Source organism: Zingiber officinale, chromosome 5A, assembly GCF_018446385.1.
Source record: "Zingiber officinale cultivar Zhangliang chromosome 5A, Zo_v1.1, whole genome shotgun sequence".
NCBI lineage: Eukaryota > Viridiplantae > Streptophyta > Magnoliopsida > Zingiberales > Zingiberaceae > Zingiber > Zingiber officinale.
In genome coordinates, this window is record NC_055994.1 from 150898931 (window position 1) to 151035134 (window position 136204).

Genomic DNA, 136204 nt, shown 5'->3' on the forward strand with positions numbered 1-136204 from the left:
GAATCTCTTGATTTTTTCAGAATCAAGTCCTTTAGTGAGTGGATCAGCAATATTGTCTTTTGAACTTACAAAATCCAATGACACCACTCCAAGAGATACTAACTCACGAATAGACTTTAATCTTATTCGTACATGTCTCTTCTGTTTCTGGTTATACTTGGAGCTTCTAATTTGAGCTATTGTTGTTTGATTATCACAGTGTACTGAAATAAAAGGTATTGGCTTCATCATCAAGGGAATTTCAGAAAGAAGACTCTTAAGCCAATCAACTTCAGTTACTGTGGTATCAAAAGCACACAATTCTGCCTCAGATGTAGAACGGGTTATAATCGTCTGTTTAACAGACCTCCAAGCAACTGCACCGCCTCCAAGTGTAAAGACATAACTAGTAACGCCTTTACACTCAGCAGTGTCAGCTATCCAACTAGCATCACTATATCCCTCCAGGACTGTAGAGAATCTCCCATACCACAAGCCCAAGGATATAGTGCCTTTTAGGTATCTGAGTACTCTGTCTAATGCATCCCAATGCGTTCTGTCCGGACAGCTGGTAAACCTGCTCAATTTCGTTATAGCAAAAGAAATATCAGGTCTAGAACAATTTGTTAAATACATTAGACTACCTATTATTTGTGAGTATCTTAATTGAGACACTGCCACACCACTCTTATTTTTGTGGAGAGTTTTTAAAGGATCATAGGGTGTGACGACAGATTTAACTTGGCTATAGCCATATTTCTCTAATACTCTCTCAACATAGAGTGACTGAGAAATTGCTATTCCATAAGTTGAACAAGTCAACTTCAGCCCTAAAATCATGTCAGCACAACCCATATCCTTCATATCAAACTTACCACTTAAGAGGGCCTTAGTCTCATTAATAATAGAAAGGTTAGAACCAAAAAGTAGAATATCATCTATATATAAACATAAGATAATACAATTATCACCTTTCATTTTAGCATACACACATTTATCAGAGTCATTCATTTCAAAGTCAAACGATAGCATAGCACTATCAAATTTTTCGTGCCACTACTTTGGGGCTTGCTTCAAACCATAAAGAGATTTGACTAACCTACAGACTTCATTCTCATTTCTAGAAACTACATGTCCCTCAGGCTGATCCATATATATCTCTTCTTCAAGATCTCCATTTAGGAATGTCGTTTTGACATCCATTTGATGGACCTCAAGATGATATATGGATGTCAATGCTATTAACACTCGGATTGTAGTAATTCTGGTAACAGGAGAATAAGTGTCAAAATAGTCAATTCCTTCTTTTTGTTTAAATCCCTTAGCAACTAGGCGAGCTTTGATTTTATCTACTGACCCATCAGGTTTTAGTTTTTTCTTAAACACTCATTTACATCCTATAGTGGTACACCCAAGAGGTAAATCTACCAACTCCCAAGTGGCATTAGAGATAATAGAGTCAATTTCACTTTTAATAGCCTCTTTCCAGTGCTTAGCTTCAGGAGAAGTCATAGGATCTCTATATGTCACAGGGTCACCTTCTATATTATAGGTGATAAAGTCTTGGCCTAAATCCGTAGACACACGTTGCCTCTTGCTCCTTCTCAGTTCTGTATGCTCACTAGATTCATCTAGTCTAGAGTGACTTGAGGAAGGTGTACCTTCTATGGATAATGGAGCCTCCACGGAAACAGACTTATCTCTAGTAGGAATACTAGATATAGACTGAGGTGTTCTCGTCTTCATAGGAAATATATCCTCAAAAAATGTAGCATCGCGAAGTTCTACACTAATATTTGCATCTATTCCAGAAATTTTTGATTTAATAATCAGAAACCTATATGCAATATTATTTTGAGCATAACCCAAGAAGATACCATCAACTGTCTTTGGACCAAGTTTTTTCCTTCTGTGTTCAGGTACTAGTACCTTTGCAAGGCACCCCCACACTTTAAGATATTTCAAACTTGTCCTCCGGCCTTTCCAAAGCTCATATGGGCTTTTATCCCTTAACCTCATGGGGACTCTATTTAACACATGGCATGTAGTGTATAGAGCCTCCCCCCACATGAAGTTGGGTAACCCAGAACTGCTTAACATGAAATTAATCATATCTTCAAGGGTTTAATTTTTTCGTTCTGCTATACCGTTGGATTGAGGACTATATGGAGCAGTTACCCCGTGAATTATACCTGCATCTTGACAAAATTTTTGAAACAAGTTCGAGGTAAACTCTCCACCCCTATCAGACCTTAACCTCTTAACAGATTTATTTGTTTGATTCTCAGCTTCAGATTTAAAAATCATAAATTTATCTAAAGCTTCATCCTTAGTTTTCAGCAAATAAACATAACAATAACGAGAGTGATCATCAATGAAGGTAATGAAATACAGTTTATGGTCTCTCGTTATTACACCGTTAAACTCACAACAGTCAGTATGAATCAATTCTAAAATATCAGAATTTTTATCAACTGATTTGAAGGGTTTACGGGGTTGTTTATATTGCACACAAACTTCACATTTTTTCTTATCATTTATAGCATGCTTATGAATCATGTCTAGATTCATTATTCTTTTTACGGTATTAAAATTAACATGTCCTAATCTGTCATATCATATATCATAAGACTCAATATTATATGAACAACCAATAACAATATATTTATTTAAGGTAGCATTTTCTATATTGAGTTTAAATAAACCTTCATTAAGGTAACTTTTTCCAATAAAGGTTTATAAATGTAATATTACAACTTTATTACATTTAAAGTTCAACTCATAACCAGCGCGGACTAACTTTGACCCGCTAATCAAATTCCGACGGACCGCTGGAACATGATGCACCTCATGTAGTGATAGGACTTTTCCAGAGGTGAACCTCAGGTCAATTTGTCCTCTCCCAAACACCCTGGATGCAGAATGGTTCCCCATGGCCACGAAAGTGCCTTCAATTACCTGATAAGTAAGGAAGGCAGAGCAATCAGCACAACAGTGCACATTAGCACCTATATCAACTAACCATTCATTGAGTTGATAGATCAAATTTAGTTCGGGTTTGAAGGTAACAAACCTATTGCTGGTGTCGTCACTAGCAGTCATGACATTTGCTTGTGCCTTGGTGTTGGACATATTGCTATGGTTTTTCTTCTTAGGGCAGAATTTGGCATAATGTCCAACTTGTCCACATGCCCAGCACGGCTTGGTTCTATTTTTCTTTTGAATCTTTGGTTTGGGTTTCATCTTGTTCTTCATTTCTGATTTTTGAATTTTTTCTTGTTAGATGAGACTACTACATTTGCCTTTGAAATAAAATCCATAGGCATTCTTTTATCATCATCTTTATGTTGCTTCCGATGTTCTTCTTCGATATTTAAGGCAATCATCAAATCTTCTAGAGAGATTTTACCTCTCCTATGTTTAAGAGTCATGCCAAAATCTTCCCAACTCGGAGGCAATTTTTCGATGATAGATAAGACCTGAAATTTTTTAGGTAATGACATATCTCCTTCAGCAATACCATGAATTTGAACTTGGAATTCATGTGTTTGCTCAACCACAGATTTGCCTTCTACCATTTTGAAGTTTAGGAATTTTACCACAGTATACTTTTCTAAACCAGAATCTTCGGAGTTATATTTTTTATCCAAAGATTTCCACAGCTGTTTAGCCGAAGATGTTGAGCAGTATACATCAAATAGTGCGTCTGAGAGGGCAGACAGGATCCTCCCATGGCAGAGGTAATCCCTTTGCTTAAACCTCTGTAAGATAGCACTATAGGCAGGTTCCTCTTCATCAGGTGAAGGAGGATATGTTTCTATAATGGAGAATAGCCCTACTGTAGTAAGCCAAAATTTCATCTGTTATTGCCAACGTCTGAAGTTTTGCCCGAAAAATCTTTCGGGTCTGGCACTAGCCTCATCAGACCCCGTTACCCTATCATGTATCATGTCTACTGATGCTTAAAATAAATTCTCTAAAATTGTTGCATAAAGAGAGCACTAACACAATAATAAATTGCACCAAAACAGCAAGCATACAGTAAACAGGTAAATAAAAGAGAAGTCGAGAAAATGTATCTCCGGTTGAAGCATCGGCGTGCCAATTGTCTTTAGAAAATTTATTGTCGCCCACGGTGCAAGGCTCTCTGGCAAAATCCTCCCAAGATCTGACAACCACTCGCGTCGTCCGTAGGTGCACTCCAAGACGAACGACGCACTCGGACTCAACCTCAGATCGCTAAAAACCAAGCCTCAGGACAAACTCTCGGTAAGGAAGAAGACAGAGAGAGGGAAGGAGAGAAAGCAGACTGCTTCGATGTGTTTTGAACCAGGAACAGAGGCAGTGTATTTATACACTCTGAAGCAGTGCACGAAGCAAAGCGTGTGTCGCTTCCGCTTCCTGACGCGCGGGTGTGTTGCTTCCTCACGCGCGGGATAGATGCGCTGCTTCCTTACGCGCGGGCAGGTGCGCCGCGTCCTCACGCGCGGACCAAACCCAAGTGCGCTTCCTCACGGACAGAACCAAGAACCAGACCAAACCAGAGACTGGCAAAAACAAATCAGGTCGCCTGCAAGCGTGAGGCCCACGAGCTGCGGATTTGCACCCCCCCCCCCCTACGCGCGATGATCGCGTGCATCGCGCCCGATTTATGGATTTCCGGCTCGAACCCCTCGAAACCACTTGATTTGGGCTCGGCCCGCGCATGCGTGTAAGTCCCCTTAACATTGCTAAGCAAGGATGGAAGGACTCCATATATAAGCTCTTTCAACTTTCTTGGCTTAACAATGTGGGACTAAATACATACACATATGCATTACCAAAACATGAAAGATAGTTTGAATTAAATACATAAAACTCAACAGCTAGATCAAAGTCAAGGGAGATCAATGACCATCTCTTTCGGTTTAAGCTAATCGACCCGTCTTCCTAGAGCCGACCCGAAGGTTTGACCAGCCAGGGTCGACCCAAAAATCTGATCGGCCAAGGCCAACCCGAAGGTCCGACCCAAAAGTCCAATCCGCCAGGATCGATCCGTCAAATTCGACTAACAACATTCCAAGGCTGACCAGCCAGTCTACATGGCTGAGTAGAGTCGATTCATTAGTCTGCATAACAGAGTTGAGTTGACCCAATGAAGATCCGACCGACAACATTCCAGGATAGATCTACTAGCCTTTCTAGTAAGACAGAGTCGATCCGCAAGTTCCAGCTCACCATATCAGACCGATAACATTCCAAGGCTGACTCAAAGAAGAGTTGATCCGCCAGTCTACCTAGCAAAGTCAAACCAACCCAGAGTAGAGTCTAGCCGACAAATCTGTATGGTAGAGTAGAGTCGATCCGCCAGTCTACCTGACAGAGTCAAGTTGACCCAATGTAGATCTGACCGGCAGCATTCCAAGGCCGACCTAGTGCAAAGCCGATCCGCCAGCCCAACCTGCAAAGTTGAGCCAACCCGCATGAAGTTGGTCCTGTACTCACCTTAAAAACTTGGCTCCTCAATAGAATATCTAGTTTGTGTCCGACCGGCTTTGCCGCTCGAATGCTCCAAGCTCACCTTCACTCTGACTTGACACCCTCCCTAGCCTAAATATCTAGACTTACAAGCAACACGTGGACCCCATGTGGGTTGTCAGGATGCAAGAATATGTGGGCTGTCAGAACATGTGGGTTGTCTAAACACGTGGAACAACTTGATTGACATAGTATGATCCCACCAGATTTCCTACGGTACCAGACATGAGCAACATAACCTTCTGACATCTATGATGTGACATTTTTTATTACAGATGTGACATCCTGTAAGAGGTAACTCCTATAAAAGACCACTCCTGCAGGTCGGGAGGGAGGGGACATACACTCACATTTCATTATTCCTTTAGCACTGTTTTTCTTCTCATTTTGGATATTATTGGAAATTGACTTGAATGTCGGAGTGGAGAAGGTTGAGGCAACCCAGTCTCCATTCTAACTCTCTTCCTCGCTCTTTTACTCTTCGCAAGCTCTTCTGGCGATGGGGATAGCCCCTCTTCTTCGGAGGTCCAGCTCACCCCCTTCTTCCTCCTTCGAAGTCTTCTTTTGGTCAACACCAGTAATACCTCACCAGCAATGCATCCATCACCATTTTCCGGACATGATAAAGTATTAATAAAAAAATACAAAAATGAATGGTTCACAATTAAATAACAAATATTCAACAACACTAATTTTGAGGCAAATAACGTTCATACATAACAAATAAATTCATAAATAAACATCGCCGCCACCATCATCATCATCTATGTTCATCGCCAGAATCGGGAGTAATTTGACTTAGAGCGGAACCTAATTGAAGATGCCGTATTATGAGATCCTGTTGTCGATGCATTTTCCTATTTCCCGATCCCTTTGCACTATTATCCCCTTTAAATTGTTACCCTCTTCAATCAAGTTATTTATTTATGCCCCTACTACTAGTAGGGTGGAAGAAGATGTACTAGCTACTCTATGGATTCTGCTCTAAGAACTCGTTCCTAATATCCTTCCTCCTTTCAATCCTCACTCGCTTTCCGTCGTAAACTTATATTATTACCAACAAAGAGCTCAGATTCATTAGTATCATCACTAGTTAGCGAACTTCTCTCTGCTAGCTTTAGCTCATCCTATTTCTCCTTTATTATCATAAAAAAAATTAAAATTAAATTACAATAATAATATTTTAAATGATTAAATATAATTAAAATACATAAATATAAAGAGAGCACCTAACCAAAATCTAAATTATAAATTAAATTCAAAAATAAATTCAAATCTTAATTGTTTTAATTTTATTCTCACTCTCAGTCTTATCTTTATTTTTAATATCTACTGATGAAAGTGTTTATAAATTAAAAATAATAAAATAATAAAATATGATTAGAAATAATAAAATAATCTAAAATAAATTTAAAAAATTATGAATTTAAGTGTATACTAAATTGATATTGATAGTTTCCGTATATGTCACGTCGGATTTTCATGTGGTGTCTATTGCCACATGACGCCTAAAGTGTGAGAAATGGGATTCCAGTCCGCTTAATTTTAATTAAGTCTACGTTGACTATTCAACTTTTTTCCACGACCCCGCACCTATATATTGGGCTGCGTGTTGTTTCAGTGATCATGCCCAATGTCCTCTGACGCCAGATCATTCACAATGTCGTCCTTTGACGCCAGTGACTTCGTTAATGGGTTCCCTCTCTCTCTGTCCCTCCAGTTGCGACGCCGGTTGCGATAATATAATCATGGAGAAGGTGAAGAGCAACGGCGTCGTCGTTCGGAACCACCGGCTCCTCATCTGGCTTGGTTTCTTGGCAATGGCGTTCTGCGCGGCGCAACTACTCAGGGGCCTCCTGCTCGCGCAAGGCGCAGCGGCCGGCGGCGCCTCCCCCGCACGCCTACTTTGCGTAGATGCTGACGCTCGTCGCCGTGCTCTCGGGGTTGGCGTTCCGGATGCTCCCGAGGGCAATGGCCGTACTTGCGCTATCTGAATTGTTATATTTATCGTCATTACCAATTTATTATTTGTATGTCTTATCGTATAGAGAATAGATTTCTGAAGAGTTCTTAACGCAATAATAAAATTATTATCAAGATATTAAAAGATAATTTTGAAAATAATTTTTTATAAAAAAATTAGGTAAAATTAAGTATAATGAATCCTTCTCTAAAATCTCGTATGACGAAAATTTCATGCACAGATTTTTTTTTACCGTACAAAGAATAGATTTTTATTATTACTTTTTCTTATTTTTTATTTTTACTTCATAGCTTTAAGATGTAGGAAGCGGCTTATAAGATAGGAAGTTATATCCGATTGATATTAATATTTGTATGTTTAAGTAGTACGAGATGAAATTCTCATATATGAGACATTTTCTCCGAGACGAGTTTCTTGTTTTTATACCTAGCTCGGAACTAATTCCCAGAAGGAAGCTACGAGGAAACTTCCGGGAACTGATTTCCGAAGGAAGGAAGCTATGACCAGGAACTGAAGCTACGACTTCGGAAACTACCAGGAAACTTAAGGAAGGAAGCTACGACCCGGACTCCGGAAGCTGCATGCCAGCAAGGAAGGAAGCTACGACCCGGAGCAGAGATTAGGAAGCTACCAGGAACCTTACCGGAAGGAAGCTACGAGGAAACTTCTGATTTCAGAAGGAAGCTACGACCGGGAAACTTCGAGGAAACTCATTGTTTTCGTTAAAATAGTAGCTTAAAAAAACAAAAAAAACTTAATTATATTTTTTATTTTAGCACAATTTATATAATTTTATTTACCAGAGTAAAAAAATATTAGTTAATTATTTTTTTTATTTTAGCATTATTTATATAATTTTATTTACTAGAAAAATTCGATTAAAATTGTTTATTATAATTTTGTTTAAAATTGACACTGGAGCAAATTTAACGGTGTGTTGATGATGATCGTATAGGGATTTTAGTCAAAGTTAATATAATAATATTAGAATAATTTTTTTTAAATAAAATGAAATATATTTTTAATATTTTTTAAAAAATAAATATTTTTTTACTTGCTATCCTAGTTTGAATAAAAATAAATATTATAAGAAGATTAATAGTCTAAAATTTGAAACATTAAATATATAAATGGTAAAACAATGGAAATAGTACATAAGATAATTAGGAAAAAAATTAATATTTTATATGTACAAAAGAAAAAAATAGTTAGGTGAAAGCAAAGATAATAGATAACTCAAATTTTAAATTATGGTATATAGGAAAGAGTAAAATAAGAAATGAAGTGAGTATTGTTGTAGATAGTTCATTAAAAAATTAAGTTATAGGAATAGTTAAAAAGAAGAATAGAATAATAGCTCAAGATAATAGTGGCGAAAGAAACTATGAACATAATTAGCATATATATGCACCTCTTCTAGAATTAGAAGAAGATACCAAATCAAGATTTTAGGATAACCTAGATGAAAAGTATTACAAAATATTCTATCAAACAAATTGATTTTAATAGGAAGTGATTTAAATAGGCATGTCGGAGTAAATATTGAGAAATATTATAGAGTGTATGAGGATTATGGGTTTGAAACAAAAACGATAAGGCAAAACTATATTGGATTTTGCGATAACATATTATTTTATATTAGCTAATATATTTTTTAAACAGAGAGAAAATACTTACTCATATTAAAAGCGGGAATAATAAATTGCAAATTAACTTTCTTATGGTTAGAAAGAGAGATGCAAAAATTTATAAAAATTACATGGTCATCTTTGGAGATAACTTAATTACCCATCATAGGTTAATAGTGTTAGATATATATCTGAAACATAAAATAGAAAAAAAAAATATATACAACTCATAAAATTAAGTAGTGAAAGTTAAACGATGAAAACGAGACATATTTAAGGAGAATGTAGAAGTACAAACATTAGATGAAATATACAGTAACTCTAATATAATATGAGATAAGATAGTATCAAAGTTAAAAAATAGTAGCTAAGAGTATACTCTATGAGTCAAAGGGACATGCATCACCAAATAAAGAATCTTGTCAGAAATAGAATAAGGTTTAAATGAGATGTAAAATAAAAAAAACTATTAGATAAAATAATATTCTGATAGAAGTATAAATGTGTCTATAGAAACAAGGTATTCAATGACTTATAAAATTATTTAACATAATATTGAAAATGAAAAAAATTATCTGATTCATGGAGAGTAAGTCCTTTAGTTTTGTTATATAAGAATAAAAGTGACATACAAAATTATGTAAACTATAGGGGTATTAAACTAATGTGTCATACCATGAAACTTTGGAAATAAGTAATAGAAAAAAATAATGAAGGAGTCAACGATGACCAAAATCAATTTGGGTTCATTCTTATAAAGTCAATAATAAAAGTAATACATATTCTCAAGTAACTAATTAAAAAGTATAGGGAGTAAAAGCAAGATTTACACATGATATTCATTGACTTAAAAAAACTTATAATAGAGTGTCAAGAGAAATTATATGAAGAATTCTAGTAAAGAGAAGTGTTAGTGTAGCGTATATATAGAACTAATTAAGGATATGAATAAGGATGTAACGACGAGAGTGAAGACTTCAAGTAGATTAGCTAAAATATTTCTAATAAAGATAGGTTTATATCAAGGATCAACTCTAAGTCTCTATGTTTTAATTTTTATTAATCATGGACGATGTCACTGGACATAATCAAGACATAGTACCGTGGTGCATGATATTTGAAGATGATATTATTTTTGTAGATAAGGCACGTGAAGGAGTAGATGCTAAATTAAAATCTTGGCGGGAAACACCAGAAGTGAAAACTTTTAGACTTAGTAAAATAAAGTAAGAATATATAAAATTTAAGTTTAGTAATATTAGACGTAAAGAGACAATTGTTAATATAAGAGATGAACTAAGAGGTTTAAGTATTTAAGATTATTTTTATAAAATGAAAGAGGAATTGAGAGAGATGTCTTACATAAAATACAAATAGGATGGTTGAAAGGGAGAAGATAGTCAAATGTTTTATGTGATTGTAAAGTATCTCTAAAACTTAAAGAGAAGTTCTATAGAATGACGGTTAGACCTGGTATGTTATATGATACTAAATGTTGAGCTGTAACTTGAGCACATTAGTAGAAGATAAGAATTGCAGAGATGACGATATTAAGATGGATGTGAAGACATATGAGGATGGACGGAATAAGAAATGAGAATATTAAAAAAAAAGTCAGAGTTGTATCTATTGAGAAAAACTCCGAGAGAAACGTTTAAAATAATACATATATACACTTAGACGGCCAATAAAAGTTTCAATTAGGCGATATGAAATTATAACAAATATGCACATCAAATAACAAAAGAGAAACACTGAAAAAAACTTTATTAGTAATAATAAAAAAATTAAAATTTATTTAAATATAGATGATAATATCGTAAAAATAATTAGAAAGATCCATATAATGATTTTACCTAATAGAATAAGATTTAGTTGTTTTTATTATTATAGTCAACTCTTTCCCACGATCATGGTCAAAGGCAATTCAAAGGAATCGATTTGAAAAAAATTCATCTTTTATGATTATTTTGTTGATGATTGATATTAATTTGCTTTAAAAAAATTTAAATGACAAATGGAAGGATTAACAATTTGACAGTCTTTCACTTCATCTTAGCACCGGGGGCTTAATCGATCTTTTATTATAGTGGTGGCTTAAATCGGGAGGGTGAATCCTCTTATCCGTAAAGATGAATTAGTGGAGAGTGATGAACTCTCAGAACGATTTAGTGACTAATGCATAAGATATTTTCATCATAAGATCTAGGATTCGAATCTCGATAAAATTGAGGTAAATATTCTTTTGTGTGTTAGTCAATATTCCAAAAGTTTATAGCTGCCCGTGATTTACCTCCTCCGTGTTAGCCCTGGGACAGATTAGCGGGAACGCGAGAGGGGGACAAGCGTATTCATCTTTTACCACCATGGAGAGTGATAAACCTTACTTACTTTATACGTGGAGTCATCACTCTTCATCAATAGTGAAGGGTGATCCATCTTCTAATCCAGATTTTACGGACTAGAGGATGACTATATGAACATTACATAATATAAATTAAAATAAATAAATAAATAAAATGTCATAAATAATAATAACATTAAAGTGACCACGTAAAATCCTAAACCCACAAATTTATTTTTGAAGCCTATTGCAACTCAAGGTCAAAATCGTGAGAAACTGAATTACGTTGACGATTCTATATACGAAGCTTCCTGGAAAATCATCAACTCAGGTGAGCTCGGGCCCGGACTACCGTAAGGCCGAGCCAAGTTCACCAGCTAGCTGATATAATCACGCCCCGGGCGACCTTTTTCTCCAGTTCGTCTTATTCACGTCGTTAATCAGTTCCTTCTCTCTCACTCCAGTTGCATCGTCGGTTGCGATAATCAATTCATGGAAAACGGGATGAATATCGGCGACGAAGTTCGCAGACACCGGCTCCTCATCTGGCTTGGTTTCTCTACGATGGCGTTCTGCGCGGCGAAACTGCTCCGCACCCTCTCGCTCGCGCAGGGTGCAGCGGCCGGCGGCGCCTCCCCTGCGCGCCTCCTGTGGGCCTACATCGCTTGGCTGGCGGCGCTCGTCGCCGTGTTCTCGGCGGTGGCTTTACGGAGGCTCCCGAGGGCAATGGCCGACGTCGTCGATCGCGCTCGCATGGTCCGGGCTGCGCCCTTCCCCCTGTTGGCCGTCTGCACCGCCCACCTCCTTCGCGTTCTGGCCGAGGCGGCCGATCATGATCAGGCGCTCGTCGACAGCCGCGCGGCGGCGGCCCGGCTCGTCAGAGCCTATGCGGTGTGGCTGCTGGTACTCGTCGCAACCTTGGCGCCAGTCGCCGGACTGCCTCCTAGGGCTGTGTCAGCCGTGCGGCTCTCCGCGGTCGTTGCGTGCTTCATTGACTACTGAGACGCTGTGTGCATATCCGATTTTTGCGGCGTCCATCGTTAAATAAATTTTTAGATTGACGTCCTTGGATGTTTCGTGTTGATCCATTATTATCTACAAAAATATATCGGAATGCCCCAATATAATTTTAATACTTCTCATCTTTTACTCTCTTTCTATCCTTCTTTTTCTTGTTTGTCTTTACTTCTTCTCTGATTCGACCATTCCAAAAAGGCCAGGAGTTTATATGATTGATTGAGGATAATGCACTCACCTGACTGAGGTACGGTACAAAACACTCAAAAGAAATAAAAAAAAAAATAGAATTCGAATCTTAACTGTCTGCCTCAAAAAATAATAAGACACTTAACTTATTTATAAAAAAAATTGTCACTTTCACAGGTCAACGCGCTTACAAGGACTCGTCAGGCGCAAAGCACCACACAACAACAAGAAAACATGTTCGGGGTTGTTGGGCTCACTCGCTCTAGTAGGACTCGTCCCTTGGCTCCTCGTCCTCGTGCCCCCTCTTCGCCGATCTTCAACTCCGCCCGCCGGAACCGCCGCACGTCTTCCGCCGCCGCCTGGCGGAACAGCGCCCACGTCCACTGCCCCTGCCACCATGTGATACCCCTTCGCCTTAAGCTCCTCCGGCGGGTCGTGCGGCATCGCGAAGCCCCCCAGGTAAGGCTCGCCGAGGCTGGCGATCCCTCCCTCCGCCGCAGCGATCGCCTCTGACTGCCTCTTCTTCAGACCGAGAACCCTTCTCTCCAACTCCCGAAGCACCTGGCGCACCTTCTTGTTTCCCGGATCCCACTGGTAGCCCATGCTCCCGCTCAGATCCAGAGGGCCCATCTGGATCACGTCGACCCCCTCGACGGCGGCGATCGCCTCGATCTCCGACACGGCGTCAACCGACTCCACCTGGCACATCACCAACAACTCCTCCACGCAGCGGGCTAGGTACCCGTCCTCGAGGCCGTAAGCGGATGCGCGGACGACGGTGTCGGCGGAGCCGAGCACGCCGCGCGGCGGGAAGCGGCAGCACGAGACGGCGTGCGCGGTAGCAGGAGACGTCGTCGAACAGGTGGAAGCGACGGCCTTCGGGAAGGAGCGGAGATGGCAGTGAGCATTTGGTCGGATCGGAGAGAAAGGGTGGTCGAATGAGCGCTTTGAATCTGCAGGATTTGGGGGCCGAGGAGGGGAGGCTTAGCCAGCGCCATGGTTGTTAGAGAAGCCGCCATCGTTCTGCCCTTCCCCTCTCCCCAGCGGTGGCGGCGAGCTTTATGTGGTTGGATAATGATTTCCCGTCTCTAGGGCATGACTCTGGACCCCGCATTGGCTCCCTTGTCGTATCGAACCATGAATCGGGTAATCCATTGGGTCCTGGATCACTCAATTGATAAAGATAACCCTATTTCTACGGCATCCTCAAACCGGAGCAGCTAGGCTACGGATTATAATGTCGTCGCTTCCGCCGCCCATCGCCATAGCTCCACCGCTCCACTCCGTGCCCTCCTCGCTTCTCGGTCAGAGACTACTGATCTACGGTGACCCTCTTCATTTCCGGCTCCGCAAGTCAAGGCCTAGCTCGAATCCTGTAATCTTCCGTTCTTGCTTCATCTCCCGCTCTCGCTCTTTGCGGTGTCTATGCAGCGCTGACCCAAAGGGAACTGGATCGAGGCCGGACGAGATAGTATCCGGCATGGTGGAGAAATTGCTGCAGAGGGAAGAGAACAAAGCGCTTTTGGACGGGCTGGAGAAGGCCTCCGCCAGAGTGGACCGGGCGAGGGAGGCGCTTGCTGATATCGAGCGCCAGGAAGTGGAGGCCTTGAGGGCTAAGGAGTACGTGCGGCAACTACGGAGCCGCGAGGCCGAGGTGAGCTCTCCCTCATAGTGCTAATCATCTCCTTCATTATTATTTTTGCTTGTCTAATTGCTTCATTGGTTAAAGAAAAGATTTTGAATCTGGTGATTTGCAATGCTCATAGATGCAACATAGTTACATAACTGCATTCCTTTTGCAATTCGGTCTCGCACATAGTGTTGAATCCTTTTGAATCCTCTTCTATATCCAGATGAAAATTTGAAGATTATAGAGAGAAAGGTTTCCATTCGGTGAAGGTTGTTTTTGAACTTAGGACCTTGGCAATAACTTTCAAAGTCTTTAGTCTTTACCAACTTGGTAGCATGCACCTTCGAGATTATATACTCATCTACTTGAATCTCTACAATTTGACATACTAATGTGTTTGTGCTATAATGGGATCGATTTTACTTTTATGACTTGTCTCATTGCATTGTTATTGTCACTCTTCACTAAACGTTCAACTAACATGGTAACATGGACAATTGGTGGAGTATAATGAATTTCACTACCTTTCATAGGGAAATGGCATTGATTGTTGAAAGAAAATAGAATAATACTTGTAACTCATTATTAGTCTATTCCATACATTTGTGGAACCTACATCCTCGTAAGCATTTATTTGCTCGAAGACCAGTTCCACACTAATAAGAGCATGGTAATCACTTGCTTAGGATAGAATGATTTACATGTGTTTATTAGCACTACTTAGGCAAGAAGTGAAGTTTTTGACATCTAGCATGGTGGGGAAGCCAGTTCGTTTGTCCTAGTAACTTTGCATAAGCTTAGTTTTTTGGAATCGGAAGTGTATACCTATGTTAAAGATCCACTCCTGATTGATTTTTTTTTTCTGTACTGTTTTCCAAAGAAAATCACCTATTTAGCACGAAGAAGAGAACCTTTTATCTATGGTTACCTCATGGATCAAATAGTTATATATACTGTATAGTATTAATGGGTAATAGCAAAAAAGGTTAAACTTCCATCCCTTGTATGAGTGATCAAGGCTCTTCTCTCTAGCAGTATATTCTTGAGTTCATCACTGTGTGAAGCATTGTCTCAAGTCTTGACAATTGTATCTTAGATCATAAACCTTACTATTGTAGACCCTTGCACAACACCACTGTGTCTCTCTAGTTCCCACATGGACAAGTAGAGTGGCCTGATATATATATATAAAATTGGTCTCTTTCCTAACAATTGAATTTTTGGATAAGTAGTTAGACAATCAATTTGTTAGTATTTCGAAAGTATCAAGTGAAACTAATTCAACCTGGTTTTTATAGAACTCAAACAGTAGACAACAGGATTTTGCACAATTCCTCGTCATTTATCCTATAAAAATGCATGTTGCACTCATTGGTATTGGTTTTCAAATAAGATTGCAGAATCACAAAGGGAATTGTTAGAAGCTAGGGGAAAGGTAGAAGAAGCTCAAAGGTCTTTGTCAGCAAATCTAGATGAGAACGATAACATTTATGGGCCCTCTGAAGTTATTGATAAAGATAGAGAGAGATTAGAATCAGCAAAGGCTGCTCTAATTTCTGCTGTGACCGGCACACTTGCTAGTATCCCTATTTCTCTGTATCAAGCTACAAGCTATCCTGAACTCATCACTCATCTGGCTGTTGTTTCTATTAGCTGTGCTTTATTTGGAGTTACTTTCCGTTATACAGTAAGAGGAGACTTGGATAATTTTCAACTCAAAACCGGGGCATGCGCAGCCTTCGGTGTCATTAAGGGTATAGACCTCTAACATCTTTTCTACCCTCTAACATCTTCCTAACATATTTTCATTCCTATTTTTATTTTGATCGCTGAGAAGAAATCAATGTGAACATGCAGGTCTCTCAGAGGTAGAAACTGTAAAGACATTCGAATTAGATACTCAAAGCCTTATCTCATTCTCAATCGATGGAGCACTTCATGTGTCTGAGAATATCTTCACATTCCTCGCTGCTGCTGTTGCGCTTGATTTCTGCTTTAAGATGGCAATTTTGAAACCATTTCTGCTGAGGAAATAGAACGATGATCCATAATTCAATCGAGACATGTTTCAATTCGGTCTCTACGAGTACTTAATGTACCTATCAGCAGCGATCCTTCATTTTAAACACTTATTTACTCTGCCATTCACTCTTCTGTGTGTAGTAGTTCGAGCAATTGGGGAGCTATCAACAAGCCGGTTGCGGAGTTGCTACAAGGAACTTGTTGAATGAAGATTTGAAGCTCTTCAACTCCATGTGTAGCATGCTTTTGTCTTAAAATTGGTCAGCTTTCTGTATGTTTGACTTTTACTGAAGAGAACTTAACTGACCTAACCAATTGATACTTGGACTCTTTATCGTGCCCATGCCTAACTTCGACACTCCAAGTGGACATCGACAACCCAAATTAGTTTAAAGCCGATGATTATACATATGGTAGGTTTTTCAGTTTAATCTTATTTAATCATATTGGTAGCGTTATTAAAAGATTATAAGTTATGAAGTCGATATGTAATTGTAGAAAATCCAAAACCTAATGATTGAGTTTGTTGATGGCGTGCCTTGTGATGTAGTTGTTAAATGTGCTCCTTTATTTCCACCAAAGTTTTAAAATTCGTTAGGTGCTAGTCAGGCGGCAGACCAGCACCTAGGCTGCCTTGGTGGGACTAAGCGCCGCTAGGCGAATTCCTCAGTATCTCTTATTTTATGTGGATTGTGGACAATGTCATATGCAAATCTAAATATTGTTTTAAACAATTTCATAGCAATGGAGATTGAACTATGTATGTTGAAATAAATGCATACTTTTCAATATTAAAAAAAAGAAAAATTATAAAAGAAAACTAACAGTTTTGTGCAAAGGAAATATATTAGACTCAGTAAATACAAGTAAAAGAAACAGTTGAACAGTAGAACATGCAGAAAGTTATGATAATCATATAGTAAATAGTAGAACATGTATCCAACTCAAATTTTAAAACCTTGCTATAAGTTAAAACAACTTTACTGGTGAAAAACATTAGAAAACAGTAGCAATAGTTCAATTCAAGATTACATCATTGTGAACCAGTAACCACTAAGTAAAATATAATTGTTGAATAACATAAATCATGTCTTAACAAAATGAATTTAAAATTATACAACTAATAATATCTCATAGACTCATATTTATTCTATTTCTTCTCTATAATTTTCAATAACTTGTTCTTCATCGGGCACAAACTCAATATCATTATTGTGATCCTCCTCTTCTTCATCGAATGCAAAATCATCTTCATAAAGTTCTCTCACTCTAGAGCTTCTCCAGGGTTGTAGATTTTCATCTGCTCCACTTGCTTCATCAATCATTTGTCAAGTGAGCCCGGAATCTAGTTCAACTTCATCATCTTTCCCACCATCCACAATATAACCTTGTGCATTTGAAGCATCTTTTGTAAGAAGGGCATTGACATTCCTTTCTTTTTCTCTTTTTTGTTTGTTCAACAATCTAATATTAAATTGGACAAATAGTAAATTGTTCAACCTGTTGGCATCATTCTATTTCTTTTCTTTGTATGAATCTAAAAAAAATAGAGAAAGTAAATATTATAGTTAGTACCTGAATATAGAGTATAGACGTTAAAAATTATAGCTAATTTAATTGAATACTGAAAGTTTAAAACTTACTTCTTCAGATGTACTCTAATTTCTTTCATACCTAGATGAACTTGTAGTTAATGAAAGTATCCTTAATGCCACCCTTAGCAAGTTAGGTGTGTGAGCACCGTATGTACTCCACCATGCACATGAATTAAATGTATCAGCATTTTTTTCACATGCTTTTGCTGCCAATGTTTTTCCAAATAATTCAGTCCTATCTTTATATTTTGGAAATTTTTTGTTAATAATTGTATCTTGTAGATCTAATTCATTGGCATGCAAAGTTGTCATGCATTCAAAAATCCTCATCGCGACCTCCTCATAAAGAACAATAGAACTATCTTTATAGTAAAAATAAGGATTCAACAAAAAAGCAATAGTATGCAATGATGTATCAAGTCTATCCTTCATTTTTGACTCAATAATAACTATGATAGGCTAATAATTTGATTCCACGTTGTTTAGAGCCACCTTGATATCTTCTTTAGCTTGAAGAAGCTCCCCATCGATGGCTTTCTATCTCCATCTACCAATCAAAGAATTCTTACCAAAGGAGCAAATATTTTCAAACAAAGTGTCATACCATTCCAAAAACTCATGCTCATCACTGTAGAGTAAGCCAATTTTCCTTTGTTTGTTTTTGACCAATTAGATTTCTCCCACATATCACTTGTAAACATGACCCTTAAACTAGTTTTTTTTTCAATCAAATTTTGCAATGTGAGGAAATTTGATGCAAATCTGGTAACTCCTGGTCGGACTATGTCTCTCTTCTTCGTGAAACTTTTCATCAATGATAAAGTCTTATGGTGAGCATAGATGAAAATGGTAAAAGACTTGGATTGTTCAATAATCTTTTAATATCGTAGAAGTTTGCCAATACTTTCAAGCATGAGATTAACCGTGTGAGTTGCATATGAACTCCAAAAAATCCCAGGTCGCTTTTCTCTCATCAATTTAGCTACAGCCATATTATTGGTAGCATTGCCTGTTACAATCTAAACAATATTCTGAGCTCCTACTTGTTCAACACACTTGTTCAACACACTTGTCAACATACCCAAAAATAAGTTTAGTTGTATGTGCCTCGTCTGAAGACTCCTTAGACTCTAAAAATGTAGTACTCTCCTTGCAATTAACATACAAATTTAAGATGTTTCTTATTTTTCTATCACTCCATGCATTTGTCATGATCGAACATCCATTCTTTACCCATTCTTCTTCATGTTTTTTCAGCAATTGTTTTGTTTTTTCAACTTCGGCTTTTAACAGTGGCTCTCTAAGTTGATATTGAGTTGGAGGCTTGAATCCTGGTCCAAATTGACTCACTGCCTCCATTAGTTGCTTGAAGCTATCATTATCAACAGCATTGAATGAGATTCCATTTTCATAAACCCATGTCCCAACATATTGTTGAACTTGTCGAGTTCTCTCTTTAAAAAGAGTCTTATTTATATTTTTTTGGCGAAGCACATTACTTCCACTGGAGCCTGCATTTTCTGGAGCAATTGCCGATACATATCTATCCATGGGGAGAGGTTTTTTAATTCTATTCATCCCTTCAATTTCAAGACATTCTTCTTCGTCTAGAGAAATAGTCACCTCTGCTTTACAACTTAGTTCTTCCATTATTTTATTCTTCTTTCTGTTCCTCCATTCTAAAATAGTCTGTTTGCATTTATTTTTGTATTTTTGTTTTCTTGAGATGCTTTTCGACAACCAGATACATTTCCAGGTATATTTCCAATGTGCTCCTTTATCTTATACACTTCCCCTGACATTGTTTTTCCACATAACTTGCATTTAATTTTGTCAAGGTTCTAATGATCAATTAATATCTCAAACTTCCATCCGATGTCATTTGACTTTCTTCTAAGAATCCCGGATTCGGGTTAAGTAACAGATGTTGTCGAAGATGAATTGCTTGCCATAATGATAACAGATAACCTGAAAAAATTATATATAATAACATAATATGGTAATAAAATTTAATTATACCGTACGATACAAAATAATGAAATATAACATTAACCCTATTATTGAAATTATCCCAGTTAGGAATTGTTTTAATTTCTTAAATCTAAAAAAAAAATTACAAAATAGGAAAAAAAATACGCCGACGTGCGGACGCCACCAGCGCCTCGCAGGAGGCCTCCGGCATCGCTGGACAAGTCCGGTGCATCCGACGAGGTCCGGCGTTGCTTCCAGCAGTGCCAGTAGCGTCGCGGAAAGCTTTCAGCGCAGCCGGAAGCATCGCGACTCTACCGGCGTTGCTGGAAGCAACACCGGACTTCGTCGGACGCACTGGACTCATCCGGCGGCGTCTGACGCCCTGCGACGTGTTCGGCGTTGTCGAAGAGTTGTCGTGACGACGAATCATGAGAAACAAAAAAAAATAAATTAACAGAAACAAAAAAATAAAAACTTACCAGAAGCAAGCCGCGATGAGAGAAGACAAAGAGTCAGCGATGAAAGAAGACGAAGCGCCTCAGCAAATCCGATTTAGTATTAAAAACCTAAAATATGCCTAAAATACCTAGGTCCGTCGAAACCCGCAATGGTCGCCGAAGCTCGCCGAGGAACGCCTAGGCGGCCTAGCCGTCTAGGTCATCCGCCTCGCTAGTTTCCGGCGCGGCCTGCCACCACACAACGCCTAGGCGTTTTTTCAAACACTGATTTCCATCTAACTAAACAATGCACCATATGGATCACAAAGTTAAAAGTATTTAGTTAAGTCAATTGGTTCACTAGGATCATTAAATTTGGAGTAAATGATAACATCTATACACCATTTATTAAAGATAGAGTTAATCTCGTCTAAATCACCTATATGGCCACTTCAACTATCATATGCATTATCAATACAAAAAAAAAAAAATCATGCATTAGGTATGGATTATTTTACTCTGTTGTTATTTGTGACGGATAACTTATTCATCATCACTATTAACAACGGAATATTTAATCTGTCATTAATTATACAATAAAATTTAAAAAGCAACTGATCATTAGCGATGGAGTATTTAATTCGGTCACTAATAGCGATGAATTTAATATTAGTTGTCGCTAATAGCAATGGAGTAAATATTATATCACTAAAATTAGAGAAAATATAGGGGTTTTGTCTTGATTTGGTATTCACGAGATTGATCTCCCCTCTCTCTCTCTCACTCTCCGGTGATCCTTTCCGACTATTGTTCGCAGCATCTCCAGCGAACTTCCTCTCCGGCGTTCCTTCGTGTGTCCTTAACGATGGCATCCAATTGCCTGAGTCTCGTGTCCAGCGGGCTCACCCTCATCTCCGGCCTCCTCAGCACTCTCTCTGGCATTCTCGACTCATTAGTGCTCTCCGGCATCGGTAAAAATACATATATGTAAGTATGGGTTTGTTCCAAATTGTTACAACTAGTATTGTAATGAAGAGTTGTATGTATTTAACCAAATTTGACCTTCTGTTGCTTCGTCATCCTGTCTAATTGTTCTAGAAGAATCATCAAGGCCTATGAATGCAATGTAATCAATGGTTACGATGCATACATATGATCAATCAAATATAAAGGAAACACTTATGCCCGAAATTCAAAAAAATGTATGATATGTTAAAAGCTAATGAAAGAGAATTGTAGAAAGACATTCCTTCTATCTATTTTCAACTCTCAACTACTGCAAGAATACTGAACATGTAGACAGAACATCATTTCTCTGAACTATGTTACGATGAAATGTGTCAATTGATGTCAGAGTTACTCATCGCTGATAACTGCATAACTAATAGCTTCTACAATCAAAGAAATTGATTAGAGATTTGGATTTGCTAATAGAGAAGATTCATTGTTGTATCAATAACTACATGATCTTTTGGAATGAAGATAGAGAACTAATGGAATGCATAATGTATAATCACCCTTGTTATAAGCAAAGTACTTGCATGCCTAGGAAGAAGAAGAAAAATATTCCCTTAAAAGTCATGAATTACTTCCTGTTAACTGCTAGGCTCCAACGATTGCATGCATCTACTGCAACAACAAGCGACATGAGGTGGCATCAAAACCATGTACATGAAGGAGATATATGTCATCCTTGTGGCTTCTTTGTATAGAAACATTTTGATACAACATTTTCTTCCTTTTGCAATGGAATCATGTAATGTGAGACTTAAACTTTCTGTAGATGGATTCCAACCAATAAAAGCTATAGACAACAATATTCAATTTGGTCAATTATATTAACAGCATATAACTTACCTCCATGGATGTGCATGAAAGACGAATTCATGTTTCTTACTTTACTTATTTTCGGTCCTTAGAATCCAAAAGGGCAAATAGATATTTTTTTTATAACATTTGATTACAGGGTTGAACCATTTATAGAATGTAGAGTCAGATATTTATGACATTGCAAGTAAATCAAATTTTACAATGTATGTTGCTTTGTTATGGACGATTAGAGATTTTTCATTATACTTAATATTGTCAAGATGGATTACGGCTGACAAGTTAGTATGTCCATATTGTATGAGTGGGTTCGATGCATTTTTACTATCTTGTAATTTTAAAGATATCATAATTTGATAATCATCATAAATTTTTACCAATTAATCACTCATTCAGAAGAAATAAGAAAAAATTTAAAATGAATAAAATAGTCAGGAAACTTCTCCTAATATGGAAGTCGGGTCAAGGAATTCTTGATGAAATTGACAACTATGAATTTCTACCAGTATATCAGGATAGTTTTGATGGCATAAATAAGTACATTGTTAGAGTGAACAAGTGTAGTTGGAAGAAAAGAAGTATATTTTGGGAGTTGTCATATTAGAAGTATTTACTCATTTGGCATAATTTTTATATGATGTATGTTGCAAAAATTTGTTTCGATGACATCTTCAATACTGTGATGAATGCTCATGGGAAAACTAAAGATACAACAAAATCACGTGAGGAATTAAAAGAATGAATAAGTAGATCTGAGTTGCATCGGAATGAAACAACTGGTAAATATCCGAAGACTTATTATATATTGGACAAAGAAGGTAATCACGCATTATGTACTTGATTGAAGAAGTCAAATTTTATGATGGATATGCCTTGAATATGTCTTGTTGTGTGGATATGAATAGATTAAAAATGTTTGGAATGAAGAGTCACGATTGTCACATGTTCTTGCAAAGATTAATTCCAATAGCTTTCCATGACCTACTTCCTAGCAATGTTTAGCAAACACTTACAGAATTAAGTATGTTTTTTAGAGATTTGACTTCAAGGGTTATTAGGGCATCTGATACGCTCCGGCTTTAGACAGACATTCCAATGATACTCTGTAAGCTTGAGCACATATTCTCACCTAATTTTTTTTTATTCAATGGAATATCTACTTGTTCATTTACCTTATGAGGCACAACTAGGTGGTCCTGTGCAATATAGATGGATATACTGATTTAAAAGGTTTTTAAGAAAATTAAAGAGTAATGTTCGTAACAAAGTAAAAGTTGAGGGATCAGTATATAATGCATATTTAGTTGAAGAAACAACTTCCTTGTGCTCTTTTTATTTTACTAATAATGTGAAAATCAGACATTGTAAGTGTCCTCAAAATTCCAATGATAGTCAATCAGTTGATCTAGATATGCTTTATATTTTCAAGTTTTCTGGTAAGACAATGAGTGCAACTGCTTCTAGATGGTTAAATGAACAAGAACATCATGCTGTCAGGACATATATGTAAGTACCCTGGGTTAATTTTGATATGATTAATCGAGTTAGGCTAGATTCTGTGTATGTTTAATGTCTTGTGTCTAAGCGTGTAGGAACTTAGGAACACAAGAAGTCGAGCAAAAGACGCAGCAAGGGAGAAGAATGGCATGGAAACAGAGTCGACGAGCTCAGTGTATCCGAGGGATAAGAAGCTACGGAAGAGTACACCAGTGGAGCGAGAAGGACGTGCACGGAGCATCCGAGGGAAGAGAAGCAAAGGAGGAAGCTACTCGAGGAGAAGGTCGGAGTTGGGTTCGGATGAACTCAACTCCGGATGACCAAAGCATCACCCAAGCGAGCCAAGTAAGAAAATGGTCAACTCGGAAGTTGACGATGAAGACCTGAAGACTTGAGGGACCTTGGATGCCCACCAAAGCAGTTGCTACAGAAGTGACCTAAGACACCTCAGTTGATTGGATGCATCTCGGATGAACAATAGCCAAGGTGCCTTAGATCAACTACAAGCGCCTCCAATGACCAGAATCATTGCGATGTTGATAAGAAGCGAGAATCCACGTCAACAACAAACAAGACGCCTAAGACTCTATCAAAGAACTCTGGAAGAAGTTTCTGGAACTTCATAAAGAAACATCAGATGTCAAGCTAGTAAGATGGAACATCCTCCGAAATCAACGAATGAACTTCCGGATCAAAAAGGGAAAGAAGGTGGCTCAACTACACGCAAAGATCAAAGAGCTTATCACTAGACTAACCAACTTAGGAGTTACAGATTCAAACCAGGATTCTCTCCAATATGCACTCAATGGTTTTCCGAGAACCCAAGAGTAGACATTAATAGTAGATGTCTACTACATCTCAAAAAACTTAGAGGTAAATTCTTTAGAAGAATATTTTCTACCTTCAAATTACACGAGTCTAAATATGCAGGCTCAAGAAATGAAAAGAAGTCAAGTTAGAATTTAGCACTAAAAGCCAAGAAGATTGAACCGAATTCGAAGTCATCCATTGACGAAAATGAAGAAGCATACATGGTAAGAAAGTTCAATAAATTCTTTAAAACTAACAACTTTGATAAGAAATAGACAACGAAGATACTTCGGAAGAAGAGAATGGTAAGGTACTACAATTGCAATGAAAAAAGACATATCAAGGACAACTGCCCCAGATTGAAGAATAAAGAAAAAAAAAAGAAAGCGAAAAGGTCCTAACAAAAGAACCTAAAAGCAACGTGGAGCAAATCACTATCAGAAGAGTCCAAGATGGAACAATACGTCAGACTAGCACTAATAGCAAGTCACCAAGAATAAGATGATGAAATCACTTCGGAAGAGAGCAATGATGAAGAGAGAGCATATATCTATGATTCAGACACAATAAGTGAGGTATGATTCTTACCCTTCGATAAAATGTATGATGCGATAAAAATGCTAAGTAGAGATCAAATAGAAATATGGAAAAAATATGCTAAGTAGAAATAAAAATCCGGTAAAATTAGGACAAAATATGTAATTTCACATAAAAACTATGCATGCCTATTAGAAGGTTTCAATCAACTTACGGCTGAAAATACTAAACTAAAAGAACAATTAGAAATATTAAAAAAAAAATCATACATACTCAAATTTCTTACAAGCTCAAAAAAAAAAAAAAAAAACTTTAGATTCAATGCGGACTTAATTGGTATATTAGAAATCAACAAAGGTCAAATTATAAAAGTAAAGAAAAATTAATATTTCTAAAAAATATTTGATAAATTCAGTAAACAAAAAATTCTTTTAGATGCCTTATTCTTACATGTTAGATTTTTATATTTGCTAGAAATTTAGTATTTATTTGAAAATAATTTTTTTCAAGCATACTTTCGATTTTAATTCGTTTTAAATTTTGTGTGATATACTAAAATATTATCTTTTAGCAGAAAAAGTTTTGAATTTTTTCAACTGTTATATAATTATTTATGAATTTTTACCAAAAAAAGAAAATTTTTAAAAATTGTTTTTTTTTAAAAAAACTTTGATTTTTATGCAGATAAGTATTATATTTTCAGTATTCAAAAAAATTAACACGATTTTTTTGAGTAAAAATATATTTTCAAGTATTTAATTTTAAGAATTTCTATTTATGTAAAGAAAAACTATTTTCTCACTTTAAGAAAAAACGTTTCTAGTGAAATTTTTTTATATTAAGAAAAAGTTTCAGAATTTGATGAAGATTAAAAATACTTTTTAAATTTTTCTTAGAAAATCATGTTTTTAATCTTAGAAATTCATATATTTGAAAAATAATTCTTTCAAAAATATAAAGACTTGCTTACTATATGTAGAACCCCTAGAAATTTTTAAAGATTTTTTCTCATTTTTTTACGTTATTTTTTTATGTGATCAAATAGAGATAAATTATGGAGAGATTGATTGCAAATTTGTTTCTTGTAACTAATTGCAAAATTTATTATTTTAAAATTGTTTTAAATTAATTTACATGTTTGTTTGCCTAACCTTAACCCGGATTGATGCACATCAAAAAGTGAGAGATTGTAAATACCCCGAGTTAATTTTGATATGATCAATTGAGTTAAATTAGGTTATGTGTATCTTTGATGTCTTGTGTCTAATTAAGTTATTTGTTCGAAAAAAAAAATTTTGTTTGCTTAATTTGTCCATGGCCTATTCATCCCCTCCTCTAACCGACCACCAAGGGTCCTAACAAGTGGTATCAAAGTCAGGACGCTTCAGAAGGATTAACCACCAAACAAAACACACGAGACGATGGCCGAACCGAGCATCCACCCACCAAAGTTCGAGGGGGAGTTCGCAAGCCAGAAAAAGAGAATGGAGTTATTCTTTAAAATTGATTTTGAATTACTTTTAATAATGAAGTTTGGTTTTATATCACCCGAAGGTAAGGAAGAATACCAGTGGACGAAGGAGGAGTAGGCCGACTTTGTGACAAACGACAAAGTAGAGTTCCATCTACTAAGCATCCTACCGCCACAAGAAGTCAACCAGATCGGCGCCTACAACTTAGTAAAGGAGCTTTGGAAAAAGTTCCTTGAGCTACACGAAGGGATGCTCGAAGCCAAGCTCGCGAGACAAGATTTGCTAAGGAACCAACTAAGTAACATAAAATTGGAAGCAGAAGAAACCGTTGTACATCTTCACTCGAGAATGAAGGAACTAATCATCGGACTCACAAATCTCGAAAAAAATGTAAGCAACCGAGATTCGTTAAGGTACACGCTTAATGCATTTCCTAGAACTACTGAGTGGGCATCATTAGTATATGTTTACTATATATCTAAAGATTTAGAATCTGTCACCTGAGAAGAAATATTTTCAACATTTAAAGTCCATGAAACGAGATATGCAGATTCGAAGAAAAAGCCGAAGCACAACATTACCTTTAAGGCAAAGATGGACGAACAAGATTCAGAATCCTCTCTTAACGATAACGAAACGATAATGATGGTAAGATGATTTAAAAAATTATTTAAGTCTAGAAAAACTAACTATCTGCAGGGTAGAAGGAAAAGAACAATCAGATCCTACCACTGCAACGAAGAAGGGCACATTAAAGACAGTTGCCCTAAGTTAAAGATCAAGGATAAAGGAAAGAACAACAAGCATGTCCAATCAATTCCAGTAAGATGAAACCTATATTAGGTACCAAAATCTTGTCTAAATTAAAATTTAATTGGACTTAGGACTTTTAGAGTATAGATTAAATATTTAATTTCCTTAAGAGGTTTTGTCTAGAAAGTGATTGTTGCTCAAATAACTAAGAAGACCTAGTAGTTCACCACAGCCAGGAAATCAATTAATGAAATAAAATGTTTAATTGACTAACTGATAAAATATTTAATTGAAATTAATGCTTTAAATAGCTACTCAACATTTTTTTTACTTAGAAAATTCTTTACAAAACTTAAAGTTTCTAAAATTATTTATATTCTAAATTTTTTTAAGTGATGTCAAAATTATTTTCAATTTTTTTCAAAGTTTTCAAAAACTTGATAAGTTTTTCAAAATTGTCAGAAAATCAGAGTTTTGTTTAAACTTTATTATTTTTGAAAAGTTACCCTTAAATTTTTAGTACTCCATTTTTTATGCGATCAAAGGGAGAGAAGGGAAGATTAAGTCTATGGGAAGATAGTTTAAATTTTTTAAAATTTTTGTACTTTAATTGTAAATTTATTGCTCTTACTTTATGTTGGTTTACCCTAACTTAACTTGGGTTGTTCACATCAAAAAGGGGGAGATTATTAGTACTACAAGGTAGTTTTGATGTGATTAAACAAGTTAAATTATGTCCTGTTGTGTTTAACCCTGTGTCTAAGTGTGCAGAAACATAGGAGCACAAGATGTCTAGCAAAAAACACAACTAGCGAGAAGGACGACACGGGAGAGAGCCGACGGCCTCGGTGTGTCTGAGGGACGAGACGCAGCGGAAGAGTACGCGGAAGGCGCGTGGCATTTCCGAGGGATAAGAAGTCGGAACGAAAGCTTGCTCGAGAAGGCCAAAAGTTGGGTTCGGGTGAGTCCTATTCCAGATGGCTGAAATCACTCAAGCGAGCGGAGCCAGACCGGAAGACCCGGACCAAAGCAAGCGGAGCCCAAGCTAGAAGCTCGACACCACAAATTAACATTTTGCTGATTCTGGTGATCGGGGCGCCCGAACCAATCTGGGGTGCTCGGAACAATTTCGAGCACCGGAACCTAATTCTTAGCCAAATTCGACGTGGCACGCACCGTTACATTGGAGATAAAATATTATCCCATTTCAAGCGTCTAGAATCCTTCCAGGCACCCCGAGCAGGACTATATAAACAGCCCTGCTCCAGAAGGTAACAAGAACAAGAAATATCCAAGCAACACTTGTACACACTTCCTTTTCTATTTAGCTTCGTCTTTATGCGCCTTTATTGCCGTAAAGAGGCTTCTCCACCTGAAGGAGAAAGTAGTGTGACTTCATCTGCCTTGGATTAACAACCTTACCGGTTGTAACCAAGTAAACCTATTTACCTCTGTCTTTTTGTCTTGTTAGTATTTCTTATATGCAAGTGTTATTTTAATTAAGTTATTTGTTCGAAAAAGATTTTTCGTTTGCTTAATTTGTGCAGGGCTATTCACCCCCCTCCCCCCTCTAGTCGACCACCAAGGGTCCTAACAGAGTCTTTCATCTTCGCAGTACACGCTGGTCAATTATTCTAGCTTTAGTATCCAACGAAGAGAAGACCTAGTGAATGATTATCACTGTGTCAAATAAATTCTCGATTAACCATAGAAATACCTAACACCATTACTGCCCAAAATTATGATGCATATCAAAATAAATAAGTCGAGATACACTCAGTTGATTTAGAAATACAATCTACATCACAATTACTTGTAGATGTTAATGTCACTTACAAGAAAATAGATGATGGAGAGTTGTCTAACAGTGAGATGGTTGATGTATCAATGGAGTCTAGCGATGAGAACTTACAAAATATTAATTTAGTTGATTCAGAATGACATAATGTGATTAAAAATTAGTAACAATGTCATGGTATATTGTATGGATTTTTTTTTCATCTCCCTAGTTAGAAGACAATATTATTTCAAATGTGTATGTCTTATACTATGATTTTATATATATAGTCATGTTGACAGGACATATAAAGCACTTGGTGACAAGATTATTTTGAGGATTGTTGGTGACTGATAAGAATTTATGTATTTAGTAATTATTTCAGTGCTTAATCTTTTTTTATTTATCACACATATCTCATACATGATATTTTTCCATACAGCTTTGTCCTAGATGGTTATCAGGTTGCAACCTACATATCCAAGAATTTTAAAGAATGATTGCCACCATCTGGTACTACATGGAGGCTTATAGATCATGACACAAAAGACTTTTATTATAGTGAATTCTTAGTAAGTATTTTGAATATAAAATGTATTTTGTAGTTTAAAATTAACATGATACTAATTCTCAAAATCTATTGTTGCAGAAAAGATATGTTCAGGAGGAGGGTCACGAGACTAATTTAAAAAAAAAAAATTAGAATAACTACTACTCTGAACTATACATAGACATGTTATACAAGTAGAGACAGAAGGGCACCAGGCCATCCGAGGTCCCTGATACAGTTTTAGAGGCTTGGAGAGCCATTTGAGCTGCCTAGCATTAGCAGTCCAATTCAGCGATTGCTCAAGGCAATCACAATTCAAAACCTGTTGGGCCCAACCCCAAATCCATAAAGCATACTGCTAGATCCCATTCTATTATGGAGCATACCTTTGACTTGATAAATTTAAAATTAAGTTATATAAAAATTTCTTGCATATATTTTTTTTATCAGTTTTAATGTACTTGCATTCTCTTTGACTACAGAATTACAAAGACCTGTTACATATTGGGAGGTATTTGTTCCTCAGCAATTAACGTAAGAATATTAACTTTCGTGAATATATTTGTAGTTTCTATGTGGAGGTTAATAAAATTATTATTTTGACACAATAAGCAATATCCACTAGAGTTACATAGACATCTCAGCCTGGTGCAGAGGGAGAGGGTTCACAACCTCTTTCCACCGATAAGGTTAATGACATTTATTATGACGTCGTCGGTGGGAGGAAGAAGTCCTCCCTGGGTTTGGCTCTCATACCAAAGTTATCTTTGATTGGATGAGGGCTCCAAGGATCAGGAGCCTTCCTAGTTTCTCCTCCTCATCTAGTGAGGTACAAGCGGGAGGAAAATCAAGATTTGCGGACTCGACTCTCATCATTGGAGGAAACGATGGTTAAGAGGTTCACAGAGACATGAGATCAGAAGTGCGAGTGACAGGTTCTAACTGAGAAGATAGTTTGCCATATGCAAACATTTGCAGTAGCATTCACTTTGGATTCACAGATATCGCGCTCGCATCGTTGAGAGTCCCAGGAGACTGAGGATCCCGACAATTCCCCTACTGAGTAGATCATTTTAAGGTATGCTATTTTTTATCTTAGCCTTTAATTTGTCTTTGTATTTCAGTCAAAAATATTGTTATTATTTTTTTAAAATTATATGTATATCTAATTGTATTATAATTTTCCATGATATTTTTCAGATGTTGCATAGTTCTATCACGATATTCAGATATCCAAAATCTAAAGTGAGGTATGTTTTTTTATTTTTGTATTAGATTTTCATTAGGATGTCTTGTATAAATGATATAAACTTTGTGCCCAAATTTTGTATGTATTATGCAATAGATTCTATTAATTTTTTATGTTATCTTTTTTGTATATGGATTGTGTTGTTTAAGTTGATACTGTAAGTACCTCGTGGTAGTTTTAATGTAGTCAACCAAGTTAAGTTAGATCTTGTATATGTTTGATGCTTGTGTCTAAGTGTGTAGGAGCTTAGGAACACAAAAAGTCGAGCGGAAGAAGCAGTTAGTGATAAGAATGACACGGGAAAGGAGTCGACGGGCTCGGTACATCTGAGGGATGAGATGCTGTGGAAGAGTACACCGGTGGACGAGAAGGACGTGAGCAGCGTTCGAGGGACAAGAAGCCAGGAAGGAAGCCTGCTCAATGAGAAGGTCAGAGTTGGATTCGAGTGAGCTTAACTCCGGGTAGTCGGGGCATCACCCACACAAGAAGAGATCGGCGTATGGGAGTTGATCTGCCTTTTGCTGTATGGAAGGTGTTTTCCATAACTATAGAAGGCGTCTTCCAGTCACTATTATCCGCAAATAGAGTTTTATCCTCAACGGATAAAACTTATCTAATGGAAGGAGCCTTAGACCATCTTGAAGGCGCCTTCAAGCTGCGGATAGAGTTTTCCAAGGGCTATAAAAAACCCCTAGAGTTAGGAAATATTCAACAACTTTTGTATTAACTTTCCTAATCATTTCTGAGCTATCAACATGTATAAAAGGCTTCTCCACCTTCAACAAAGGAGATCTTCTAGTGTTTTTGAACGCCTTTGGATTAATAACCATGTAGGTTGTAACCAAGTAAAACTCTAGCCTTTTTACCTGCTCTCTTTAAGTTGTTATTTAATTTATTATTGTTATTTTATCGTGCTACTAATCAAATCAAAAGACCGAGAAGGGGTTACTTTTTCTTGTAGGTAATTCACCACTCTCTTGCCAGCTCCACTGTTTCAATAGATATGAATGTTTATTAATGTGATTTTGTATTGTGAGCTTATTGATATGAATTGTATTATGAATTTGTTGTGAAAATCATCGTTTGTGATGATTTATATTTGATTATATTCAGATGTAAACAGGAAAAATGGATAAAATTTAGAAAAAAAAATTTATTGAAGCTTAGCGATCGATATTAAAATCCGTCACTAATACATCGATATGTTCCGTTTATCGAATTAGTGATAGATATTAACTTTTCATTGCTAATGTCTTTAAGGAATCTAAATTTTGTTCAGAATATTAGCGACGGATAATAACTTACTATTGTTGATTAGCGACTAATTTATTTAAGTCTATCACTAATTAGCTTACGGTATATAGCGATGGATATATATAAAACTGTCACTATTTTTAGCGACGACATATATATTCTATCGCTAACAGCGACAACGTTGTATATTCCATCATAAAAAATGTTATAGCAACGGAATATATATATATATATATATATTTCAGACGAATCTATTCATGGGCTATAGCCCAGCCCTACCAACCCAAAAAAATATAGATGTAATGACTTATTTGATTTCGACTCATTGCAATCTCCATAATGCGCACGTCGTCCGACCACCGATGACACCGCAAAGGCGCACCATTTAACATCAGAGTGACTCCACTGCATCGGTACCGCCGCACCGACCCTCACAACATATGTGCATCTGATATCTCTCCGAGGACGGACAACTCGAGTATAGACACAAGACAGGTAACCCTAAATGGCTAAATCCCTATTATTTTCTTCTTCTCCTTTCTACTGTATGTTTACAATTGCCTCCTAACTCCGTTGTCGTGGCCACCATTGAGCAGCAACAAATCGCCAAAGCATGTTGGGGCTTACCAGCTTCGTCGCCAAAGCATCGTGCATTGGTGTAATGGTGTTGGTCATGTTACCGTGTTGGTTTTGGCATTTTGCCAAAGTCAGCTTCACATTATTGGTTGTCGTGCTCATTTATAATTTATTTTTTTATGGATTGTCATTACTCATTATTTACATAAAATCATATTACAATAACACTATTTGTCTATTTGATTCCATCGATACTTTTCAATTGGCTTTAGCTTTTAGTATTTTATTTTAGAATAAGATAATAATTTACATTTTATCTCAAGCTATTTCCCTACCTAATTCAATGTACTTTGAGCCATTAGTGAACTATTATTTGTTTATTTATTTAGGGATTTAATTTGAACTATTTCAAGATGGAGCATCAATATACTATCAAGACAAGAAAGACATTAATATCATCTTTCTTTAAAAAGAGAGATCGTGAAACTAGTGAAAACACTTCAATTCCTAATACAATGGAAAACCAATCTAGTGAAAGTCTTCTCATTCCTAGTGTCCAAATTCCTTCAATTGCTTCTCCTAGCGAAGACCATCGATCATCCTCTACTTGTATTGAACAAGATCTGGGAAAAAGAAAATAAATATGTGAATATCATGTCAATATACGAGATGAGATAAGACGTTCATATCTAAGGATGGGACCTTATCAACCAAATATGTTAAGAGTATCCGGCTACAAAATTTGGAAGTCAAAATCGTCAGTTTTAAAAAAAATGGTTTCAAAGGTTTCATTGGTTGGAATATTCATCTTCAACAAATAAGGAATATTATTTTTATTGTTTTCTTTGTCAAAATGATATTAATTTATCTAATATCTCAACACTAGTCAATGAAGAATTTGACAATTGGAAAAGGATAAACCAAAGAAAAACATATGTATTTCTTGCACATATTGGTTCTGCAGCTTCTTCGCCTCATACTATGTGTTAGAGAAGAGCCGAAATTTGATGAGATCCTTTCAACATATTGATAATGTGATGCATGTTCAAGCTAAAGAGGAAAAGGAGAAAAATCATTTACGTTTGAAGACCTCAATTGTCATTGTTCGATGGTTAGCACTTTAAGGTTGTGTCTTTAGAGGTAACGATGAATCTTTATCTTCATCTAATTGTAGTAATTTTCTTAAATTGTTGAAGGCTTTTGCAAAAATGAGTATGGAAATTGATGAAGTTGTACTTGAGAATGCTCCAAAAAAATACCCAATATATCGCTCCAGAAATTCAGAAAGATATTTTACATATTATGGCAAATAGAATACGACAGGTGATTCGTAAAGAAGTTGGAGATAAATTCTTCTATATTCTTGTTGATGAAGCACAAGATATATCTAAACAGGAGCAAATAATCATTATCTTGAGGTTTGTAACGATCTTGGGATTTTGACAGAAAGATTTTTTACCATCAAAAGTGTTAGTGACACTACCTCATTGAATCTAAAAAAAGAAATATCAAATGTCCTTGTTCATCAATACCTACAAATTCAGAAAATTAGAGGCCAAGGATACGATGGTGCTAGCAATATGCGTGGCGCATGGAATGGACTCCAAACATTATTTCTCACAGATTGTCCTTATGCATACTATATCCATTGTTTTGTTCATCGACTACAACTAACATTAGTTTCTGCAGCTAAGAATGTCAGTGTTATTTGGGATTTGGACAATATTGTTAATATTGTTACTTCTTCTACTAAGTGCATTGCTAAGTTACATATTGCACAAAGAAATGAAATCAAATATATGTTGATAATTGGAGAACGTGATTCTGAAAGTAGGCCAATCAGATTGATAATTTGCAGCGGGGAGGAGCTACTCGTTGGAGTTCTCACGATGACTCAGTAAAAAGCTTGATAGATATGTACGCTACAACTTACAAAGTTTTTGAAGTTCTTAGTAACTACTCTCCAAATGGAAGAGCTAAAGCTGAAGTTCAAGGAATTTATAGAAACATGACAAACTTTGAATTTGTGTTCATTTTGCACTTGATGCATAAAATTATGAGAATAATAGATACTCTTTGTCAAATTCTTCAAAGAAAATCTCAAGACATTTTGATTGTTGTTAGGATTCAATCAAAGTCCCACATTGAAAAGATTTGGTAAAGATTATGAGTTTAAAATGATGTAAGATATTTCCATTGGCATGAGGTCTTTTGAGGAGAGCTCAAGAGCAAAGTCATGAGGGTCTAGACCCAAAGTGGACAATATTATACCATTGTGGAAATATGTGGGCATCCTTTGGGCACAACAAATGGTATCAAAGCCATGATCCAGACCAAATGTCATGTGGGGTGACCTTAAACGAAGTTGAGAGTAGGCCTGGAACTGGTCATGAGTGACCGGATGCTCGTGGGGAAGCCCTTGACTGGATGCTTGTCAGGGGCTCGGAGCGAGTCAGAGTGACCGGATACTTGCAGGGGGCGAGTAGGTGAGGGTGACCAAATGCACACGGGGAGGCCCAAAGTAGGTCAGGATGACCGGATACTTGTGAGGAGGCGAGTAGGTCAGGGTGACCGGATGCTCGTAGGGAGGCTTGGAGTAGATCAAGAGTGACCAGGTGCGAATGCTCGTGGGGAGACTCAGAGCATGTCAGAGTGATTGGATGCTCACGGAGAGACCAGGATTATGAGAATAATTATAGTCCTTCGTTTGAGGGGAGGATTGTTGGGATTCAATCAAATTCGAAAGATTTGGTAAAGATCATAGCCTTAGAAAGGATGTAGGATATCTTCATTAGCATGAGGTCTTTTGAGAAGAGCTTAAGAGCAAAGTCATGAGGGTCTAGGTCCAAAGTGGACAATATCATACTATTGTGGAGATATGTAAACAACCTTTTGCACAACAACTACTATTACATTTGTCTCTACTACCAAAATCATCCTTCAAGAACTTAGAGAATGCGGGTGGGAAGAATTTTTTCATGAAGTGAAAGTGTTTTGTTCGAGAAACGATATTGATGTGCCTGACCTTGATTATCTATATAAGATCGGTTGTTCTCGTCAGCAAACTACAGTCGAGCATCATTACCACTTTGATGTTTTTAATATAGCAATAGATTTCATCTTGGAGTTAAATACTCGGTTCAATGAGTCATCTGTGGAACTTCTTTCTCTTAGTATAGCTTTAGATCCGAAAAATTTATTTGACTCAATTAACAGTGATGATATTTGTAAACTTGAAAAGAAGTTTTATCATGAAGATTTCACAAATCAAGACACTATTGCTTTGGAATATGAATTGGTATATTTTAAACTTAATGTGATGTAAAATTTGAAGGTTTCTATACTTGTTGAGTTATGTCAGCAATAGACTAAGAGTGGGCGGTCAAAGGTTTACATTATGTTGACTAGATTGATTAATCTTGTTTTGACGTTACATGTTTCTACCGTCACTACTGAGCGAGCCTTTTCAGCAATAAAGCATATGAAGATGACACTTCGTAATAAAATGGAGGATGCTTTTCTTGAAGATTGTTTGACACTTTATATTGAACGAGATTTAGTTAAAGATATAGATGTAGATTTTATTATAGATGAATTTTATATTTTAAAATCTTGTAGGACACAACTTTATTGAACAGTATAATGTAATAATTTTTTTTGTTATATATCTATGTAATTTATTATATTAAATTTAAGCTCCTCCTAATTCTAATTCTTGTATCCGTCCCTGTCTGATACCCCATCAAATCCTTTGTAAAGGGAGTTAAATCCCCCGATTCCTCCTCGGCGAGCCTTGTTACGTGCCTTTGTTGTGCCCTTTTAGATTCGAGTCAAACTTGCCTTTCCCTATGCCTTGAATCCTTCGGAGTCTATGGTCCTCTACCATATCACAATTTAATTTTTTTTATAGAGATTGTTTAAATTTATTTATTAAAAATCAAACTTGCCTTCCCCTTTGCATTGAATCCTTTGGAGTCTACAGTAAGCTACTATCTCTTAGTTTATTTTTTTCATCGAGATTGTTTAAATTTATTTATTAAAAATCTTAGGCACGAATACTATATTAAGTTCAACTAACAAAGTAAATTATAAAATTTGTATTTTTTATTTTAAATATATTTATGAATAATTTAAAATTATGAAGTTTTATAAATTACTACATTTGTTCATAAATTTAATCCATAAATGCTAATAAATTAAGTTCATTATTGTTCAAATTTATTTGTATAGTATATTTTTTTATTATTGATGAATATAAATAAATTTTAAATAAGAAACAAATTTTAAAGCTGAATTTACTTTTACATTTTGAGGTAATTTTTTAAATATTTTTTAATTTATGGAAATGATTTTACCAGTTGAATAAGCGCATTAAGTTGATAGTTGGAGTACGCTGCATCTGCTGCCGGTCATTTTACTGCCAACAGTGAAGTTTTTTAATTAAATGAGAGGAAATTGAACACGTGGCACGTCCTCGTCCGCATCCTCAGCTACCTCCATTCTGTTCCCGCCCTTTTAAAGTGCGCATGCCCTTCTGGAACTTCATCGGCGTCTTTCTACAGGAAGCTAAAACTCGGCCACATGAGCTCCGCCGCTGCCGCCTCGCCGCCGCACGTGGCTTTCATAGCCTTCCCCTTCGCTTCCCACCCCCTCACGCTCTTCCCCATCGCCCGAGCCGTAGCCGCAGCCGCCCCCTCCGCCGTCGTCTCTTTCCTGGCCACCCAACGCGCCCTCTCCTCCCTTCCATCCGGTGGCGGCGACACCCCCAACCTCCGCTACGTCGCCGTCGCCGACGGCATTCCCACGGACGCCGCCTCCCCGCCGCCCAAGGACATCCTGCACCTCATCAAGTTATTCCTCTCCTCGACGCCCGGTAATCTGAAGCAGGGCATCGCCGCGGCGGCCGAGGCTGCCGGCGGGGTTCCGGTGAGCTGCATTTCCAGCGACGCCTTCATGTGGATGTCCTCCGACGTGGCGGAGGAGCTGGCGGTGCCGTGGATCCCACTGCGTACCGGAAGCACTCCTGCCTTTTCCGCCCATCTCCACACCGACCTGCTCCGTCAGAAGTTCGGCGTCGAAGGCGCCGGCGGCTGCGAGGAGGAGCTCCTCGCGTTCATCCCCGGCCTTGAAGTGCAACGCGTTCGCGACCTCCCAGAAGGAATCGTCGCCGGCGACATCGACTCCCCCTTCTCCGTCCTCTCCTACCGCATGGCCCAAAAGATTCCCGAAGCAGCCGCCGTCGGTCTCAATACCTTCGAAGGCCTCAATCCGGCGATCGAGGCCAGTTTAGCTTCCACGTTCCCCAGGTACCTCCCGATCGGCCCATTCCACTTCCTATTCCCGCCGTCCACGGTGGCGGCGGACCCCAATGGCTGTCTCCCCTGGCTCGACCGCCAAGCCCCTGCTTCCGTCGTCTACGTGAGCTTCGGCTCCATCTTTACCCCGCCACCGGAGGAGCTCGGCGAGCTAGCGGAGGGCCTCGCCGCCAGCGGCGCGCCATTCATATGGTCTCTCAAAGAGGCGGCGCAGCAATTCCTACCGGCAGGGTTCCTGGCGCGGACGGCAGGGCAGGGGATGGTGGTGGGGTGGGCGCCGCAGCGGGAGGTGCTGAGCCACGCGGCGGTGGGCGGATTCCTGACGCACTCTGGGTGGAACTCTGCGATCGAGGGGATCTCTGCCGGCGTGCCGATGCTGTGCCGGCCGATCTTCGCCGACCAGTTCATGAACCAGCGTTCGATGGCGCTAGAGTGGGGGAACGGCACGGGGTTCGAGGGGGTGGCGATGAGCAAAGAGGGAGTGGTGCGGGCGCTGGACTCGCTGCTGAAGGGGGAGGAAGGCGAGAAGCTGAGGGCGCGGGCGAAGGAACTGAAGGAGGCAGCCATAGCGGCGGTGGCTCCCGGCGGAAGCTCCAGGGAGAACTTCGATACCTTGCTCAGGTTGATGCTCACAACTCAAAAATTAAATAATTAATATTCGTACTGTTGTGCTACTTTAAATTATCTCTACGCTTTCAAATGGGAACTTTGTTTACTATCAAGGATGGATCATGGACTGCTCCAATGAGCTGGACGACCACGTGACCGCAAGCTTATCTTGTTTAGAATAATAATAATAATAAATTATTTGTTTCACAGTGGATGACAGACCATCAAAACTAAGAGGCCTTATTTAAGTCACAGTCAATTCCCACTGGAAAGTTACTCCCAAGTCAGCTCAGTTTACGGATCAAATGATGAATCATTTCCATTATTTAGAGCAACTACAATGCCATTAAAACATCACGCGTTAATGATAATATTTTATTATATATATATACTTTTTGTAATTTGTAGTATTAACGTGTTCAATAAATTGAACGTGTTAATGCTACAATATATCTATAGTATTTTTATAATAGCTCCACGTAGACATTAACGTTGTGACATTAACAGCGTTATAAATGCTCTTATGAAAAAAGTGGGAGTCATCATTATCAATCAATAGTAAAGGTGGTTCATTCTTTGATTCGGATTTAGATTTTAAGATTTAGGAGTAATATGAATGTTTTATTTTTAATTAATATTATATTAACACAACATTTTAATTTTTTTTATCAATATTAATAATAGCGTGTATTATAGAGTAATTACGTAACTATCCCAGTATAAAATTTTATTTCTGGTTGAACAATATTATATTATAGTAATTGTAAAGGTATTTTTATTTTTAACATTGTATTATAATTGTATTTTTATTTCTACCATTGTATGTAAAAATTACGATACCTTAGTGGTTATAATTGTACAGTTATATACTTGTAATCTTACTATTTTAATCGTACTATTTGATTAACTAATTAATTTTGATCTCAAAATAAATTTTTTTTAATCTCGTATTTTAGAATTGATAATACTACGAATAGAGAAATTTTTATAAATATTTTGAATTAGAAACTTTTATAAATATTTTGAATCGGTGAGGCTTAAAAAGTATATTTTTCTTAAATTTTTGATTAAAATTAAATATGATATTTAATTAATTTTTTATAAAGGAGAGTTCGTTATAGTAGTAAACTATTGGGATTCTCGAGTGTCACTTTACTATTGTACTATTGTATAGGTTTAGCATATCTTTACCAAATTTATGGGTGAATTTTTATCAAATTTATGGACGATCTTTTGGCTAAAATTAAATGAAGTATTTATTTTTATCAGTTTAATATTTGATATAAAATATTAAATTAATTTTTTATGAAGAAAAGTATTAATACTGGTTCATGTATTATTTTACACACAATCAACCACGTATAGTTTTGATAGGGCAGGTGTCCCACCTTAATTTTTTTTAAATACCTCTCGAGATGTATGAAATTATAAAAATATTAAAATTTTATCCCACTAAAAAAAATAAAAATAAAAGTAATACTTATAAATTAAAATTATTTTTTATAAGATAATTTTTCTCTCCTTATATCTCTGTACTATTTCATTTGTTATAAGGTGCCTAACTTACTTAACGTGTGTGCACGATCTCTAGGAGTTATTATAAATGTGTAAGACAGTAAGAGTTACAGTTGCTAAAAAACTGCTAAACAACGTTAAAAATAATGACCATTTTAAAGAGTAAAATATATATTGACAAGATAAGCTGTTTTTATAATAAATAAAAGAGAAATACCTTTATATGATCTCGCCCTTTTTATTTTTATAAAAACAATTGGTTAAAAATCAAAAGGGTTTACTAATTATGAGAATTTTCAAAAAAAAAAAATCTTTCATTAAGAAAATTAAAAGGACACCAGCATATTTTTTCTATTTAAAAATATTTTATTTTAGTGCTATAATATATTAATATATTATTTCCTTTTTTAATTCAATTTGATTAAAAATATAAAGGATTTTATATATGAAAAATTACTTAAGTATAATTAAAATACTTTCAAGCCACTAATTTGCTAGTGTAGATAATAAAGACCAGCCATTTAATAGTTATTACAATAATACCAATCATTAATGTTATAATAATTATTAAATAACTGGTATAATAATTTTATCACGAATTGATTTTTTAAAAACAATTTTTGATAAATTTTAAATATTTTAAATTAAATTAATACAAAAAAAATATTGTATAACCAAATTAAATTGATACATTTCAACACTAGAATGAAAATATTTTTATACGAGAAATATGCTGGATGACTTTTTGATATATTTTTTTTTAAGGGGCAATTCTCAAAAGGAATTAACTTTCTCTTGAATGGCTCGCAGTGTAAAATGTCTTAATTCTCTTATTTTACCCTGATAAAGTTATATTTATAAATAAAAGTTACAATTTGCCTCCAAGTTGAAAACACGAACAGTACAAAGCATCATCTACCTGGTAATTGGAAAGCTTCCAACAAAACAACCCTACTCGTTCATCTTCTTATTAGAATTGAAATCTAAGCATAGCAACTTGTACCTCTGTCATGGGTCAATACAAAGACTAGTCACATTCGACAATTTACATGAAAAATTAGACCCGAGAAATATACAAACATAGGCACACGCGCATCTTATAAACATTTGACATAAATTAGAAGGGAAGGATTTTTGGCTCAAGTTCCTTTCCTCTATACCTCTTCCTCCATCGCTTGGTTGTTGCTCTTGATGATGTTGTATTTGCACAAGGGGCAAGTGGCATTGATGTGTAGCCATTTGTCGACGCAATGGCGGTGAAAGTGGTGCCTGCAAGGAAGCTCTCTCAGCTCGTCTCCATCATTGTAGGGCAAAAGGCAGATGCAGCACTCCTGCAAGAACAACAGTTAGCGGATAGGCGAGAACACTGAGCAGCAATTTGCATGGTTACTGATCTTTAGTGGGTTCAAAGGAACAGTTTTAAGAGAATTTGAAAGGAAAGCATGCGAGAAAATATGATTTTCAGATTGTATATGTTCGATTGGTCAAATATAAATAGGTTCAGCTTCAATATAATTTGCAAAAAGTTGAGGGTGAGACTAACTTAACAATTCAGAAAAGCCAACCAACACAAAACACATAAATCATTTACCCAAAGTAATCCTGAACAACTCTAGATTTCAATATTGCATTGAAAACATGGGAGAATTTGCAACAAATGTTGCTAACTTCTCTATCATGCTTGAACAGGTTTCCGGATTAGACTGATCAAATTTAGATGGGTTGGAGTCGTAATTTCAGCATAGACCCAACCAAACTCTAAGTCTTGGGACAATTGAGAGGAAAGTGGAAAAGTGAAGGATAAAGATGAACGAAATAGAAAGAGAAGATAGAATGCAAATGAATTGCAGGGCCCTGGTCCCCACAATCAAACAAACCATTAACTGCAATGAGACATCGATGAAGAAGACTTACTGCATCCTCTGGGGATATAACATGCCCAACAGGAGAATCGGTGCCACATTCGATCATCATTCCACATACAGTTCTTGCTAATCCAGCGCTTATATTTTCCGAGTTTTTTTCCGAGTTGCCTGCCCTTTGGAATCTGTATTTGGGAAGTTGGTAGATATCTTCATCAGATGCACCTTCTTGCTTCAAAAAGGAGAAAAAATATACTAATGAGTAGTTTGGAACAGGGAGTCTCAAATAATTCAGAAGATACATAACTCGCAATTCAATAAGTTTACGAAAACTGCAACCTATATGTGTTATGCACACATCACCTTACTTGAATTAGCCAAAACACGCTTCTTTATGTTTGATCTTCACAATTAACCTAAAATCTTTGGACTCAAGAGAGCTCTTTGATAGAATCAATTGGACAATACACTGGCAAATTGTTGTGTTCAGCATTCGAGAAACTGTGCTGATCTTGCTCATATTAGCTAGAAGAATGTCTTTGTTTAATCAAAACATTAAAGTGAAAAGGAAGCATGATGACAGAGGAACAGAAAACAACCAAGAATGAATTGCATTTGCCATTATTGAACACAAAAAGCTACCCACTTGAAAACAAAAACTACTTCTGATGTTAATATATTAACCTAGAATAGCTTGTCATTGTTTGAGATACCTGATCTGCAACAGCATAAAGAATTGCAATGATACAAGGTAGGCAACAGCAAACAGCTAGGCCAATGACACATGCCAGAGCAACACAAAAGAGGACAAAGAACACATCGAATGCCAGGAAAACTATGCAAAGCCTGAGAAACACGTCCAGAAGGACAAAAAATGTAAGTCAGAAGCATTTGTATAGTGACCAAATAGTCTAGATATAGGGAATAACCAGTATAGTTGTGGTGCATCCCGTGTCAAAGCTTGGCCTCCAGCTGATACCCAGTAAAATCCAAGGATCCACCATATGAAAGAAAAGAAAGTATTTGTGGACTCCAGATATTTAGCAACACTACAAAGAAAAAGATGATATAAGTAAAATCAATATACAAACCCCAAGACCTAAAACTAGGTCATAAGAAACATCAGAATAGAAGCATTATAAGAACTAGGTAAAGAATTTTTGTCATAGTCAATATGGATACTAAACATTGACATCTCAGTAAAATGATGTGGGTTCTTGATCAACTTGGCATCAATGTGCCAAAGCACTAGGTGCTTCAAGGCACCAATGTCCTTGTGTTGTGGGAGTCGCTAGGATCAAGCTTAGCTGTTTGCCTGAGTGAAGCAAGGTGCTTATATTATATCTATAAAATACATTAAGATTTGTTCATTTAATGGAAAGAATGGAAAATTTGAGTTTATATAAATGCAACAATTAACTACATAAATCATACAGAAGCTATGTCAAAAGTTTCAATACATCATTTAAGTGTTTTAATCAAGTACATTTGTCAATTTTTTTACAACAGCAAAAGTATGCTAATTAAGCACCTAGCCAACATTTGTAATAAAAAATAGTGTTTAGTTAATTTTCATTTCTTTTTCTTCCCCTTTATTCTCTTTTCTTTCTCCCTTTTGTATTTCTTCCTCCCTTCATTGTTATTCTTGAATTTTACCATCATTCCTAGAATTGGCAGCACATCCAGGGAGAAAGAGAGAGGAAGAAGGAAAAGAAGATATAAAGGAGGAAGAAGATGGAAGAGAAAGAAAGAGGAATGAAATCGAGAGAGAAAAGGAGGCAGTGGACAGCTATGTAAAGGGTTCTAAATGAAGAAGATGTTCATGAAAAAGCACAATACTCGGCTTGATAAAAGTTATTTTATGTTCGTTCAATATTTAAAAGTAAATAGAGAAACAACGATACTTGTTTAGCAGAAGACACTGAAACAAAATGCAGTCAAAGGTTAAGATCTGATTGCAAAGCAAAAGGCCAGACCTAACAGAAGATTTCTAAACAATTCCCAAAAGAGATCATGTGACAAATTTTAACTTCTAAGCTAAAAATCCTAAACAGTTTAACATCAGGAGAACACATAATGCAACCAAGAAATACCACTAAATCTCTACATCTATCTATCAATACCATTAAGCACAATCAATGACAATGTGTACATCAGTATCTTGAATCTGGATTTTATTTATTTGATATATAGTTTGTTTATAAGCTTGCATTGAGATTGTCTGTGAGGAAGAGCTTCCGACTTTACTAAGTTGAGCTCACTGAGAGCTTGACGAAGTGTATAATAAACAAGCACACAAGTTATCCAGCCTGAATTGCGAGGTAAAGCTCAACAAGATTCTTTTTTTTTCTTCTAAATTTTCACAGCATACGAGCGTGAAGATGGTTGGTATTGATTAAGCTACTCATTGCCGGGAGTAAAATCATCATCATAGTAGAGTAATAGATAAGCACAGGAACAAATCTTATGATAAACCCTAACAGACAACACAATTAGGGAAGTTGAATCAGTCTTTTTCTTACCTTTTGGCGCCCTCATTCTGACTCTGGTGAACATTGAAACCCCTTGCTTCCACCACCTCCCTAGAAGGAGTCAGAGACAAATTCCACCAACTCCACCCGCCTCTTTCCTCTACGTCCCGCAGCAGACGCCTCCGCCGGAACTGAACGCAGACGAAGACGATGTGGAACACGCACTGGAGAGCGTACCCGCCAATCCACAGCCTCAGCGGCATCGACGGGGCCTCATCCCGGCTCAGGGCCAGGACCCCGGCCGCCGAAGCCACAAACACCACGTTCCAAAGGATATCAAGAAGCACGACGGGGCGGGAGTAGGCCCACCCGCTCTGCCGCTCCTCCAGTTGCTCCGCCGCAGACTCCCGCACCAACAGCGACGGCTCCCGCATTGCGCGCCGGTTGCCAGCGCGGCGGAGGAGCCAGGCCGCGCCATTAAATCGGGACCTCCTGAGGCCTCCGCCGCCGCTGCGGCCTTGGTCACCGCCGGCGGCCACGAGAGGAAAAGGGTCGATGGCGTCCGCGCCACCAACGAGGACGCGATCGAAGGAACTCAACCAAAACATTCCGGCGAAGAAGCTCCAACGAGAGAATTGGTAATCGAGATGCAGATCGAAGCTTGCACTGCACCGCTGGAACTAGAAAACCTAGATAAAATGGGGATCTGATCTGAGAGACGAACAATCAAATGAAAAAAACCAATGGATCGATTTGCCTATTTTATTAAACTTAAGAGTTATTTGCAAAAGTATTAATTTTAAAACTCGCCACGTATTTTTGGATTTATTTGATATTTTGTTTCAAATATTCTTTAATTACATGCGATGATGGAGCATTTTACATCGAATGGGCCCAGTTTGACTAATGCAATCACAGTTGAAATTGAGATATCATTCCCAGATAATAAATATTTGGAGTATTTTCATATACGAATGATCTAAGGACTATAATTGAAAAGAGGCCAAACATAATTAATTTGAATTCGGACAACTACCCAAAATCCAAAGAAAAATATTTATGTGACTTTTGGTTTTTTTCTAAGAATTTGAGTATGAGTATAAATATTATTCTTAAAAATAATATTTGTTTAATTAAATATTTTCTATCGGAATAAATTTAAAAAAAAATTATCTTAGAAGAAAATAAGAAAAAAAATAGATGTGAAAGAAAATATAATGAGAGAAAAAATATCATGAAAAAAATGAATATAGAGAAAATATGATGAAAACAAATGAGTAAAGAAAGTATTACGGGAGAGAGTACGATGAGAGAGGATACGGAGAGAGGAAATATGATGAGAGGAAAAGTGTGGTAGGAGAGAATGAATAGAGAGAAAGTATGATGAAAGAAAATGATGAGAGAGTGTGTGATGAGAGATTGAGGAGAGAGAAAGTATAATGAGAAAAAATGATGAAATATAGTATGATGAAAAAGAAACAATAATGAGGGAGGATGAGGAGAGAGAAAGTGTAATGAGACAAAAAATGAGATAAGAAATAATGAAAATAGAAAAAATGTAATGAGAGAAAATGTATGAGGGGAAAGATTGAGAAAAGAGAAAGTATGATCAGAAAGAAAGTGTGATGATAGAATAAGGAGAGATAAAACATAATGAGAGAGAATAAGGAGAGATAAAGTGATATAAAAGAAAATTTGAACAAATATATTACGGATATTTTTGTCTAAAACTTTATTTTCATTCTTATTCCCATCAAAACCTAAAAAGGAAGGTGGGTTTCATTAGAGAAATGATATGCTACGGAAATAAAAAGCATGAAAAGCTCATGGAATGAGTCATCCCATCCTACGTGGAATAAAAAACGCACAAAGCTTTCTCTATCTGAAATAGAAACCATAATGAGAGAGAATGAGAAAAGATAAAGTGTGATGAGATAGAAAGTGGGATGAGAAAGAATGAAGAGAGAGAAAATTAAGAAGAGATAATGTATGATGGGAGAGATTGAGAAAAGAGAAATTATGATGGTCAAATAAGGAGAGAGAATGTATAATGCGAGATAATAAGGAGAGAGAAAGTGATATAAAAGAAAATTTGAATAAATATATTAAGGATATTTTTGTTTAAAACTTAATTTTCATTTTTATTCTCATCAAAATCTAAAAAGGAAGGTGGGTTTCATTAGAGAAATGATATGCTACAGAAATAAAAAAGCACGAAAAGCTTATGGAATGAGTCATCCCATTCCTACGTGGAATAAAAAATGCACAAAACCTTCTCTATCTGTCCAACTTCTCCTCTGACTAAAATTTATCTTTGACTAAAACCCTAAGTTGCGCCCTCACCTACGATTTCTCCTCCACATAAGTTGTGCCCTCTCCTCAGATTTCTCTTCCTACCCTCTCCTCCAATTTCTCTTTCATACAAAAGTTGCGCCCTCTCCTCTGATTTCTCTTCCACACATAAGTTGCACCCCTCTCCTTCGATTTCTCCATATCTCCTCTGATTTCTCTTCCACACAGAATCTCTGCACAAAGCACAGAAGTTGCACCCTCTCCTTTGATTTCTCCATATCTCCTCCACCAACGAATCATGTTTTTGTACGGGTTTGTTTCTTAGCACTTGATGATGTTATGACCCTTGACGGTCGACTAGAGGAGGAGGCAGGGGGGGGTGAATAGCCCCTGCACAAATCAAAACAAAAATACATTCCTCAACTTCTAACTTAAACAAACATTTGCATAAAAAGAATAAGAAAACCAAAAAAACAAAACATAGGGGGCGCGGCTTAGGGAGATTTTAGTAAGAGTTGGACATAGAGAGAAGGTTTCGTGAGTTTTTTATTCTATGTAGGAATGGGATGACTCATGCCCTGAGCTTTTCGTGCTTTTTATTCCCAGAGCATATCATTTTCTCATTTTATTAATACTTAAATTTTTATGTTTTATTTTAAAATTTTAACTCCATTCTCATTAACTAAATATAAGATTTGAAAATAAATCTATTATCTCATTCCTAAATCTCTAAACCAAAAGTCACCTTAATTTCTTATCAGTTATTTTTTTACAAAAAGATCGGAACAAATTCCCTATAATATTTTTTATAATATTAATAATTACTTATCAACTGTATCAAATTTAATAATTATAATTTCTCGACGATCTCTAGTCGTTTGTCTTAATCCAAACTATAATTTAGATGATAATGTGAACTAAAGAAGGATCATAGTTAATTACAATCAAATTTCAATCGAAATCTGACTGCAATTGCAAAGCATTTTTATGGATATAGACTGTATGATAAATTTATAAATATGGGACCGCCAAGTATCAAGAAATTATAATTATTAAATTTGATATATTCGACAAAACGTTATACCATTTGGATTTCCGCCAAAAAAAAAAAAAGACTAATTGAATAGGAGTTTTTTTTCAAGCAAAGCCGAACTGTTGTTAAAATGAACAATTGGTACAATGAAGACACCCCCCAATCCATTTGGTGGCAATAAGAAGTTCTTTCTTTCGGGAAAAAACAAAAGAATAAATGAACTCGTTTACAGTGTTTAAGTTAAAGCAGCCTCTTCGATGGGAACCACTGCAGACTGATTCTTCAGCGGAGACAGGGCACCGCCTCCATGGCCACCTATAGTGATCCTCACCTCCCTGACTGCGACAGAAGGAATCCTTCTGAACGCCACAATTCCTTCTCTGCACAGAGGACAAGGCACTGCAGCAGGTGGTGGTGGTGCAGACCTCTCGCTCTCACACTTGATGCTGCTGCTCGTCGAGCAGAGGCACAGAGCACACCTGATGCAGAGTCCATGGCCGCAACCTTCAGCAGCCACAGTGCAAGCTCTTTCTAGGCAAACAGCACATGGATCGGAGTCATCACTGGGCACGGTCGATGAGAACATTCCATGCTCCCTGAGAAAATATTAAGTAACTTTCAGATTAAATGAGAGTTTATATCGATCGAACTGTAAATTTAGTAACGACCTTGCTAGTTTTATGATGTTTGTGAGAACCAGCGATGGACAGAGTGATGCAGGGAAGTCAGGAACTGCCAGCTCGGAATTGATCGACAGTAATGGGACGAGCTCAATCCAGCCACATGACTTAGCGACGTCGACTGGAAGGTACCTGAATAAATAAGGAAGACTTAGAAGGGCACAAAGTGAGAAGAGGAAGAAGGAGGAGGTGAGCAGCATACCCATGGCTGTTCACTGCTGACCTGCTTGCTCCTCTAGCAATAAGAACCTAAACAAAGATGCAATTAGTTCATTTTAGAATCACACAGCAAAGTGATGAAATGAGAGAGCTTGCCAACCTGACAACTCTTGAGGTTTCCGGTGGATGCTGCATAGTGCAAAGGAGTGCTTCCAGCTCCTGTCAGACAGTATGAGAATATGAAGTTTGGTGTAAATTACCATCAATTATACTTTATTGAATGATATCTAGATGAAAATCATAGAGATGAGAGAAACATTATGGTGAAATTGATTAACCTATCGAGGCTGCGGCAGGGGAGGAGAGACAGAGTGCCTCAGCTGAGACGGCAGCATGCAGGTCGAGCAGCAGGCGCACGCAGTCTGCGTTTCCACTCAACGCGGCCAAATGGAGAGCTGTGACGCCGCTGCTCGCGGCTTGGTTTACGAAACCATCGAGCTTGGCTTCGTCCCCCCCGGCAGACAGAAACCCAGCGACGAGCAGCCTGATGCAGGCCGCGTGCCCACCCTCAGCTGCGTAATGCAGCGCGGTCCGGCCATTCCAGTACGAACCCTTGGAAACCTTTGAGAAAACAAAACAAGAAGAAGAAGAAATCGTTTCAGGATTTTCAGAAACCCCAAATTTAACCCTGAACACCAAACAACACGTACGTCGCAGTCGAACACGAGCAGGGCCTGCACTGCCTCCCAGCAGCCGCTGCGGCATGCCTCCATCAATGGCGTCTTCGACACGAAAAGAGATTTACTTCAGCGCCTGAATGCGTTGAAAAGGAGGGAGGGAGGGAGACATCTGGAACTAACTCACCCGTCCGTTGAAGCTCCTGGAGTTCGCGCCTGCTCCATGCTCGAGCAGCAGCAGCACAATCTGCGAATCAGATCGAATGAATTCTCAGCGCATGATTTCTCCTCCTCTGTTTTTCCCTCTCGATCTCGAACGGTTTGATCGTACCTCAGAATGGCCTCCTGCAGCAGCAATGTGCAGCGGAGAGGAGAAGCCAGAGGATCTGGCCAGCCCTGGCTCCATCTCCAGCAACTTCTTCGCTCCCTCTGTGTCGCCCTCTGCTGCCGCTCTCGCCAGCTGCTTCCTCGAGGAAGAGAAGAACCCCAAGCAATTCCCCATGGCGGCTACACGTACGATTTGTGGTATTGAAAGGGAAAGGAAAGCTTCTTCAGGGATATTTGTAAGGCATGGAGATCGAAGATTGTCGATCGATTCCGATGGCGTGTCTGGTGAATATTATTATTATTATTATTGAAAACGAGTTGTTTTCGTCAAATCCATGGAAAGGAGGAGAGATTTGACTGGGTTTTTACACACCAGAAGCGCAGAATTGGTTGAGTCTTTCTTTCTTCAGCTGGACAAAGAGAAAGGGTGAAGAAATATTAATTGAGGAGAAGGGATTATAAATAATAAATTGACCTGGTAGTTCAGTGGTTAAGTTCATTGTTGAAAGATTGATAAGGATGGAGATTAATGATATGTTTATGTGCTGTTTATTTTAAAAAGGGATAGATTATATAAAATTGAGATATTTTAAACAAAATGATTTTTATCTGTCTGAAATTGAGCCAAACAAACTTTCACTATAATCATTGTTGGACCTCTTTTTCTTTATCCTTTCCTTGTATTTGCTCTCTATTTGTTCCTCTTTGTTTTTTGGGATTCCTTTCTTCTTCAATCTATACCTCACAGTAAACATAACATTAGACTCATCTGATAAAATTCATAGTAGCCACAAGATGTTCATGTGATCTTTTTGTTAATAGATATTCTTATCAAAGATAATTATTTATTATAAATTGAAGTATAAGATGAAGTTGATAAATTTCTTCCAGATGTCCTTGCACACTAAATAGATAAATTATAAGAGGACATTTACTCTAACACAATGACTTTTTATATAAATAAAATAAATTATCCAATAGTCTCCTCGGATGGGTCTAGTGGCTAGCACATGAGATGTTACCATAATGAAGTCTGAGATTCGAATCTCGGTAAAGTCGAGGTAAATATTTTTCTTATGTGCTAGTCATTATTTCAAAGACTAGTAACTGTACATAATTTATTTCCTCCTTTAACTTTAAGACGGATTGAAGGAGACATTGGGGGCGAACATATTCACCTTTTTATTAAAAAAGATAAACTATCCAATAAAATATTTTCACACTGTCATACCTCAAGCCTTTATGATTCTCATTGGATCACTTCTCATAATTTAGTTTATTATATTCATATTTAAATATATAAATTTATTTTAGAAAATCTAAGTTAATTTGGAGATTTCATTTAATCAAGAACAAAAGTTAATAATAAAATAATAATAATAATAATAAAGAGCAGTTAATCACGGAACCTCTTTCCCCTGAACTGTGCCTTTTGATTAGACCTTTTCTTGCACGTAATGATTCTTCTTGCTATCTGCCATAACAATTAATTAGTTAAGTATAGTTGAGAGGCGTGTAGTTAACTGTAATTATTGCGTGATTAGGAGTGACTTTGAAAAGTTGTTGCCTTTTAGGTGGAAATTTTGGGGAATTAATTATATGTTCAGATCGGTCCGTCTTATTTTATAATTTTTCAATTTGACCATTAACTTGGATCGTTCTACATTTTTTCTTTGGAGTTTGTTTGACGACGATATAGAGAATGTGTATATCAGATTAAATTGAATCTGTCATAAATGGTTGAACGAGGACGGAATTGGACTGTAATGAGGAGGAACGAAGATAGATTGAAAGCGAATCTGAGTGAAGACAAGTTGCAAATTGTTTTATATATAGTCATTCCAAAACTTTTTTTTTGTTTTTGTTTTCTACCAAACATTTGGATTATTATCGCAAGTTTTTCAGTCATCCACTCTGTATCATGTGGTATTTGAGCGTTTGATCTAGAGGTAAGCGATCTAGATTCGAAGGTCAAGCGAATGGACTTATATATACACTATAGTAAAATCATGATTATATTTTTTTTACATGTTTTTCATAGTCCATCCCTAAATTATATAAAAATAAATAAATTATAAAATTAATTTACAATCGACTACCAAGAGGATGGAAGAAATTTTTTTTTCAAAGTATGAGTCAGTGAAAAATTAACCTCTTATCTCATTATAATAGAACTGCCACACTCTAACTATAAAATGAATCTATATATTAATAATACAAGGAGAAGTTTAATTTCTCACTCTTATCCCATCCCAACTCAAAAAAAACGAGTCCATAAAATATAATAAGGTAAAAAATCAAAAGATTTTTCATTTTCTTTTAATTATCAAGCTCGCTAGTCTATAAAAGGACACTTATTCAACCTCATCTAACATCATACCATTGCTCTTCGATATAATGTTAAACATTATTATTTCCTAATATACACTCCACTTATAAATTATAGTAGCTATAATTTATAACTACCATAACATAAATATGTTGAATAAGATAAGTCCATGTTATAATTGTGATAATATATTATAATAGATACAGTTTTATAATTGTGATAACACAAACTTATTTCGTTATAATAGTTATAGCAGTTATGAAATCATAACTGTTTAATATAAACTTATAGTATTATATAACTAATCGATCGATTCATAATTTAATGTGTATATCAAGACATAATAATGTTAAATGATGTACTTAGGGATAACTATGTGATTTTATGCTTTCTTTGGGAGGAGGTGAGTGAAAGGTAAACAAGGGAAAGAGATACTTCTAACCTTATTAAGGAGTGAGCTAAAGAAAAGGAAAGGAAAGGTAGTAATTTTGTATCCTAATTTTCTTAATCTTTAATCTTTCTTATCTATGAAAGGAAAGATTTTCTTATATCCTAATTTTGTATTTGGAATGTAAAGAAAGGGTTCCAAACAAATCAAATCTCTGTCTAATATAAAAAGTGAGAGTATTTTTATAATTTTCTATATTTAACCTTTATTTTTCTCTTTTTTTCTCTTAAATAGTATAATACATATTACATTAATGAAGCTTTTCTCCCTTCTAAACAATCAAAACAACAATCAAAGCTTACTCCACTAGGTATGATCAACTATATAATTTTTTTTTACATTATTGAGCTCTATTTTTATCTATGCTTAAATAAATTTTATCTTATTTTATTATTATTAACAAAGTCTTTTTTTTATCTTCCTCTTCCTCATTTAAGTTTCATATAATTTAATTGGAGCATTTATTGGTCGTCTAATTATACACTGGTACCATCAACGTATTTCTCAAAGTTTTTCCTTAATAGATACAATTCCGACTTTCTCTATAATATTTTTATTTTTATTCTATCCATTCTCATATGTCCAGATATCCAACTTAACATCTTCAGCAACTCTTATTCCTTTCTCTCCTCATCCATCCAAATAACCCTTATGGGCTCATGTGATGATTCAAAAAAAGGAGTGTTGTCCTCCATGCTATGATGCAAAGTTAAAGCACATTCGTTCTCTCAGGGACTCAGAGTAGTGTGGTAGTTGAGACATAGGGTGTTGTCGTATGAGATTTTAGAGTCGAAACTCGGCGTGTCTAAGTATATCTTCCTCTATGCCTTAAGCACTTACACTAAGAGTGCGTTTGGTTCAAATTATTATGTATAACTTTAGTTACATGATTATCAAGTAATCATATAACCAAAATTATGAGGAATAAAACATAACCTAATATTATTTAGTTCAACATACATAATATAACAAAAACTTATTTATTTAAAGATTTTAATATATAAACTGATTTAATTTTTTATTATATTACCCAATATTACAAAATCAACTATACAAATTATTTTTCTTCCTTTTTAAACTTATTATTATTATTATTATTATTATTATTATTTTGAAATCTACACTTTTCGTTTACGTTATTTTTAAAATTTTTTTTAGCTTACGTTTTCTTTATTTTTTTATTTTTAGTTTACGTTTTATTATTATTTTTTACGTTTTTTTTAGTTTAAGTTTTTTTTCTTCTTCTTATTAGTAGTATTATTATTATTATTATTATTATTTTAAGTTTTACATTTTTTTTACTTTAAAATAAAATTTTCGTTATAAAAAAATTTAGGAATATTTTTGATAAATATTTTTTTTTTAACCCTAGAATTAAAAAAATCTTACTTTTTCTGAGGTGTTTCGATTTTGGGTTTTATGCCTCTTTTGCTAATATATCGAACATGAATTATTACTCGAGAATCGCTGATTACCTAAATCAAACAGGATTTTCTTTCGTTTGATAAACTTAGATGGATAACCAAGATTATCAAGGATAATCCCCAACCAAACATATCCTAATAATTAATAGTTATCTATAATTTACATTAGGATGGCAAAGTCGATTTGATCGCATGAATTAAAAGAAGCGTTTCTTTTATTTTTCGACAATTTACCAAACAGTACACCTCAATTTTTAAATTTACTAAAAGACGTATGCTACTTTAGTATTTACCTAAGGACACATCTTTTCAAGTGCAATTCCTATTTTACCCTGCTGACAATCTTATTTTTCTATCATTTTTCTTTTCTCTATCATTTTTCTCTCTTCGTTTTATTCTTTTTTTTTTACAAGCATGCATAAATAACATTACATCAGATTTAATTAATTTTTTAATAATATTTTAATACATTTGAAGAAGTCAAAATAAATAATTGATAGTATATTTAAACTCCTTGTAATCTCAGAGACCCATTGGAACTAAAATAAGTGTAATCGTAGCTCTCTACGTTCATTAGTGAGTTTCGGTCAAAACTCACTTATCAACCTAAAGAGCTCCGATTGCACTCATTTCAATTCCTATGGATTTTTTATATTACAAGGAGTACAAATATGATATCCATTAGTTATTTCAGCTTTTCAAAGTTGTCAACATGTAAAAAGAAAGAATCGTTAAAAAGACCCACGTTAGACCTGATATGAAATCATATTAGGCCCAACATGAGCTTGATATGAAATCATATCAAGCCCAATCGGAGCTCCAATTACACTAATTTAAGTTCCTATCAATTTCTGAGGTTGCACGAAGTCCAACGGTACTGTCTATTACATATTTCGGCGCCTGCAAATGTTGAAATATTATAAAAAAAATCAGCTAAAATATAAATTAATTCATATCAAGCCCACATTGGGCCTGATATTAAATTATATCAGGCTCACGTGACTCTAAATTATAATTCCATAAGATAGACTTCTATATATTGCTTTGGAGAAAGAATTTTTTTAGCTATTATTTTTGCTGATGTGATTCTTGCTTTTTGAACTTGTTACATGTTAATAACTCTGAAAAATCGAAATAAATAATGAATATCATATTTAAACTACTTACAATCTCAGAAATCTATAGGAATTGAAATGGGTGCAATCGGAGCTCTCTAGGTTCATCAATGGATTTTGATCGAAACTTACTGATGAACCTAAAAAATTTCGATTACACTCATTTAAAAAAAAATTAACTAAATATTAAAAATTAACTAAATTTTATATAATGTTATTTGTCTAAAAAAAGAGGAGAAAAAGAAGAGAGAGAAAAATATTAGAAAAAAATTGATAAAAACAATTAAATTATCAGAAGAATAAAATAGAAATGATACTGAAAAGATATGTTCTTTCATAAATATTAAAGTAATATATGTTTTTAATAAATTTAAAAATCTAGATGGATAAATTGTTGTTTATTTTTGCCCAATATAATATTTATTCAAGGACAAATCTCGTGGCAAGCCCGTGATAACACGGAATCAATGAGAATGACTGAAAGGAGCAATGAGATGGACTAATATTTCACACGTGGACTTCTTAAGCATAAATTGCATTTTAAATTAAGCAAAGATGGAAGGCCGCCAATATGAGCCACGTGGAGTTTCCTATTTTTCATTTGTTTTTTTAAACATTAATTATAATCAACAATTTTTTGTAATTTTCATTATTGGGCCACATTTGGGCCAATCGTCCAACTATCTCAGGGCTCAAATTAACAAGAGGCATAAAAGGTCACTTGACTTTCCTTATCAATGGTACACATACGCGTCAATAGGGTTTCCGTTTTGCGAGCGAGGGAGCAGCAGCTGCAGCCATGGTTCTCAAGTACGATTTTTTTGGTCTTCCTTTTTCCCCCAGTAGATTTATTCTCTTCATTACGATCTATGGCAGGCTGGTTTATCCAAAAGGCCTTTTTTTTTCGTTGTTGCTTCATAGGGTTTTTGTTGGATCTAGATAGCCGCCGTTTTTATCTTACCATTTTTGTTTTTGGCAGTTGATATGATCAAGGTAAGAAGAATTAGTACTAGATTACTCTGATTACTACTTCGCTTGTGATGTTTTATGTCGTAAATCAAATTTTAATTGAAAATTCGGAGGCCATTTTGATATGTTTGCTCTTGGGCCTCCCGTTTATTCCCAAAATTCAAGTTGTTCTGTAAAAAATAATGATGTTTGAACAAAATGAATTGTTTCGCTGACAGAGAACTTGTAAAAGATTGAACTTCCTCCTGTGACTGATTTCTTAATTGATCATGTTGTAATTTGCTTTCTCTAGATTTTGATTGGGCTTATTTAATCACAACTCTGCACCCAAATATATATATATATATATATATATATATATAAACTTAGAGTGACAAATATCATCATAGAGAACGGAATTGGAATATGACAAATTCTAGCATTTTCACGAGTGTCAACAAATATAGTCTTATCATTTATTCTTGACCAATTGACTTCATGTTGTATATGTTCCTGTTATTTTCCAGTGATAGAAAATTATGTTTCTTTTCTTTGGTGCTTATTTGTTTGCTGCTTGTTTTGTGATGCGGCATACCTATTGTGTTAATTTTAATAGTATGCTCATGGCTGCTTCTGTCTGTTTTATCCATAGAACTGAACTCTGCCGCTTCAGTGGTGCCAAGATATATCCTGGAAAGGGAATTCGATTTGTGCGTTCGGATTCTCAGGTAATGAAATTTCAGTGATGTAGCTCAGCTGTTGGATAATGTGTTCATTATTCTTTGCATGGTTGTCAAACTCAGCACCTGGAGATCAGATGGTTAGAGAATCAAAAATATTATTGTCTTAGATTGGTAGGATCGGTGAAATGGAATTTCTAGGTATTTTTTTCTTTCTAAAAAGATAGAAAATATAATTAAATTTTGTATATAAGATTACCAAAGAAATTCTAGAAGCTTAAGAAAATGGCTACGAAGTATTGTTACATATCATATTATTATACTAATAACAGAGAAATAAAATCACATTTTTGTGTAGATTACTATATAACACTAGATTGCTAAACAAAAGGAAAATCAAGTAGATTAAAGGGAATGACAAAGAACTTTGAGGGTGTGAGTTCCCTGGAAAAAGGGAATTGGATAAGAAGATGAGATTGCTTTCATGGAGAGAGATTGACTATTGTCTATATTGATATGATTATGTTGATGCTATAAAGATTTTATTGTTTAGGTTAATAAATAAGAGTATCTTTGATCCTTTTCTCTTGATCATAAGAAAATTTTAATATATATATATATATATAGAGAGAGAGAGAGAGAGAGAGAGAGAGAGAGATGTAGATATATAATTTTATCATTTGAATGAGGAAATGAACATCAAGAAATTTGAGTTTATTAATATTAAATTATTTTTAGTCAGAATGAATTTAATCTTGAAATACAAATTGATTATTAGGCGCGATTAATAAACAGAAGTGGGTTTAATTAATTAAACTATAAAGCAACTAGGCTCTGGTTGTGAGGACCAGTGAGGAAATTGCACCCGCTGTACCGAAGATTGACAGTCCCTGTGTGAGTTTGCTATAAATCAAACTGGGATCAACATGATGGCTCTATGAGTCAAATTTTATCAGTCGTTTTGATTTGACCAAATTTTAACCTGTTATTGTTGATTTTTGACTCAATTCAATCAAACTACAATTGTTTTCATTAATTTTCTAAACTTCTTAATTTCATTGGATGACTAATTTTGAAAAATAATCAAAGTGGATTTTCTATATCACTGTTGGCAGGTTTTGACAACTATGATTCTCCATATGAATCTTTAATTCACTTGTTCAATATTTTAAGTGGACAAATTCTCCTTGATTATAAACTTCCTTGTAGTGTGGTTTTAAGTACCTTGTTTGTTCGTTTCTGTATCAAAGAATTTGTGCTTAGTGCTCTCAGGGATGACATTGAACCTTCCTCAAGATATGCACTTATCATTGCAGGTTTTTCTTTTTTCAAATTCAAAATGCAAGAGGTATTTTCACAACCGACTTAAGCCTGCGAAACTCACCTGGACAGCAATGTACCGGAAGCAGCATAAGAAGGTGAGTCTGCTGATCTTTGTTTTTGCATAAATGTACATGCTATTACCCATGGTTGTTTCGTTATTTGCTTTTGTTTTCCATATTTTAGGATATTCATGCCGAAGCTGTGAAGAAAAAGCGTCGGGCTACCAAAAAGCCGTATTCTAGGTCAATAGTTGGTGCTACTTTAGAGGTGATTCAGAAGAAGAGAACTGAGAAGCCTGAAGTCCGAAATGCTGCTAGGGAAGCTGCTCTTCGGTACGTTGAACTCACCACTCTCAATTTCTAGCATGTCTGTCTCTGTCAAAACATCCAAATTCATCTCTTTATTTCATCTATGTTCAATCAAATCCTGATTCACAACAGATTGTTTTCCTGAGTCTGGTCCAGTGCTGGTGTCAATATGTTATGTTATCTGTCTTGGTGGCAAAAGGTCATAGGCTCACCCCGGGCATTCTACATGGCCGGTCCCACCATACCTGGCAAACATTTTGCTCCCAGGAATTGATCTGATCACTAGAATGGTGGATCTTGTTGAAATAGATGTTATCATTCATGGACACTGGGGGGGAAAACAAAGGGAATTGACCCAATTAAAGTTGGAAAATGGGCATCATTTCCACAATCATGGTGGCAAATGAAGTAGCTATTAATTAAGAGAATGTTAACAACTAAACCGATATTTATCATTGCAGAAGTTTGTATTTAAGATAAAATATTGCAGTAAGCTCCTCTTGTGTGTTGCTTAAAAATAGTAATTTTTTTTGAGTCAGCTCTGATTCAGCTGAATACCAGCTACATGAATCCGTATTTAGCAGAACAAGTAGCTAGATCTAGTTTGGTGTTTTACAAAAGATTAAGAGGTGAAGCTTATGCAAGTTTTTTCTTCTTCTTCTAGTATCCGTCCTTAGACTCTTATATCATGTTGTTATGAACTATGGCATTCAGCATATTTTATTATTTATTATTGTTTTCAACGGGGAAGGGGACTAAAGAAGAGTTAGGTAACAGCCATAAGATAAGATAAAAGTTATTTAAATATGGATGAGGATTCAAGTAGGAGATGTAGTTTAAAAAGATCGCTTTACTTAGTGGAATAAATACATAGCTATTGATCAGTCCTGTCAATTAATCACTTTTTTTGTTTCTTTAATTTGGCAGTGAAATCAAGGAGAGAATCAAGAAAACAAAAGAAGAGAAGAAGGCTAAGAAGGTCGAAGTGGCAGCGAAGACGCAAAAAACTCAGACAAGAAGCGCGCCGAAGGGTGCAGCACCGAAAGGCCCTAAGCTTGGTGGTGGTGGAGGAAAACGTTGATGCGTAGTGCATTCTTATTTCAGTACCTGTTTTCAAGAGATTTTAGCACGTTAATTGACCTTCAACTATGGAATTTTCAAAGCTTTTCAGAAAGTGTTAAAAGTGTTATATTGAAGATCAGGAGCTTCTACTTTCTATCTTTAAGAAGCAATGTAGAGATATTGGTTGCTTCTATTTCCACAAGTTCAACTAAGAAAGGTTCATAATACTTGCTAATAACTTGACCTAATACCTACCTTGTAAAGGAGCATCACTTAGTAGTCATTTCTACCACCGTTCAATACTTCAAACGCATTTGTTTCGTCTTTCATCTAAAAAAGCAAACACACACTGTGTGATGATAAAAAGGTTGTCTGTTAAAAATATTAAATAAAATTTTAAAATGATCAATTATATTAAATAAGTTTCCAAATGATATAGTGCAAAATGGATAGTTATTTAAGGAAAAAAAGGAAAGAAATATAATTATTTATTGTTTTAGATATATTATTGAAGGGAAACAAAAAATCAAATGGCGTTCCTTATATTAATTTTTTAATATAAAATAAAATAATTTTAATTTAATCAAAATTATTATACATGGAGCACTCAACTGGTCAAAATTATATAGTTTCAATTTGATCAAAATCGAAAAATATAATGAAGTATTATATATTTAAAAGTGTCCTTTAGACAAAAATGATTATTTTTTTAAAGAGAGAGGAATAAAATGCAAAAGGTTGTTTCCTGTTTCTTCCGACGTCATCATACATTGAAATGACAAACCTGTCCTCCTATCGCGTTGAAATGACGGTTCCTACTCCTGTAAAATGAATGCCTCTGGTTGTGCCCTAGCCATTCGCGACGTTCTTGGGCCTCCTACCACACTCCACCCCCGACGAGGAAGGGCCTCTGCGTCCGGCGTTCAGGCGATCTTTCCGGCGTCAGGGAGTTACTATCTCTTATCTCTATAGATCTCCTCTCTCCTCGTCTTCGGACAAGTACTTTCTCCGGCAAGCACCTGCTTCCGGGATCATCCCTCGATCAGTTTTTTTTTAAGAGGGGAAGTCGCCGGCGCCCGGTTCCCTTCTGTTGTGCCGGAAGCGGGAGCGGCAGGGACAGTTGAGTCTCTTCGGCCTCTCATCATAGAATAATTCCGAGGAATATCCAAGGTGTCTAGTGTAGGAAACGCTTGTATTTATTCACACGGGTAGAAAATTAGGGACCGACTGGAATCGATTTTTGGGGCAGAAGAGGAGTGGCCATGGAGGCCTACAAGCTCTTCGTGAGGAAGAACAGAGAGTTCGTTCACTCTCTCGAATCCCTTGCCAACGTAAGCAACTTCGTTGATCTTGCTCTAACTTTTAATCTGGCGTCGTATATTTTTGATTTGCTTCTCCTGATTGCGCCTGGAACTGTTCGCTTTAGGGCATCACATGGCTTCTTCCGGAGCGCTTTTCCAATTCCGAGATCGGTCCTGAAGCAGGTTTTGTGAAAACTTCGGTACTTCGCCTTCTAATCTTATGATATCTTATGGACCTGATAACACCACATCTATTGCTCGAGAGTAATGGGATTGAGCTTTTCTTGTCTTGAAAAGTTTTGTGGTTGATAAGATTATAATCAAGTGAGAAACACATGGAAATGTAGATTAGTTAAGATTTGTGTCTAAAAGTTAATATTTGGCCAAAGTTTCAATTTTGTGTAACTTCGTTGAAGATTTGGTATTTCTTCACAGTTTATGCTCTTTTGGGCATCCTCAGTACCCTGAATCAGCACATAATCGATACAACTCCGACAAAATTGAGGCCTCCTTCGCTAGGAGATTCAGCATTTCCATGGTCTTTATCTGTGTCCATGCTCAAAGATGCGGAGACGGTTGTTGAAGTTGCAGCCGAGCATTTTGTTGGCGAAAAGCACAAGTGGAATTATCTTGCATTAACAGAGGCAGTAAAGTAAAATTGTCACCTCATCTTTCTCAATGCTTTGTAGTTCCCTTTTGTTTTGACTTAACATGGTCAATGTTATACAGGGCTTTTGTTAGATTAGCTGCTTTTCGCGATAGTGGATTCAAGATTCTCTTACAAGGAGGTGAGATAGTTAACAATGATGAGAGGGTTTCAGAAAACTATAATACAAGGCTTGGGGATGCCAGAATGGCTGGTGGATCTAATATGCCTGGTTCTATTCATGAGCGTTACGGTACAATACAGCAGAATCTAGAAGGAAGAGCCATATCTGCATTAAGCTGCTTCGGTGAGAATGCAAAAAAGCTATCGGATCAAGTATGGTTAAACAAGCTTCGCCACAGTTCACAGACTGCTGGTATCGTTCATTTTTCCAAGTTGTACATGCACTATCATTTTCAATGTTTGTGCACAAGCTTGATTTATGCAGGGTATTCTTTTTTTGCATCTCTTTCAGTTGCAAAGCAGACGCTTTCTACTCTTTGGTTCCAGAAGGGGCTCTCTGGTCAGTTATATTTGTCAGGAGAGGTTCTCTTTATCTTGAGACCTTTGATATATGTCTTGTTCATTAGAAGGTGTGGAATCCGGTCATGGAAACCATGGTTAATTTCACTAGCCATTGATCTAACTGGAATGAGCTTTCTATCGTTCTCTACAAACTCACAGCCTAGAAATGGTGATAATTATTATCATCTTTCTTCTTCCGAGAAGGACGAGGCAAGTGCAAAAACAATAATCTCAAATTCATTTGACAATGAAATTAGCACCATGGGATTCACAGTTAAAAAGAACTAACATGTTCCTTTGTTCAAGTTCCATATTATTTTTCCATTCGAAAGGCTAATTTCTGTCTCATTCTCACATCTTCAATTTTTTTTTTCTTAGATGAAAAGGAGAAAGCTTGTCTGGGCCCTGTACATCATGAGAGATCCATTCTTTAGCAAGTATACGAAGTAATAATCTTCTTACCTTATGTTTTTGGCTAATCTCTGTTCGATTGCTTGCTAGATATTTTAATCACCTTTTGTATCTACAGGCACCGTCTTGAAAAGACTGACAAATACTTTAGTCAGGTTCCTTTAATTGGGTTCCTTACAGGTTTGTGCTTTTGTCCTAGCTTTGTATCAAAATCCCTCAGCTATTTATCGGTACTATCCTTGCTTCTTTTGCTATGCAGCTAAGCTTGTAGAGCTAATTGTTGGAGCTCAAACTCGTTACACCTATACATCAGCTTCTTGAGGAGGAAAATCTCAGCAATCATGACTTTCTCTTTTGAGATCCCTTAATTGTCGAGTCAGTTATTTATTCTGTTACATGAAACATGTTTCTTCAGGGACTGCTATGATGGTGTTTGTGTAGGATTTACTGGGTCTATTTCATTTTTGTTACATTCGAGTTGGAATATCATCTGGATATATCCTAGATTTCGAAGATGGTACTCACACTTTAGTATGATTTAAATCTCTCTTCAAAGTCGAAGGTAGCCTGAGCAAAATAATAGGTCGTTTAGTTCAGCTCCGTAAACTTTGTTGTAAAGTGCAGACAAAACTATTATTGAAAATTCTCGATTGTAATAAGTTGGTTTAAGCATTATCTAATTTCTCAAGTTCGAGCACAGTCTGTGATTGTTTTCCTATACTGCGGCATTATCTAAATGCAGCGTTGAGACTTTTTAGGAGAAAACATGGAGCTTCCTGGTGATGTGAATATGTAGCTGCTTGTCGAAGAACAAAGAAGTAGGTGAAATAGTAAACAATTTAGTTGTACAAAACTTCGGCTTTGATATCAATTGACACGGTGCGAGATGTCGAAGAGTGGAGAAGTTGAATAGTAGATATGAGGGAAGAAAACAAGGAATAGAGGATTCAAGAGAACCCAAAGGGTGACCTTGGCTTGGCTAATGTTAAGGTAATGAACATATTGACGAAAGGTCTAGGCCATGGCGAGGGCTTCTCCTTCTTGTCAATAGTGTCGTTGCATGAACATCTTGCTGAACTCAAAGTGTCTATATAAACATCTTAATGTTTTAAGTTCATCTACGCATTGCTTAAATTGTCCAAAAAGCAAGCAGGAAAACCTGTGTAATCTTTACACAAATTGATTTGTTACCAAATAAATATTTGCACAAAGAGGAATCACTCCCATCTTCCTTTTCATGCCACAACTGCCATGCTGCTCGCCATTGACAGCTATAGAAAATCATAAGTTTTGCAGGGATCGTGAATCATGACAGTCCTTTCTATTTAACGATCGAGGTGTCCCTTTAGAAATTAGCTGGCCTGCCTGAATCACCGAGCTCGATCTGTATATCGAAGACAGTTCGTATCACTGGAGAAAATTGAGACCACAAGAATGCCATTTAGAGTTTAGCAATGCCTCTGATGAAGCTCAGGCCTTTACTTGCCACAGAGCTTCCATGCTTCTCAGACTTGTCGGCTGCTGGAGATGTTTTCTGAGAGCATAAATATGAGAGCGACTGCAACCACGACACCAGGACAGGCTTTCTAGTGACATCATCAGACTCGGCAACTTGAGAGTACATCTCGTCGAGAAGGGCATTCTGGCCATCTTTGGGCAACTGAATCATCAGCTCGGCTAGCTGTTTTAACAAGTATGGCAATGCCTGCGGGCATAGATAAAATCTGAAACTCAAGACATATCTTTGATTCATCCATGGAGGAAATCAAAGTTGATGCTTTATTGACAGAACAAATGAAGCTTGCTATGGTTTATGAATCTAGAACATGTACTTTAAATTGAAATATTGAATCGCTGAAATGATAAGAAAAGGTAGAACCCTATCTAATTCAATGGACCAAAGAAACAAGCAGAGTAGCAATGATCATTCAGGTGTGAAATTAATCAATATCTGGATATCAGGACATAGAAGGATCGACAAGAACTTTAGGAACCACCAAAAATATCACCAAACTGTCTTGATCTGTGTTGTCTTGTCTAAGTTATTCTTTTTTGTCGCTATGGCTTAGAGCTGGGTATGATTTTACAAGAAAAACAGGACACAAACAAGTTAAGTTCATCAGCTTTAATTCATTAGACGCTATCTAACACAGCATTGATCTAATACAGGTTTTATTTCAAGATATTATCATCAAAGGGGGGTCATTGGACGAGATGTGCTTTCACAAATAGCTTCGCCTCAATGGCAATACAACATAAGAAGATGGAGTTAACTAGTTTGTAGAAAATTAATTACATATAAACTTATTGTAATAAGTAATTCAGTTGAAGATCATACAATAGTTAGTATTTGAACACTATTTTCCTTTGAGAAGCAAATACGACTTTATAGTATATAGAGAATTTTCACCATAAAAGTAAAACAAGGTTGATTAAGTAAAAATGATCAAGTTAGACAAAAGATTTAGCTAAGCTACCTGTATATCAATAAGATAGATGAGGTGAAGGAGAAGATCAATAGTCTTCTTAGGAGGACCTGAGTTTCCTTCCCAGTTCTTCCACATAGTTGGATCTTCACTCATGGCTCCCCTACAAAGCTCAGAAGCTTTTTCTACAAGGCTATGAACACAATAGAATATTGATGGACTACCAGCAGGGAGATGTCTGACCAAAGCTGTAACTCCGGACGTCAAACCGTCAAACGAATTGATCTGGGGATAAACCTGTAGATCAGAAAAGTTAGAGTTGATGAAACTAAAATAACCAAATCCAAATCAACAGATAACACTCAAGCTACCTCCAAAGCCCTGTGCATGTAATAGAAAACAAGTTGCTCCTTTAAAGCATTTCTATCATTCTGATCAGAATCCTTACTAGAGGATACAAAGGAAACAAATACTGAATGTGAAGCACGGATTACTTTCTCATTAGGATGTTGCATATATCTGGCATACTTCTATTAAGGACTAACCGTAGAATCGCATGCATTATGAGGGAGCATCCGAACACATTTCATAAAGGATACAAAAACATGGTTGGAGCTATGCGCTCTCCAAACATTGCAGTAGGGACAAGGCTTATACAAGCTGGTAAAACCCGCAAATAAAATGATATACGAGCTGTTTGCACTTCATCTTGTGACCAATTGTATCTCATTCTCACCAATGCAATTGAGCCTGTCAAGCTTTCAAATGCAAATAAATATACACATTGTAACAAAAAATAAATCACATGAAGTTTCAGAGATTACACATACCCTGTGATTTGGTTAGCTCACCATAAGGGGGCATCGACTCAACAAATGAAACACATGAAGGTGCATTCTCCTGGATCGTCAGAACAGCACGGCGAACTGCCTGGGTATACTCAGGCAAGCGGATTCGCCGCAAATATTCAATGCAAGAAAAAGTAATGAGGATTTGTGAGGAGACCTCTGGTCTGAACTCATTAGATGTTTTGCTATTCAGCTTATGTTTGCTAACTTCTGCAGCGAAGACAACTATCATCAAGAATGCAGCTTCAGCAATCTTTTCAAAGCCCGCAAGCAATTCATCACTCTTTCCCCGATGAACCAACACAGCTAAGCGGAGATTTGAGTAAAGTTCAAGAGAATAATCCCACAAATGCTTCTCAACTGTTTCCTTGGTGATATCATCTGTAGCAGCATACTGGTTGCAGAACACTCTGGTCACCGCACCTGCTTGTTTAAAAAGAATGCTATTGAGATGCTCCTTCACCTTGTTGGTGGCAACATTACGATTCTCAGAATCCAAGGACATTTCAGTGACAAAATGTACAGGAAAAATCTCATTCAACAACGCCAGACAGAGGCACCGAAGCACTGATACATTGGGAATAATTGGACCTGACCAGGCTAAAGCCATGGCGAGGCATTGCAGTAGAACACCGCTGTTATCAGATGCATCTGCATCAGAATCACTCCCACTCCTAGAAATGATACTCTCTGCAACAAAAGAGATGGACAGTTCGAGCGACTTCCCTAACGGAGGGCTGATTTCGACTCCATTGCTTCTGAAAGCCAAAAGAACGCCTGCGGAAGCCATCAGCACCAGAAAAGGAGCAGAATCCGCTCTCGGCTTACACCTATCAACCGAGGACCCCCGATGAAGTGACTCAATTCTACTCCAAGACTTCGACAGCAGAAACCCCGTCGCACACCACTCGGACAAGGAAAGTACCATGAGGCCGTGGGAAAGTGAGGGTCGAATCCCGCCGGCTGCGGAGTCCCACGTGCGGAACAAGGATTCCAGAATCCTCACGACGCGCCGGTCGTCCTCCGCCCGCGAAATGCCGTAACCGATGGTCAAGATAATAAGTGCTATTGTAACTACTGCTTTCTTGAATATCTTATTTCCTCCAAAATTAAATGTTGGAGTATATATGCTTCAAGAAAGACTTATTTTAGGTGATGAAGGTCTCTAATACTTGGACTCATTTTCTACTTGCTCAGTAGCTTGAGTTGTCACCTTAGATCTTTACAGATAACCTCAAACATTTAGATTCATCCCTTTGTAGGATATTCATACCCAAGTTTAAGTAACATATCTGAAGGTTATACACAAACCAATCTGTAGGTCCAATACAAACCTTGAGTTGTTCACTTAGTCTAACACTCCAACCCACAACAACTACATGAGTTGTATATCCAAACTATTTGACCTAGCTCAAAAACCATGGTTGGCGTATGTGGTGTAGTTGAGGTTCAAACATAAGACCATTAGATTTATTGCATGTTCACATGAGAAACACCTGGATTCTTTTGCACAGTCGTGCAAGGTTTTGGTTATTAGTTGGTGCCTACTCTCATTCTAGCCTGTTTTCCAAAGGTAACATCTTGCATGATTACAGTTTTGCCATGATGCTACCCAGAGCAGTTGGTGTTTTCATACTATATTGTAATGGACCAGTAATTCATGATCATATTTTGTATTTTTCAGTCATGAGAGTAACATAAATCTATGCAACAAAGTTGCTAATGTCCTTGACCTTCACTGCTTACAAGAACATGATTATAGTGTGGAGAACTCCACTCTCAACAACAACAAATAAAAACTAATTGTTTTTCGAAGCTGAAAGTTGCTGCAACAAGGTACCTCTCCATTCGTACTATCACTTCAATGATGCTTTATCCAGTAATATGATGTACTACTTATATCTTCAATATTCAATTTATTGGCATTTGCCCAGCAGTGCGAGTTAGTTATGTTTATGAGTATGATAAGTTTGAATTGATGCATTATTTTCATGATTTCATGTTGAAGCTATGCTTTGTTCTTGTTGAGATGGTAACATACTTCAAAAAGAGTTACACTGTAGACTATGAATTACAGCTAATATATTCGATTGGCATAGAACAAACACTATAATTGGCCAATAGCTTAAGAAATGTTGAGATGGTGTTAGAAAATGGTAATGTAAAAAACCTTGAAACTTTTGCAAATTGTTATTATTTTTTGGCATGGAAGCATACATCACAAAGACCTAAATGTATGCAAAATGCTGAACTGATGTTCCCAAAGGTAAGATGTATACCAATAGTGACTCTTTTCTTTTGTCCTCCAGATATTCCCCTTCTCATCTGATCACCTATTATTATGTTTGCACACTCATGCAAGCCAAGTACCTGAAAGAATAAGTCATGAAGTCTGAAAGATGCAAGTTATTTTTTGCATGGGAAAACCTTAAAGCTTCTTGTGGGAAATGGTTCCTCATGTAAGTTATTTTCTTAGTTGAATATTTTAATTCATTAACTTCCTATCATCCTAGAGAATTTTGTTACTGTTCATGAGAAGTAAAAAGGTTTTTTCCCAGGCAAGACCTATCTCTGTATTTTGTAACTCTTACTCTGATTCAGCATGCTTCTGACCAAGGTTTTGAAAAGTGTATGTAGTGCGGTCCTTGTTTTTTATGTTAGTTATTTTGATGATAAAGTATAACATCATTTATTGAAAAATGAGCTTGCATGTACTATATATTACATCAATTAATCCACCTAACTAATCATTGTCAACAAAATTTGCATGTATCATCTTAACAAATCCAATTATATGTATATATAGTTTATGAATATATATAATACATATAACACAAAATGTAATGCCATACAATGTATGCTGATCAACTATCACACTTCCTATGACCAAAAGTTTTACTTGTTGAGTTAAGCAATTCATATAACTTGCATGTCTATTTAGTAAAACTGATTTAATTTCATTCATATCAACTGGAACATGACTTGCACCTAAACAAGCTAGGTATTGGTGTAACTCTTCTGACCATTGTGCAGTCAACTGTCATGCAGTCCCTCACAGCATAAACTTTTGTGGCCATATAGCAGTTTGGACTGACTTTTCAGATAATGCTTATAAACATTTAAAAGGCCCCTAGCACCACATTTTAGCATAATTACTAAGCAGGAAATAAAGGAATACCTTCAGAATATGGTCAACTATGAAACTCCCTTCATCTTTCGAAAACACAGTTTCCTGCATAACCCATTGTTGTGTCAATTAAACTTCAGTGTTTTTTGAATTTTAATCTGTCCATAAAGGGTAGTGGAGAACAATCATGATTACCATGGTATTGGTATTTGTCTCTTCTTTGATGTTTGCTTCTGTTTTTACTGTGCTCACTTCTTTAAGCATCTCTGGAAAAGCATCTAATGAGACATCCTGGTATGTGATATTTTATAAGAGTTTGATGACCAAATTAAGGTTTGTTAGCAAGAAGCATGTTGCTTCAAACAAGAATGATAAGTTATTTTAACCTTACTATAAATTTCTGCTTTTTATTGATCAAGATTAACTACTTTGATTTATTTTTCTTCAACTATGCAAGGTAATCTGTTTCTAGCCACTTTTAGTCATTGTAGGAAAATTGGTTGATGAACTTTCCAATGGTGCAAACAGGTGAATACCTAATAAATAATTGGTAACAACAAACATATGGCATCTAGAAAGTGATTGCTCCCTAAATCAACTTCTCAATATGAACCATTAAGTTGACTAAAGGCTGTGTTAATTTATATAAGATGTGCATTACACAATTATATGTTTTTGTTATTGTCTATATTAGAATTTTCTTTCCTTAAGTCGTCATTTAGGAATGGACATAAGTTACTTTAATGGTTGTGTTTACTCTTTCCGTTGTTCAAAGAGATGCAATAATTTAATGAAGAATAGATCCTTACCAATATCATCTCCGGCATTTAGTATTTTTCTAGAGAACTCCATGGTCTCCTTTACTGTCATCTCAGCTTGATGGGCGTCAAGTTGGCTAACATATGCACACATTCTTTGTGAGAGGTAGTGGTTCATCTTTTGTCCATTGTATGTTACTTTTCCTGTGACCTAGGAATGGACAACCAAATAAATACAAAAAGTAAACTTGAAGAACTCAATAGAATCTTTTAAGTTGATAGTTTCTGTTGTCTCACACAATAAGGCGATAACTAAAATAAATACTCACTTTTAAACTAGGATCTAGTTTTCCAGAAAGTGCTCTTAAAAATGTTGTCTTTCCTGATCCTGGAGATCCTAGCACAAGTGTCATCCTGAAATAGCTATTTTTAGCTTATATATAAAATTTAGTACATATTATGCAATCATAGAGATACAGTGAAGTTGAATTCGGAGAATCCGTATAAACTGCTTTATCATTTAGATTTTAAATTATCACACATGGTATTCACAGTAACCTAATTATGAAAGGCTCTGAATTTTCTTCTTCTACTTTGTACCCATGTGCAACACTACAAGTTTGATGTATATTAATTAACTCATGAAACATCCATTTCAATATTGTTAAACTCAAGATGGACTCATGTTTTCTACAACTGTTGAAAAATTTGTTCCTGATGATGATTCTCATCTACATCACACCTTACAAGAATTATGACCGTAGTTCTGCAAGTTTAGTTAGGAGTTTAAATTTTACCTTTTTATCTCTAGCATAAACTTAAGGGCTTTGACCAAGTTTGCCGTAACACAAGTTTGTAACAAATATATTTAAAAAGTTTATAATCGTATTATATGGAGTCATTGATATAATATTAAGACCTCTATTTGAATGTTGATATGCTTACATGGCTCCCAGTTTGCATATACTCAACCCCAGTGTTTGGAGAAATTAATGTAGACAACTGTTTCGGGTTACCACTGGTCAATCATCTGATCGCTAATCATTTCATGCGTCCAGTGTCATGGCATGTAGTACCCAAGTCAATATATGCCTCAACTAACCCCCTTCAATGTCATGTTAGAAAATTCTGTCACCACCCTTGGTCAATCTAACCACAGCCAATTGTTTACTAATATTTGATTCATATGAATCACTATTTTATTCAGAATGAATTCCTATAAAGTTATGTTTGATTACAAATATGTACTTGTGATAGTCACTTTTATTTCATTCTCCAATTAATACCGATTGTACAACCTTCTAAAACTATATATTTTCATGAATGAGCAACGTTTGGATCAGTCTAGTCAATCAACTAGTTGGGGTTATTAAATCAGTCGAATTGGTCAAACCATCAAATTGGCAGCACCGGGTCGGTAGGTTGGTTGTCTAGGTAGGTCGATCATGTTGGGTGTGTTGGTTGGGCTAGCTGTGTTGAAGAGTCATTCATGTTATAGGGCAGGTCATGCTAATTGGTCTAGCAAAGCCAGTCAATCAACTAGATTGAGAAAGCAAACTGCTCAGGCTTGTCAAGTCAAACAAGAGATGGATCCATTGGGTCGAATGAGATGGTGGGGTATGGCAAAACAAGTTGGGTAGGCCTGTCGAGTCAAAGGGGTTGTTCAAATCATGACTCAGGCAGGTCAATTGAACTGGTTTGGTCAATTTGACCTGGCAGGCCGAACAAGTCAAGCAAGCTAGTAGGCACGATTGGGACGGATGGGGCGGAAGGCCTAGTTGTATGAGTTCTGCCAATTGGATAAATTATTTTCTATAAATGTTTTAATACTGTGGAGGTTAGTTCTGGTTTAATACTCTTATTAGTTCTAGAAATCAAACATATAATCTGAAATGAATCATTGATTTAGACAATTCTAGTACTCTTTTCTTGTTCCTTTGTCAATTTAATTTTCTAAAAAAAATTATTTCTCTTATCTAATCTGAGCCTAAAGGGTCAGGTGGCATATATTCCAACTAAGCTCGTGTATGCATAAATATCAGCATTTTGATTTGAGGATTAGCAATATTACAAATTTAACAAAATTTGTTCCAAATTTGTTTAGCTAAATATGTTAAAATCTCCTAGTTTACCCTAATAGATGAACCATGATAATTTATTCCGTTCCTTGCCCATATATAATTATCTTTATATGTGATTTCTCCGGCAATGTTTCAGGCCTTTTTGTTTATAAAATAATACAAGTACTTCATTATAGAGATTTCTTTTTTTTTAAAAGAAAAAAACTAACGGAGCTTGCACAATTTCAATAAATCTTGAGAAAACATTGCCAGAAAAATTATACTTGTATTCTTGTGCAAAAATAAAATAAAAGGTACGTGTATTGGTTTTTAAATGAAGCCAAAGTAAAGGTCCACTAGGCAAATAAGACTAATGCAGAGATCAGGCAAATAAATAGTGTTGAAGTCACATACACACAAACTGATAGCAACACATCTCAATGGCAGAATTTAAAATTAGTACCTAGATGGTTTTATAATTCCTTTCAATTCACTAAGAACTTTGACATGACTTGTATTTGTATTGTACACTTTAAGCCGTCCCAGGAGCTCCTGTTAAAACACAGAACAATTATGTGTATAATAATATAAACTAGTTAAAATCTTAATAGAATATAGTTTGGTATACACAAAAAAAAATCAGGAAATTTAACTTAAATGTAAACACCTCTGATCAAGATTCGTATTGATCTAACGCACATTTATTATGCCAACAGTTAATTCTGTCATTTACACCACTGCATGCTTGTTTTCGACCCAAATGCTTTGATGATCTAATAGCAATTGCCATTGGAGCTTGTCAACTTGACATTTTCTCTAGCCAGTATTCCTAATCAAATTATGTTACTTGTGCATATTCTGATTAACACTAGCTTTCTCCATATCAAACCTATTCTGCCGTGGAATAAGTTATATATTGGCTGACTAAGAAAAATCGATCATAATTGTCATTGCTAATTGCATTAAAATTGCTCATCTGCAGGCTATATTAACCCTAAAGCATCTGCTATAGTTTTTATTCACAAACTGTGGTAGACAAAATTTTAATGTGATTTCTATTGTGATAGTGTTTTTTTTTTGGGGTCAAGTTTTTAGTCTATTGTGATGGTTTAATCATCTAAAAAGACTGGTTTTCTTTCATTTGATGGTGTGAAATGTAGTTGCCATGACATCTCTATTCTTTCAGTGGCTCCCAATGCTCTTATGAGTTTTGTTGTTTGTGCTACAACAGCTGACGCATTTATTATATCCGTCAACTCAACACTACATCCTCTTCTGCTTGGCCAATCAAAGTGACAAGAATATGATACTTAAGTTGGAGTAAAATCACTTTCTCAATGCAGTGTTCATGATGGGGATGTTATGAAATCTTATAGACAAAAGTAGAAGATGAGGTGTTTGCTGGACAATTCTTTCGTCGAATCCATCAGTAAACAAATTATTGCATGAAACTTGCCAGGTAGGAATTTTAGATGAATACTTGCATTTCTGTCGGTATGATTGAAATTAAACTAATTAGATGGTCTCTTATACAGATTCATACTAGTCTATCAGACAGTTGTGGGGCCCAAAATATCTCATTTTCTCTCGGGTATTGTCTAATTCCATCAATCATGGAGATTATTGATCTTAAATTGTTTAAGGTGATTGTATTTTCCATACCCAATTAATTTAGTTATACTACTGAACTTAATTATATAATCGAAATGGGTCATCATGGGTTTGTAATAGAGATTTATATTCATGAAGATCCAGGAACCTGAACAGTGTTGATGATGGCATTGGGTAGGGTGGGAAGAACTCTCCTGGAAGCATGAACCTCAGTCTCCACTGACAAATCCTCGAACCGCACTTCAATCTTCGGAGCGTTGATTCCCGACCTACAATCAATTAACGGAAGAGAACAACGAATCATCAGAACTCTAAAACTTCTGATATCTTCGAATCGACAAGCACTACCTTGTTCTCCAATCTCGTAAGCTGGAGATCAGCTCTTCATGCTCTTCGCAGGTAATAGAAAAACCTTCTACTTTTTCCATGCAAACTTTCTGTCCTGTTACTCTTTGCTTGCTACTCTTGATCCGAACACGCTCGAACAAGAAGTTAATATTCGTAGTAGCAGCGGAGAAGCGAGAGCAGCGCACATTTATAAGGGGAGAAGGGAAGTGGCCATTTAAACATAACTCCTTACATTGTGCAACTGTCCCCAGTAATTATTTGGCATTCTTTATTTCCCATAGAGAGCCGGCCTTAACTTGTAGTACAACGTGAGACTGACTAATCAAACCTAGCTAACTTGGACGAACTCGATTGGCCTACCTGCACAACCAATGCATAGGGAAAAAGAAATTAGTTAGGCCCCTCGTGATTTCATCTCTTTTACTTAATACCTCTTGGATTTTAAAAATAGTTTGGTCTGAGTTTGCTGAAGTATGGGATTTTGTATGCTACCAAAACCTTGTGCCTTCCTCGATGATAGTCATGTAGTGTTCTGTGCCAGGCTAGTAGGATTTTCCAAGAGTATCCAGCTGAAAAATGGAAGTAAGTGATCATTTCTAATGTATTTGTCTGATTGTTCACTTGTTGGTTACATCTGGGGGTTGAATCAGGGGGCATTGAGTTGGATTTTTTTTTTTTTAAAAAAAAATCTATATATTTAATATTTGTAGATAGATGCATGGGGTCCTTAGTCATCCTTCCCATTCCTCATGATCGGTTGACGAAAAATCGATCCAAGCAATTTCGGGTTGCCTTAACACGTAACAGGGATCCTCTGGTTTGCAAATTACGGACCAGGAGATGGTCCACTGATGAGGACGTTTGATTTGGATGGATCCCATTTTTAAATAGGTGGGGTCCATCTAAATCAAAGGTCTACATGTAGTGGACCATCCTCTGATCCGTAATTTACGGACCAGAGGATTTGCTTTCCTTAACAAGAGTTGCGTCTACAATCCACAAGTTTTGTCCACACTTTACCTAACCTCTCTTCTTCCTCCCTCCTCCCCCACTGCCATTGTAGTCTTCCCTCCATTTGACATTACCATCAAGTTTTTCTAATTTCTGTTTAAAGTTTGAAGCCCTGGTTAAAATAAAAATAAAAAAATAAATTAGTTAACTCCTAGGTCAAGCCATGGGATCATACTAAGATGCCAGTATATATATAAATATATAATAATAATAAATCTAAAGAAATGTTAAGAAATCTAGCGGTCAAAATAATGAGAATTCTGAAAATTTTAAGATCATTAAAGACAATTTATGAAGTACGAAACATTTAAAATTATTGTAGCACGAGTTTGACGTCCTAGCATTACGTCAGATTCAATAATTAATCTCCAGTATTATTTAAGTTTTTTTAATTCCTACAGTAGTAGATTGGCCCACTATCTTTACCAGATTTCATGTAATTCCATGCAACTTCCAAATTGTTTGGAGCATACTTTTCCAGCCTCATAGCGTGCCGGCGACCACCCTTACATGCATAACCTAACTACCTACTTGACGTAGACTTTTAAATAATAATAATAATATATTAATACTAATCCTCTACAAACTTAAAAATAAATTATTATTATTATTATCTTCTTGCTCTAGATAAATCCATATGACATAATACACATAGAACATAAGCCCTATCTGTCCTGTCCTAGTCAACATGACTCAGACATTAAGTCAAATTTTAACCAACTAGTTCCAAACGTGGCTTTAAAAATTCTTGACTCGGGCATTAAAAAAAATCATCATTAATCAGATCAGATAATGTTAAATCTGAGATGTTCATTTTCATCCTATAAAATTTTTTTACTGATCATTAAAATAAATTAAAAAGCATTTGAGAGATAGTTTAGAAGTCCAGCATCCCTTGATTACAAATTTTATTTGAAAAAAAAAATTCTTATAAATAAATCATGAATACTTGGATGATAACTAGACGGTCCCTAACTCGGGGGCTTGACTCGGGCATTAAGTCAACATCAAATATGGAACATGATAATGATTTATGAAAACAAATTTTGCAATATCTGCGCAAGCCTTTTACATGACTCAGGCATTAAGTCAAATTTAGGCAACTAGTTCCCAACGTGGCTTTCAAAATGGTTGACTGGTAGACTAAATTTCACTGTTATCTAGTTAACTTCAATCAATTCGTAAGTATGGATTCATAGGTGCCATGTTTAAATTTCCACAATGTCTTCCCTAATTGTCTTCCATAATTAGGCAACGGTATTGTTTGCTTATGTAGAAGTTAAAATAGGAGCAACAATTGCAACATTATTTGTGTTTTTATTTCAATTATATCGAATATCCAAACATCACAACTTTTATATTTATCAAAGGACAACTCTACTTGTTACTGTATAATCGTGGACCGGATGGGATTCGAGTTGATTAGATATTTTAATTGACTGACCCGAAGTACTTGATGGCCCTTTAGGAATCAAAATTTAAAAAACATGGAACATGAAAAACCATAAGCTTGAGACCTCTAGGGTCGTACTCGAAGGCCTTTTAACTTCTAAGGTCGTTAAATATTTTTGACTAAAGGGGATTGAAGGCTATCTGAATTCCAAATTAAGAAAAATGAGAATGGACAAACTTTTAGGAATAGCAAGACTACAACGATATCTATTTGACATGAATTTCAAGCTTAGAGTCGTCCAACACTGTAGGATTAAAAACTTAAAAACACAAAATATTGAGAACTCATTGTACTAAAATTTGATTGTGCACCTCCTAAACACTCTTCACATTCCGTTCTCAGACTACGTGAAGAAAAGTAAATCACACAGTTAATTTATAGTCGATCATCAAGTAATTAAAGGGTAGAAGGAATTTTTTTCTGAAGACTTGTATCAATCGAAAATTGATTCATGTCCCATTGTAATAAATTTATCATCCTCTATAATCAACTGGGCAACATTGAGACACTCGCACTTGTGAGAACACTAGAAGTGCAGCAATATGTAAGTGACATAAATTCATCTCTAAAGATATCAAATATTTTTAGCAGAAATTATTTGATAGCAAGGACTCAAAATTTGTACCAAGTAGACGTTTTTGCAATTTTAGTGTTCCCCTCAGTCTTTATGTTCTTTTTTATTATTATTTAGAATCCTATTAAATCGTTAAACATGTTTATTTGGCTACTCGTCAAATAGAATCACAAATAATTAATTTCTAATTTAGCAATAAAAAGATGAACCAAATGGGTTTGGGCGGAACAACCTTCTTTTGAGGAATAGGTACACCTTTTGATAAATTTCAAATAATTAATTTCTGATTTTCGGATAGATGCTATCTAACTTTAAACATACGTCATAATTTTAATTTGATCCGTTATTTTATAATTTCGAAGCAGTACAAATGCAATTTTGTTACTAACCGATATTTGATGTTATCTCTTAATTAGCAAAAATATCGGAAATGATTATGTTTTTTCCAAACCGAGCTAAAAGCTCATCAATTTCCAATCGATTCTTTAACTTTTAAATTAATTGAAATTTAATTATTTTAAAAGGATATTTTTAATTAGATGTCAAAAACCCGATCTTGAACAATCATTTACTTAAAAACAATAAATTCATCAAGAATAATGCTTTTTAATTTTTCAAGCAAAAAAAACATTATAAAATAAAATAATATTTTTATTTTTTTATGGAAATCTTCAAATTTGCTCTTCGATGCCATCATTTGAATTGGATGAAATTGAAATACCCCGAAAGGTTTAATATCAAATACAAGTACATTATTGAGTTGGAAGTTTAAGATATTAACATCTTGGTCGATTTTATCAAACTATTTAATCATATTTTAGACATCCCACATTTCCATATCAAATCGTCCGGATTAATTAACCTTGTATGAAAATATATATAAGCGGGATACTACATCAATAAAAATCTCTGTAAAAATTTCCGAAATCAATATTTTATCAACAAACTAAGCAAGTATGAATTCTTTGACCAATTTACTGATCCAATAATGGTTCGATCACTGGGGCCTAAATTAGCTGCCGTTAGTTGAACATGGCAAGAACGTCACGGAAGAGTTGCTTTTTCTTCGCGACTGTTGTGTGTTTCGTGTAATTCAAGTAGGTATGCAATTTCATAGAAATTAAATCCATGTCCATCGGCAACTATAAACGCTACCTTCTCAACCAAATTATAATAATAGGCTAATTTCCCTATTATGTGCAAAGTTATAATAATCAAAAGGACAGATGGGCCCATAACTTGATCAAGGAAATTGACTTGTAGAGTTCAATAATTCAGGTAGATAGAGCCAAAATAGCTATCTTGACACTAAAGTAAACATAAAGTCCTTCAAGTTCCCTTATCCTATAATAATTAAAACATACATTATATGATGCTCTAAAGGTAGGAAGGTTGCCCTCCTTGAAACCAATACATACAAAAACTAATTTAATGAAGATGAGGATGTTAAAATAAATATATAAGATTATAATATATATATATAAAGAAACTAAGTTGATATTGTTAGGATAAGTTCATGAAAAGCCAATAGATTGGATGTAAATGTTGGTGCAGCGAGATTTGCAATAAAAAAAATATTTTTCTCGATCTTTCAACTCTAAAATAGTAACAATAAAATAATAACAAATAAAATAAAAGAAACAGAAAATAAGAGACTCGATAATTACACTTGGTTACAACCTAGATGATTGTTAATCCAAGACGATTAAACATAGCATTAAGAATTTCATTCTCTGAAAACGGATAAACATTTTACACACTTAGAGAGCTCAAGAGCTGCTAGGAAATTGAATACTGAGTTGAATGATTAATTCTTAGCTCCAGGAGCATTTATATAGCTCTTGAAAATCCTATCTCGAAACTTGAGGGTGCCTTCAAAGGGGTTACGGGCACCTCCAAGGAGATAAGTGGATAAAACTTTATCCGCTCGCAAACGATCTGCTTGACCCAGATGAGGGTAGGGGTGTCAAAAATGAACCCGGCCCGACGACCCAACCCGAGTCGACCCGAAAAAAATCAGGTTCGAGTTGGGCATTTTCGGGTTCGGGTTGGAGAGTAAAATTTTCGGGTTGGGTCAGGTCGGGTTCGGGTTGACCCGGGTTGACTTAAATATAGGATTTTCTGGGTTTTTTGGAGTTAAATCAAATTTTATTTTAAAAATTTAGATGTTTTTATGTATATTTGTATGATAATAATAGAGTATTGAGATAAAAGTGAAGAATTATAGGGAAAATAGTCCAAAAAAGTCGTTTTGAATCGGATTTCTGAGTTATATGGGTCGGGATCGGGTTGGTCGGGTTCGGGTTTAGGTGTTTTGGGTTGAACTCGGGTTCGGGTCGAGTTCGGGTTGGGTTAAAAAAAAAAAAATTCAACCCGACCCACCCGAATTGACACCCCTAGATGAGGGCACCCTCAATGCTGTTGAGGATGCCCTCAAGCTAAGAGGGCAGAGACGCCTCCAACGATCGTTGATAGCGCCCCAGTTGCTTTTCCAGCATTTCTTCATCTTCTCTTTAGCTTCCGAAGTCCAATTGCCTGGGTGATTGCGGCCAACCAAAATAGTAATTTCCAGTATTCTCCTCGAGTAGGCTTTCGCTCTGGCTTCTCGTCCCTTGAACATCGTGCACGTTCTTCTCGTCCACCGGTATACTCTTCCACAACTCTTTCGTCCTTCAAACACACCGAACCCGTCGGCTCCCTTCCCGTGCCGTCCTTCTCGCAAGCTACGCCTTCCGCTCGACTTCCTGCGCTCTTAAATTCCTGCACACTTAAACACAGGGATCTAAATCAAGCAGGACCTAATGTAATTTGGTTGATCACATCAAAACAATTACGAGGACCAACAATCTCCTCCTTTTTGATGTGCATCAACCCAAGTTCAAGTTAGGGTAGAAACAGACAATAAGTAATTTAAAGAAATTACTAAAGTAACATTTTAAGTATAAATATTGCAATAATAGAATTTGTAATTTTCTAAGAAAAAAATATTAACTTAATCCTATCCAAATATTTTTTTTTTAAATACCATTTTTTTTAAAAAAAAAATATTAACTCCCAAAATATTAACTCCCCCTAAACTTGTTCATATCTCTCCCCCTTTGATCACAACAAAAACGGAATAGGAATTTTTCAAAATAAATTCTAAATTAACAAAAAAACTCTAACCTTTACGCAATTCAAACAAAATATTATTGAGAAATTTTTAAAAATGTTTTAAAAAAATCGTTAAAGCATTTTCTAATTTCTATTTTCATGCTTTATCAATAAGTTAATCAAACATTTTATTTCAATATTTTGACTTCTAGGCAGTGGCGAGACACTAGACTTTCTTGATTATTGGAGCAACAACCACTTTCTTAGACAAAATTTCATAAAGAAATTAACTGTTTTATTTTTCTTGCTGAAAACACTAACTCACAAAAATTTAATCTAGAAAAGATTTTGAAATCCATTATAGATTTTTTCCTACTGAATTAATCAAGTATTTAGGAGGTACATAATTTTTGGAAACTTTTCTAAATTGTCCCTGATGTTTTCTAATATACTAATTCAACTTTCCATAAATTTTAAATTTTGATTTTTGAAATTTATTTAATTTAACGCATGCATCAGTTTTTAGATTTTCAATTTGCATTTTCAAATTATCATTTTTTTATTTTAAATTATCTAACATTAATTTTAAATTAGCAATTTCTTTTTCTGATTTTACTAAGTCTTTTGTAAGAACTTTGATAAAATGAAAAAACTGTTTAGGAGTTAGAGTACGTACCTTACTTACCTCTTTTTCTGATGCTCCCCCTACATCGTAGCTTTCTTCTGATGATTCTCCCCTTTCATCTATGATCATCTCTGAGCTGGTTTCTTCTTCAATTTGATGGTTGACTATCAGTGCTACTCCCGAGAAAGCTTCGACTTTTGATTCAGAGGATGATGATTCATCTCATGTAGCCTTCAGACTCTTGTGTTTAGAGGACGTCAGTCTTTGAGACTTCTCCTTGTCCCTTTTCTTTAATTTTGGGCAGTTATCCTTGATGTACTCTTCCTCGTTGCAATTATAGCATCGGACCGTCCTTATGTTGCGTTTATACTTTCTCGACTGCAATATAAATTTATTAGTCTTAATAAACTTATTTAACTTTCTTACCAATAGCGTCGCTTCAGTTTCGTCGATTGACGTTTCAGAGTCAAGATCATTCATCTCAGCTTGTAGGACAACATTGAGATTTGACTTCTCTATTTGTTTAGGTTCTGCAATTCGAGATTCGTGAAGTTCAAATGTAAAAAATAAATTTTCTAGCGTACTTACCTCAAAGTCCTTAGAGATGTAGTCTACTAAGGAAACTCATTCTGGAGTTCTTGGGAAGGCGTTGAGCTCATACCGCATCGAGTCTCGATTTGTTACCGATTCTCCAAGGTTGTTCAGTTGAATTATTAGCTCCTTGATTCTTGCTTGGAGTTGCGCTACCTTCTCGCCATTGTTCATCCGGAGATTTGTAAGTTGAGTCCAAAGTATGTCGCGCCTTGCTAACTTCGCTTCTGAGGTGCATTCGTGGAGCTCTAGGAATTTTTCCCAGAGGCCTTTGGCAGAGTCGTAGCTTCCGATCCGACTTACCTCCTGGGGCGGCAAAACGCTGAGCAGATGAAACTCTGTCTTTCCGTTGATCACGAAATCAATTTGTTCCTTTTTCGTCCAGTTATATTCTTCCTTGACTTTAGGGACTACAAAACCATATTTTATAATTAAAAGGATATCAAATTCTGTTTTTGTAGAATACCTCCATTTGGCGTTTCCATGTAGCGAAGTCTCCGTCGAATTTCGGGGGATGAATACTTGCACCGGCCATCATCTTGATAATGATGCTTTAGTCGGCGATCAATCCTTCTGAGACGGTCTTGCTCTGATACCAATTGTTAGTGCAGCGGAACTGGCAAGAGGTGAGGAGTGAATTGCCTGCAATAAGAAAAAAACCCTCCTCGATCTTTCAACTCTAAAATAGCAACAATAAAATAATAACAAATAAAATAAAATAAACAGAAAATAAGAGACTTAGCAATTTAACTTGGTTACAACCTAAATGGTTGTTAATCCAAGGCGGTTGAACAGCACACTAAGAATCTCCTTCTCTGAAGGTGGAGAAGTCTTTTACACACTTAGAGAGTTCAAGAGTTGCTAGGAAATTGAATATTGAGTTGAATGATTAATTCCTACTTCCAAGGGTCTTTATATAGCTTATGGAAATCCTATCTCGAATCTTGAGGGCGCCTCCAAGGGGATAAACGGATAAAACTTTATCCGCTCGCAAACGGTCTGGTTGACCCAGTTGAGGGCGCCCTCAAGCTGCGAGGGTAGAGGCGCCCTCAATGCTGTTGAGGGCGCCCTCAAGCTGCGAGGGCAGAGGTGCCTCCAACGACTATTGAGGGCGCCTCCAGCTGGTTTTCCAATATTTCTTCATCTTCTCTTTTGCTTCCGAAGTTCCGATTGTTTGGGTGATTACGACCAACCGAAATATAGCTCATTTGAACCTAATTTTCGACTTGCTCCTCGAACAAGCTTCCGCCCCGGCTTCTTATCCCTCGAACGTCACACACATTTTCTTGTCCACCGGTGTACTTTTCCGCAGCTCTTTCGTCCTTCGAATGCACCAAGCCCATCGACTCCCTTGTCGTGTCGTTCTTCTCGCTAGCTGCGTCTTCTGCTTGACTTCCTGCGCTCTTAAGCTCCTGCACATTTAAACACAGGGATCTAAACCAAACAGGACCTAACCTAACTTGGTTGATCATATCAAAACAATCACGGAGACCAACAATAAAGAGCAATAAATTGAGAAAAATAGATTGTTGATAGTAAAGCAATGTATTTTAGTTGAGACCAAAATTGTCTACTTGCAGTAAAAGCAATGAGCTCATTTTTCTTAAATCTGGAATGATCGTGTAGAGGGTTGATATTTAGTGATGATGGAGGTCCTTTTTTCCTTCAACAAACTAGTAATAAAAATCAAAGACAAATAATAATAATAATAACACTAAATCTTTATATGGCTGTACAATTCTGATCTACTGTTATCTTTGTCATGTGAACACCAAATCCTAATTGACAAACTTTGTGCTAAGCTAGATAGATATTAGATAGATATTTGGAGTCATGAAGTTTGAACAGTCTTTCATGTTAAGCCATGAGTGAACAAAAAGCTGATTGAGGCTGCCTAGCCAAAACTGCGGCAGCACAACAATGTGAGGTATTTGCGTTGACAACTACTAAACTTTAGTCAACTTCTGAGATAAAATAAGTCAACTAGAACCTGTACAAGTGAAAGTAATTCCCTATGAACATGAAAGCCAACTCCTGTTACAAAGGAAAAAAAAACAGAAGAATTAGCATTGGACCAGTTAAATAACATCTATGCCTCAGCGAGGGATGTTGATGTAGTACAAGAACATCGAACAGAAATAAATATGACGGACATAAGAGATCCTGAAATGGGAAAAGCATTTGCAATAAAAAGTATTCAATATGAAGATTACTTCAATAGACGTATAGTTACCGTACTATTGTCGATTATTTCGTGATAAAAACTTGCTTGCACAAAGCTCCAAATTCTCATGGCTTATATGCATGTTCTGCAATTTACATCGACAAAAATTCTCTCTTAAATTTCAAATCAGAAAAAGGTAAGTATGCGAATGCAGAAGGAAACATAAGAAGGTAAAAGCAAATAGTAGATACAGTGATCAATGCCATTTTTATTGTTGTCCAATTTGGATCAGGTTTTCTTTCGAGTCCTTGCCAAAAACAGTACAGAAACTAGTGAATAACTTGATAAAAATAACTTGAAGAGGAATTTAGAGATATTAATTTGCAAAACTGGAAGGAAATATATTGAGTTCAAAGAGAAATGTTAAATCAATCAAAACCTCAACAGCTAGACCATTTCGAAGGCGAACTTTGTGATGTATATTAGACTGTTGAGCTTCACAAGTCATAGATAGCTAGACATAATAGAAACATAATCAGCATCAGTATGTAATGAAAATTAACAGATTTGCAACAGGTAGTTCAGATCAATCATGGACGAACACTATACTACCTCATTGAATAGCTCCGTTAGTGGCGATTGCTGGAACCTTTTAGCTGTTGAAAGATTGAATTCCTACCAAAAATGAAGGGAGAATTCAAACAGGAGTAGGCCTAAATTATTCCCCTTTTAGGGAATAGTAAACACATTACTGAAACCTTGGGTTTAGTTGATTCTCGTTTAGCACATCGATATACACCAATAACTCCTTTACTTGCAAGAATCTGTTTAAAGCAAAATTAGTTCACTCAAACACTAGATGAAAACCACTCCATAAAGAGAAATTTTGCAAGCATATTGTGTAGAGTACGACAATATGAGGTACATATTTGTCTGTAAGAATAAAAGTAATTAATTTGCTGCTAAAGTATACAGAGGTCAGATTAAGCTTCTAACCTTGCATTCTCTACTTTAGAAAACTAAAACAGAAATAATTCGTACCTTTGGATTTAAGGCTTGAGCTTTGAATCTTATGGGGATGTGTTTTCCTTCAACATTCCTTTTTTCATCAATAATGTTAAGTAAATAAACAAAACTAATTGTTGAAACACAAAGTAATGAAATATGATAACAGTACTATGAGTAAATTTCATTTGAGTACTCTAGTTAAAATGCTTATCTGTGAATTTCAATGACCTCAAATACAACTGAAATAAATCCTCACTATATTCTTCTTGAATAAGAGAAGCACATATTGCACCCTCTCCAATTTAAAGCATTGATCCATGACTAATCAAAGAGAAATATGCAATAGAAGAACATACATTTTGATTATTCATTAATATTTTTATTAATTTAATTATTGCAGGATCAGAAATTGCCAATACACTGTGGAATAGATACACATTAGAAAACAAGACTAATACAACTCAAAATAGAATTATATCAATAAACAAATAATGCCACCATCATGAATTAAAGACACGATGTATATCTCTATTCACTTGGGGGAAAAAGATCAGATTTTAGTGAACACTAACTTGAAAAACAGAAACACTATAATTTGTTTGATCAGACCAGTCATCTGTTATTACAAATTGAGGGCAAACATGTTTTCCTTGTAGTTTGTTCTTTCTCTAATGTCAAAATGGGCCACAAAAAGGACAAATTATGTTATCTAAAACTTTAGCCAAATGTGTCAACAATGCATGTTAACTTGTCCTATCGACACACATCATTAGACAATATTAAAACCCTGCTTGTGCAAGTTTACTGTAGCTATACTTAATTATATTAGATTGATTCAAAATGATAATTCTCATATTCAACTAGTGGATTCACATAAATATAGAGCTAAGTGCAAAAGATGTATCATAAATGTAGGTAAATGCAAATGTGCAAGATTAATATGTAGCGCTTGAGGTGAATAATTCTGTTTTTCTTTGTTATGCAGGAACAACAAGAGTAATACGCACTAGACCAATACCAAGGAAGATTGATAATCAACTAAAGATCATTAGAGTGTTAGCCCAAGCCTTTATCAGAAAAATTTAATATGCACAGAGAATCAACTGGTTGTTTATACCTTTATGTACAGAAGCTCAAGTGGAGGCTCATTTACAGCTTTATTTATGTTTTCTCAAATGGCTATCAGGTTTTAAAATCTTAATTAAAGGTTATAAAACAAGATTTATCAATATGCACAATTTACATTACCAATGCAACACAAGGTAAGCAATAAGAACTCGATCAAGCCAATGTTAAACCTATTATTTTTATAGTGGTTCAACCATTTTACCTACATTTACTAATTATGCTCCATACTTAGATTCAAACTTATTTTCAATCATTCACCAAGTTCAGAAAACCTTTGACCAACACCATTTTGGAAATGTATCTGGTGATTCATTTTTCTCTTCTCTCTTCTTATGTCAATTCAGTCTAATGAAATGAACAAATTCAGTTTGATCCAAGTTGCTTGGAAGAAACATCACCAATATGACCAAGAAGTCTAATGAACTAAAACATATGCTTATAACAAGCACATAATGTAATTCGATAGTCTTACAAACTACAAGTAAAACAAAAATAGAATTGCAATCAAATTTTCCTAAAGCAATAATTAACTTTCCTGTATCATTGCATTGCAGGCATACTATTACACTAAAGCAAAGGAAGACAACTCACTCGTGTGGTTGAATTCGTATTGAACTGGTAGCACCTCCTGTAACACTAGGATTATGACTATCTGAATTCTGCATATTTGAACAAAATATGTAGCCTTGAGAGTAGCAGAGTGTCATATAATATTTAAAAATGGGTTTACTATATATCCAAAACTTTGGTAGTCGAAACAACTGGTTAGTATTTTGCTATGTATATGGCGTCAATGATTAGCTACAGAAAAAAACAGATTATAGCTTAATGACACCTACCATTGAGGAAGCAGATGTGTTGTGTGCTAGAGCCCTGTCATGAGTTCTAAAATTGAATTCCTATAAAAACAAACGAGGCAAAAATATCACCAACATAAATTGGAAAATTATGTTTAGCAAATCTAAATAACTTATTTAGTTCATGAATCTTCAGGCACTAGGAGAAAATGGAAATGCATAGGCATACTTTAAATTTTGGCAAACTGGGAGTAGTCTTTTGAGGAAGTGGCAGAGATGGAGCCTCAAGAATCTGCAAATTGCAAAAAGCTAATACAAGGATCGTGGCAACTGTTTCGAACACCTATCTTTTAGCAATGTTGGGTACTTACTTTTCTGTTCAAAGGGAGTGCTTTGAAGGTAGAAAAAGATGGTGCCATCCCTTCTACACGGCATTTAGAATCATCCGGCCTTTAATAGGTTGAGTAAAATATTTAAATAACCATCTTAATTAACAAATGAAGGAACAGAATTCAACTGCGTTACTTTTGTTGTTGAGTTCTTAAACTAAGAGCCCTTCTCGCAGTTTTCAATTCAGGTTCCCTTGGTATTGTAAGCTTCAATCTTGGAAGCCGGTTGCTGGTATCAGCAAGCTCACTACTTTTGGTGTCTAGAAAATGGTGCTGACAGAATGAAGATCCATAATGATTAGGCATTTAAGAAGATTCTACCCTTCTTGTAAAAGGGGGAAAAATAGCAATATATATATATATCAGACTAAAAAAGGAAACAGAATAAGGGGATGGTAGTTGTACAATAAAGTCACATATATAGCTTGCTAGTCTTCAGAAAATACGCAATCTATTCTGCTGAAGAAAAAACGCCCTCAAGAAAGTGAAACAAAAACTTAATATGAATTTACAAAATGCAAATAACAATGCACTAAAAAATGTAACACGAAGAGTGACTTTAGAAGAATGTCTATTTGAATACTTTCGAGTTAAAGATGTACCTTTTCTGAGCCCTTGTGGAACAAGTCAAGTTGATGCTTTGAACCAATTCCCTGCACATAGTAGTAAAAAATTCACACACTCTCAGCAGCTAATTATAAATGTTACTCTTTTATATCTACTTCCATCCAAGCAAGGCAACAAGACAAAGTTGGTCTAGTCCTAGAAAAACATCTGAAATTTGTTGCATACCACAGCTATTGATTCATTTCCAAACAAAGAGTAGCAGCAGATAACAAGGACGTGACACAGTTAGACTCAATATTTGACAGCAACATATTAGCACTCAAAGCCACAGTTAAACATGGCTAACGCCCTGTTTGGTTGGACATTTTTCTCTCAGTCACACCTTTTAACATTCCTAAAATTTAAAACAGTTTTCAAGTAACCATTTTGTAAGCTAATTTCTTTAACATCAGATTCTGAAATGGACAGGTGAAGAAATGAAACATGGAAAATAAATAACATATTAAGTAATTTGCCAATTTTCCAGAAAAAGTGAAACAAAGAATAACAATAAAATACCTTGTCAGAATCATATGATTCATGATTCATACTATGGTATGTTATAATCCAAATGGAAAACCATAGCAGTTTGATTCAATTCAATACAATACGACATGAACCTTATTTTGTATGATTCTAAAATTAAAAAGTAAACGTATCAAAACTTACATGTAACCAATTAAAAATAAATATAACCCATATAGAATAATTTACCCAATATGTTAAAATTAATCAAAGACATTATTAAAAAAAAGAATAATTTGATGTTATATGATAAAAGTGTACAGATCAAAGATAGTGGAATCAAATATATATTTTTAAAGATACTTTGATGGTTTTAGAGACAAGATCAAATGCCAAAATCTCTAACCCTGTTAACCAAAGGAGAAAAATATTCTTGAAGGAACCACATGAGAATTTTGGATTGACCTTAACTATCTCCATTTGTCCATCAAACCTCAAATAACAAAACTTCTCAGGTCCCATGAACAAATGAGAACCTATGTCTCAAATATTTCTAGGCTTTTTAATTAGGAACAAGAAAAAAAAAACCCAAGTAATGGCAAATCATAAAAAAAAAAGAACAAAATATACATATTACTAACTTCACTGAAACTATGCTAATGAAGAATTTGATATAACATGAAGTTTATATTGCACCTTGTAACAATGGCCCGTCTCCAGTCGCTGCCTTTTAGCTGCTTGATGAGTATAATCATTCACATCTATGGAACCCTTTTCCTTTCTACATTCTAATTGATTACGGAATCTAAAAAAGAAAGAAATTTGAGATAAATAATTTTCCATCAAGGACTCTCCAGACAACAGAAAGGACATACAAAATAAGGAAATGATTGCATCTTATACTGAAATAGGTTTACTAAATTATAGTGTTCTCAAGGAATTTTAATCTCATATTTGGTTGACCATCCATGGGAGAAAAAAGTTAAGAAATTGACATATAGATTTAAATAAAGGGCTTACTGGCTCATCGGCTTCGCTTCACCAGGCCGATTTTGTTTGGCCAACTGACTAGCAGTGGGCTTCATCAAAGTTGATCTTTTTGACAAAGGCTTCTTACAGGCAGGTTTATGATCAACTTCCGATACACTTTGCGCCTCATAACTGTGGTATGTACATCCTATGCAATAAACATCTCATGAAACATAATGGAATCCAATGAATAATCTGAAATAGGAGCACCAAGCAATGTAGTCCAACCTAACATTGAAGTAGATTTTTTTTTTATCTGTTTCTTTGAATTTAGTCCAAAGCAAATAAGATCGAAGAAGTTGACCGTCTATTTCATTTGATCGAACATAATTAAAGACTACAATTTTTACAGAAGGGAAGGGCTGCGAGCCCAGATTGGATTCCAAGCTCTCATTTGGTGAAATGAAGGTGGGTTTGGAACCCAGGGCTTGGCAAAATTTTACATGGCCTTTACCCTCATAGTAGAAAGCACTTCTATCAAAGGCTACAATGATCATGACAAATAATACAATTTAGATTCCCAATGAATTAGCAGTACAAGATGACCTAATCTTCCCAACAGACATCCATTCTTTTGATGAACAAAGAGGAAGCACAACAGTTACAATCCTTTTGTTTGGGCAATAAAAGGTATTAACAAGAAAAAAGGCATATAACAAATCAGTAACTACAACAATGAGTCAATAGTCATCACAAAAGCTTTGGCCCTAGTAACATCAAATCAATGAAAGATTTGGAATATAAAAAGCATTTGTCACCAGCTAGTTCGATCAACTAGGAAAATAGGCTGCAGTACATATGATGACGAAGTGTCAAGAAAAGTGCCCCACCCCCATCTCTTCCCCTTCAACCCATACCTATATCGGACACCTACCACTCCATTATAGAACACTTGGCTGCCCCATTGATCACATCTAAAAACTTTTAGAATATGATGTGTTGAGTATCTAGATACTGACCCATTCATACTTGTACCTAAGCTTAATTAAAATAATCATTAGTGTACCCATTAAGTCATCACTAGACCAACTATTATGCTACTGTTCTACACAACACTCTCTTCGTTCATACCAATATATACTTATCACGATTTTTACAGTTAAGTTTCACAGTAAAATTCAATATTATTCAGTCATGCATTCAAATACATAAATATAGCTTTCAAGAAGGGTAAATCAATAGTTTTATATCATGAATCCTCTGTCGTATATCGAATTCCTGTTGAGAATATATAGGTAGCAAAAGTTGCAAATAACATGATTAAAACGTAGGCATTAAAGAGAAACACTAGCTGTAGCATCCATGTCATATGTACCTCTATCAGAATCAGAAACCATAGTCACCTCAGCCACAAAAGCATCCGTGTGGAGGATTTTGATTTCCAGATCTTCAAGATTAGAAGTGGTACTAATATTTGTTATTTGTATATCTTTCTCAAAAATTAACTTTGATATCAGAGCTGAGGAGAAAGAGATAGAAGTCAGATACTGTATCTCATAAGTGCCGTGAGAGAGAGAGAGAATTATTTTTTTTAAAAAAAAATAACACTTACAACAGATTAAAAAAACAGTATATTGCCTTCATAACAACCAAGGACTACATGACTTCCCTCATAGAATGTCAATAACATTCATCCACTTTTAACTGTGATCAAGTGGTCATCACAGAAAGATTAATTTGTTCAGTATCACCACTTGCTTTTAGGTTCAATCTGATATCGAATTTTCTTCCTCATCACAATCCCATAAAAATTCAAGGAAACACAAGAAACCATGTTTTGATTGCTCAACTCAAGGGATGTTTCGCTCTATCTTACCTTCTCAAAGTAGGATTACATAAAACCCATCTAGGATGCCAAAAACATTGGTATTTGTTTATTATAATTAATGCATATTACTCGTGCTCAGAAATCTATAATCTCATAGTCCAATAAATAACTGCATTTTCCCACAGTACCAAACATGACCCCTGCAAAAAACAAGGTTTAGTAATAACTATCCTAAGTTTCTAAGTAAAATATAGGGGAATACAAATACCAAAAGGTACGCTTTTAAAGGAGAACCAACGTTTTCTCAAGCTAGTTTACAACTTCAATTTGCTATTATCCAATAAGGCATATTCTCAATGATAAATATTTGCAATTCCTAAAGCCAAGACTCGCCAATAGTTTGTGTTAGATAGGAATACAAAATTCAAGCAGATAATTTCACTTTAAAAAAATAGAATTTAAAGTTGTTAGATTGTCATAATCAAAGTACCGAAATTTCTAATTAATATGATCTTGACAGTGCAGCAATTGATCGAATCTGCTTTAGATGGACACCAAAAACGGTGATGTGCTCTTAAGAAATAAAGCAAACAATTGTTGTGCATGGCTAATAAATTCCAAGCATTTGCAAATGTAAGGATCCAAGTAACCTTTTACCTTTGGTTGCCCTTAATAAAAACAAATATTATAGATTTTCAAGAGTAGGTTTCAACAACTCTAAAATGATTAAGAAGAAAGAAAGCGGGTTTATCCACACAAAAAATGACAACATAAAAGGATCAAATGGAAGACCTTAAGTAAAGGTATGCCGCAACAAAATCAAAGTATCATGTTTAGGAAATGGGAGGGAAGAGTTATAGTTTGAGCCTCAATGCATGACGAGCTGCTAATAAGATCACCGTTGGGGAAAGATGAATAGATTAAACTTCAACGAACCAATGTTATCATTCAATGATCTGCTAAACTCATGTGAAAGTTGACCCACTTTTAATCCTTTTCTTACCCCAGCAATGAGCTATCTGACACGACATTTCATCCCTTAACGTGAAACAAAAACACCCTGACTATGGAACAAATTTACGACGATAAAAAATTTCGCAACAGTCCGATCAACTACATCTCAAACAAGACGATATAATCGAATTCAATAAAACAGTAAAACCAATCAAACATCATGCAGATCTAGTCAAGATAATAAAAGAAGCCAGATTCCGCGTAAAACTACTAGGGTTTCGCGCATCCGAGGAACGATACGCACGAGATGGAGGGTAGCTCCTGGCGGATTCAAACCAGAGCTCCACCTTGCGTGCCTCCGCCAGCGTCTCCTCCCTGCCGAGGTCGAAAAACTTGGGCGCGTCGAACTCGTAATCGAGATCGACCTCGAAGCGGTCGAAAACCTCCGCCTCGGGGACGACCTCCTCCATCTCGTCGTCCATCGCTCCCCGATTGATAAGGAAACAGGAACGAGCAAGAAAACGTCTCCCTCGCAGGACGACGCCGGCGTCTGCAAGGACCTTCCTCCGACGAGGGTCGGGAAACGCCGGGGGAAGATTCCAATGTTAAAAAATAAATAAAAAAGGAGGCGGACCGAATTTGAAAGCGGGGTCGACGAGCGGACAACTGGAGGTATAAATATGCAATGACTATTTTACCCCTAATCCATTTCGATAATGACGATTTTAATCATCTATCAGATCGCATCAATATCCGAGCATAGGATAATTTAGTCATTTCGATAAACCGTTTAAATTTCAAAACTACAGACATGGTCCCAATTTATAACGATAAAATAGTAATAATAACGACAATACCCTGCCTGGCATAAGAGGATGCACACAGATCAAGTAGACTCACAGACATTTTAACCTGACTCAAAAAATATTTAGTTTATATTTAAAATTATATTTAATAATTTTTTTAAAGTTAATTTTAATCTATAATATTTTATGAGCAAAATTCAAATAAAACATTTTTTTAATAGAATCGTTAAAAAAATGACCCTTTTTCATTTATTACCCAAACAAACTTTTATTTCAACTCAATCTATTTTTATTTTGCCCCTGAAACTATGATGCAACAGGAGAATATTCAAGTTATTATTCAGATACTCATAGTTCGAACCTTAGCTATGACAAATTTACAGCGAACGTTTTCCGATTTATTCTAGTGGCCGATAGAAAATTTTCGTGGGGTCGGACCGGTCGTCCTATGTTTGATGTTATCCAACTAGTTAATCATTTTTTTAATTTATTTTTATTTTTAAAAATATTTTTAAAAATAATTGTTATGGAGAAATTATAATAGTTACGACTTATATTATAATTCCATAATTGGTATGACTATAAAGATGTAATAAAAATGAACCAAGAATATTGTTATGCATAAATATCACATTTAGCATCATGGTAGAGATGATAGACACTTTTAGGTAGTGATGGAATCAGACAAAAAAAAGAAAGAGGATGTTTAAAAAGGGAATTGGAGTTTGTTTTCGTTCTCGCTACTCCTCGGATTGTAATATACTTGTGAAATTTTCCAAGAACAAGAGGGTGCTCAAGCACACCTCCGTTCCCCCTAGATCCGTCACTGTTTTTAGGCAATGGTTCGTTAATGATAATACTTACCTTAATAAAGCTAGACTACTCGGTCTAACTTGTTTGTTATTCCTTGTTTGACAAACTAGGAACCGAAAGCATTATGAAAGAGGGGAACCAGATATTGATAGATTGTTTAGAAAAATTGAAACACGTGTTTAGATTTCTGAGTAGTTCTCTTCTAAAACTTTAATATACTCAATATATTTTACCTTCTAAAAAAATCATAATCTCATAACTGGTATAATATAAAATTAGTTAATAGTATTGATAAAAAAAATTAATTAAGTTATAGTAACTACCATTCATAATTTTACAATAATTTTATTGGCTAGCAGGGTCTGAATTAAACCCGACCAAAGCCCATAACCCGATCAACGAATCTAACCATTGATCAAGCTATCTGTAATCGGCCAGATTGAGCTGGACCAGTTACAGCTCAAGGGCCCAATTAACCAAAGAAACAATAATTAATTAACCATTCAAATGGATGATTTTTGTATTATTAATATATATTTATAATATTTAAGTAATATTAATGGTAGGATTCAATTAACCTATTCTATCTTTTCATTTAAATTATTTTTTTAAACGTATTTGTCAATTATTCTTTCATATGATATACTATTCTAGTTATCTATTTAAACAAAATTCTTTAACTTATTTGATTTTTTAAAATTTATTTGTTTTGAAGTTTTTGGAGTGGGAGTATTCTTTCTTTCCATTAAAGTTAACTCACAACTTATTTATCTTTATACTTTTACCTTATTAAATTTATTAATCTTATTTTACACTCTTAATTACTCAATGATTTTATTTTATTCATTTAATATTGAATTTATATAAAAAATCAATAACTTAATAAAAACTATTTAACTTGATAATAATTTGTATGAAAAAGGAATATAATTTATTAAAAATCAAAATATAATTTATTTATTAAAAAGGAATATAATTTATTTATTATTATATGACTTATCTGAAGTATTTGACCCGCGTAGGCACAATATAATATACGAAATATTTGACCAACGCAATGTCGCAATCCCCGGCTTGATTGCTCATTGATCCCGACCGTAACTCGCGGACCTGCCAGGGAAAGAAATCTAAGCCCGGTTTATTTTTTTAGGTCGGCAATTAAACCGCCATAAATAGCTTCCATCTGGAACAAATAATTATTGGCAATCTAATTATTAAATCCGGTTTAATTATGTAGACCAGTAGGGTTCACCTAAACCGGGCCGAAGGAAGGGGGGACGACGCGTATGGAAAGAAATCAACGCGGTACTGGAAGTCGAAAAGCTATACCTAATGGAGCTAATCATTGTACCGGTATGGCAATTGGAGAAGGCTTGTTGGCCCAGTGGTGTCGCATGGTTCGATTGAGAGTAGAGTTTAGTGGGTCTGTTTTGGTACGGTGCCGCTTGTTTGAAGACGGTGGTCCACTTCGCTCCTTCTTACGGAACGACGACGTCGGCAGACGAAAGAGGCAGAATCATGGATCCGCTGTTGATTCCGTTCAGGAAATAGTTTAGTTTTCCTTTTGGAGCGGGAATGATGGGCTTTCTTTGGAGTAAAGAGGTGGGACCCTGGAAATTAACCTGAACTGTGTCGGGAAGTTGCAGGGAGGAGAAAGAGGGGAGTGAGGTTGGTTATCCCTGCTTGGCTACGACAAAGGGAACGACACGAATAGAACTGCGATGTCCTATCTCTCCGTCTATCTCACTTCGTCTCTTCCGCCCCAACTCAACTTCTCGTCCGCCGCTCGCCGGCAATCCTCTTCTCGTCTCTCCTCGCGCCACCGGTATATATAGCTACTTCCCCTCGTCGGCATCGCTGGAGATAGCGAGTGTTGGAGAGGAAATCATGGAAGAGAGACGCACCGAAGTGATGCAGCGGTTTCATTCCTCCTCCGTCGCCACCGCCACCGCCACCGCCACTGCTGCTGCCGCGAGTTCTCCTCCTTCGTATTCACCTTCGTTCATTCCGAGGCCTCCAGGCCCTTTGGATCTCCCCAATTTCGGCCCGCCTTTCCGCCAGTTCACTCCCGACTCAGTCGCAGCCAAACGACCGGGCATTCCTCCGATCCCCCCCTCTCCGACTTCCTCCTCAACGGCGGCGTTTCCGTTTCACTCACGATCTCTTTCTCAACCCCTCGCCTTTGACTCCTTGCCCCACCTCTCCCCCTCTCCTGCTCCTCCGCCACCTTTGCTTGTTGACCCTATGATGATCGACGACCGGAAGCCTTCCTCTCGTACACCGACATCCCGCGATGGCCTACCCCCTCGCCGCTCGCACCGTCGCTCCCACAGCGACGTCCCCTACGGCCTCCCCCTACCGTCGCCTCCGGCACCGCGGCCCATGTCCTCCTCGAAGCAAGTGGAGAGCAGCGATGCCGAGGACGATTTGATATTCGCGTACATGGACAACCTGGACACGTTAAACTCCTCGGGTACGGAGGACAGGCAGGAGGATCTGGTGGAGTGCAGCAGGCTCAGCGGCACGAGAACCAGCGGCGCAGACAGCAGCGAGAACGAGGCGGAGAGTAGCGTCAATGAGAGCGGAGGCGATGGCCGTCGCGGTAGAGTGAGGAAGGAAGGGAACAAGAGAAGCGCGGCAGCGGATCTGACGCCAACGAACTCACGGCATCGCAGGAGCATTTCCGTGGATAGTTTCATGGGAAAGCTGCATTTTGGCGACGGCACGCCCAAGTTTCCACCTTCGCCTGGAAATCAAATTGGACAGCTTTCGCGTAGTGGCTCAATGGACGAGACAATGAATACGTTCAGCTTAGAGTTAGGCAATGACGAGTTCAACGCTGCTGAAGTGAAGAAAATCATGGCAGATGAAAAGCTTGCAGAAATGGCATTAGCTGATCCTAAAAAAGTGAAGAGGTGCTGCTACTTTTCTCAATCTCTGATTCAGAGCTTCATTTACTGTATTAAAATTGTTCTTTCGCTGAGTTCTTTGCTTTGAATTTTAGAATTCTGGCCAACCGTCTTTCAGCTGCACGTTCTAAGGAGCGAAAAATGCGATACATGTCTGAATTGGAACACAAGGTTCAGATCTTGCAAACTGAGGCCACTACGTTATCAGCACAATTGACCATGTTACAGGTGTGTTTTCGAATACTTCCTATAAACAATATGTTCACGTTCTAAATTGTTCGAAGAAGAGTGATATAATCTGCTTGCAGAGGGACTCAGCTGGACTTACAAATCAAAACAATGAGTTGAAATTCCGTCTTCAAGCCATGGAGCAGCAAGCACATCTGAAAGATGGTAACTATCTTGTGTGCTATTTTATTTCAAACTTTTAATCCACTGGGATGGGAAAATTGCCGAAAAACAAAATATTAAGAAAGACCTTGCTTTTGACATATCTTTGAGGCTCATGTGGGTTTGAGATATCACTTTCACAATTCCTGTCTAGTTAATGATTTCAACTGAATGAATGCTTCACAAATCGAGCCTGCATGTTCACTGCCATAACACTCATGAGGCTTAATTATGTCATGATTCAGATTGAATTCTAAACATTCAAACAGAATATTTTCAATAAATTTGCTAACTAGTATCTCAGTCTTGCATGTGCTGCTAGTGACTTCTTGATGTCGATTGAAGCTGGCATGTGCTATCTGCATGCTATTTACAAGACTTTTCATCCATATATTGGAGTTCATTTTAGTTTGATTGTGATTTGATGTAATATCTATCTATACAGAGTTTTCTAGTTTGTATGATAGGATACGTTTTCCATGAAATAATGTGTGCCTGATATTTTAGTTGCTAGACAATTATATTTTTAAATTTTAAGTTAATTCAAATTTCAGTTTTTATTTAATTAATAGTTACCTGCGGCTCTCTTATTCAGTCCTAGAGATTGATTGAGGTAATTTGATTGTATACATGATACAATGTTTATACGTAAAGCCAAGGGTTTTTGATACTTATCTTGAATTATGTATTACCCTTCATTGCTTATCTAGAAAGTCAGAATATTCCACCATATTCATCCTTGTATATTCCTCTTTAAGAATAAGTTCCTTGCAGAGAAAATCACTCATTGGTAGCGTAGTCTTCAAATTTGAATGTTTGTCTTCTAATATCGGATGCATTTGTGACATGAATAAGAATGGAAAAAACTAATCTAGGTGGTGGAACAATAAGCATGCAACTTGGTCATTCTTTGTTATTTTTTGTCTTTTTGCAGCCATTTCTTCGCATAGATTAGTACGACTGTTTCACATTTCGGCAATAAGTTACTCTTACTTTTTGATCCTCACAGATTAACTGGAAAAACTTATTTGCGGCAATGTTGGTGTTATAGAAAAGGAGAAATTTATCTTTTAAGTACTTTGATGTGGTTCTCCGCAAATAAGTCATTTGACAGCTTGAAATAAGATTATATTAAATACAAACTGAGACTTAACTCTCTCACTAGCTTAGAATAGTTTTATTATAGACATCGATTACTTTTTTTTTCAGCGAAAGATGCACCAGTACTGTGCGGTTTAATATCTTGCATTCAATTTGTTTGGTTATCTCCTACATGTATTATTAGGATGAACTTCCTGGGAAACACACTTTTACTTTGTTAATCTTCTGTCTATATCTTGCAAAATCACTTACCTTCCCAAAGCGGTTTTTCGATTGCTACATTGTATCTATGAACTAAGCTAATTTGGAAAAGAAACTAATGACATAATCTATATTTCAAGAATGGATTACCAGTAGCTGAAATCTTGATTCACTGTGATATTAGTAGTCTGTTATAATTGTGATTTTTCATTCATTGATGCTACTTACCAGAGAAGTTTTCGTCAATTTCAAGTATGCTTAGAGGAACCTGTTCTTTTTTTTTTCTGTCCAACTTATCTCTTTCTAGTTCATTTCGCACCTGACTTTGACGATCATGCATTATCTAGCCCTCAACGAGCAACTGAGTGCCGAAGTCCAACGTCTGAAACTTGCAACTGGAGAGATCAGCGAGGCTCAGCTCTCAAAGAACATGAATCAGCAAATGCAACTGAGTCCTCAAATGTTCCAGTTGCATCAATTACAATCGCAACAGCACTCGCAGCAGAAACAACAAATTGCACAGGCGCCTCTTTGCCAACAGCCGCAGCCGCAACAGCAACAGCAACGAGCTCAAAACAACGGCCCCACGAAGTTAGAATCAAGCAGATGCTAAAGGTGCCCTGTCTTGAGATATATTAAGATAGTATCTCGTTACCTGATACATATTTAGCGACTTTGGAACGGTTTGACTACAATTTTTATGTATTCTTTTAAACATTATAGCTTAATCGTGAGTCCATGGATTGTGCCTATTAATAACAGATTGTTTTGTACATGATATGTTATGCCTCTTGGACAAAGCTACTTATGAGAAAGGATTATTGGTTATGGATTAAGCTGGCGTTTGGTTTATAGTTATGGAATGGGGAATTGGAATGATTCTTTTTTCTTGGCATTATTCAAGTTGAATTTTTTAGCTCGTCTGTCATTAAGTTTTTAAATTTGGGCAAGAACTTTTTCATTGCATCATCGGTTGGGCAAAATACCATTCACCGGCTTTGGAGATTGTCCTCAAAGGTCTTCTCCGCTAGAGAAGCTATAAGGTATTGACGAAGACTTTACATCCGTGGATCGAAATACATTATACATCCGTAATATTCACCTGAAAAAGACACGGTGGTGGGCGCCTCATTGTCGGCCAACGCAAGATGTTTCTTCACGAATCAAACAAACTTGGCATCAATGGTGTTGCCACTGTTGTCAATGGCGACGAACCCCACTTTGCTCCCTTTGAAGTCGGTGACGTTGACGAAGTTGGAGGAGCCAGGTGCAGTTCCAATGGCTTGGTACATAGCGATTAAGGTTGTGACATTGGTAATTTTGTGAAGCTTCTCGGCGTCAAAATAGTCAAGGAGGATGTGGACGAAGAAAGCATTTTTTGAGAAATGAGAGGTATTTTTGAGAGATGAGGATGTGGACGGATGATGATCTCAAATGAGCATTTTTGGAATTCGAAGTTAATTCCCATTCTAGAATATCAAACTAACCAAATACTATAATAAAATAATGATATCCGTTTTCATTCCAATTTACTATCAAACTCATTCCGATTCCAGCACAAACCAAACCCCACCAAATTAAATAGCTCTTGTTTTCTCTGGCAAGGAAAGAAGAATGGCAAGAACATGATCGGGACCAAATTAAATAGCTTTTGTTTTCTCCGGCAAGGAAAGAAGAATGTCAAGAACATGATCAGGTAAACCAAACGCCACCAAATTAAATAGCTTTTGTTTTCTCTGGCAAGGAAAGAAGAATGGCAAGAACATGATCAAGTAGAATGAAATCATGGATTTCGGGATTGTTTCCGGGAGAGTTAGCATTAGAAATTTTCCTTTGCTATATTTCTTGAGTTTAAGGCCTTGCAATTGATTGAAAATTCTGTGTATTCAGTGAGTCGATAAATTCTTGAAGTAAGATTGCAGAAGAGCTTTGGAACTCTATCAAAAGGAAAATTGCAACACTAACAACGATTACCCTTTATCCCACCATACACTTAACACAGTATCTTCATCTACCTCCCTCTGGGGTCGACACTAGGGATACCGTCAAGGTAGCGATCTATTTTTTTTTTTTTTTGAAAGAGCCCTTTACCATTTTAGAAAAAAATTATAAAAGGTCAACCTGTTTTTGCAGCTTTAGCTAAAGTTGCACTTTAACATTAATAAAAAAAAACTCTAATTTGATCAAAATTGATTATAGCAGTAGAACAACGGACTAAATTTCCCCTTAATTTCAAACATCATCCATAGCCAGCAAAAGCAAAGAAAGATTGAGAGATCATTTCCCCTTAATTTCAAAGTCTTTTTAAGTGTTTCGAGACTATCTTCTTTCATTCCTCCATTCGCTCCGCCTCAGGCTGTGATTCGGAAACCTTGACTTTGATCTTCGGCGCAAATTCTGAGTCCTGAAGAAGGGCAGCAGGTGCTCTGACCAAGTCGATACTCTTCTCCAACTCAGTAACTGCAGCTCTCTGCTCAGTTGCCTTTTTACCCTTCATCCTGTGAAAAAATATGCAAATGGAATGTCAGGCCACAGGTTGCACAAGGAGGAGCAGATGAAACTGGTAAACCATGGACATAGCAGAAAGAGACCTCATTGCATGGTGTCTCGCCTCCCTGGCCACTCTGATCTTATCGATCTTCTTTATGGCCTTCAGTGTCTTCTCCGTCACATTCCTATCGTATCTTTCTGGCCGGTTGCGTTTTCGTTCAAGCTCGAATGTTGAGTCCTGTTAGAGGATGAGAGACGTTTCACATCCAAAAAACAAAGAGCTGAATTATCTTATGGGTAAAAATCAAAAGAAGTATCATTGTTTAAATGAGCTCCACCGTATTTTTTATTCTAAGAATATACTTACTTTCCGTATTGTTGTAGCAACTAAGATTAATGTTACAATATGAATTAGTTGTTATAGCATTGTGACAATTAATACAACACTATTACAATAGCTAGTTAAGTAGTTACTATAATTACTAATCATAGTTGCTAACGTAATGAAAGTAAAAATATTCTCAAGTGGCAAGAGGCTAAGCGGTTGCTCCTAACGCCCCTGCCAACCTGCCTCAGGACCAAATCACGGTGACAAAGCAGACAAGTGGATGGGGTGACTTATATGGAGTGTAGGGATTTACGCCCCGCTAACTCCGAGATTCGACCCTTGACATCAAGTGGCAAATCTCCATCACTTATCACACCTCAAGCTATGACCGTGGGGGTGAAAAAATGATGAGTTGTTAATTTGACTATTTTTAAAAATGAGACACCATTGGAAGATTCATTAAATATGAGACGGCCTTTTAATTTTTGCCCTTAACTTATTGATACCTCACCTTAGTCATATCCTTCCCGTGCAACAACCTGTATGCCTTTGTCCATTTTACTTTACGAGGATTCCTCTTCATTTTGAAATTTTTATGGCATTTGGACCGGCAGAATCGGAATATCTGAAGGGGAAAAAAAAAGAGAACGATAAACATATCAAAAAGGGCGAGTCTAAGAACATGAAACTAACCACAATGCGCTGAAAGACGACCAACTTCTGCAATCATCTAAGAACATGAAACCAACCACAATGCGCTAAAAGAAGCATGGAACACAGAGAAAAGATGATTTTTTTTTTTTCTAAAGCTACCTTCGCATCATTCCGAACGAATTGAATTCCGTGTCCTGGATATATGGTCGAAGAGCAGAACCAACACTTCTCTAACCTCATCGCGTATCCAAATCAAGGGCCGATTTTATCCTGAACAGAAAGAAACAAAAATGTCTGGATCAGGAGTATATCACAGTAGATTTAGGGTTTTTGATCATGGAATGCAAAGGATCAGATCAAAAACGAAAAATTAACATTAAAATCCAGCAGGGAAAGATGGGATTACAAAACTCTAAACAACCTCCAGTTACTGCGCTGATTCATGGATCGCATGATACGAAGAACGAGAGGCGGAGAGGAAGAGAAAAATACCTGGAGATCGACGGAGAAAAGGATTTCGCTTTTTCCGATCGAGAAGGAATGGCCTCTTTGGAATCTCGCAAGCCGCCACCTGCCCATCTAAACCTGGAGTTAAGTGCCTGGACCGCCCGGTCCAGTAAGTTCGGTTCAAAAGACGTCGGCAAGCATTATACATACAGTAATCTCCCAATAAATAAAAATATTTTTTTATAAATATATTATCATCGTTCTAATAATAATAATAATAATAATAAAATAGAAATTATTAGGCTGGGTAATGTCGGGTAAAGTTGAATTTGGAAGGACCGATTTGATCCTATAAAATTTTGTTATCGATTATCAGGATAATTAGTCCAGAAATTTAGCATCTCAATCTCATTTGAAGGAAAAATCTTAAATCATTGGTGTCTAATGGGATGACCGATTCGGTCCCATAAAAATTTTCTATCGATTACCAAAGTAATCAGTCAAGAAGTCCAGCATCCCAGCTACATTTGTAAGAAAAATCTTGAACCGTGGAAATCTAGAAGATAACTGAATATCCTTATTGTTGCATCGTATCTCCGAGGACACGGATGCCTCAACCCCAGCGTCCCCGCTAACTCGCTCGAGGATCAATACAGAAAAGGTAAATCATGGATGACTACTAACTTTTGAAATACTAACTGACATATAAGGAAAACATTTACCTCAACTATGCTTAAATTCAAATCCTAAACTTCATGATAGTAATACTTCATGCGTTAACCATTAGAAGAGACTAGATACCTCATAATCAAGCACCATATTCTTATGGTGCCCCTCATTATTTTTTCAATTCAAAAATTAACAAATTCATAAATGTATTAAAGAGATTTTAAAAATACATTAATTTAATTTTAAAATGATTCTGAATTTTTTAAAATGAGTAATTATTTGATGAATATAAAGACCATTTTATATTATTTTGAAAATCTAGCTCCCAAATTTTGATTGGAAAGAAAAAAAAAGTTTGGAATGCACTCGATGATTTTAATATTATGAAAGTCGATAGAAATTAATGGTGGCGAACTGGTTAAAGTGACTTGGGCCCGGCCTAACACATTCGTGTCGGATTAGTGACCAGGGTCCGATCCATGGAAAATACGCCTTCATATATATATATATATATATATATATATATATATATATATATATATATATATATATACCAACCAAGAAATAAAGATAACGTTTTCATGTGAACTAAAGGTTTAGTTTACTTGAATGGATAAGCAGAAGGGAGAGAAACAAGTACGGTACAAAACAATTCTTTCATCTTTTTCTTCTACCTCCTCTTCTTCGGCTGCTTCTTACCTTTCACCCAATTATGTCTGGCCTAAACGAAGAATCTCTCATCACCATTCTTCGCGACAAACTCACCCCCAACCGAGTCACCACGGTGGACACACATCTCGAAAGTAGTAGGAAATGATGCCAACATGGTCGTGTCCAAGGACGGGGATTGCAACGTGAGAACATCCTCCGACGTCGGAGAGTAGAAGTGCAGGTCAAGTGAGTAGTTATCTTCATGATCCGCCAGGCACTGCTTGCTGTGCAAAGATTGCGGCATGATGCTAGGGCCGATGAACTCAGCATAATTAGCAGCAAGCAATGGATGATCCACCGCTGCTTCTGCTGCCTCGTTCTGTGCATTTTGACGATTCATCTGTTCAGTTTGCTGTTGGAGTAGCTGCAGCATCTCTGCAGATGAAGCCGATGGTAGCTCTTTTGCAGTGGTCACATGGCCCACCTCACCGTGGACACCATCAAATCTTTGATGCGTCCATGGTGCAGTGTTGTTGATAAGGTTATGAGTTTGAGTGAACCCTATATTTTGACCGCTTTGGATGCACATTAGCCTTGCAACCAAGTTGATCTCCTCATCCCTTTGAACTAAACAAGATGAATTATAAAGTTATACAACGATAAGAGTTTTTAGTATACATAAATGTATATACATTTTCTGTAGATACCTAGGCTGGAGGGTATTGTGAGAGGCCATGGATTCTTGATTCCCAGAGAAAAAGGAGAGGAGTACATTGGAAAGGTTGTCAGTGGTTCAATTTCCCATGGCGAAACTCCTAGTTTCCTCTCCACGATTATGGGCTCATCCCAGCTTACCTGCACACAAGTCAAATTCTTAAAAAAAGTGATGGATTAGGATAGATTTTAACTTGATTTAATTATTAGAACATGAGATACATCCTGTGTCATATTCCAACGAGTGTTCATAATATGTCACTAACTAAATCCAATGGAAAAAAAACAACCTAAAACAATGTTTTGCTAACTGGATCGTGCAAACAAACTTGTATACCTTGACAGATCGCCAATGTGAATTTGGCCAGTAGACAGGGTCAAGCTCGCCAATCCCTACAATCTTTCCCATATACCTGATGATGATAACAAACAAACACAAAAATTTATGAGCAATCAAATAATCTTCGTCAAATAAAGAAGACATACATGCATATTTTTTTGGAAATTAAATGTCTGACGCCTACCGTCGAACACCTGTCTCGGGCGTCTCAAACAGCATCCGGAAACGCATGCCTTCAAACAATCTCGTGTGGAGAACAGCTTTAACATACTTAGCTAACGGAACAACGAACTCAGAAGGGCTTGTCCTACAAAAGCAATCAATTAAAATTAATATCTAATGGATATTATTTCCATTGCATTGAGCAGCATTTCTTTGATTTAATAATGAAAAGTTCAATAAATTTACTATTGATTACCTTGGGAAATAATATATAGTGAAAGGAGTATTTGTAGAAGCGGCGTGAGCTGCAACGAGGCCTATGTGCATGCTGTCTGCGAAGCTGACTCGAGGGTGTGTATAGGCTCGCCGGATTCCCAGCAACAGCTCGTTGTATCCGTACCTGAAAACTCAAAATTATTATTATTATTTTTTGCTGAGTTTATTGATGAAAAAGGAGCTGCAGCTTTCAGTGAAGAATAGCAAACAAGTGATTGCTTTGGCAGTGATGAAGAAGAGAAAGATACCAAATAAATATCACCGAGTCCCCAGCGACTAGTCGTTTTGCATTCACAAAGTGAGTCCATCCTATCGTCAGCAGATGTCTCTTTGGCTGTCCTGAATTAGGAGGATATATACGTAGAATGTTTCCAAGTATCCTTTAATCCATTTGCACACGTTGAAGAATGATCTACCTCGGAAGGTATGACGGAACTTCCATTCATTACCATGAAGGTCCTTCGCAATCAGCTCTTGTGAAGGAGGCTCTACTGAGAAATCCTAAGTGAACACGATCTTCTTAATTTGCTTTTGTCAGGCAAAATTAAGTAGCCAGTCATAATCTTTAGCACAAAATGTAAAAACTTAGTGCAAATACCAGAGGCGGAAACACTTTCTCTGCAGCTCGACGGGGGATCGAGCAGCAACCATGCGTGCTGGTGTCACTCGCTGTCAATGTCTTGTGGAAGTAATAAGTGGGATGTTTGCTTCGCGTACCCATGTCAATAGGCACATAGTACAGATCACACGGCTCTTGCTGCAGATTATTTAATTTGATTATTATTTCAGAGCCAATAAATTAGATTAATATATATCAAGTGATCAGTTGATTACCAGGCATATTGTTTGCAACGTCATCTGGGCATAAACTTCGTCTGTCTCTTCATCAGCCTGAGGAAATAGCATGCATGCATTTATTGACGTGGATATAGACAGTGAAGAGATTCATCATAACAAATAGACTTACATGCATTGTGACATTGTGCAGGTGGCAAATAAGCTGAGAAGCCAAGCAAGGGAAGCTGGAAAAAGGAACAATTTCTTCATTGGTTGATGCAGTTACCTGGCATTGTGTTAATCTAATTTTAAATCAAGTATATCTGTTTTAGTAATCGATATTATGATCTATGTGCTGATCACCTGTTCCATATGACCCTGTGGAAAATACACCACTCTACTTCCAACAGCAGGCAAGGACACCAGCGGCCCAGCACAAGCGTGCCATAACTCTGAGTTCAGGCAAGCACATGAACATCATCTAGAGATTATTATCACAAGTTTTTCTGAGCCATTAAACAAGGGGAAAGAATGTCATATCATTCTAACCTTCCTGCTGTAGATTGCCAAGGCTGGAGCAGTGCTTCATCTTCGACTGCGTGCACCAGAGCTTAAAGAGACGACCAAACCTGAAGGATTAAGAGAAATATATACCGAAGCAACCTGGCATCTTAAATTAATGGAGCAGCACCCAAAGCTATGACCAACTCAGACCCAGCTCCTGCAGTTAATCAATGCACAACTTTGCTCAAAAGAAGCTACGATATCTATCTAGCGTTTGGTTCTCCCAATCCAGGGTATGTCATGTACGTTTAAAGAGCAATACTTTCACTACAAACCTTACCCATTTGGAATTGCTAGCTGCATTGGGTAAGAGAGTAATTAAAGGGAAGCAAAAGGGCCCCTGTGAGTCCCATGCACCGACCGAAACCAAATTAAACTGTGTAAGTGTCAATATTTGGTGGAAAGAAGACATCTCTTGTCTTTCTAGAGTCCTTGCTGTGCATTTAAGTTCAGTTATGGAAAGCTAATTAGGGTTGTAAACGAGCCAAGCCGAATCAAGATTTGAGGTGTTCAAGCTTGTTTGATAAGATAATCGAACCAAGTTGAGCCGAGTTTAAAATGAACCAAGCTTTTGAAATGATTGTTCAAACTTGACTTGGTTAATTTTTTATGAGCTTGAGCTTGTTTGAAGCTTGGCTTGAGCTTGGTTCGTTTAAATATTATCAAGCTCTCAATTCAAATGTAGATCCGCTACATTACGGCCCCCTTAGTGCCAACCCCATGGATATGGAGGGAGGTACATGCAGGTATACAGGTGTCAGACGCATGGTGGGGTAAACCCTAGGTCGTCAATTCCTGAGAATCAACCCCTGGCCATTACGCCAGAGATGTCATGCGCCCATCATCTGTGCTATGCCCTGGGGACATCAAGCTCTCAATTCAAGCTTGACTTGAGCTTTGTTCGAACTTGGCTTGAGCTTGACTTGAACTTGGTTCATTTAGATGTTATGAAGCTCTCAATTCAAGTTTGTTTGATTGTTTGAAACTTTTAGTTGTTTGATTGGTTATTGAGCTTAATGATTTAAATTTATTTATTTTATTTTATTATTTATTTAGCATATTAAAAAAAAATTATTAATGAATATAATTCGAGAATATTGTTCACGAACGTTGTTCACGAACGTTAACGAGCTGAACACGTATGTGTTCAAGTTTGTTTAATTAATCTTGTGTATATTGAATGAACACAAATAAACTCTTACCAAGTCGAACACCAAGCTTGTTCATGAATACTTAGTTCATTTACAGCCCTAGAGTTAATCTATAAACATAAATTAAGTTAGATGCTCCTGATTTGAATGATTACTTGGGAAATGGACCATAGAGCACACCTATCATCTTTTCTTCATTTTGAGAATATTCTACCAGTCGCCTTCTCATATTTTTCTGACTACTTATTGTTGTTTATAAAAATTAGAGATTGTGAAAATGATAGCCAAATTGGCTTACTTTTCTCTCTCAGGTATTGTGTTGGATATAAACCTTGAAAGTTTACAATAAGTGATGAATTAAGATTGGAGTTTAATTCAAATGTACCATGGAAAGGAGCTAAGTTGAGGTTGATACAGAATTTGCTGGCAATGAAAAAACCTAGTCTAACATAAGAAAACTTAATCAGCAGAAGCTCAATCATCTATTATACTACTTGACTCTTCATTTTTTTTTTTTTTTAAATTGGCATGGGGTATTCAATTCTTTGAATTGACTAATCCTAGATGACCGGCTCAGTTCCACGAAAATTTCCCATCGACCACTAAAGCAAATCAGGACGTACTAATGAAAGCTATTCAGGCAGCCAACATTCTTAGGCCCACTTCTCACGGGACATAAAATATCTTGCAGTGCGTCGTTATAACTAAGATTTGAACCTTAGATTCCTTGTTATTCATTGGAGACCTCACCATTGCACCATTGTCCTAGGGCACTCTTCATCTACTCTTGTACACCTGATATCTGGACATCAACACTTGGACACTTAATATTTTAAGTGATCACGCGTAAAAATATTTAATAAATAGTTGTGTCAAACAGTGGGATCCATACCAATGTCACTCCAGTATAGGTATATAAAATGCATGAAGAGTGAGAAAGCCCGCCAACATTGAATTCCACGACTTCTCAAGGAACTAATGGGACCTTGAAGCATTAAAGCGACCACTTTGGGAATAAGAGCAACTCTGCTGTTTGGAAATTAAACTTGTAAACAAGAAGTGATGACTGATAGGACCACAAAGAAAACTTACATACGGGGCCCCTCACATGCCAAGAGCTGGTTCGTCAATGAGTCATGCTGCATTAATGAAATGGGATGAGAAATCGATATAGAAAGATGACCGGAAGCTGTTAATGGCAAGAGCAAATGAGCAGGTAGGAATTGAAGTGAAAGAGATACCTGTCAGTTAAAGAAGACTTCTCTCAAATATCCAGAATAGATCTTGTCTGGCTCCATGCTTCCAGTTCTACACCTTGCTCTTGACACTACAAAAAATGCGTTGTAGCCTAGAGTTATGTACATGTAGTGGCCCATCTCTGATGGTGATAGTAGCATAGATAATTGCAGAACAGTTGGTGAATGGATATTGATTGTCATATCACCCACACCAGCTTCAAGGTCAGTTTTGGAGTACCTTTTTGTAAGTCACCTGGACCAAACTCATTACTCCAGCCAGTTGAGTTCCCTCATTACACTCTTACTGTGCTTTGAATAGTGTTCCTCTTAAATCTTCACCAGGTAGTGATATAAGCTCCAGTCTCTGAGAAAGTTGTTTGACTAGAGGTAAAAAAAAAGTCACTTGATCTGTACCTTCGTCCGAGAATTCTCAAATGTCAATAGCAAAGAATATTGCCAACTTCCCACCTTCCAATAGAAGATGCATGAAGGGCACTTAAAGTTTTACTTACCAATGTTATCCACTCGTACTACGTTCACATGGCATTTCAGGTTGCAATATAGCACCACAAAAAGGAACTTGTTAGTCATTTAACAGTAATTAGTCATTCAACATTAATTGAAAAAGTAAAAAGACAGAAATGATAACTTAACCTTATTGCTCATGTCGTTGCTCCATCACTGCACTGTTTGTTTGCTTCCAAAAGTTCTATTGAACAAAATTTAGTCAAACAAATTGTAATATAACCACTACAATAATATGGAGGATACTGATTGATCTGTTCATCTATGCTAGTGAACAATCTGTATCAGAGCAGACAATAGGATCTCAGGAAAAAGGATTATAAAAATAAGTAATAATAACGAATTATCACACAATCTACCAAAGCACATGCGCAAAGGCTGGCTTTAGACCCTGTATTATATCCCATATAATCTCCATTTCACGCCTTCCACAATAGTGGAATATTTGCAGCAAAGGGAACGTCAAGAAACAAGCAAGATTCTCATACATCAAAAACCATACAACACATCTAAGTGTGGTGATCATCCGGGCTTCAGTAATAGAACTTGTTCATACATCAATAGCATTGTTCAAAATACAAGACTTGCATCAAGCATGATTGCAAATCAAACTGTGACGCTGCAACACAACTATGACAAAACCACACTATCGACCTGACAAAAACAGGAAGATCAATAAGATTGTCTGCTAAGCAAATGGTAATGCCATGAGAAACTTGTTGCGTGATTACACACTGGTAAAGGGTCGACTTCAATTCATGGAACATCTGGTTCTGAAAGTGTCCATGCCTGTCTTTGACTGCATCCTCCCCGAGTTATGGGCTCTCTCAGTTGACGGAAGTGCCCATCCTCTTGCTTCTTGACTGCTGGTACTGCCATTCCCTATACACATCAAAGGTAAAATTGGCCATTCATTTGGCAAAGAAAATTACTAAGGAATGCTGCCAAAAATAAATAAATGGGAAATAAGAGCTAGTACAGAAGTCCAAAACATTCACACACCAAATTAATAAACCTAAAGGTCCTTTATGCTAACTTCAAAAAATAGATGCTTCCCAAATCAGCACTTGTCACCAAGCAAAACTCAGACAGCAACTTTGACTTCATTCACTTGAGTTTGTGTCCGATCGAACATAATAGTATCTTAACCACTAAGCATAGTTTTTTGTTTTGTTTTTGTTTTTAGGGTTCAAATTGCATTTAAGGAAGCTAAATCAAAGTTCACTTTAAACTAAACTAATTGAAATTGGATTAAACCAAATAACGCCTGGACTGAATCTTTTCTCTTTAGACTTTAGGTCTTAATTCAAATATATAAAGAAAAATATGCATATATATTTACAATACTATTTGTATATTAATCTATGTTAGAAATCGGTAACAATATCAGTTATATTTAAGACAAAAAACAAGCTTAAATACTACCAAGTTTCTTTTCTTCTACTCAATTACTCATCCTTTATCCTTAATGGGATATCCTTTTATTGAATAGCAAATGCAAAATACTCAAAACCTCTTACATAAATTTCATGTTCATTTATTTTAATATTCCAATAATTCCATGTTGAAACTACATTTCATATGTTCATTTTTTTTTTACTTATCATGATACCATTAGTTTCTAAAACATTTCTCCACAAATAAATATTCAAAACTAATCTAGTTACTCTCTCATTGATGAACAGTTAATTCATCTAGTAGGTATGTATCTAGTACTTATACGAAAAGATTAAAATGTAGAACTGACACTTATGGACCTACAATTATAGAAAAAACCTCTCCTCATTATATATATATATATATATATATATATAATCACATCAATATAATAATTGGATTCCTCTTTCTTCTCCGAAACATACCCTGTACTTTTCTGAGAACTCTTATTATATAATTTTTTTTTCTAAATTAATAAAATATATATATAATCCTTTTTCTTCTCTATATCTTGCATTAACTCTTATTAAATAACTTCATTTATAGTTGACCTTCAAAAATCAAAACCAAATTGATTTTCTTAAAAGGATTGTTTCATCTCTTAATATCTCTTTACAAAATTTCCATAGAATGACAAGATATCTAAGTAATTAGAACGACATTGTACATAATGTTATTCCTCAATGTAAGTATTAAAAACTTATACTATCATTCTGAAAAAATCTTCTTAATTTTTAAATTTTATAAAATAACTTAGTTAACCCAAATTATACATCTTGTATATAATGTTATTCCTTAATGTAAGTATTAAAAACTTATACTATCATTCTGAAAAAATCTTCTTAATTTTTAAATTTTATAAAATAACTTAGTTAACCCAAATTATACATCTTGTATATAATGTTATTCCTTAATGTAAGTATTAAAAACTTATACTATCATTCTGAAAAAATCTTCTTAATTTTTAAATTTTATAAAATAACTTAGTTAACCCAAATCATACATCTTCAAACCTCGATATGAATATCAAACATGGTCGGTATCAACCATTCCATTCTAATCCATTTCTTAATAACAGCATATCACCACCATAGCATAACAAAATCGTAGTGAATAACAATGACAAGAACAAATGGATATAAAAGGGCAAAACTACTTACTCATGTTTCCATTTTGAAGGAAACCAGACCCTTTGTTCCATCCACCAAGGTGTCGGTCAGCATTCCCTTTCCAAGCCTCCTCAAAAACAGGCAGCTCATCTAATGATAGTGAAATGCAATTAAATAAATCAAACAGGGATAAAATCATGTTCAAAGCTATGGCAGAAAGTAATGCTTAACCTTGGTTCAGATTATGTAATGTCTGCATTGTTTCTACCTTCCCATCTGAATTCAGTTTTCTTGTGACTGAGTGACCCTGCAACAATATTAACCAGGTAATATATTCATGTAAAACGGCCAATGAAATACAACAATGTATCAGAATTTCCAACTTTTTTGAGATAAGATTCCAATAAACAAAAGATAATGACCAATATTTAATTAATTCATTCTTCAAAAGAACCCACAAAACTCAATAATTAAGCTTCCAACATCCCAAACTTTGGAATTTGATCAATGCAAGTGAGGGCGTTAGGTAAGTTGACAACTTCATTAATTAACAAATAGAGGACCACCAGAAATACCCCTCTATCAGTGTTTCAAACTAAAACTAGTACCATTGGTGCTAGAACCTTCCAATAAATCATGATACAATTATAAAACATGATAGTAACTATAACATATGTTGTTGAAAAGAGGCTGTTAATCAAGGTGTTCATAAGATAAAACATTCAACTCGTGCATACTTTGTTCTTAATCCCACGAGATACTCTGTGCATGGCTCTACCACTAGTGGTGTCAGCTTCCTTGCTCTCCTCCATAATAACCTGTCATGGTTAAAAAAGACGAGTCATTGTGGTATTAAAATGTCCTAGTATTCATTACAAATCCATTCAAGGTCACTCACTCCATCGTCGCCCATTCTCCTGGTTGTGGCTGAAGTATAGTATGCACCATTTGGACCACCATAAGTCACCGTGGAGCTTTGGAAAGTAAAAGTGTTATTCTGCGATTGTGCCATGTTGGAATGGTTGAAGTTGTTTCTATATTGCATATGCCTGCTTTTCTTTCCTGAAAAATGAAATCCATCACTTATAAACACTATCACATGTAATCCTAAAACCAAATAATGAAGCTGTCAGAAAAAACATATATACCTTCAACTGCTTCATCAGGATCCTGAAGTTTCCTTTGATTCTCTTTCTCCTCATTGTCAGATTTTTCTTCTCGTCCGTCGTCATCATCATCATCGGAGAGTTCTTCAATGACTGGACCCTTTGAGTTATTGGATTGGGAAGCCTGCTCCAGGAACACACGATTGCCAGTCTCCCCAAAGAGGCTTCCTCGATCAGAAAACATGCTAGGACCAAACATGCTAGGGCCAAAGATGCTTCTGCCCATCAAGTTTCCAAATGGCTGCGTGAAAAAAGGGTCATCAAAAGGATCTCTCCCTCCAAAAAAGCTAGAGATCAGACTCCCTGATCTGCCAAAGCCGCCAAACTCCGCAAAATGATCTCCAAAACCAAGGAAGTCATCCCTACCACCTCTCCCCCTCTGCATCTTCTCAGAGGAAACCGCTGCGCATGCACAATCAAAAAAATAAAAAAAACAAGCACTACGAAGCACGACCGTGACTATTTACATGTCTTACACCAGAACAATTTACTACGAGCCTACTTCAAGCATCAATCACTAGAAAAAGCACATCACCAGTGACCAGACAAACGATAATTACGATACAAATTCACTTTTCTCCTCTTTGCAACAAATAAACAGCGCTCAATCATCCAAGAAACCCTACATCAGCTTCCCAGATAAAATGAAGATCCCAACCATTCAGCATCACGGAAAACATAAACCCGAGAAATGCATTTGAACACCACACAAACCAGGAAAACCCAAATGGAAAAGAACGCGCATGGCACAGCAAGCTAACAGATAGGAACGGCGAGGCCTTCGGCGTCGGAAGATTAGGGATGAAGCGCGGCCGCACTCCCCGGAGCTCCTGCTCTACCGCCCGACCGACGACAAGATTGATCGCAATCGGCGAAGACGATACGATGCCTAAGAAAGCAGCAACGTTTAAAGAAATAAACGACTGGTTTCTCGAAGCATCGCGAGAAGCGAGGACCCTTCCTGACAAACAGTACAACTGCTTTCCGAAAGAAGGATAAAGAACCGTAGAAAGTGGTAGAGAAATCTAGAAGATGAGCCGTTTTATACTATATTATGTTATTTTATACAGTACAACTGCTTAGTAATAATAAGATGATAATAGTTTATTTTGTTTAGAGAATTATCCTCTGTTGGGAGGGAGTGAGTAAAAGAGAGGAAAAGATAAACATGAATAAAAAAAAAATTACATTTGTTTGGGAGAGAATGAGCCCTGAAGGGAAAGGGGAGAGAAGGGTAAAGTTTCCTCTTACATGCTCGGGAATCAGCGAAATTCCTTATACCCCAAATTGGAATGTAAGGAAGGGTAAGGAAAAATTATCTCAATTTTATCCTTATTTATATTTTCACATGCAGATTTATTAAAAAAATAAGAGGATATTTTTATAAATTTGTATATTTAATCTTCATTTCTATCTCTTTGAACTTTTCCTCCCTTCCAAACAAGGACAAGATAAATATATTACTTTCCCTTCCTTCCCCTTCTATCCCCTTCGATTAATGAACCTTACCTCATCCCATCCAAACACAAGGTTAAAGGCATCCAAAAAAAAAAAAAAAAAAGTGAAATCTTCGTAGCAGCGTGAGTCAGCATCTATTCATTATATATATTTCTTATTTCCTCTTCTTATTTCACCTTGTATATAATTAAATATTTATAAAATTTAAATCTATAAATGATTAACAAATAATATTAATAATAAAAAAATTATATAAATATAATTTATAATAATATATAAAAATAAATTTAAACACATTATACCCTATCACGTCTTTCTTTAATTTTTTCAATCATATTATATATATATATATATATATATATATATATATATATATATATATATATATCCTTTGTAAAAATTTCATTATTCTTATGAAAAATATATATATATATATCCTTTGTAAAAATTTCATTATTTTTATGAAAAATCTCAACTTCCTGCAAAATCAATTTTTTATTTGATATTCTTTAATATCTTGACATTCTTTATTGATGTTTTGTTTTATTGAGTCGTCTTCTCTAACTTTAGATTTGTCCTTCCTCTTCGTTGACTTTTACCCTATCGGACGAATGCGGACTTCAAAATCATCCACATCAATACTTGTATCTGGGTTTGATGTTGAAGTGTTCCCCCTTAATTTGGATGTCCTTCTCTAGCTTGCTAGAGTAATGAGCAACTGATTGTGAAGTATATTTCTTATACTTTATGAGAACTCTCTATACATGTATATACTTGAAATCTTTATTATTGTTGTTGGCTTTCCACATGTTCAGTGCATTCTCCAACACATTCTCATCACTCCAACCATTTTGACGATGAGTATAAAAATTATTATAAGTTATAGAAAATTCATTTACGATTGGCGTAAACTTATAGTATTGTAATTTTAGTCGCTAATAGCTTCTCAGCAAAGTTCTTACGGGTCGATGTTTGTTATAGTAATCAGTTATACGTTTCCAAAAAGCTTAATCCTTCTGATCATTACCAATGACTACATCAGTGCTGATAGTTGTTCATAACTTTACAAGAACTATGTTTTCATCAAAAGATCAAAATCTTTATTTCGAATCGTCTTTCTCTAGTTCAACTTCATGATTTTCTTGTGATGAATGTGGTGACTACTGAGTTGTTGGAACATATGATGATGTTAAATATTCTTTGTCGTTGATAGATGCTCTTTTGGGTTCATTTAAAAGCATGATTGATGGTTGAAAAGGAGAAATACGTAAGACAGAGAAGGTATTCGAAACTGACTGTCCATGGTTGACCAATCTTGTAATGAATACATATCAAATTGAGCTAGGGCGTCATTCATCGAAATTTTTTGAGAACTTTGGTAATTTAGAAAATTTGGAGAATATTGTAGAGCATATCAAATATTTTAAAAATTTGAAAGATATTATGAGTATTTTAATAAGATGTATTTTCTTTCCCATTTAAAGAATTTAACTAAATTTATAAAAACAAATATTGAAATTTTATTTATATAGAATGAAAGAAAGACACTAGTAAATAGAGAGGGGAGAGAATCATCATAAATAAAAAAATAAAGAATTGAAAATGCATTTATAATTTTTTTAAAATAAAAAATTAAATTTTTAATTATCATTGTGCAATAGCAACTGATAGATGCTTTTCTTGGTTCATTTAAAGCATGACTAATAGTTGAGAAGGAGAAAATATGTAAGACAGAAAATGTATTCGAAATTGATTGTCCATGGTTGATCAATCTTAAGATGAATACATATCAAATGGAGCTGGGACGATATTACTTTGATTGATTGAAATTTTTTTAGAATTTTGATAATTTGAAAATTTTGGAGATATTGTGTAACATATAAAATATTTTAAAATTTTGAAAGATATTATGAGTATTTTAAGAAGATATACTTTCTTTCCCATTTAAAGACTTCAACTAAATTTATAAAAAAAAATTATTGAAATTTTTAACTATCTAGAATAAAAGTAAGACAGTAGAATCATCGGATAAATAAAAAACATATAGAATTGAAAATGTATTTATAATTTTTTTAAAATAAAAAATTTAAATTTGTAATTGTCGTAGCAACTTGCAACGGCATTGTATTTCTTTTTCCTTACAAATATTATATAAAAAAATTATTATTCCTTTAGTGTAGCCATATAACTTTAAAAAAAATCTAAAAAAATTGTAGAAGATAAATTTTAAAAAAGAAAAATAAATATTAGTGATGTAGCAATAAGGAGGAGAGTATCTGGTACGGGACAATTATCATAGTATAAATCAAAATCGAGAAGGTCAACATCATAATTTAAGCTAAGCCGACCCGAACGAGAAGTAGCTATAGCAATTGATTGGAGGAATCAATGTCCGATCAATCCGATCGGCAGAACAGTGGGCCAAACGTGTCATCCGTCCGACTCGGATTATGACATTGACATTGTACATATTAATAATGAACCAATAAAATAATAAAAAAGAAAAAGACATATACCTAATAAGGTTAATATTAAACTAATAAAATAATAAAAAAGAAAAAGACATATACTTAAAAGGGGAAGAAAAAATAAAAGAGAACACTTCATTATTAAATGCAAAGATTATTAAATAGAGAAAGATGGAGGGACACTAAAAAGGGTATAAAAGAATATGTTAGGTATGAAGAAAGATAAAATTTATTTCTATCTCTATTATTTTTAATTTCTCTTCTTATTATTATTTAAAATTTGAGTTTGAGCGTTAGAGGATAAATGTCAAGGACCCTTTTCTAATTTAGTATATTTCACAAAGAAAAGTGAGATGTTCATTGAGTCAGTAGGGCTGCCATATTCCGGATTTTCTAATTTCATATTTTCGGACAGAATGAATTAATAATGACTACTTAGTAGGAATTAACAGTGAAGACATTTAATAATTAAATGTTAGTTTTAAAAAATCAATGGATAATTTTTTTTTTATAGACGGTTAATTTAAAAATACTGGACTATTTATTTTCCGATTAAATTTAATAGCCAATGAAAATTTTATGTTGGAGTCGACATAAACTGAACCACTAGTATCAACTACCAAATATTAATATTCAAAAGAACGTGATTATCTAAAGAAATATGCATTTAGAGTACTGTAGAAGTAGAAGGTCCATAGATATCCTCTTAAAAATGACTAACTATATAGTACAATAGTTTTCGATAAATGTTATACTAAAAACTAGATGCGTTCTATATATTCAACAACAATAATCTATGTCATATCTTGCACAGGCTTTATAAAAATCCTTAAAATATAAAATAAAAGGTAATTTCGCAGTCCTAATTTTTTTAATAATCCATGTATTTTTTTTTTGAAAGGTTAATTTTAGAGATCATCAATTTTGTCCTATAAAAATTTTCTATTGACTCCTAAAATAAATCAGCAAATATTCGTAGAGACATATCCAAATAGCCAACATTCTATAGGTATGTTTGGTTAAGTTATGATGTATAACATTAGTTAGATGATTACTAAATAATCAAATAATCAATATTATGACGTATAACATTAGGTATGTTTGGTTAAGTTATGACGTATAACATTAGTTAGATGATTACTAAATAATCAAATAATCAATATTATGAGGAATAAAATATTTAGGAGGGACAAGGAAGACGGCGACACCTGTTGCTCGTGTGACAAATAGAACAATACACGTAGGGAGGTAAAACAGCAAATAAGGGAAAATTTAAATTTAATTAAAATTTTTGACAATGCAATAGGGAGAAATAAGGACTAAAATAAAATTACTATAGACAATATGGACTAAAATAAAATAAGGATGGGGCTGAAATAAAATTTTACTGATAAATTTTTAAAAATTGGTGGGGATGGAGCCTGCCCTAGCCAAGGGTTGATCCACACCTTTTGTGACTTTGGCTATACAATCAGGGTCGTCTCAACTATTTTTGAGGGCCTAGGCGGAAAAAAAAGTAAGCCTTAATTTTTAAAAAAAAATAAATATTAAAAATCTTATTAGTTGTAGCAAAAGGTGAAATTCGCCACCCTATTGATCCCATGACCGGCGGGAGACATGCCCGAGCGGACCACCCGTCTAGCTCGAGATAATATAATAAAATAATCCAAAGTTTAGTGGGGAGTAGCAGGAGGCTTAGGAGATCGGATAGCTTGTCCGAATAGGGGAGGACATGTTATTAAGCCACCGCAAGGAAGAGCAACTGAGGTCGACAGAGCGGAGGAGTCCCGGTCAAGTGGCTACCCTACTCTGCCAAGCAGCGGGAACTGGTCATGGATGGAATGGAGGAGTCCCGGTCGAGCGGCTACCCCACTCAGCCAAGCAATGGGACCACTGTTGTATATTTCGATATCCTTTTGGGAGCTAGTGCTGCTGACACGAGGCATAGTCGACAGACGGATCAAACGACGGAAACTTTTACTGTCTTATCAAAGATATGCATGCCAAGGTATTGTTAGCTAGAGCCCTAGAGCCAATCATTAGATGATTGTATTTTGAACTTATTGTATCATATTCTATATAAATAAAGGCATTTAGATTTTGGTTATTATACTTACTTGTATTTGTGCCAAATAAACTAAGTATAATAATGTCCTTGAGTAGATGGTTCTCACCTATATCAATCGGTTAGTTGAACCGATAGTGAGATGATATAGGGAACGCTACTCTTAATCATTCCTAGTCGAGTATTAACATTCAAGGACAATGTTAATGCAATAAGACTAGCATGTAGGTCAACTCGATGACTTGATCTCACAAGTCATGGATATAGAGATATCAAGTTGACACATGGTATACATTAGAGAATGTATACTGAATGACCTGCCATGAGAAAGTATCATGGATCGTTATATGAGTGTCATATACTTTCTCATGTGGCTATTAGTATGACTACTAGTCCTTAGACCTGAAGTCACCATAGATCCCTACATAAGGAGTTATGTACTTTGGTTTCGTCAAACGTCACCCGTAACTGGGTGGACTATAAAGGCGATTACTGGGTATATAACAAATTATGCAGAGGGATGTGAGTGATGTAGATGGGATTTATCCCTCCTATATGACGGGAGAGACATCGGTATTCTTGATAGAGTGAGACCACAAAGTGCATGGTCATGCCCAAATGAGTCAATATAGGATATTGAGCTCATTTGATTTAGTGAGTCTACTTAGAGTTCAAGATTTAGATTGGTCAGAGGATGACACGGTCTATGCCTCACATTGATCAATCTAGATGTCTAAGATAGAAGGACACTTGTCATATTTTGTGAGGAGTCACAATTAGTAGTCACAAGGTGATGTCGGATCTCGACATTCTTGTAACTTGGGTAGTAATGATGTGTTGCTAGATACCGCTCATTACTTATGCTCCTAAATGGGTTTAGGGCATTGCCAACGTTACAAGAACCTATAGGGCCACACACTAAGGGCAATTAGATGGAGATTAGGTTCATATGATGAACCAAGAGGATTAGATTCATTTGATGAATCAAATTGGATTAAAAGTAATCCTAATTGGGCTAATTGAGTTGGACTCAAGTTGATTCAAGTATTCAATGAGTCTAATTTAGATTATGACTTATTAAATCAATTTAATTTAATGAATTAGATTCATTATATTAAGTTGGCTTGAATCAAATGGTTGGATTAGATCAACCATGGTAGAGATTGGGTCAAGTTTGACTTGACTTGAGAAGGAAGACTAAAGGTCAATTTTGACTTGACCTTTTGCCACCTCATTGGTGAGTTGGCATTAGGTGGACCAATGATGATGTTCCACATCATCATGGTGTGCCACCTCATAGGAGTTACATACCTATTCTCTTTAATGAGGCATTAAATGAGAAATGGGGGTTACTCTTGGAGAGGTGGCCGACCACTTTAGGGGGTTAATGAAATTCATTTTCATTACACTCCTCATTCACTCCTTTCTTCTTCCTCAAGCTCTCCCTCTCCCTCTCCTCCTTGCTTGGCCGAATCTTACCAAGGTGCTAGCACACCTTTGTGTGAGGTTTTCTCCACCTACGTGCCCGTGTGGATACTTCTAGAGGACCGACGCTTGACGGTCTAGAGATCCGACAATTCCTTGGACGAGCGGGAACGCGAAAGGGCACGCTTAAAGGTATACTTCTCAACACATAGATCTAGGAGTAGATCTAAAGTTTTGAAACTCGTACTTATATTGCATTCGGTTTTCCTTGCACGGATCTACGGCTTTGGGTGATTCGGGGTTTTCGCGACGCGAAAAACGGTTTTCGCGGCCCGAAGAACCCAACAGTGGTATCAGAGCCACGTGCAAGGCTTGTACGAGTTTAATATTTTGGTTTTATGACAACTAAACCTTCTGTGATTTTCTGTAAAATTTAGTTTTTTATGTTTTTATGGGTAATTTTTCCGTAGAAGTGAAGCACATGTATCTCGGCACTTGTAGGCTTCGGCTACCGAGAAGTTTTTCCTTAAACGGCTTCGTTTTGCCCCAAATCCGTTTGGGACAGCGGGCTTGGGTGTCATTAGATCGTAAAGGAGCAACTCACGATGGTTAGATCGTGGGTAGGGGTACTGCCCCTAACCCCGCAAGGGGATTTGCTCTGCGATTGCACCCGAAATCGCTAAAAACGAACCTGCCGGGAAGATTTTTCCGAAACGGCAATGTCTCGACCCAAATCGTTTTGGGACAGCGAGTTTAGGCGCTGTTGGATCGTAAAGGAACCCTCGCGATGATTAGATCGCGGGCAGGTGCGCTGCCCCTGGCCCCGCAAGGGGATTCGTTCCGCGATTGCGCCCGAAACCGCTAAACGGGACCGCCGGGAAATTTTACTCGTAAAAATTGTAAAAAATTAATTTTTAAAATTATAGAAAATTATGAAAATATATAATTTTGAATTATATATTAATTTGTGATAGTCATGACCCAAAAACTCAATATGATTGGATTGTGTTGTAATTCATAATACGGTCTGCGTGTCGTTATGTGTTTGCGCGTGTTGTATGTTTTTATTTTTCCGCGACCTGCGCGTCGTGCCTTTCTCATATATTCTGGTTGTAAATTAGATTTAGACTCGAATGTAACTTGAGTTTCAAATTGTAATGTACAAATTGGAGCGGTGGAGGGTCCACACGAGACGGAGTTCCGAGGCAGGCACGAGCAACACAATGTGGTCAAAGGGAGGAGCTTGGAGAAGCTGTTGACCCTAGGTTGACCATTCGATATTCTCATTGGCTTGAGAAGATCATAGTGGGGCCATGACTAAATCACAAATAGATTAATTAGTTAATTGCTTATGTATATGATGCATGTTTAATAAGTAATTAATTAATTAGTGCCTTACGATTAGATTAGATCTAAGTCGTGCACATGATGCACCCTTTCGATTAGATTAGATTTAAGTCGTGCACAAGATGCATCTTTTTCGATTAGATTATATCTCGATCGAACCAACTCTAAATGCCTAACCGTGCCGTGATACCTATCACTACCTCGATCACATGTATTGTTGAATCTGCCAAAGCAGAGCAATACATATTATCTTGGTAGGGTACGGAGGGACAATCTTGGTCCCGCCTATCAACGCATGGATAAATACAAACTCAATTAGATTGAGTATTCCTAGTTGCTCGGTTAGATCGAGTCAACTATAGGCATTCTTCCAACGGTTGGAAAAGATAGGTCAAAATCACATCTATATTAACTCTCGGGCGTATTAGCCAAAGCTAACTCGAGTTTTAATATAAATGCGGATATTGATTTTATAAACAAGAGTTGCATAGAGATGTAATTGGTAATCGTTACCTACCGATCATACTAAGCCTTGGGCGTATTAGCCAAAGCTAACTCAAGGATTAGTATGATGTGGATCTTGTCCCACAAAAATTATAGAATTCAGTGGGAGCATCATTTAATTAAAGGCCTAATTAAATGATTTTAAAAGAATATGATATTTATTTCTGCAAATTTTCTGTTGTAGATAATCATGACGTCGAATACGAACTCTTTCTCCCTGCGTTCTGTCCTTAAGAAGGACAAGCTCAACGGAGCAAATTTCCTGGACTGGTACAGGAACTTGAGAATAGTTCTCACTCAGGAACGTAAACTGTACGTTCTGGAGCAGCCCATTCCGGAGGCTCCTCTTGCCACTGCCACGCGAGCTGACCGGGATGCTTACAAGAAGCATCAAGATGACGCATTAGATGTGTCCTGTCTAATGCTCGCAACCATGAACTCTGAGCTTCAGAAGCAATATGAGTTGATGTGTGCTTACGATATGGTTGAACATCTTCGTCAACTATATCAAGGACAAGCAGGGCACTGGAAGAGGAACTTCACAGGATACCTGAAAGATCTTAACAAGAAGAGAAATAAGATTTCTACTTCAGGTATAAATGTTATAGAAGTCAACCTCTCTATTTCTTCGTCGTGGGTATTAGATACCGGATGTGCTTCGCACATTTGTACTAATGTACAAGCACTGAGAAATAGCAGAGCATTAACAAAGGGCGAGATAGACCTACGAGTAGGCAATGAAACACGGGTTGCTGCTGTTGCTGTAGGGACTTATTTTCTATCTCTGCCCTCTGGACTTATACTAGAGTTAGACGATTGTTGTTATGTGCCTGCATTAACTAAGAACATTATATCAGTTTCTTGTTTGGACAAGAAAGGTTTCTCGTTTACTATAAAGAACAAATGTTGTTCCGTCTACTTAAAAGATATGTTCTATTGTAGTGCACCTCTGATAAACGGACTCTATATTCTAGACCTTGAAAGCCCTATCTATAACGTAAATACCAAGAGGTTCAAGTCTAATGACATAAACCAAACCTACCTTTGGCACTGTCGCTTAGGTCATATAAATGACAAGCGCTTATCCCAACTCCATAAGGATGGTTTGTTGGACTCATTTGATTTTGAATCATATGAGATATGCGAGTCATACCTACGAGGCAAGATGACCAAGACTCCCTTTAGTGGGCACAGCGAGAGAGCAACTGATTTGTTAGGACTCATACATAGTGATGTATGTGGCCCTTTCAATGTTGCTGCTAGAGGGGGTTATAGGTACTTCATCACATTTACTGATGATTTCAGTAGATATGGTTATGTGTACTTGATGACATATAAGTCTGAATACTTTGAAAAGTTCAAAGAATTCAAGAATGAAGTACAGAACCAGCTTGGCAAGAGTATTAAGATACTTCGATCAGATCGAGGTGGAGAATACCTTAGCCATGAGTTCCGTAACTATCTAGCAGAGTGTGAGATCCTATCCCAACTCACTCCTCCTGGAACACCACAGTGGAATGGTGTATCCGAAAGGAGGAATCGTACCTTATTAGATATAGTGCGATATATGATGAGTCACACTGATCTTCCGACATACCTTTGGGGCTATGCTCTAGACACGGCAGCTTTCATTCTCAACCGAGTTCCATCCAAGGCCGTGATAAAGACACCATATAGGATATGGACTGGGAGAGATGCCCAGGTGTCTTTCATGAGGATTTGGAGTTGTGAGGCTTACGTTCGACGTCAAGTCTCAGACAAGTTAGGACCCATATCTGATAAGTGCTATTTCATCGGATATCCCAAGGAAACTAAGGGATATTACTTCTACATTCCCAGTCAGCACAAGGTAGTTGTGGCAAAGACTGTGTTCTTTCTAGAAAGGGACTTTGTTTCTAGAAAGACTAGTGGGAGCGCGTTCGATCTTGAAGAAGTTCAAGATGCGAACAATAGCACTGATGCCTCGATGGAAATTGAACTGGAACCACAAAGTGTTGTGGATGATGTTGTTCCACAAGGAGTTAAGGAACAACAACCGGTTCAAGTAGACATACCTCTTCGTAGGTCTGATAGGGTACGTCGTCAGCCTGAGAGATACTCATTTCTCTTATCTGACCATGATGACGTTATGCTCATAGAGGATGAGCCTACCACCTATCAGGAAGCTGTGATGAGACCAGATTCCGAGAAATGGCTAGAGGCCATGAGATCCGAAATGGAATCTATGTACACCAACCAAGTATGGACTTTGGTTGATCCACCTGAAGGGGTTAAGCCCATTGGGTGCAAGTGAGTCTTTAAGAGAAAGACTGACATGGATGTACTTATCTATAAGGGTCGCTTGGTAGCTAAAGGTTTCAAGCAGATTGATGGTATTGACTATGATGAAACCTTTTCTCTAGTAGCGATGTTTAAGTCCATTCGGATCATGTTTGCTATTGCAGCCTACCATGACTATGAGATATGGTAGATGGATGTCAAAACCACGTTTCTGAATGGAAACCTGCTCGAGGATGTGTACATGACACAACCTGAGGGTTTTGTAGATCCACAGCATACAAGTAGAGTATGCAAGCTGCATAGGTCCATTTATGGACTAAAGCAAGTTTCTCGGAGCTGGAATCTTCGATTCGATGATGCAATCAAACAGTTTGGTTTCATCAAGAACGAAGATGAACCTTGTGTCTACAAGAAGGTTGTAGGGAATATAGTTGTCTTCCTCATATTGTATGTGGATGACATACTACTCATTGGGAAGGGCATCCCTATGCTTCAGTCTGTCAAGACCTGGCTAGGGAGTTGCTTCTCAATGAAGGACTTAGGTGAGGCATCCCGCATTCTAGGGATACAGATCTATAGAGATATATCTAAGAGATTGCTTGGCCTAAGTCAGAGTACATACATTGACAAGGTACTCATACGGTTTGCCATGCAGAACTCCAAGAAGGGATTTCTGCCAATGTCACATGGCGTGAGTCTTTCGAATACTCATGGTCTCTCTTCTAGAGAGAAGAGAGACCGCATGGATCAGATCTCTTATGCCTCAGCCATAGGATCGATCATGTACGCCATGCTATGTACTCGACCTGATGTCTCGTATGCTTTGAGCATGACGAGCAGATACCAGTCAGATCCAGGTGAAAGTCACTGGATAGCGGTCAAGAATATTCTTAAGTACTTAAGAAGGACTAACGAATATTTCTTGATATATGGAGGCAGTGATGAGCTAGCTGTAAAGGGTTACAGTGATGCTAGCTTCCAGACCGACCAGGATGACTATAGATCGCAGTCGGGGTTCGTATTTTGCATTAATGGTGATGCTGTCAGCTGGAAGAGTTCGAAGCAGGATACAGTAGCTGATTCTACAACAGAAGCCGAGTACATTGCTACATCAGAGGCAGCAAAAAATGCAGTTTGGATCCGCAAATTCATAACTGAACTTGGGGTGGTTCCTAGCATTACTGACCCCATTGAGCTCTATTGTGACAACAATGGAGCTATAGCATAGGCGAAGGAACCTCGCTCACACCAGCGGACCAAACACATACTACGGCGCTTCCATCTCATTCGAGAGATCATCGAGAGAGGAAATGTGAAGATTTGCAGAGTACCTACAGAGGCTAACATCGCAGATCCCTTGACCAAGGCTTTGACACAGAAGAAGCATGATGGTCACACTAGGTCATTTGGGCTTAGAGCCTACACTGATTGGCACTAGTGCTAGTGAGAGATTGTTAGCTAGAGCCCTAGAGTCAATCATTAGATGATTGTATTTTGAACTTATTGTATCATATTCTATATAAATAAAGGCATTTAGATTTTGGTTATTATACTTACTTGTATTTGTGCCAAATAAACTAAGTATAATAATGTCCTTGAGTAGATGGTTCTCACCTATATCAATCGGTTAGTTGAACCGATAGTGAGATGATATAGGGAACGCTACTCTTAATCATTCCTAGTCGAGTATTAACATTCAGGGACAATGTTAATGCAATAAGACTAGCATGTAGGTCAACTCGATGACTTGATCTCACAAGTCATGAATATAGAGATATCAAGTTGACACATGGTATACATTAGAGAATGTATACTGAATGACCTGTTGGTTGCTACTCGGAAAGCCTATAGGTTCCACTGTACAAAAATTTTGTACAAAGGTCTGAACCTTTTCCTAACTACCATGTGTTCTTTTAAATTAAATTTTGGATCTCCTGCGGAACTTAACACGTTTGATCCAAAACTTAATCTATTTGTTCTTTTAGGTTTTGACTTGGATCTCCTGCGGAACTTAACACGTTCGACCCAAGTCTCCTTAAGTTATTAATTCCATTAAATATCAATTTCCATAAAAGGTTCCCAGTACTGACGTGGCGAGGCACATGGCCTTCTTGGATATGGGAGCAACCACCACCGACTAGACAAAACCTTTAATAGAAAGCTAATATTTAATTTCCTAAAATAACTTTAGGTTAACCAAAGAGAACAATCAAATCACAAGGAAAAGAAAGAAACAAAAGAACACAACTTCGAAAAAACATATTCGAAATACTAGAACGTAAGCCTCTTGTATTTGGTATTATTTCCATAAATAACTAGCATGATGCGGAAATAGAAATTACTAGTTATACCTTGTAGAAAAACCTCTTGATCTTCTACCGTATTCCTCTTCTAACCTCGGACGTTGTGTGGGCAACGATCTTCCAAGATGAGAAACCACCAACCACCTTCTTCTCCTCCAAGCAAGGTTCGGCCACAAAAGAAAAGCTTCACCAAGGAGAAAAACCAAAATACTAACCAAGCTCCAAGAGATGCTAGCTTTCTCTCCTTCTTCTTCTTCTTCTCCGAGTAGTATCCGGCCACCACAAGAGCTCCAATAGAAGGATAGGGTTCGGCCACCACAAGAGGAAGAGATGGAGAGGTTGGCCGGCCACACCAAGGAACAAAAGAGGGAGAAGAATAATAGATGTTGTGTCTTGTGAAGGCACCCTCACCCCTTCTTTTATATTCCTTGGCCTAGGTAAATTAGGAAATTTAATTACAATAAATTTTCCTTAATTTCCTTGACATGATTTAATTGAGAGAAATAAAATAAAATTTCCCAATTAATTTGTGGCCGGCCACATCATTGGAAAACAAAAGAGGACAAGTTTTAATCAACAATTAAAACTTCCTAATTTGTTTCCGGAAATTTTAAAAATAAAATTTCTCTTTAAAATCTCTTCATGGTTAATAAAAGGAAATATCTATAATTTTAATTTTATTAACATGTGAATAATTTTAAAGAGAAAATAAAACATCTCTTCCAATCTACAAATAAGGAAAGAGATCTAATCTCTTTCTTTAATCTTTTGTAGATCTTTTACAAGAGAGATATTTTAATTTTAATTCTCTTTAAAATATATCTTCCACATAATAATAAAAATTAAAATTAAATTTCTTTTTGAATTTTATTTGGCCGGCCCTACTAGCTTGGGTTCAAGCTAGGGCCGGCCACCCGGCCCTAGCTTGATTCCCAAGCTAGCTTGGCGGCCCCTACTGGTGGGTATGAAGGTGGGTATAGGTGGGTATAGTACTCTATAAATAAGAGGCTACGATAGGGACCGAGAGGAAGAATTGGTTTTGGTCTCCCGATAAAATTAAGCATCCCGTGTTCGCCCCGAACACACAACTTAATTTTATCAACGATAATTCATTCCACTAGAGAACTATCATTGAACTACCGCACCAATCCCAAATTACATTTTTGGGCTCCTTCTTATTATGAGTGTGTTAGTCTCCCTGTGTTTAAGATATCGAATGTCCACTAATTAAGTGAGTTACTGACAACTCATTTAATTAATATCTAAGTCCAAGAGTAGTACCACTCAACTTTATCGTCATGTCGGACTAAGTCCACCTGCAGGGTTTAACATGACAATCCTTATGAGCTCCTCTTGGGGACATTATCAACCTAGTATCTCTAGGACACAGTTTCCTTCTATAATCAACAACACACACTATAAGTGATATCATTTCCCAACTTATCGGGTTTATTGATTCATCGAACTAAATCTCACCCATTGATAAATTAAAGAAATAAATATCAAATATATGTGCTTGTTATTATATTAGGATTAAGAGCACACACTTCCATAATAACTGAGGTCTTTGTTCCTTTATAAAGTCAGTATAAAAGGAACGACCTCGAATGGTCCTACTCAATACACTCTGAGTGTACTAGTGTAATTATATAGTCAAGATAAACTAATATCTAATTACACTACGACCTTCTAATGGTTTGTTCCTTTCCATTTTGGTCGTGAGCTACTGTTTATAATTTATAAGGTACTGATAACATCATCTTCTGTATGTGACACCACATACTATGTTATCTACAATATAAATTAAATGAACAACTACAAACAAATGTAGATAATTAGACCAAATGTGATTCTTTATTCATAATGAATGTTTACAAAGCTTAGGCTTTCAGTATACACTCCAACAATCTCCCACTTATACTAATGACTAAGCTGTCATATCTTCTACCATACATCTGATTCCCATTCCCTCCACATGCCGATCGAAAGCTTTCGCCGGAAGGGCCTTAGTGAAAGGATCTGCTAGGTTATCCGCTGATGCAATCTTGGCGATGACAACTTCTCCTCGCTTCACAATATCTCGTATCAGGTGGTACTTGCGCTCTATATGTTTACTCGCCTTATGAGCTCGTGGTTCCTTCGAGTTTGCAACTGCACCGCTATTATCACAATAAATTGTGATGATCTTGGGCAAACCAGGAATCACATCTAAGTCCATTAGAAAGTTCCTGAGCCATACTGCTTCTTTAGCTGCCTCAGAGGCTGCTACATACTCAGCTTCCATGGTTGAGTCCGAAACGCATTTCTGCTTAACACTCCTCCATGAAATGGCTCCACCTCCTAAAGTAAACACATAGCCTGATGTAGACTTACTGTTATCCCTATCTGATTGGAAATCTGAATCCGTACCACATGGAGCAAATCATCTGCTTGGTATACTAGCATATAATCCCTAGTCCTTCTCGGTACTTTAATATATGCTTTACCGCAGTCCAATGTCCTTGTCCAGGTTACTCGATCTGCTAACCATCACGACAAAACAAATATCGGTCTCGTACATAGCATTGCATACATTAGGCTTCCTACAGCCGAAGCATAAGGAACTGCTTTCATGTCCTCTATCTCTTTTGATGTCTTTGGAGACATCTCTTTAGATAAAGCTACTCCATGTCTAAAAGGTAAGAAACCTTTCTTGGAATCCTGCATGCTAAAACGAGCAAGGATTGTATCTATATATGAAGCTTGGGATAGACACAACATTCTTTTCTTACGATCCCTTATAACTTTGATCCCAAGAATGTGTGCACATTCTCCTAAGTCCTTCATATCAAATTGTTTGGACAACCATACCCTTACGTCTGATAATACTTTGACATTGTTGCCAATTAACAAAATATCATCTACGTATAGTACAAGAAATACCACCACGTTTCCATTACACTTCTTATATACACAAGACTCATCCGGACTTTGAATAAATCCATATGACTGGATTACTTCATTAAACCGGATGTTCCAAGACCTTGAAGCTTGCTTCAGTCCATAAATGGACCGATTGAGCTTGCACACTAGATGCTCTTTGCCTTTTCAATGAACCCTTCGGGTTGCTTCATATGGATGTTCTCTTCAAGACTTCCATTAAGGAAAGCTGTCTTGACATCCATTTGCCAAATCTCATAATCCATATGAGCAGCAATGGATAAGAGTATCCGGATAGACTTAAGCATGGCTACCGGTGAAAAGGTTTCCTCATAATCGATTCCCTCTTTCTGAGTGTACCCTTTCGCAACAAGCCTAGCTTTGAAGGTTTCTACCTTCCGTCATCCCTCTTTTCCTTTGTAGATCCACTTGCATCCAACGGCTTTTATACCATCGTGGTTCTACAAGCTCCCGACCTTATTAGAGTACATGGACTCTATTTCAATTCATTGCCTTTTGCCAAGATGCATCTATATCTTGGAGTGCTTCATATATCCAGGGATCATGTTTACCCGGATCAAGTCGAAGACTCTCCCAAAACATGAATCTTTCAGTTGCCTCACAACCCTCCCACTACGACGAGGCACTATCGTGGTTGTGTATCGTGTGTGACACGTGTTGCGGTCTCTTGTGGTACTTCATCTTGTCCTGTGGTTCTGAAGTAGACATGTCCTCTCTAAGTTCTTCTAAAACAACTTTACTCGGACTTGTGATCCATTATATAGTCTTCTTCTAAAAACTGGGCATTGGTGCTAACAATGACCTTCTGGTCTTTAGGACTATAAAATAAACCACCTTTCGTTCCTTTGGGATATCCTACAAACATGCGAACTTCTGTACGAGATTCTAACTTATCAGCATCTGGTTTCAGCACATGTGCTGGACTACCCCAAATCCGAATATGTCTTAGACTGGGTTTTCGCCCATTCCACAATTCTATGGGAGTAGAAGAAACTGATTTAGAAGGTACTAAGTTCAGAACGTATACTGCTGTTTCCAGAGCATATCCCCAAAACGAATTTGGTAATTCTGAATAACTCATCATCGATCTAACCATTTCCATAAGAGTCCTATTCCTTCGTTCTGCTACACCATTCACCAGGTGTGGGCAATTGGGATTGAATCCGACCTCGATAAGTAATTCCTAAACTCTCCTAAGAGGTATTCGCCACCACGATCGATCGTAGTGTCTTGATACTTTTACCTAATCGTTTCTCCACATCAGCCTTGTATTCTTTGAACTTGTCAAAGCACTCGGACTTCGGCGCATTAGGTAAATGTATCCATATCTTGAATAATCGTCTATGAAAGAGACAAAATATTCAAAACCTCCTCTTGCCCGGACGGACATAGGACCACACAAATCGAGTGAACCAACTCTAACACTTCTTTGGCTCTATACCCCTTGGCCTTGAGCGGCCTCTTAGTCATTTTACCTTCTAAGCAAGATTCACAAGTTGGAAAATTTTCCAACTCTAATGAACTCAAAGTCCATCGGCTATAAGCCTCAGAATCCTACTTAAATTAATATGACCAAGTCTTAGATGCCAAAGATATGCTTGGTTCATTTCAAGGTTCTTTTCTCTTATTAGAATTAGAAGATGAGTTATAAATTTCCATGTTTTGCTTTGTGGAAGAAATTGGATTTAAAATATACAAATTGCCAACTAATGCACGAGCAGATAATCACTTTATTTCTTTTAATAACTACATCGTTACTGAAAGAAACTGAATATCCATCTATAAACAGTTTAGAAACCGAAATTAAATTCTTTCTAAAGCGGGTACATAAAGACAATTTCTTAAAACCAAATTCTATTTCTACTAAAAGATAAGTAGGCGTCTCCCATTACAATGCCACCTTAGTAGCATTGCCCATGTAGACTGTAATTTCTCCTTCAGATAGTCGTCGGGTTTCTGGAACCCTGCAAGGAATTGCAGACATGATCGATGGCTCCGTATCTACACACCAGGTCTTGGTAGATAACACCGCTAAACATGTTTCAACAACTAGAGTATGAGATATACCTTTGTTTTGGTTCCTACGAGGACGGTCCGCCTTCCACTGACTGCTTACGGATGAAGCACTTGCCCTTTGGCTTCTTCATTCCGACTTTAAATCCCGTCTGAGATTTATTCACTTTCTTTCTTGAACCGACTTGTTTCTTCTTCTTCTTTCCTTCGGTTTAGAAGTAGAACCATTTTCGACATAGTGAATATGAGCATTGTGACGAAATAATCCTTCTGCTTCTTGAAGTTACATCGGTAGTTCCGCTAATGAATAAGCCCTCTTATTCATATTATAGTTCAAAGCTCAAAACTTCTAGGTAGTGTTTGGAGGATCATATCGATCTGGGTTTCCCATCAATTTCTCCAAGGATCCGTATCTCGTTCGGATAAGCCATCATCTTTAGGATATGATCCCTACAGAGTACCCTCTTGCATGGTGGTCGCATTATCTTTCTCATGGCTTCTTGCCTAGAAGCCCTATCACGATGACCAAAGAGTTCCTTGAGATTGTTCATGATATCATAGGCTATAATCTTGATGTTGCAATACATTTGACATTGAAGCCAAATGTAACACCGCGCCATCTCATCGCTTTTACCCATTTCCTATGATATTCAATCTCCTCTTGGGTAGATTCACGATGGGTGCATCAGGACACGCTTGAGTCAATACAAAGCTTTCAGCAGTAAGAACAATGTCCGGGTTTCTTTTCCAATCTATGTAGTTTGGTCGAGTAAGTCTATTCTAAGTATGATGGACGATGGGTTGAAAGACATCCTAAGAATCACAAATAACTTTTGGTCAGAACTCTAAATTTAGAATAATATTGATTCCTCAAACAATACTATTTTAAATTAACCAACACCTCATAACACCGTGAATTTTGTATGCCACGTTAGTGTGGACGTATACAAATTCAACATTTGTAAAAGGAGGGTTTTAACCCATTAATTTTATTATCTTGTCAACCTAACTTTTTGACAAATAAAAATAATAGTTGGTATCATTTGGTCACACAAATAATAGCAGTGACTCCGTTGGGGAGGATACTATTAGATGTGTCTAAGTGTATACCATTACTTGACACTAAGTCCATTAATAAGATTATGCCCCTTCCGTTGGGGAAGATCACACGCTCTTAATTAATTTCCTATAGTCATCCAAAATGGAAGTTTATTCTAGTGATCCACAAACAAGCTCATCCGTTATGGAGGAAGGCACTCAGAGCCAACGCGTAAGCTTGTTTGCATTACTTACAAACCAGTAATGGAGACCATGGGATTTATTTAAAAATCCCTCTCCCACTTAGTTATTTATAAATGAGGAATTTTAACTATGCTAGCCTACTAAACTTGTAAACTAACATGCACACACAGCACAATATAAAAGCAATAAATAGAAAATTTAATTTTCAACTATTATGACTTTTATCTCTAATTGTCCTCCGTGTGTTGTCATCCCAAGCTGCTGCCACTTCCACCGGGTCTAGCTGTCGCATCCATCTTGCTCCTAGTTCCGCTGCGCCTCTGGTCCTTAGAAGGTTCCACGCTTTGCAAGATTCGATCCGCGACATTAATAGAATTTTACATTTTTGATCCTATATTCCATAAAAGGAATGTACATGTATCTAGATCAAAAATAAAATCCTAATAAAAACTAAATACAGCTCCTGCTGTATTTTAATACAATCATGCACACACATTAAATGCCCTTGACATGTCCAAGGGTCCAATCACACACATAATAACTAAAAGCCATAATAGTTGGATCCTGCATCCACAAAGTTAGCATATCCTACTATTATCCTGCCTAAATTATGTATGACATGTGCATAATTAAACTAAATACCAAATACACAGAGGCAAAACCCTAGCTCTGATACCAATTGTTGGTTGCTACTCGGAAAACCTAGAGGTTCCACTGTACAAAAATTTTGTACAAAGGTCTGAACCTTTTCCTAACTACCATGTGTTCTTTTAAATTAAATTTTGGATCACCTGCGGAACTTAACACGTTTGATCCAAAACTTAATCTATTTGTTCTTTTAGGTTTTGACTTGGATCTCCTGCGGAACTTAACACGTTCGACCCAAGTCTCCTTAAGTTATTAATTCCATTAAATATTAATTTCCATAAAAGGTTCCCAGTACTGACGTGGCGAGGCACATGGCCTTCTTGGATATGGGAGCAACCACCACCGACTAGACAAAACCTTTAATAGAAAGCTAATATTTAATTTCCTAAAATAACTTTAGGTTAACCAAAGAGAACAATCAAATCACAAGGAAAAAAGAAACAAAAGAACACAACTTCGAAAAACATATTCGAAATACTAGAACGTAAGCCTCTTGTATTTGGTATTATTTCCATAAATAACTAGCATGATGCGGAAATAGAAATTACTAGTTATACCTTGTAGAAAAACCTCTTGATCTTCTACCGTATTCCTCTTCTAACCTCGGACGTTGTGTGGGCAACGATCTTCCAAGATGAGAAACCACCAACCACCTTCTTCTCCTCCAAGCAAGGTTCGGCCACAAAAGAAAAGCTTCACCAAGGAGAAAAACCAAAATACTAACCAAGCTCCAAGAGATGCTAGCTTTCTCTCCTTCTTCTTCTTCTTCTCCGAGTAGTATCCGGCCACCACAAGAGCTCCAATAGAAGGATAGGGTTCGGCCACCACAAGAGGAAGAGATGGAGAGGTTGGCCGGCCACACCAAGGAACAAAAGAGGGAGAGGAATAATAGATGTTGTGTCTTGTGAAGGCACCCTCACCCCTTCTTTTATATTCCTTGGCCTAGGTAAATTAGGAAATTTAATTACAATAAATTTTCCTTAATTTCCTTGACATGATTTAATTGAGAGAAATAAAATAAAATTTCCCCAATTAATTTGTGATGGCCGGCCACATCATTGGAACACAAAAGAGGACAAGTTTTAATCAACAATTAAAACTTCCTAATTTGTTTCCGGAAATTTTAAAAAATAAAATTTCTCTTTAAAATCTCTTCATGGTTAATAAAAGGAAATATCTATAATTTTAATTTTATTAACATGTGAATAATTTTAAAGAGAAAATAAAACATCTCTCCAATCTACAAATAAGGAAAGAGATCTAATCTCTTTCTTTAATTTTTTGTAGATCTTTTACAAGAGAGATATTTTAATTTTAATTCTCTTTAAAATATATCTTCCACATAATAATAAAAATTAAAATTAAATTTCTTTTTAATTTTATTTGGCCGGCCCTACTAGCTTGGGTTCAATTTATACCTAGGCCGGCCCTAGCTTGATTCCCAAGCTAGCTTGGCCGACCCCTTTGAGTGGGTATAGAAGGTGGGTATAGGTGGGTATAGTACTCTATAAATAAGAGGCTACGATAGGGACCGAGAGGAAGAATTGGTTTTGGTCTCCCGATAAAATTAAGCATCCCGTGTTCGCCCCGAACACACAACTTAATTTTATCAACGATAATTCATTCCACTAGAGAACTATCATTGAACTACCGCACCAATCCCAAATTACATTTTGGGCTCCTTCTTATTATGAGTGTGTTAGTCTCCCGTGTTTAAGATATCGAATGTCCACTAATTAAGTGAGTTCTGACAACTCATTTAATTAATGTCTAAGTCCAAGAGTAGTACCACTCAACTTTATCGTCATGTCGGACTAAGTCCACCTGCAGGGTTTAACATGACAATCCTTATGAGCTCCTCTTGGGGACATTATCAACCTAGTATCTCTAGGACACAGTTTCCTTCTATAATCAACAACACACACTATAAGTGATAGCATTTCCCAACTTATCAGGTTTATTGATTCATCGAACTAAATCTCACCCATTGATAAATTAAAGAAATAAATATCAAATATATGTGCTTGTTATTATATTAGGATTAAGAGCACACACTTCCATAATAACTGAGGTCTTTGTTCCTTTATAAAGTCAGTATAAAAGGAACGACCTCGAATGGTCCTACTCAATACACTCTGAGTGTACTAGTGTAATTATATAGTCAAGATAAACTAATATCTAATTACACTACGACCTTCTAATGGTTTGTTCCTTTCCATTCTGGTCGTGAGCTACTGTTTATAATTTATAAGGTACTGATAACATCATCTTCTGTATGTGACACCACATACTATGTTATCTACAATATAAATTAAATGAACAACTACAAACAAATGTAGATAATTAGACCAAATGTGATTCTTTATTCATAATGAATGTTTACAAAGCTTAGGCTTTCAGTATACACTCCAACATGACCTGCCATGAGAAAGTATCATGGATCGTTATATGAGTGTCATATACTTTCTCATGTGGCTATTAGTATGACTACTAGTCCTTAGACCTGAAGTCACCATAGATCCCTACATAAGGAGTTATGTACTTTGGTTTCATCAAACGTCACCCGTAACTGGGTGGACTATAAAGGCGATTACTGGGTATATAACAAATTATGCAGAGGGATGTGAGTGATGTAGATGGGATCTATCCCTCCTATATGACGGGAGAGACATCGGTATTCTTGATAGAGTGAGACCACAAAGTGCATAGCCATGCCCAAATGAGTCAATATAGGATATTGAGCTCATTTAATTTAGTGAGTCTATTTAGAGTTCAAGATTTAGATTGGTCAGAGGATGACACGGTCTATGCCTCACATTGATCAATCTAGATGTCTAAGATAGAAGGACACTTGTCATATTTTGTGAGGAGTCACAATTAGTAGTCACAAGGTGATGTCGGATCTCGACATTCTTGTATCTTGGGTAGTAATGATGTGTTGCTAGATACCGCTCATTACTTATGCTCCTAAATGAGTTTAGGGCATTGCCAACGTTACAAGAACCTATAGGGCCACACACTAAGGGCAATTAGATGGAGATTAGGTTCATATGATGAACCAAGAGGATTAGATTCATTTGATGAATCAAATTGGATTAAAAGTAATCCTAATTGGGCTAATTGAGTTGGACTCAAGTTGATTCAAGTATTCAATGAGTCTAATTTAGATTATGACTTATTAAATCAATTTAATTTAATGAATTAGATTCATTATATTAAGTTGGCTTGAATCAAATGGTTGGATTAGATCAACCATGGTAGATATTGGGTCAAGTTTGACTTGACTTGAGAAGGAAGACCAAAGGTCAATTTTGACTTGACCTTTTGCCACCTCATTTGTAAGTTGGCATTAGGTGGACCAATGATGATGTTCCACATCATCATGGTGTGCCACCTCATGGGAGTTACATACCCATTCTCTTTAATGAGGCATTAAATGAGAAATGGGGGTTACTCTTGGAGAGGTGGCCGACCACTTTAGGGGGTTAATGAAATTCATTTTCATTACACTCCTCATTCACTCCTTTCTTCTTCCTCAAGCTCTCCCTCTCCCTCTCCTCCTTGCTTGGCCGAATCTTACCAAGGTGCTAGCACACCTTTGTGTGAGGTTTTCTCCACCTACGTGTCCGTGTGGATACTTCTAGATGATCGACGCTTGACGGTCTAGAGATCCGACAATTCCTTG

The 136204-nt window shown here is 36.5% G+C and overlaps 13 protein-coding genes and 1 pseudogene across 20 annotated transcripts; 6 read left to right on the forward strand and 8 right to left on the reverse strand.

The window, feature by feature from the left end:
• Nucleotides 1-11884: 11884 nt before the first annotated feature.
• On the forward strand, nucleotides 11885-12965 carry LOC121982482. Its single transcript, XM_042535571.1, has 2 exons — nucleotides 11885-12716; nucleotides 12836-12965. Exon 1 carries the CDS (start codon nucleotides 11945-11947, stop codon nucleotides 12452-12454), a length of 510 nt encoding a protein of 169 aa, XP_042391505.1. The 5' UTR covers nucleotides 11885-11944; the 3' UTR covers nucleotides 12455-12716; nucleotides 12836-12965.
• Nucleotides 12805-13813, reverse strand: LOC121980187 (annotated as a pseudogene).
• LOC121982481 lies at nucleotides 13518-16639 on the forward strand. 2 transcript variants are annotated; one of them, XM_042535570.1, is made up of 4 exons: nucleotides 13519-13983; nucleotides 14090-14312; nucleotides 15682-16042; nucleotides 16146-16639. In XM_042535570.1, the coding sequence occupies exons 2-4, from the start codon at nucleotides 14139-14141 to the stop codon at nucleotides 16322-16324; spliced, it is 714 nt and encodes a 237-aa protein (XP_042391504.1). In that variant the 5' UTR covers nucleotides 13519-13983; nucleotides 14090-14138; the 3' UTR covers nucleotides 16325-16639. The 2 variants fall into 2 exon arrangements, with proteins under 2 accessions (XP_042391503.1, XP_042391504.1); XM_042535569.1 differs by having other exon boundaries at nucleotides 13518-14312.
• Nucleotides 16640-37196: 20557 nt separating this feature from the next.
• LOC121980188 (myricetin 3-O-rhamnosyltransferase UGT77B2-like) lies at nucleotides 37197-38585 on the forward strand. The gene has a single exon (XM_042532144.1). It carries the CDS (start codon nucleotides 37197-37199, stop codon nucleotides 38583-38585), a length of 1389 nt encoding a protein of 462 aa, XP_042388078.1.
• Nucleotides 38586-40989: 2404 nt separating this feature from the next.
• On the reverse strand, nucleotides 40990-45115 carry LOC121982483 (E3 ubiquitin-protein ligase At1g12760-like). Its single transcript, XM_042535572.1, has 5 exons — nucleotides 44439-45115; nucleotides 42846-42965; nucleotides 42630-42762; nucleotides 41969-42148; nucleotides 40990-41385 (listed from the first exon to the last, which is right to left on the reverse strand). The coding sequence occupies exons 1-5, from the start codon at nucleotides 44993-44995 to the stop codon at nucleotides 41209-41211; spliced, it is 1167 nt and encodes a 388-aa protein (XP_042391506.1). The 5' UTR covers nucleotides 44996-45115; the 3' UTR covers nucleotides 40990-41208.
• Nucleotides 45116-47815: 2700 nt separating this feature from the next.
• On the reverse strand, nucleotides 47816-49973 carry LOC121983397 (E3 ubiquitin-protein ligase XBAT33-like). The gene is made up of 8 exons (XM_042536334.1): nucleotides 49560-49973; nucleotides 49416-49475; nucleotides 49262-49333; nucleotides 48890-49172; nucleotides 48712-48770; nucleotides 48595-48641; nucleotides 48381-48524; nucleotides 47816-48308 (listed from the first exon to the last, which is right to left on the reverse strand). Exons 1-8 carry the CDS (start codon nucleotides 49728-49730, stop codon nucleotides 47948-47950), a joined length of 1197 nt encoding a protein of 398 aa, XP_042392268.1. The 5' UTR covers nucleotides 49731-49973; the 3' UTR covers nucleotides 47816-47947.
• Nucleotides 49974-55586: 5613 nt separating this feature from the next.
• Nucleotides 55587-59419, forward strand: LOC121982484 (60S ribosomal protein L24-like). Its single transcript, XM_042535573.1, has 5 exons — nucleotides 55587-55681; nucleotides 56472-56547; nucleotides 57816-57917; nucleotides 58006-58154; nucleotides 59058-59419. The coding sequence occupies exons 1-5, from the start codon at nucleotides 55671-55673 to the stop codon at nucleotides 59209-59211; spliced, it is 492 nt and encodes a 163-aa protein (XP_042391507.1). The 5' UTR covers nucleotides 55587-55670; the 3' UTR covers nucleotides 59212-59419.
• A 602-nt stretch (nucleotides 59420-60021) lies between these two features.
• Nucleotides 60022-62774, forward strand: LOC121982485 (peroxisome biogenesis protein 16-like). Its single transcript, XM_042535574.1, has 8 exons — nucleotides 60022-60523; nucleotides 60619-60676; nucleotides 60929-61145; nucleotides 61223-61515; nucleotides 61615-61874; nucleotides 62043-62110; nucleotides 62194-62255; nucleotides 62335-62774. Exons 1-8 carry the CDS (start codon nucleotides 60455-60457, stop codon nucleotides 62394-62396), a joined length of 1089 nt encoding a protein of 362 aa, XP_042391508.1. The 5' UTR covers nucleotides 60022-60454; the 3' UTR covers nucleotides 62397-62774.
• Nucleotides 62775-63148: 374 nt separating this feature from the next.
• On the reverse strand, nucleotides 63149-73510 carry LOC121980189. Its single transcript, XM_042532145.1, has 13 exons — nucleotides 73254-73510; nucleotides 73054-73174; nucleotides 71758-71846; nucleotides 69564-69648; nucleotides 69286-69445; nucleotides 68672-68742; nucleotides 68528-68581; nucleotides 67629-67719; nucleotides 65332-66450; nucleotides 65101-65251; nucleotides 64873-65020; nucleotides 64553-64798; nucleotides 63149-63780 (listed from the first exon to the last, which is right to left on the reverse strand). Exons 1-13 carry the CDS (start codon nucleotides 73331-73333, stop codon nucleotides 63517-63519), a joined length of 2679 nt encoding a protein of 892 aa, XP_042388079.1. The 5' UTR covers nucleotides 73334-73510; the 3' UTR covers nucleotides 63149-63516.
• Nucleotides 73511-82291: 8781 nt separating this feature from the next.
• LOC121982487 (protein TPX2-like) lies at nucleotides 82292-91527 on the reverse strand. 5 transcript variants are annotated; one of them, XM_042535580.1, is made up of 17 exons: nucleotides 91213-91527; nucleotides 89502-89645; nucleotides 88178-88334; nucleotides 87854-87962; nucleotides 86689-86739; nucleotides 86223-86359; nucleotides 86069-86147; nucleotides 85927-85989; nucleotides 85740-85799; nucleotides 85492-85559; nucleotides 83806-83863; nucleotides 83523-83588; nucleotides 83377-83439; nucleotides 83204-83278; nucleotides 83016-83061; nucleotides 82834-82909; nucleotides 82292-82634 (listed from the first exon to the last, which is right to left on the reverse strand). In XM_042535580.1, the coding sequence occupies exons 1-15, from the start codon at nucleotides 91388-91390 to the stop codon at nucleotides 83053-83055; spliced, it is 1317 nt and encodes a 438-aa protein (XP_042391514.1). In that variant the 5' UTR covers nucleotides 91391-91527; the 3' UTR covers nucleotides 82292-82634; nucleotides 82834-82909; nucleotides 83016-83052. The 5 variants fall into 5 exon arrangements, with proteins under 5 accessions (XP_042391514.1, XP_042391512.1, XP_042391511.1 ...); XM_042535578.1 differs by having other exon boundaries at nucleotides 82839-82909; nucleotides 83016-83071; XM_042535577.1 differs by having other exon boundaries at nucleotides 83016-83071.
• A 2638-nt stretch (nucleotides 91528-94165) lies between these two features.
• LOC121982488 (bZIP transcription factor 29-like) lies at nucleotides 94166-97964 on the forward strand. The gene is made up of 4 exons (XM_042535581.1): nucleotides 94166-95442; nucleotides 95532-95664; nucleotides 95745-95829; nucleotides 97476-97964. The coding sequence occupies exons 1-4, from the start codon at nucleotides 94415-94417 to the stop codon at nucleotides 97739-97741; spliced, it is 1512 nt and encodes a 503-aa protein (XP_042391515.1). The 5' UTR covers nucleotides 94166-94414; the 3' UTR covers nucleotides 97742-97964.
• Nucleotides 97965-99330: 1366 nt separating this feature from the next.
• LOC121982489 (probable ribosome biogenesis protein RLP24) lies at nucleotides 99331-101224 on the reverse strand. Of its 2 annotated transcripts, none has more exons than XM_042535582.1 (5): nucleotides 101093-101224; nucleotides 100760-100870; nucleotides 100458-100571; nucleotides 99720-99856; nucleotides 99331-99626 (listed from the first exon to the last, which is right to left on the reverse strand). In XM_042535582.1, exons 2-5 carry the CDS (start codon nucleotides 100838-100840, stop codon nucleotides 99458-99460), a joined length of 501 nt encoding a protein of 166 aa, XP_042391516.1. In that variant the 5' UTR covers nucleotides 100841-100870; nucleotides 101093-101224; the 3' UTR covers nucleotides 99331-99457. The 2 variants fall into 2 exon arrangements, with proteins under 2 accessions (XP_042391516.1, XP_042391517.1); XM_042535583.1 differs by having other exon boundaries at nucleotides 101022-101137.
• Nucleotides 101225-102319: 1095 nt separating this feature from the next.
• On the reverse strand, nucleotides 102320-106087 carry LOC121983399 (auxin response factor 6-like). The gene is made up of 12 exons (XM_042536335.1): nucleotides 105186-106087; nucleotides 105000-105088; nucleotides 104827-104922; nucleotides 104694-104750; nucleotides 104458-104616; nucleotides 104276-104360; nucleotides 104108-104198; nucleotides 103840-103983; nucleotides 103606-103728; nucleotides 103419-103494; nucleotides 103075-103222; nucleotides 102320-102994 (listed from the first exon to the last, which is right to left on the reverse strand). Exons 1-12 carry the CDS (start codon nucleotides 105223-105225, stop codon nucleotides 102438-102440), a joined length of 1665 nt encoding a protein of 554 aa, XP_042392269.1. The 5' UTR covers nucleotides 105226-106087; the 3' UTR covers nucleotides 102320-102437.
• A 2537-nt stretch (nucleotides 106088-108624) lies between these two features.
• Nucleotides 108625-112809, reverse strand: LOC121982491 (myeloid leukemia factor 1-like). Of its 2 annotated transcripts, XM_042535584.1 has the most exons (8): nucleotides 112541-112809; nucleotides 111809-112228; nucleotides 111559-111722; nucleotides 111398-111478; nucleotides 110892-110967; nucleotides 110712-110810; nucleotides 108850-108996; nucleotides 108625-108768 (listed from the first exon to the last, which is right to left on the reverse strand). In XM_042535584.1, exons 1-7 carry the CDS (start codon nucleotides 112569-112571, stop codon nucleotides 108866-108868), a joined length of 1002 nt encoding a protein of 333 aa, XP_042391518.1. In that variant the 5' UTR covers nucleotides 112572-112809; the 3' UTR covers nucleotides 108625-108768; nucleotides 108850-108865. The 2 variants fall into 2 exon arrangements, with proteins under 2 accessions (XP_042391518.1, XP_042391519.1); XM_042535585.1 differs by having other exon boundaries at nucleotides 108625-108996; nucleotides 112588-112807.
• Between the last annotated feature and the right edge of the window lie 23395 nt (nucleotides 112810-136204).

Coding starts and splice junctions, on each gene's coding strand:
- LOC121982482 (XM_042535571.1), top strand. CDS start 11,945: ATGGAAAACGGGATGAATATCGGCGACGAAGTTCGCAGACACCGGCTC.
- LOC121980188 (XM_042532144.1), top strand. CDS start 37,197: ATGAGCTCCGCCGCTGCCGCCTCGCCGCCGCACGTGGCTTTCATAGCC.
- LOC121982481 (XM_042535569.1), top strand. CDS start 13,896: ATGTCGTCGCTTCCGCCGCCCATCGCCATAGCTCCACCGCTCCACTCC. Junction 14,313..15,681: donor TACGGAGCCGCGAGGCCGAG/GTGAGCTCTCCC, acceptor TTTTCAAATAAG/ATTGCAGAATCACAAAGGGA. Junction 16,043..16,145: donor AGCCTTCGGTGTCATTAAGG/GTATAGACCTCT, acceptor GTGAACATGCAG/GTCTCTCAGAGGTAGAAACT.
- LOC121982491 (XM_042535584.1), bottom strand. CDS start 112,571: ATGCGCGTTCTTTTCCATTTGGGTTTTCCTG. Junction 112,229..112,540: donor TTTCCATTTGGGTTTTCCTG/GTTTGTGTGGTG, acceptor GTGCATGCGCAG/CGGTTTCCTCTGAGAAGATG. Junction 110,968..111,397: donor CTCGTGGGATTAAGAACAAA/GTATGCACGAGT, acceptor ATATTGTTGCAG/GGTCACTCAGTCACAAGAAA.
- LOC121982488 (XM_042535581.1), top strand. CDS start 94,415: ATGGAAGAGAGACGCACCGAAGTGATGCAGCGGTTTCATTCCTCCTCC. Junction 95,665..95,744: donor CACAATTGACCATGTTACAG/GTGTGTTTTCGA, acceptor ATCTGCTTGCAG/AGGGACTCAGCTGGACTTAC. Junction 95,830..97,475: donor GCAAGCACATCTGAAAGATG/GTAACTATCTTG, acceptor TGCATTATCTAG/CCCTCAACGAGCAACTGAGT.
- LOC121983397 (XM_042536334.1), bottom strand. CDS start 49,730: ATGGGGAATTGCTTGGGGTTCTTCTCTTCCTCGAGGAAGCAGCTGGCG. Junction 49,334..49,415: donor CCAGGAGCTTCAACGGACGG/GTGAGTTAGTTC, acceptor TTCGTGTCGAAG/ACGCCATTGATGGAGGCATG. Junction 48,525..48,594: donor TCAGCAGTGAACAGCCATGG/GTATGCTGCTCA, acceptor TTATTTATTCAG/GTACCTTCCAGTCGACGTCG.
- LOC121982484 (XM_042535573.1), top strand. Junction 57,918..58,005: donor ACCGGAAGCAGCATAAGAAG/GTGAGTCTGCTG, acceptor TCCATATTTTAG/GATATTCATGCCGAAGCTGT. Junction 58,155..59,057: donor GCTAGGGAAGCTGCTCTTCG/GTACGTTGAACT, acceptor TTAATTTGGCAG/TGAAATCAAGGAGAGAATCA.
- LOC121983399 (XM_042536335.1), bottom strand. CDS start 105,225: ATGAAGCACTGCTCCAGCCTTGGCAATCTACAGCAGGAAG. Junction 103,984..104,107: donor GACTCGGTGATATTTATTTG/GTATCTTTCTCT, acceptor TTGAGTTTTCAG/GTACGGATACAACGAGCTGT. Junction 102,995..103,074: donor CACAATACCCTCCAGCCTAG/GTATCTACAGAA, acceptor CATCTTGTTTAG/TTCAAAGGGATGAGGAGATC.
- LOC121980189 (XM_042532145.1), bottom strand. CDS start 73,333: ATGGAAAAAGTAGAAGGTTTTTCTATTACCTGCGAAGAGCATGAAGAG. Junction 73,175..73,253: donor TTACGAGATTGGAGAACAAG/GTAGTGCTTGTC, acceptor AATTGATTGTAG/GTCGGGAATCAACGCTCCGA. Junction 64,799..64,872: donor ACATGCACAGGGCTTTGGAG/GTAGCTTGAGTG, acceptor TCTGATCTACAG/GTTTATCCCCAGATCAATTC.
- LOC121982483 (XM_042535572.1), bottom strand. CDS start 44,995: ATGTTTTGGTTGAGTTCCTTCGATCGCGTCCTCGTTGGTGGCGCGGAC. Junction 42,763..42,845: donor GATGCACCACAACTATACTG/GTTATTCCCTAT, acceptor CGTGTTTCTCAG/GCTTTGCATAGTTTTCCTGG. Junction 42,149..42,629: donor TTTATGCTGTTGCAGATCAG/GTATCTCAAACA, acceptor TCCTTTTTGAAG/CAAGAAGGTGCATCTGATGA.
- LOC121982489 (XM_042535582.1), bottom strand. CDS start 100,840: ATGAGGTTAGAGAAGTGTTGGTTCTGCTCTTCGACCATATATCCAGGA. Junction 100,572..100,759: donor TCGTTCGGAATGATGCGAAG/GTAGCTTTAGAA, acceptor TTTCCCCTTCAG/ATATTCCGATTCTGCCGGTC. Junction 99,857..100,457: donor ACGGGAAGGATATGACTAAG/GTGAGGTATCAA, acceptor ATCCTCTAACAG/GACTCAACATTCGAGCTTGA.
- LOC121982487 (XM_042535576.1), bottom strand. CDS start 91,390: ATGGACGACGAGATGGAGGAGGTCGTCCCCGAGGCGGAGGTTTTCGAC. Junction 85,800..85,926: donor CCAGTTTGCCAAAATTTAAA/GTATGCCTATGC, acceptor TTGTTTTTATAG/GAATTCAATTTTAGAACTCA. Junction 83,440..83,522: donor GAGAATCAACTAAACCCAAG/GTTTCAGTAATG, acceptor CATTTTTGGTAG/GAATTCAATCTTTCAACAGC.
- LOC121982485 (XM_042535574.1), top strand. CDS start 60,455: ATGGAGGCCTACAAGCTCTTCGTGAGGAAGAACAGAGAGTTCGTTCAC. Junction 60,524..60,618: donor CTCTCGAATCCCTTGCCAAC/GTAAGCAACTTC, acceptor TGTTCGCTTTAG/GGCATCACATGGCTTCTTCC. Junction 62,256..62,334: donor TTTAATTGGGTTCCTTACAG/GTTTGTGCTTTT, acceptor TTTGCTATGCAG/CTAAGCTTGTAGAGCTAATT.